Source organism: Coffea eugenioides, chromosome 11 (genome assembly GCF_003713205.1).
Source record: "Coffea eugenioides isolate CCC68of chromosome 11, Ceug_1.0, whole genome shotgun sequence".
Taxonomy (NCBI): domain Eukaryota; kingdom Viridiplantae; phylum Streptophyta; class Magnoliopsida; order Gentianales; family Rubiaceae; genus Coffea; species Coffea eugenioides.
The window spans coordinates 38,727,170-38,869,287 of record NC_040045.1 but is presented as its reverse complement, the minus strand read 5'-3'; the positions used below and the strand labels follow the sequence as shown (position 1 = coordinate 38,869,287).

At 35.6% G+C, this 142,118-nt stretch overlaps 12 protein-coding genes and 1 long non-coding RNA gene across 16 annotated transcripts; 8 read left to right on the top strand and 5 right to left on the bottom strand.

The window, feature by feature from the left end:
- The first annotated feature begins 5,970 nt into the window (after positions 1-5,970).
- On the top strand, positions 5,971-10,237 carry LOC113753674. Its single transcript, XM_027297893.1, has 5 exons — positions 5,971-6,007; positions 6,194-6,410; positions 6,938-7,032; positions 8,256-8,530; positions 9,127-10,237. The coding sequence occupies exons 2-5, from the start codon at positions 6,381-6,383 to the stop codon at positions 9,936-9,938; spliced, it is 1,212 nt and encodes a 403-aa protein (XP_027153694.1). The 5' UTR covers positions 5,971-6,007; positions 6,194-6,380; the 3' UTR covers positions 9,939-10,237.
- A 7,788-nt stretch (positions 10,238-18,025) lies between these two features.
- LOC113753830 (heavy metal-associated isoprenylated plant protein 21-like) lies at positions 18,026-19,792 on the top strand. The gene is made up of 3 exons (XM_027298089.1): positions 18,026-18,217; positions 18,411-18,486; positions 19,124-19,792. Exons 1-3 carry the CDS (start codon positions 18,128-18,130, stop codon positions 19,414-19,416), a joined length of 459 nt encoding a protein of 152 aa, XP_027153890.1. The 5' UTR covers positions 18,026-18,127; the 3' UTR covers positions 19,417-19,792.
- A 9,261-nt stretch (positions 19,793-29,053) lies between these two features.
- On the top strand, positions 29,054-31,489 carry LOC113751686 (heavy metal-associated isoprenylated plant protein 37). Its single transcript, XM_027295783.1, has 4 exons — positions 29,054-29,342; positions 29,441-29,514; positions 29,661-29,736; positions 30,163-31,489. The coding sequence occupies exons 2-4, from the start codon at positions 29,476-29,478 to the stop codon at positions 31,296-31,298; spliced, it is 1,251 nt and encodes a 416-aa protein (XP_027151584.1). The 5' UTR covers positions 29,054-29,342; positions 29,441-29,475; the 3' UTR covers positions 31,299-31,489.
- Positions 31,490-36,977: 5,488 nt separating this feature from the next.
- On the top strand, positions 36,978-42,071 carry LOC113751486 (multicopper oxidase LPR2). 2 transcript variants are annotated; one of them, XM_027295513.1, is made up of 4 exons: positions 36,978-37,404; positions 39,726-41,183; positions 41,481-41,547; positions 41,786-42,071. In XM_027295513.1, exons 1-3 carry the CDS (start codon positions 37,126-37,128, stop codon positions 41,532-41,534), a joined length of 1,791 nt encoding a protein of 596 aa, XP_027151314.1. In that variant the 5' UTR covers positions 36,978-37,125; the 3' UTR covers positions 41,535-41,547; positions 41,786-42,071. The 2 variants fall into 2 exon arrangements, with proteins under 2 accessions (XP_027151314.1, XP_027151313.1); XM_027295512.1 differs by having other exon boundaries at positions 41,764-42,060.
- Positions 42,072-46,660: 4,589 nt separating this feature from the next.
- Positions 46,661-53,370, top strand: LOC113753563 (uncharacterized lipoprotein syc1174_c-like). Of its 3 annotated transcripts, XM_027297749.1 has the most exons (10): positions 46,661-46,879; positions 47,060-47,194; positions 47,933-48,049; positions 48,216-48,344; positions 48,844-49,020; positions 49,626-49,766; positions 50,872-51,057; positions 51,912-51,983; positions 52,498-52,584; positions 53,040-53,370. In XM_027297749.1, the coding sequence occupies exons 1-10, from the start codon at positions 46,715-46,717 to the stop codon at positions 53,055-53,057; spliced, it is 1,227 nt and encodes a 408-aa protein (XP_027153550.1). In that variant the 5' UTR covers positions 46,661-46,714; the 3' UTR covers positions 53,058-53,370. The 3 variants fall into 3 exon arrangements, with proteins under 3 accessions (XP_027153550.1, XP_027153549.1, XP_027153551.1); XM_027297748.1 differs by lacking the exon at positions 53,040-53,370 and having other exon boundaries at positions 52,498-52,866; XM_027297750.1 differs by lacking the exon at positions 53,040-53,370 and having other exon boundaries at positions 46,739-46,879; positions 47,055-47,194; positions 52,498-52,866.
- A 3,935-nt stretch (positions 53,371-57,305) lies between these two features.
- Positions 57,306-59,538, bottom strand: LOC113753130 (transcription factor MYB3-like). Its single transcript, XM_027297226.1, has 3 exons — positions 59,304-59,538; positions 58,923-59,052; positions 57,306-58,038 (listed from the first exon to the last, which is right to left on the bottom strand). Exons 1-3 carry the CDS (start codon positions 59,431-59,433, stop codon positions 57,651-57,653), a joined length of 648 nt encoding a protein of 215 aa, XP_027153027.1. The 5' UTR covers positions 59,434-59,538; the 3' UTR covers positions 57,306-57,650.
- A 3,556-nt stretch (positions 59,539-63,094) lies between these two features.
- On the bottom strand, positions 63,095-64,876 carry LOC113752976 (transcription repressor MYB6-like). Its single transcript, XM_027297048.1, has 3 exons — positions 64,602-64,876; positions 64,168-64,297; positions 63,095-63,834 (listed from the first exon to the last, which is right to left on the bottom strand). Exons 1-3 carry the CDS (start codon positions 64,729-64,731, stop codon positions 63,348-63,350), a joined length of 747 nt encoding a protein of 248 aa, XP_027152849.1. The 5' UTR covers positions 64,732-64,876; the 3' UTR covers positions 63,095-63,347.
- A 10,889-nt stretch (positions 64,877-75,765) lies between these two features.
- On the top strand, positions 75,766-79,340 carry LOC113751981 (U-box domain-containing protein 11-like). Its single transcript, XM_027296126.1, has 4 exons — positions 75,766-76,200; positions 77,142-77,258; positions 77,334-77,792; positions 77,947-79,340. The coding sequence occupies exons 1-4, from the start codon at positions 75,877-75,879 to the stop codon at positions 79,015-79,017; spliced, it is 1,971 nt and encodes a 656-aa protein (XP_027151927.1). The 5' UTR covers positions 75,766-75,876; the 3' UTR covers positions 79,018-79,340.
- Positions 79,341-81,522: 2,182 nt separating this feature from the next.
- Positions 81,523-84,994, top strand: LOC113754009 (uncharacterized protein At1g66480-like). Its single transcript, XM_027298320.1, has 2 exons — positions 81,523-82,235; positions 84,729-84,994. The coding sequence occupies exons 1-2, from the start codon at positions 81,630-81,632 to the stop codon at positions 84,783-84,785; spliced, it is 663 nt and encodes a 220-aa protein (XP_027154121.1). The 5' UTR covers positions 81,523-81,629; the 3' UTR covers positions 84,786-84,994.
- A 1,462-nt stretch (positions 84,995-86,456) lies between these two features.
- On the bottom strand, positions 86,457-95,549 carry LOC113753319 (putative 1-phosphatidylinositol-3-phosphate 5-kinase FAB1C). Its single transcript, XM_027297442.1, is given in 12 exon segments — positions 86,457-86,972; positions 87,538-87,804; positions 88,001-89,491; positions 89,614-89,778; positions 89,915-90,038; positions 90,179-90,510; positions 90,604-91,326; positions 92,005-92,349; positions 92,426-92,579; positions 92,712-93,482; positions 93,890-94,346; positions 94,349-95,549. Coding segments are annotated over 12 exon segments (5,130 nt in total). The 5' UTR covers positions 94,395-95,549; the 3' UTR covers positions 86,457-86,717.
- Positions 95,550-107,889: 12,340 nt separating this feature from the next.
- LOC113753551 (nicotinate-nucleotide pyrophosphorylase [carboxylating], chloroplastic) lies at positions 107,890-112,001 on the bottom strand. Its single transcript, XM_027297730.1, has 10 exons — positions 111,807-112,001; positions 111,495-111,637; positions 110,530-110,663; positions 110,218-110,281; positions 110,041-110,123; positions 109,457-109,540; positions 109,218-109,370; positions 108,952-109,128; positions 108,453-108,520; positions 107,890-108,189 (listed from the first exon to the last, which is right to left on the bottom strand). Exons 1-10 carry the CDS (start codon positions 111,863-111,865, stop codon positions 108,093-108,095), a joined length of 1,062 nt encoding a protein of 353 aa, XP_027153531.1. The 5' UTR covers positions 111,866-112,001; the 3' UTR covers positions 107,890-108,092.
- Positions 112,002-116,296: 4,295 nt separating this feature from the next.
- On the top strand, positions 116,297-119,639 carry LOC113753763. Its single transcript, XR_003465075.1, has 3 exons — positions 116,297-118,661; positions 118,936-119,044; positions 119,153-119,639. It is a non-coding gene; the product is annotated as an uncharacterized LOC113753763 (long non-coding RNA).
- A 5,353-nt stretch (positions 119,640-124,992) lies between these two features.
- Positions 124,993-128,826, bottom strand: LOC113752529 (putative late blight resistance protein homolog R1B-16). Its single transcript, XM_027296641.1, has one exon. The coding sequence runs from the start codon at positions 128,824-128,826 to the stop codon at positions 124,993-124,995; it is 3,834 nt and encodes a 1,277-aa protein (XP_027152442.1).
- Between the last annotated feature and the right edge of the window lie 13,292 nt (positions 128,827-142,118).

Below are 142,118 nucleotides of genomic sequence, written 5' to 3'. Positions count from 1 at the left end.
GAACAGTGTTGAAAATTCTTAGATCTCACCAGTTGTATGCAAAGATGTCCAAGTGCATGTTTGCTCAACTGAGAGTGGAGTACTTGGGCCATATCATATCCTACAATGGGGTTGAAATGGATGCTACTAAGGTTGAGTGCATAAGAGCCTGGCCAGTGCCTGAGACTGTTAAGGCTTTGAGGCGATTTTTGGGCCTTACAGGCTATTACAGGAGGTTTGTACAAGGTTATGGGTAGATCTGCAAGCCCTTGACTGAATTGTTGAGGAAGGACTCCTTTGGTTGGAATGAATCAGTAGCCACAACCTTCCAGAATCTGAAGGATATCATGAGTACCACTCCTGTGCTAAGAATGGCAGATTTTTCTAAGTCATTTGTAGTGAAAACTGATGCTTGTAGTGAAGGCATAGGTGCTGTGCTGATGCAAGAGGGGCAACCCATAGCTTACCTCAGCAAAACCTTAAGTCCTAAGAACTTGGGGCTATCCATATATGAGAAGGAGTTGTTGGCCGTGGTAATGGCAGTGACAAAGTGGAAACACTATCTGCTGGGATATCATTTCATCATAAGAACTGATCACCAGAACTTGAGATTCTTGTTGGAGCAAAGGCTGAATATACCCCTGCAGCATAAGTGTTTAACAAAACTCTTAGGCTTGGATTATGAAATCCAATACAAAAAGGGAGCTGAGAACAAAGCTGCTGATGCCTTGTCCAGGAGGGGATTTCAGGAGAAGGATTCTGCAGGAGGAGCCTGTGACAGTGAAGATCCTAAAAGGGTAGTCTGTGTCATCTCTTGCATTAAGCCCTAATGGTTGGTAGATGTATCTGAGAGCTATGAGGGTGACTCGTCATGCCAAGAGAAGATTGCACAATTGCTGATAGATCCTACTTCTGTTGCTGACTATGCGTATTCAGATGGTATCTTAAGGGTCAAAGGAAAGATTTATGTTGGGGATCAGGGTAATTTGAGGAACCAAATCCTTCAAAAGTTGCATTCTTCTGCAGTAGAGGGCCATTCTGGCCAGCTGGGGTGCCTGAAGAGACTAGGCACAGTCTTCTACTGGCCTGGGATGAAGAAAGATGTAGTTGAATTTGTCAAACAATGTGATATCTGTCAAAGGAACAAGCATGAGAATGTTCATTTTTCTGATTTATTGCAACCTCTGCCAGTACCCAACCAAGCATGGTCGCCGATCAGTATGAATTTTATTGAGAGTTTGCCAAATTCTGAAGGTGCTGACACGATATTGGTGGTTGTGGACATGTTCACAAAATTCTCTCATTTCATTCCCCTCAAGCATCCCTTTTCAGTAGTGGAGGTTGCCAAGCTATTCTTAACACATGTTTTCAGACTCCATGGATTACCAGATGTGATAGTCTCAGATAGGAACAAGCTCTTCACCAGTCTTTTTTGGCAGGAGTTGTTTAGACTGGTGGGAACTCGCTTAAATCTCAGCTCAGCCTACCATCCCTAAACAGACGGTCAAAGTGAATGTGTTAATCAGTGTGTGAAGACATACTTAAGGTACATGAGTAGTGATAGACCTCAGAAGTGGAAGTCATGGCTGCCTATGGCTGAGTGGTGGTATAACACTAACTATCACACTAGCCTTAAAATGACCCCATTTGAGGCCCTCTATGGTTACACACCTAACCAGCTGCATTTGGGGTGCATTTCTGATACTATTGTTCCTGCAGCTAGTGATCTTGTTCGTGATAGGCAGGCTGTGTTGCAAATTCTTCGCCAGAACCTGACTCAAGCGCAGCAGCAAATGAAATTTTTCGCAGATAAGAAGTGGAGTGAAAGAGCTTTGGAAGTGGGCGACATGGTTTATTTGAAGCTTCAACCTTACCGCCAACAGTCTGTGGAAGTTAGGCATTCCTTGAAGTTTGCCTCTAAGTATTATGGTCCTTTTCTTGTCCTTGCTCGTGTGGGAGAAGTGGCTTACAGATTGGGGTTATCTCAGGGTTCCAGAATCCACCCTGTGTTCCATATTTCTATGTTGAAGAAGAAGTTGGGAGGTTCTCAAGTAGTCATGCCTGCATTGCCATTAGTGGGTCCGGATGATCAGATTCAGGTTGCTCCTGAAATGGTACTCAAGAGGAGGGCCATACTGCAAAACCACCAACTAGTGTCACAAGTCTTGATCAAATGGATCAATCTGGGATTCGAAGAAGCCACTTGGGAGGACCTTGATTTCATCAAACACCAGTTTCCAAACTTCTAACCTTGAGGACAAGGATGCTCTGAAGGTGAGGGTATTGTCAGGAATCATAAGTGATGCGACGTAGTTTTGGAACATTGCGGCGTCGTTTTGGAGATTGTCAGGGGAAATAAGTAGTGCGACGTAGTTTTGGCTGTGAGTTCAGATTCTTGTGTGAAATGGTGTCGTTACACTGAAAGTTAGTTAGGAATCTGTTATGCTTGTTTCAGTTAGTTACAAGTTGGTTAGCACTGATGCAGTGTAAATAATGCTATAAATAGCAAAAAGAGTGTAGTAGGCGGCAGTCAGATTCATAATCAGAATTTTCAAATGAAAATATCTTCTCATTCTTCTCAATTCTCTCTCAGCCCATGAACACCCCTCTCTCTTTTTCTTCTTCTGCAATCTATCAGGTTAAATCTTGACAATTGTCCATTAGGGTTTCGTTTTAGGCCAACAGAGGAAGAATTAATAACCCTCCTCTGGTTCAAGGCTACAAACCAGCAGCAGTATATCACGGATGTTGTCCCGGAGAAGAAACTCTACAGTGTTGATGCCTGCCCTGGAATATTTTTGCCGAAGATGATGTTCGCTGGGAATTGTCTGATGACAGTGGAAAGAAGCGTATGAAAAGGGTGACATACGCGATTACTAAGCTATCCTAGATGAGTCCCAACAAGGTTGCAAGAACTGCTGGAAGCGGGACGTGGGAGGGCCAATCTAAGGGCAAAGATGTTCTTAACTCTAGAGGAGAGACCATCGGTTCGATGAAGATGTTGAGCTACGTCCTGAATTCTGGTTCTCCTCAAGAAGACGGATGGATCATGCATGAATATTCACTCGCTGACTCTTTGTTGGATCGTATAGGCGGCACCGATTATGTTGTTTGCAGGATCACAAAAGATGATGAAAAATACACTAACGTGAAAAAGGTGGCGGCGGCCAAACAAGGAGTTAGTCAAACTGGCTCCATGCGAAACACCAAGAAGCCTAAAGTTTTAGGCAAGAGATCAAAGCCAAGTTTCATACAACAAAGTTCCGAGCCAAGTAAGATGCTAAGGAGCGGTGGAGTAGAAGAAGAAATATCAATTTGCAATGGGGATTGATACAGATGGAGCAATTGAGACCCCCAATTCTTTGAATAACTATGAGGAAATTGTTATCGGTCCTCAAGAAGTTAGGTCTGATGAATTAATTGGTACAGACGGACAAACTTCCCGCAGAGGTGTGTCGCTTGAGGAGGGTTCTCAATCCGTGAATTTGATGGGTGGCAATGGTGATGATTTTGGGTTGGATGATAATGATATGGTGGAATTTACAGCTCGGTTGGATGGGATATTGGAAGAGGATGACAGATTAGTCCAACCGGAAGTAGCATCTCAAGAGTCCATTCATCAATATCAGCAAGTGGGACAGACTTCATCAGACTATCCAAGCTCTCATATGGTATTGGTTGAGGAAGCACAGACACAATTTCACGATACAATTGATTGTAGTGTACAAGTGATGGCATGCGAAGGAAGTGGAGAAGAGGAGAGTTTGCAACCCGTAGGCACTTTGGATCAAGCGGCGAATGAGGACCAACCTACTGAAGCTGAAAATTTGCAGGAACAGTTTGAAGTAGCCTCTGAACCAACACCTGCAAATTTTGATTTTGGCGATGACACGGTTACATGTCAAGCAGAGGTGGATGATTTCTTCCACGACGAATTCCTACCAATCTCTGGAGCAAATGATGAAGATTTATATGCACAACCCATGTCAGTAACGGATGAATGGTTCCAAGACGCCATGCAATGTGGGGGACTTGTGCGTTGATCAGGTCTCGGGAGATAAACGGGAAGACTAGCAATTGACTACAGATGGAATATATTGTTTATGTGAAATTGCCCTTCTTTGTTAACAATGGATATTGTAAAATACTGCAGCTTTGAGCATTAATATATAAATACTCATCCAATTTATTTATGGGTTGATCCTTTCAGTTATTTCAAGTGCTTAAGGTCCTTCCTAATTAATACTGTAACTGCAATTGTAATCTTGGAAAATATGTTTTGGAGGTAAAATTAGATGCTTTGCATTCACAAAGAACAGAAAATGTTGTAAGTTTACTTATCCTAAGGATACTGGCCGATCCGTTCGTAGTTAGCTGTACTTTTATTATGCCATTCTTTTTCTCAAGTAATTTGTATTGACTGGTTAATTACCAATGCATTTTCATGTTATTTTTTCTTCCTTTCTTTTTTGGTAAGTATAGGATACTTTCGATTTTTTTCTTGAAAATTTTAAAATAAGCTGTCTTGGGTATATTCTTCTGTTTTGTTAGTATTATTCTTTTTAGAAGTCCGCTATTGGGTTTAGTGGTGGGTTAATGGCCATAAATTCTGGTTTCAAGAGAGAATATGATTTCAGCGAAAAAGAAAATGTGGTAACAAACTAAGAATATTGGGTATCCTCAAGTGTTGTGCCAAAAGCTAATGCTGTGCCACGTTAAGTTACAATTTCTTTTTACCCCCACTCTACTAAATATATTGTAGTGTGTCAATAACGAAAAATTGTTAACTTACAAGTTGATTTATATTCCTGATTTGTGTCAGACTAGAAATCAACCAAGTCTACATTTATTTCTAGAAGATCAATATCTTCGAGTTCAAAAGTTGAATTGGTTCATTGGATTTTTTCTCCCTCTTTTGTATTTTTTTTTTTGGGTGGTTGGGTTTTCATTAGTTGTTCTTCTTAATTTGAGTCATACTTGAATTTGAGTTATAGTCCCAACACTTTTAAAATAAAATGAAAAATGATAAAGTTCAATTACCCAATTGTGACCTTACAATAGCAAGTTTTAACTAAATTTGGTTCCCAACGCTAGGAGGACACGCACCACCACTGTGTCATTAGGGATGGCAACGGGACGGGGTTGGGGCGGGGGACCCCTCCCCTATCCCCCGCCCCGCTACCTACAAACTCCCCCCGCCCCCGCCCCCACCCCGCTTCCCCCGCGGGGTTAATAAAATTTTTCCCGCTGGGTTAATAAAATTTTATTATAGTTAAATTTTAATAAATAATCAAATACTAAAATATCAACACATCATCAAGTTATTATTCATTTTAATTTTACAATTGAAACTCATAAAAACAATCAAACAAAAATTATTTGAATACAATCCAACATGATGAAATAAATACAACTAAAATAGTTAAGTTTTCACTTTTGGTACAAATACAATCACTAATTCATTATTGTGTTTGTGCTTTTTTTTTGAGAAAAAAGTGTTATTCTATTAAGTGTAATTAGAAATTTAGTATAAATGTATTAGTAAATTTAGTATAACTAATTAATAAATTCTATTAGTAGACATGTCTAATTATTCGTATAATTGATAATATTAATTATATTACATACACTAATATACATTATATAATACATCTAACTAATAATATCATTATCATAAGTTTATAACTAATTAAATTACATATTATATATAATTATATATATAATTTTTTTTTTGCGGGTGGCGGGGCAGGGGTATACTCCCCCGCCCCATTTCTAAACGGGGGGAAAAAATTCCCCCCCGCCCCCGCCCCATCCCCCGCCCCGAGAGTCCCCCGCGGGGCGGTTGCCCGCGGGCACCGGCCCCCGTTGCCATCCCTATGTGTCATGCTTGTTATCATAGACCATTTCATGTAGTATAAATTTAGAATTCTTTTGCCAATAAAATTGTTTCAGTTAGTAAGGAGGACTGCTTCTTCATAGAAGATGGTGTCTTCGAATTCTGTTGTGGATGTGAGAATTATGTTAGCCGGTAATCTATTAAAACTTCTGTTTCAATTTTGTTGATTGTCAGATGCAAAAATTGTGTTATGAAATTATATTGATGCGTGATTTGTAAAATCCTTATAAAAGACCTATAATTTGTAGTGGTAATTTTCTCTTGCCAAAATATTAAAATTACAAATTTTAATGCTCACAGCTTATGGTAACAAATCAGGTTTTGCAAACTCCAAACTGATGAGCGCCAAAAAACAAGCGGAAATTGACCCCTTCAGTGATCTCCGTTTGAATCATTTCTAACCTTCACAAATTGTCTGCACCAGTGACAAATTGTCTACACCGGTGTAGTCACGTGCTGCAAGATTTCAACTTGAGCAAAAAGAAATAGCTAACTCTTCTCTCCCATGGCCTTCCTATTTCAGAAGTTTCAGGAGGTATACTTTCTGTGGCTCTCTCTCTCTCGACGCTCTAATACAGAAAACATTAGATTCCTGTTATGGCTCATCCATGATTTCTACGTTTAGTGTTAGTATTCAACCTCGTAGGTCAATGGCCATCACCTGTTTGACGGAATGCCCGTATGAAACTGGTATTCATGAGGTTGTTAGTTAATTTCAGAATACAAAAGTAGGTTCAGATGCTGCTTTTGGGATTTCTTCAGAAGGTTAATGCAAAAAAAAAAGGGTTGCCCTTGTCAAGCTTCTATTTATGTCTAACACTGGTAAATGAGCATCATTATGACTTGAACTTCGGCCCTTTGATAGTTTCAACTCTAGGCGGTTCCACATTGTCACTTTAACTTGCTGACCAGATTCTTTACCTTCTTCAGAATGAATTCACTGATGAATTTCATAGCTTTTGTTAACTTTAGTGTCCTTTTTTTTCTTCTTCTCTTTGGCACTGAAGTAACTAATTGTCTTATGCAATTTCCATATTGTTGGAATGCTAATTCTGCTTCTAGGCTGTGAAAGTTCTCGCTAGAAGTCCCACATTTGCTAGGGAGCCAAGGCACCTTCAATTTGAAGCGGATATAAACCGCCTCTTCCTTTACACGAGGTGAGGAACTTTTTGAGCATTGCTGAGTTAAAATTTCATATTTTTTTGAATAAAAGCAAATGTGCAGATCATTTGCAATACATGATGAACGTTTCGTGCTTTTGTCAAGTTATTTTTGTCATGTGAAATATCACAATGATGTTCGGCCAACTTGATGTGGTTGCGATGGCACCGTCAATTTTGGTTGACAATATCCTTGCTCCGCACATATTCCTCCTATGGGTTTCATTACTTCGTGTATTCTGTTGATTCTTTCTGCTCCTTGCTTTTGATTGTCCATGACCATAGATAGTCATAGTCATGGGATGCATCCAATCTTTAATCATCAATGGACTTGGATATTTTTACCCGGCTTTTGTTGTGGTACCACTATGTGGTATAAAAGTGTCAATTCTGTTTGAGATGTCATCTTCATTGATATTCCTTTGTTTCAGTTGGATTTGACTCAGTTTATGAGATTTAGATCTCTAGTTTTATTGCTTTGTCTCCTCGGTTGATGCTGTATGGAACCCATGGAAAGAACAAGCAAAGCAAAAAATCAGATGAAGTATATTATTCAAAGAATGGGCCGATATAATAAGGTAAAGTCTCAAGGATATGACTTTGTTGTTAGGTGTTATCACGCAAGGTTTGTAAAGTTTGTTCTAATTAACTAGAGTAAAGGCTGTAGATAACTTGAGTTATGCCTTCTAAGCTAGACTGAGTGAATATTGTGTGATGAGAACAGGGCATTGCAGCATGCATTTTACACCAAAAACTATATAATGATTATATAGTGACAATTGAAAAGTCTGGAGCACTCCACAAAGTTGTATTGAAACAGCTCTGTTTAGTTTTTAGTTGTACAGTTTTATATGTTTGGGTATTTCAAGATTGAGTATGCTGTAAATGAGAAATTGATGTTGAACAGGGTTGTCTGTTTTCACTTCTGTATTTTTTATGATAGTAGGGAAGTTGCTAAATCTTTTAGTTACTATGTTACTTCGCAGAAATAAGTGGACCTTTGAATTGCAAACTGCATTAACATCAAAATGGTTGAAAGTTGCATCCAAAGATGAAAGTTTCTATCAGAGGAAACAACTTATCTTTGTTGCAAGAGAGAGAACAGTATCTTGTACCTTGCCTTTTATTTTCATATTGTGGATTTGAAACAATTAATTCACTTTCTCCTGTTGTTACAGTAATTCAGTTTCGAACTTCTTATAAAAATCTTCTATTTTCAGCTACAAGCTTTTGGGAAAGGATGCTGATGAAGCAGATGCTGAGGAGATCATTGACATGGCTAGTAAAGCATCACTTACCAATCAGCAAAAGCAGGTCCAAGAAAATATCCATTCTCAAATAGAAACCTTCTGCACAACTATGGATGATATTGTCCTTCCAAATTTGCAAAGTACAGAGAAGGCACATGAACCGATTGAGGAAAAGAATAGTACTTCTCGACGAAGTGGCCTTAGTCTTGCTGTTGGTCGGAGTAGTCCACTGAACGAACATCTTGGTAAGGAGCAAGGGCCCATGAGGCTCAAGTACTTGAGAAAAGTTTAGATTATGTCATATCAACTTCATGTTACCGATAAAATGTATGACTTGTCACATGGATAAAACTTGAAATGATACCCCACTTTTACTCTGTCCAGCTCTGGAGTTTTTCATAATCAAGTAAGTCTTAAAAGTTTCAGGAAAGACTTCAGAAACTTATTGGAGTTTAAACTTACCTGACCAATTGACGAGATATGAACTGATTTTACAACTACAATGCAAAGCGTGAAAGTACTAATAGTCCGTTTGACATTTTATGTGTAACATGACAAATGCTGACTAACGGGCTCTTGCCCTTTAACTAATTAACAGGTCACAAATCCAAAATATGTCAGATGACCATCTGGCTCCATTTGTATAGAACTCTCTCTTTGATTTTTTTCCCCTTTTTGGTTTGGTTTTTGTCCAAAATATGTGGTTTAGATTGAAATGATAACTTTGTTTTGAAGTCTTTTAATCTGCTGCATTAGAAGCTGATTAAGGTTAATTTATTCTTTTCACCAATTCAAGATAGTGTATGTTCTGAAATCTGATTTCTGATAATTTTTCTAACAGTTGGTTCAGAAACAAAGCCATTAAGCCAATTGGAGGTGTCACAAAGGTTGAAGGACCTCATGGGTTACACCCTTGAGGTCAAGCCATCTGAAATTCCACACAAGGATGCTGGAAAAGGCTTATTCTTAAATGGTGAAGCTGATGTAGGCACTGTTATAGCATTTTATCCTGGTGTAGTGTACTCGCCAGCATATTACCAGTATATTCCTGGCTATCCAAGAGTTGATGCACAAAATTCTTACTTAATCACTAGGTATGATGGCACTATAATTAATGCTCAGCCATGGGGTGCTGGGGGTGAATCTCATGAAGTGTGGAATGGTTCTAGTGTTTCTGAATCTAGGCCTAAAGTTGAAGTTACTGGAAAGGGTTCAGATAGAATGTGGCAGTTGCTTAGTAAGCCTTTGGATGGTTCCAAGATAGGCATGAAAGGTGAAATCTTGGAAAGGAGGAATCCTCTGGCCTTGGCTCATTATGCCAATCACCCAGCTAAGGATATGGTTCCCAATGTAATGGTCAGCCCCTATGACTTTCCACTTACTGAGAAGAACATGAGAGTGTATATACCTAATATCTCATTTGGAAATGGAGAGGAAGTGAACATGAAAAGGTTTGGCAGTTTTTGGTTCAAATCTTGGAAATCGGGTAGCCATGTGTCTGATGTACCTATTTTGAAGACTCTTGTACTTGTGGCCACTAGACCGCTCTGTGATGAAGAGTTGCTCTTGAACTACAGGCTGAGCAACTCAAAACAACGGCCATCATGGTATACTCCTGTGGATGAGGAAGAGGATCGAAGAAGGTGGAGCTAATATTTGGACCAATTTTGCTGCAAGCGTCTTCACCAAAAAATATTTTTCTCTTTATGGTTCAAGTTCACTTCATAGGTTTGAACACGAATCTTGTGACCTGATACTCCTCCTAAATTTACCGGTATAGTTTTTTTTTCCCCCCAATTTTCAGTATGTTTAGACTACGATATGCAGTTTTATTTAGCTGACTCTTGTGAAGAATGTCTCCTTCTTGGGTCATTGAAAGGTGTTTTGAGAGCACAAATAAAAGAACGGAGAGCATTGTTGTAAAATGGATGTACGTTTAGTGAGATCGATTAATGGAATTGTCATATTCAATCTCTCTCGTAAGTAAACTGAAGTTTCATTTACCATATGTTTATTCATTAAAAATGCATCAAAACCTATCGATTTATTGTTACTTTTCAGGTCAGTTTTGTATTACAACTCAGGGATCAATGGAAAAAATTAGGAATTGATTTTTCCCATCAAAATCAAAAAGCAATATGAAGTTTAGGCCTATGTAGTTCTCGAACGGATTAATCTTAATGTGTTACGCCCTGTCATATATGACCTTGGAGGAAATGATCATCAAGGGATAGATTCGGGTTAATGGTAAAACATCAATTCCCATGAAATAATTTTCTATAACTTTCGACAAATCAAAGTGACTTTTTTTTCCCAATAAAACAAAATTATTAATGGACTTTAAGTTTTTAAAACGTGAACTTTTACATGTAATAGCTAGCTACAAAGTTGATTTTTTTCTTTCTTGATCAATTGATATTCAATTATTATGGTAAACGTGTGTATATATATTGAAGTTCTAGAACTAAGTGGTTAAGGTTAAATAAAAAATTTTCCAAAACCCCATATCTACCATACATATTTTCCTAGGCAGTGGAGGAACGTGCACCGCATCGTTGTCACGAGATCTTAACCTTAATCACTAAATCAGGGCATCATTGGCTAGACATAAGTTTCTTTGCATGCATATCAAAAACATTGTTTAGAGTCCTAAACAGGTTTAGGTTGCGAAGCATGTTCTTAAGATGTCACCATACCACTTGGCGTCATTCATCTTATAATTCTCTTAAAATCAACGGATTAACAAGGAGAATCAACCATCCAATTCCTCATCATTCTCAAAATGATCAAAGTAGCGTTACACTGATGAGAAACATCAGAAAAGCCTAGCCAAGTTCAAGCTAGGGAATCAAATCTAGGCTTGCTAATTCTCATTATTAACTGAAAAAAAAAAAAAAAGAGTAGCATACAAGGGTTACGAAAACCATACAAGTTTTGCATCTTATTAATGCAAATAGACTAGCGCTTAAATATTATTAGGAGGCAAGCTGATCGAGATCGGTGATCCTCAAAGCGGTAAAGCAGTGATATTTAACTTCAATCCGCCAAGGCAGTAACTAGGTTCAGCAGTGAAGTAGAACTGCCCAGCTTGGAGTAATGGGTAGATGCATTCAGTGCCCCCAGCTTGCTTAACAAGAAGCTCGCCTTGCCCAGTGCAGTAAAGGAAGGCATTAAAATCTCCGTTGATCACATCATCAAGTAATTGTTCCAAAGCTTCAGGCACGAAATCTAGCAAGATAAGGTGAATGATTCAGTAATATCTAACTTTCGTCTGCAATGTTGGTTCCTTTGAAAAGAACCAAATCAGATCTAGGATAGTCATCATGAGATAAACCGATTGAGACATGCAATATGTTAGTAATGCTTTCCGCACATACTTTAAAAAGATAACGTAATCACAGATTCAAAACGACAATGGTTGCCTAATGCAAGGTAAATGCATGCCCGACACTTCGAAAGATTGGGAGAATGTTCAGTTTTCTGGAGCTGGGCACATTTAAAAAATAGAGATGTCTACCTGATAGCATGAATCCTTTTGTAGATTAGATTGAGAGATTAATTTATATTGAAACACTATCAATAATTAACATCTATAAGTCTCAAAGTTACGACGTCTCTATATTCTTGATGTTTTCCTATTCAAAATAGAACTGGATGCACAATTTTATGTGTTGCAGTTGAGGTAACTAAAATTTATGCGTGGAATCACTGCCATCTGCGATGGTAATCCTTCCGTGTGATGGAGTTTTTTCAGAAATAGTTACATAGTGCAATTTTCCAAAAGTATACCACTGATAAACGCCAAACTGGTTCTTCATCTATGCTGTTATCTCACAAATATGGTTTAACAAATTAGAGGCAGTAACTTACGAAGGATAACGCCAACGTGGAAGATCTTGTCCGTTTTCCATAGATCAAGATTTGCAGTTGGCCATCAGGGAACATCGTAATCAGTGGCCAAACTTGGCACAACAAGGCCAATGATGATGAATAAACACACGAACTTGACAGAAGAACTCGCCATATTGGCTTAATTAGGAGCCAAATATAATTCTGAAAAGATGTGACAAATTAAAGTAAGATTTCTAGAGGTAGGGGTACATTAGCAGGGAAGTATTTGAACCCTTAAATAGACGAGCAAGGGTTTCTGCGGTCTTAACTTGCATGCATGTGGTTTTCTTCGATTGGTACGAGGCATCATTTCCAAGTTCTAATTTTCACGAATGCCTGGAGGAAACTTCCCTATCATGATGCCACCGCCCACCGGCCCATGTGTCCACTGGGAATTTTTCTAATAGTAATTGTTCAAGTTCCTGGCTTCACAAAATGGAAACAGTTGTAGCATAGAGTTTATTTATCAAGAATTTGTTTACAGACTGGTCCAGTATTTCTATTCCATTTCCAAGCAATGCGGAAGCTGACAAATTTTACGCACAACCCGATTACAAGCTACTAGTCAACTCTGAAAAAATTATAAACAAGTTTTAGATCTCGACTATTTCAGCGTTTCTATTGCCACTTGACATTCTATAGTAAGCTCGTCAAGTTTCTTGCTTCATTCGTTGCTGTACCAATCTAATAAATTGCTTGGAGTAATGGAGAACACTGAAGACATTAAAAAATAAAAACCCATGTAAACGGCAAGCCCATCTTCAACTATTAGAGAATGGCAAGTAGAGTAGAAATAGGCCTTTTTGAACAATTAGAGTGGGATAAGTTGTGCTTGGATAATAACTTGGCTAATTATAGTTAATTTCTTGCTAAAAATCAATCTATCTTGATTGTTAGAACTCTAACTTCTTTTAACTACCCAAAATAAGAGTTCAGACACTCCATACTCTAACTTTGTTCAGGACTAATAGTTTGAGATTTTTAATCAGCATTTTATCTCAAAAAATTAAAGATTATTAGTAGCCATAACAGTTAGTGATGAAGACAAGACATAAGAGTACTGCAAGTATCTAAATCTTGTATGTCCTTCGAACAATGGTTATGGAATAAATGAAGGGTCTATCTAATAGATGTTCATTAGGCACTCATTAAGATATATTTCAAGAGTCATATTTACAAGGAAGGGTTGATCAGATTAAATAAGAAAAGTATACCGATACAACGAAGGGTAATAATAATTAGTACGTGTACCTACATAATAGGTTATGTGAATTTTAATTTTATTAACTAGTGCTCATTGGGCATCTGTTAAAAAAATCCATAAATGAAACAATTAAGGTTCTGGTTATCTCACCCGTCCTCTCTCAAAGTGCACATGGTTTCGAATTTCATGGAAATAACACAAGTACGGTTGCTACATGAAACTTACTATGCTTTGCCAATTAGTATTAAATCAGTACCAATCAAGATCAATTCTGAGAAGTAATAATATATATATTCTTGGGTTATTTTTACTATTAACGCATGAAAACTTGTCATCGTGTATATGGGCTTGTACGTGCTGAAGTGTGCTTCACGGTAGGTGCTGCAAAACCACAAGTTTGAGTCCAGGTGGCTTATCGTAATCATAGCAATCAGTTCATTAGTTTTCAGATTGGCAATCAGTTCATGAAAATGGCCAATATGCAGTTTTGCTGTCTAGAATGGTGTATCCCTGGTTCATAGAGAAGAAAAAAATTGAGAAAACAAAAGAATCGTGTAACCCTGGGAAAGATGGATGGCCCTTCTTTAATTTTTTTTATTCTTCTTTGATAAGTAGTATCGTTTTCAATTTTGCCGGAGAAATCTTTCACGTATGTAAAGTCAAAATGTGACAGTTCTGGCATCTTCATTAAGTTGTCCAACTTCAAGACTTGAAAATTGAGAAATTCCCCATAAAACTACAAGAGCAGCTTGGCTGAAATGAGAGTAATTATACGTGATTTTTCTGTAGCAATTATATGCCAAATTGGAAATTTCACAACTTGAACTTGTAAAGAAGTTTCGCCATAGACTGTTAATTGCCAAATGAGTCATGAACTTGTATATTACTAGTATATTGCAACAAACCCCCCCTTCCCCCCCCCCCCCCCACAAAAAAAAAAAAAAAAAAAACAGAATAGAGGAAGTGGAAGATGTTCAACTTGAGGTTTACGAATTAAATGATTTATCTGAGGGTTACAATCAAAACCATTAATTAGAATTAAAAAATTGACGTTTGAACACCAAGAAAACTCATGCATGGTCAATCAAGTTACGCCGCGTAAAAGGACGTTTACCAAAAGCCTTAACTAATGAGTAAGCCGTGTGAGGGCCAAGTTGGCCTCCAATTCGTAGTAGAGTCGTCATGGGCAGGGACTATACTGCGGGCTTGCATAGAGCCGGTTTCAATTGTTATTTTCTAAATTTTTTTTTTTAGAGAAATGTATTATAGTGAATTTCTATATAGGAATTAAAAATTATGTTCACAGAAAATATAAAAATTTTTTTGAAGCAAAATGACAATTCAAGTTAGTTTTTTTTTTTTTTATTGGTGCATGCATGTCAATAAACCCCGGAACAAGTTTCCATGAATTAGGAGGAAAATGAGATTCCTGACCTTAAATATCTTTGCCTCAATGATTGTTGAATAGGTTATATAATTATGATGTAATTAGCAACATAATCTACTTTCCGTTCGATTGGATTCCTTTTCCTAAAATCTGGGGGTAATGGATTGGTACGTAGTAGCCTAGTAGGTGGGATCAAAATTTTGATTTGACACGAAAACTATATATATATATATATATATATATATATATATATTTATATAGTGTGCATTCAAACGGAGTAGGTCATGATTCAGATCTGGTCACATCTCATGCTTGTCGTTCTAAGCCAAAAAACATCAAACATTCCAATGATTATACAGAAGGACAACGTACGTGTGTATTTTCTACTTGCTCTTTCCTATTCCTTCAATTGGCCTTTGTCCCTCCCGACCCTAATTCTGAAAATCAAATTCTGAATATTGGTAATACAAGAAAGGATTGTCCAATTGAAGGGGTAAGAGGAGAAGAAAGGGAGCCAGATATTTTCAAGATTAGAATGCGCGTATATATATATATATATATATATATATATATGTGGTTATTAGGTTGTGTCGATCAATCATGAACTTCCATGGATTTATATATATATGTATGTATATTAATCAAAGTGAAATGACAGAATTTCGATTGTGAAAGCATAAGCAATTTAGTCCATAAGATCTTCGTGTGCAGTTGCAGGAGGGAAAGGACGGAAATGATCTGGCTACATGAGGATGATAGCTAGTCCCCATGGAAATTTCTGCACCTAGGAATTTAAATGAGATGCATGCAGCTCAATAATGTATGTTCCGTTCCCCTCATAAAAGGATACTCTAAATAGCAGATACCAGTGGCATAAAAAAGAAGTAACAGAAGAAATGTTTTGGCTAGCACAAGATGTGGCTTGTAACTCTCATATTTTATTTTGATATTAGGGTCTGTCTAATGAATCTGTTTAACGGGTATTCATTAGACACTTGTTAAGATGTATTTCAGGTTTAGATTTTTGAAAAAATAAAGTCAATTTTAGAAGATATATAAAGGTAAAGGAGAGTATTAATTATTAATGTGTGCATGTACATAATAGATTGTGTAGAATTTAGATGCGTTAACAAGTACTCATTGACCATTATCCCTTTAGAAAAAATCATTTATTTTATTTTATGAGGAATGCGCACTTCAATATTTGATGTTAACTTGTGTTGTGAATAACGGCTTCATTTAATGTGCCATGACAAATTTTTATAGCTATTTTTTTCCTTCTTTGTTGCGGCTTTTGTTATATGTTTAGGAGACTCCGTTTCTCTTCAATTGCTCAGTGCGTATGTAGAGAACAGCTTGTGGTGTAGATCGTGTCAAATTTCAATCATCAATTTTCAATACAAATTTTTTCTAAGAAAAAAAATTGAAATGAATTATTGAAATCTACTCGACTTGATGTGCTTCAATTTTGAGCAAAAAAAACTTGCACTTTGCAGTTGCCACTGAATTGCATATGCCTAAATTTTTTTCCCTCTAGACCTTATAGGGGAAAAGGAGAAAGAAAATGATGATTTTTCGAGACAGAAGTGGTGAACTTCGGCCATGGGATATACATGGAGGTCACAATCTGTTAATAATGGTGAAGGGGTTGCCTGGACTATGAAAGCTAGCTAATATCAACATTGGGCAGCCAACTCTTCCAGACAATAATGCAACAAAATTGGGCTCCAGATCATTAATTATTTGATGCAGTGACCTTGCTGAAACTTAAATATGAAAATATTTGTAACGTCTTTTGCTAAATACAGGAAATTAACTAGTTCTTCTTGCAAGAGTGTTTCTCCAAGTTGCTGTGGCTAGAGTCATAGCTAATGTTCAGATCAAAAAGTTTTCGAAGATGGGAAATTTTCAAGATCAAGCATCATATAGGTTATACTCCCAAGATGTAGCATATGCAAGTTAGATAAAGGTTTTCATTTTTATGTCCTCAAAGTAAAACATGAATTTTGTACCTCTTTTTATTTTTTTTTATTTTTTGGACAAATTGTGTCACCTTTTCTTGCAAAAATATAGATTTTTTTTTTCACTTGCAAGGTGCAATACTGCAGTAAAAAGCAGGAAGCCTATAACTTTAATTGCAAATTTGTTTTTTATTTCTCCTTTTTTTTTTATGTTGATCCATGATTATCAAAGTTTGAGATTCACACACTTCACATCCTGAATATTTTCCTCCACCAAGTTGTTCCAAAGAAAATTAAAAGAAGAATATAAATATTTGGGGACATATTGACCAAATTTCTGTTGGCAGGCCTAGCATCGATGATTCGATTCTGTCACATCCCTAGTTAAAATAGAAATCAAAAGAGAAAGGTACATCAACTATTATAAGAATAAGCGTTTTGATATTTAGTCATTTCAGTTATTTAGAGGTCGTTTAGCTAGGGTGCAGCCTCTTTCTTCTATCTTTTATTTCTCTTTTATCTTCCTTTCTTTTTTTCCCCTTGTTTCTTTTTTGTAATCACATTGAAAACTGCCCTTCTAGGTAGAAACAAGAGCATGAAAACAGAAGTATTTTCCTTCAGCGTTTTTCTCTTGTCAGTTGTGTAAAATTTAATGGCTTAACCGATTGGCATACTATATAAAGCTCTGTTGGATTTTTTCTACAAAGCCTTTCCTCGTACGTACACACTATATTGTATATATTTCTGGGTTGGTCTTGTTTGCTGTAGTAAGCCTGCTTTTTTCATTTATTTAACAGTTAAGACGAGAATAATGCAGGAACAAGTGAAAATCACTGTTGATTCTCTTTTATTTAAAAAAAAAAAAGATGAGAATAATGCATTAATTAGCTGTAAGATAGATGAAATTTTTCTAAACTTACTGAAATTTCAACTGTTCATGAGACCGTAGTTTCTTCACAAAATGACTGCCAGGAGTGATTCTACTAAAAAAGCAACTAGCTATACCAACCCACAAAAGCCAAAATAAATTATTATACAACTGTTAATTGATTGAGCCCTCAAGTAATACAGAAGTTCCCAGTTGTCCGGCCTGATATTTTGGGTGTTCATGGCATGATTAGCTGACACAAGTCATTTTCTTGATTTCTTTAGTTTCAAATTACTGTTTATGGCATATTCAAAGGACCAGCTTGTGTACAACTATTACTCGTTCACAATCTTCCAAATATTCACTTACTTTCTCTTCATATAAATAGGCACCTACAAAACCAAATCGTACCTACACACGCATCAAAAACTTGCAGCAGTCCTGCTTCTGGCTGGCTCTTCTAGCTCTTTTTCTTAGCAAACCACTCGGAAAAATAACACCAGAATTTGGATTTTCCTCTAAAATAAAATCATGGGTTTTCTTGATCACATAGCAGACGTATGCTCTGATGCAGCTGACGATGTGAGCCACAACGTAAAGCGTAAACGCAGGCCATTGCAGGTATCTATGCCAAAGCCACTTATTGGTTCTTTTTAAATAAAAAAAAAAAAAAAATTTCTTACTTGTAGACTTGAAATTTTTCAATATGCATGTGGTAGCTTTTTTTTTCCTTTCTTGTAGGAGTTGTTTCTTGTTGCATCAGATGTTAATTGGTCCATGGTTAACATGCTTGTGCTTCTTTATATTCTTTCAGACAGTTGAAATCAAGGTAAAGATGGACTGTGATGGCTGTGAAAGAAGAGTTAAGAATGCTGTTTCCCACATGAAAGGTATTCATCTCTGTCTATTGTTTGCGGAATATGTTGCCTACTTGTACAGGATATATTACATCTCTCGAACAAAGTAAAACTTAATATAGTTGTCAAATTCTTAGTTTTTTCTCTAGAGGTTTACAACCTTTAGTAGTTTCAATTATCAAGATTTTGCAGCAAATAGATCACAAAAACCCCTTATTTGAGCCAAGAGAAAAGCTAAAATGTACACTATTCGGTTTTATCATTTTTAGTGTTGGAACATCATTGTTTTCTATGAATAAAAACAAAGAAGAAAGCACTTTACTTAGCAAATCTTGTCAGGATTGAACATGTTCCTGTTTGTTGCCTACCATACACAGATATGTTGTAAGCAAAAAGTTTTCTTGTAGATGGAGCATGTATGATTCTTCGGAACTTAGTATTTACACCATGGAAACTATATTAGAATAATTGTCATAGTAAAGGGAATAGCTGCGTGGTAGAAAAGCTTGAGCAAGGTATCTTTCCTTTATTACTTGCTTCTTGGACAGTATGTATAATTTTGATACTGAATACATATATGTAAAATATGCTATATTGACTATAAATATTTATACGAAATTTTTTCTTTTTTTTTTAATTAGTGAATAATACTTTTGGGCTTTGTTGTTAGGTGTGAAATCAGTGGACGTGAGCAGAAAGGATAGCCGGGTGACTGTGACTGGAAATGTTGAGCCGACTAAAGTCTTGAGCAAAGTGAAAGGCACAGGAAAGAGGGCTGAGTTTTGGCCATATGTTAGATACAATCTGGTGTCTTATCCATATGCTCCTCAGGCTTATGACAAAAAGGCACCAACTGGTTATGTAAGGAATGTTGTTCAAGCAATGCCAAGCCCAAATACTCCTACTGAACGCTACGCTTCACTTTTCAGTGATGATAACCCTAATGCTTGTTCAATTATGTGAAGAAAATTAAGGGGAAAAAAAAGTGTGGCACAATGGTGACCTGCTGGATGTTGATCCCTTGCCAAAATTGAGGTTGGAGAAACTGGCATTTGTTGACACCTTGCCGTTTGGAGACACTAGAAGAAAAACATTGAAAAAGGGCCATGGCCTTTCTTGTCAATATCGGTTATGTGCTTTTCTATCTTGTCTATTGCAGATAGGAATAAATGCAAGATACATGAAGAAGATCTAGCAGCATCCTTTTTTCTTTTTTTTTTTTAGGAGGGGTGGGGGTTGAAGTGGAGGGAAAGGGAAAAGGGAATTAATTTTGGTGTAATATACATCTTGTATGATATGGTTTGGACCTTGGAGTAAGCTTATTATCAAAAACAGGAAAATGCAAAAAAAAAAAAAATTTGGAGTAGTATTTGAATTATTTGCTATCCTGAAATGATCGTTTTGCCTTTGAGCTAAAAACAAGAGCTAAGATTAAAAAGAGGTTGGAAAAAATAGAATGACATTTGGAATGGCTTTTTTTTTTTAGCGCAACTGGAAGCTTTCGAATCCAAAATCTCTCATTTATATTCTTTCTTCTCAGACCACCCAACCCATCCATATATAGAATGGTACAGTTACTCCTATTACATGCACAGAGGTTTTATTTTCCCCATCAAATTTTAAGAGAGATATGGTTTGCCTTGTATGCATTCCGCAGCATTTTGAATTGCATTCTCAACTTGTATTCGTCATTTGCTATTTAAAAAGTTAAGTGAAGCCATCCATGCATGGCAAGTCTCAACATTTTATTAAAGAATTTCTTGAAGTGGCTTGTGAGATACATATGATTCTAAAGTTTTGAGATAGGAGATGATGTGGGATAAGCTACACAGTATTATACAAGGATTGAATTATTTTTTTTTTTTTTTGGGGTAGAAATACTACAATAATTGATGATTGAGGTATGGTTAGCAAAAGTGATTGACTGAGTTTTTGAAAGGAAAAGGTAGAGAAAGCAATTGAGGTAGAAATTTGGAACAAACAATTGGTTTAAAACATGAATATGCCCATAGGACAAATAATTGACCTCACTCCGCTAAAGATAAGATTTACTAGGAAGCTAGGCAACCTATTAGTTAAATCTGATCCAATTGTATCTTTGAAAAAATGTTCTGAGAGAAGGGTGGGTTTTGGTTGGGGGAGGGGGGTTCCATTTTCCTTTCTTGAGTGGGAATCCGATAGATGATACTCATTTCCTCACTTCTCAAGTTCTCACCTCAAAGAGGATGAATATACAAAAATTATTTTAAAAAGAAAGAGAAAAAGATGATAGATATCCTGTACTGGGATTAGTCTTCACCACCCACTGGTAGTGTTATGTAAAAGGTTATACCATTAATTTCATACTAAGCCATTTCCCTAACAGTTTTCTAAACAATTTTATTTTTTAATTTTGAAAAGTAAGAAAGGAAATGGATGCCCAAATACCTCAAACAATTGCCTAGAGTACTTAACCGTTTACTCTATGTGTCAAAATATCACTTGTTTTCTCAATCAAACTTTGGTCTATAACACTACAAAAAAACTGTTTTCACACAAATAATTGGCGCTTTAGATATTCAATCTTTGCCTACAATAATCTCCAATATGATGACAAAATGATGATTTATCCAAGTTTTCCATGGAATGAACATTGAGTTGACATATTCACATCTTGTCGCCTAAAGCAATGGAGAATTGGTTAAGAAAAGGAAATAAAATACAATATGCTTTTATCTTGAATTGCATTACCTAAGATGTGGGAGAATAATTTATTGGAGCATAATCCTTAGATTGAATATACTTTTTTAGGTCATGGGAAAGAAACTTCTTAGTTGGATCCTTTATGTCTGTCACCATTAACATACTTTTGGCAATTATATTTGGTTCATGATTAAGACCACTAATCAACTATCAATTGTTAAATGTAATAGATAGCTATCACTTAGAAAAAAAATGAGATACCCTGAGATTCAAAATCAACTTTTTGGTAAACTTTAAGGTCATTAGTAAATTAAAAACATTTTATAGTGGCTCAATAATTTTGGGTTTTAAGAAGCATGAAAGACTGCAAACTCAATCTTATCCGTTCCCTTGGCTTGAATCATGAGAGAGTCCAATATCCCAAAAAATCTTTTAATGAAATAGGAAATTGAGTGTCTGTTTTTTTTAAACGATCAAGAGTGGTTCTTCACTTCTCCTCCTACCTTGAGCCCGTGATCTGTCGGTTACTGGTGAAATGTCTTATTAATTAGACTACACTTCATTGTCAAATTGATTATCTAACTTATTTATTTGTGGATTTTGTCCAATGCTGAATGAAATTAAACATAAAACTAGTAATTCCATGTAACAAGAAGATTCACATCGACAGCCTCCATGGAAGAATTTCATAGGAGATAAGTTAAATTTTGGCCAAATTTCATGCATTGTTGTGGTAGGTACTCTCTATAGAAGTCGAAGATGGAAAAGAAAAGTCACAAATATTATGGAGAAGAAATTATTAATTACCCAATAATTAGTTAATTAAATCAGCAAGTCAATTAGTGGAGCTGAATATTAGCTAAGACAGCTGATGCCTCTAAACAACTTATCTTTACATAGGGAAAAGTGTACAAACCAGGTTGCCCATAAAATGTTAGAATGATCCAGATACTGAGAGAATCGAGTGGTCGACATCAAACATACTCTCAAAGTTACACAAAAAGATGGGCTCAATATGATCAGCCCATTTAAAAATGTACTCAATGGAGTTTCAGAGCCCAATGAAGTATTATGTAAGAAAAAATATCCACAAACGTACAAGTAACGGAGGGAAGCTCAAAATTTTGTCCAATTGCCCAATTCAGGGGATAATAACAATAATAATGATATATCTATAATCAACCTTTTTTCTTACCTCCCACTCCCAATTGCAAAATTTTGTCCAATTGTGCCCAATTCATGGGATTCGATAGCACTATTATCTCAAATAATATTTCGCTTGCATCATAAATACATTTCTCAATCTACCTTTTTATCTCACATACAGCATATCATAAAAAGTGCTACAGTAATTATTTCAAATAATATTTCAAATAATACCCTATCCAAACAAACCCAATTTATCTATAATCAATAATTTTTTTTAACCTCCCACCCTTCTCTACCCCCAACTACCAAATGCAGGACAACGGAGAGAATTCTAACAGCTCTTCTCGGACCATTGAGCAATATTAGTTGTATATAATCAAGAATTATTCAGCTATATTGCAAGTATAATGACTTTTTTTCATTTTAATTTTGGTATCTCTGAATAACAAAAGATTTTCATTAACTTCAACTCTAGTGACTAGATCATTATGTGCTTCATTAAAAAGTCATAAGGAGATTTCCCTCTTCTTCTCGTTGTTTTCGGTATGTCTTTTTTTTCTTTGGGAAGCTCTCTCTGACTTTCATTGATATGCAAGAAATAATACACGAAAGGAGGTGTATACGCTCAAACTATTACAGAAAAATGAGCAAGGTAACTATAAAATCTACAAATATCAACTAGGTGAAATAGGAAGCACTATCAAGCAATCTATAATGGTTAATTTGATTATAAAGGAAAAAAAGATACAAAGCTTAAAAATCTGAGCTCTCGAACCCTCTATCACTGCATATAAATGCTTTAAATATGCATTTGAAAATTTTCAAATTTCAATTAGCACCCCAAAAAGAAGAAAGAGAAGTCCCCAAAAGGATCCCATTTCGTCCTAGCTTTAGTCGATGTTTATTGTGTAGTTGTAAATAAAGCAGTAATTTCACCAAATTGAGTAGGTGAAAGGGTTGACAATCATCATCTCTGCAGCCAAAAGAGTAGTTAAAAGAGAGACCTGTCTCATTTGATCAGCAGTGTCCTCCTTGTCATCCCAAATCCTTCAAAAATATTGGTGCATGCATGGGCTCATTGGAACTTTGCTAGTTGTTTTTTTCCTGCCTGTGAATAAGCGAAAACGACACTGACATGTGAGAAAATAGTGCAACATCTTAACAGGAATGTACCACTAATTGGAGTGTCTTGGCCTACTTAGCTTTAAGGTACAAATAGGTAACTTTTTGTGATTAATAAAGAGTGGGGTGAAGGAGAAAGACAGAATAGGTGTTGAGTCGTACGTTTGATGGAGATTTGAGAGTCAAATTGTTGTGTGTCAAAAGTTTTTCGGTTGTGCTGAAAGTGAAAGTGTCCAAATATGAAGAACAATCACGGAAATTTTTTACTGGAGTCAATGGAAACATATACATAATACATCCATGGGTCACATTTTAACCTCAAGCGCTTGTCTTCATCTATGTATTCTTTGCATTTTTTGTCTACCTATTTGCATTGTAATTTCCTTGTTTTTAAATTTGGTTTAGAACCCAACATAATAACTATAGTGTGTTATTGACAATCTAAAGGTTCGTCTGAAATGTAATTTTTAGGAGTTTTTAAGAGTGTTGAGAAAATGACACTACTGTAATATATTTGAAATGTAGCAAATGTGAGATAGAAGTATACATAAGAAATAGAGCCCTATTATAATATGGAATTTGGCTATGTTAAAAACTATTCTGCACTTATCAACTCACCATTAGGTAATATCGAATTTACTCTTAAAGAGTACCTTGTACGATATTAGATACTCATACATTTAGGCCATGTTTGGATTGTTACCTTCTGTAGATATTCCTCCTTTTATGCATTTCTCAATTATCTTCTGTCTCACATACATCATATTCTAAAAAGTGTTATAATACTTTTTTTCAAAAAACTCTTGAAAAATTATAATCCAAACAACCTAATTATTACTTGTAATAACAAATTGTACAAAATATAGAAATAAATAAAGAATAAGTTTAAAAACATTAAAAACAATATATAGATAATAATAGCAAAGAGAAGAAAGCAATCCGTCATATGAAAGAAGGGATAAAAATTAAAAATCTAAAGAAGAGGGACAAGTAGAAAAAGGGTATAAAAGGAGAAAAAAAAAATAAAAAGGTAATCAGTGGGAGGCACTAATGTCTTAAAACATCAACTAAGGGCAGAAAGTGCCCATTTGTTGAGATGAGGGAGGTAGCCTTGTTTGGAAAGGGATTTTTTCTCAAAAAATTTTTACATTTTTCGTAAATATATTTTTCAATTAATTTTTTATCTAATATATATCAAATCGTTATAATATATTTTCTATAAAAACTCCAAAAAAATTACAATCCAAACATGACTTAGACTTCAAGGGATTTAGTGCACTTAACCCTCCTTTTTTTTTTTTAAACTATGGGGAAGGAGTAGCCAAGGGCGACTTCACAGGTATTTATGTTGGTGGGCAGAATAGACCCCTCAACCGAGCACTTACTGGTGGTCAATTCACTAACTTAAAATAAATGGTTTCTCAGTACTCTTATGTAGTGTCAAAAGTACCCTTTTCGACACTTGAGGGATCCGTTTGTCAAGTGAATTTTTTGAGTATTTATCTAAAATTTTATTATAACTTACTGTAGGAGTTTTTGAAAAAAATTTTGAAGTGTGTAAATATTTGAATATTTTAAAGTGTATAGTTTAAAAATTTTGAAAAGATTTTTGAAATTACTGTAGGTAAAATTTTTAAAAAACTTGTAACAGACTAATTTGGCAAAAAATTCAAGTACCAAACAGGGATTTTGTGAGAAAATTGCCATATATCGAAAAAAGCTCTTAGGTGTGGCCTCTTTTACAAGCCATGCATCCGGTTAGACTTTCGAATGGTGTAACATGCCTTTTCTTGCCCTTTTCAAGAGTACTGGTAGTAGTATAACTATATTTAGTTCCCTCCCATTAACGTACTTCGATCTACTTTTGATGAAGAGCTGCTGTGATAGGAAAACTAGAAATAATAAATTCCACGCTTATTCCGCAATTGGATTTGGTAGTACAAACATGTCAGCCATAGTACCTCTTAACAAATCCAAAGAAGATCACTTTGATTCCCAACTTAAGACCACCAGATGGACCATTTATAGCTGTGGAAATGAAGATCCACCATGCCAATAAAAAGTACTAGTAGCTGTTGGTGGGATTCATCGAATTGCACATAGTAGATGTGACGAAACAGAGAGATTCTTTTGGAATGCTCTTTCAGAACGACAGGTAAATACATCCAATTAGATTAGTAATACTCGTAAAGTTAACGGCTAAACGATCCAGAAGAGAATCTAAGAAACCAGGAGAAACCCACATCCATTTCATGGTTTTGTAATGAGTTTGAATAGCAAATCGTTAAAAAAAAACATGTTGATCAAGAACTTCTCCTATACGAAATTTTGTGGAATGACTCGTGTAGCTGAAAATATCCGTAACTAGAAAACGGCCAATCGATTATAACGGTGCCCCTTCTATACTGCAAACAAATTGCCACGAAATCCTTGGATTGATAAACCATTACATTCATTCATTTCATGCCAAGACATTGTGTGGAAGGGCTGCAGTTGCTTCATATTGGCTGGAGGGTTGGGGAAAGTGATACTTTGGGAAGTGGAAACAAATTGGACAAAGGAATCAGTGACAGTTAAAGGTATTATGGAGGAGTTGAAAGTTGAAAACAAAAGAGAGGCTTGAAGATTAAGCCAAGTTAAAGTGAAGGGGAAAAGGAAAACTGGGACAGCATGCAGCAGAGAAGACTTGCAGGTCCTGTTGGGGTGGGAGGAAGTAATGATGGACCTAACACTCTTTCTCTTCTCTACTACTGGCCTCTACACTACTACTCTACTGTGTATGTATGTATGAGTATGACTCCTACAAAACAAAGGGATCAAAGAGTACTGTTGGTTTTCATCCCTTTTTCTGTGTGTTTGCGTGCAGCCAAGTGCTGGGATGCTGCCTCCCAACTCCCAAGTCTTTAATCCTCAGAAAGTAAAACAAGCCCCTTGGGACAGGGGAGTAAAGTTATGCCCTCAAGTCACATATCCCCACCCCCCCCCCCCCCCCAACAAGTGAGCCTTGGGGTTGGAGAGTATGTACAAATAGCGTTAGAATATTGGGAGCATGTTTGGGAACAGTAGTGAACTACTGTAAAATGTCAAAACATGTGTGGACTTTTTGCATTCTTTTCTTGCTTTGAACTTTTTACCCTTTTTTTTCTCTCTTTTTGGATCAAAGTAATGTGAAACTGGCACTAAAACTCAATCCAACTAGTAAGACTCTATTATGCACTCAAGTCGTCAAGAATAAGTAAACAATTATTGTCTATAAATTAAAGATAAAAATAAAAGATTATGAACCTATAATGATTATTTAGTTGATTATCTTTGGATTGGACAATCATTTTGGAGGAGTTTATAAAATTGTAGTAAATAATTTAGAAGAGTTTATGCTTACAATTTCTTTATATAGCTCAAACTTGCTACACTTATTCATTAGGTTGTTGATCCCCTTTTCAATACTCTACCTTGTTTTATACTACAAAAAAAACTGAGCTCCTTCTTGGTTCTACACTAGGCTATACATAAAGGGGTTGATAGTTACTTAAAGTTGACCAGTAGACTGTCCATGCTCAAGCATGAATAAATTGCACAGTTTACAAAGTAATGTGCTTCTTTTTACGTTGATTGTTGAATTATTCTAAATAATTTTCTTACTGAATTAAATTGCACAATTTACCAAGTAACGTGCTCAAACATGATAGGTGTGTTTGGATTGTTGAATTATCTTAAATAATATTTTTTTTATTATAAATATATTTTTTAATTTATTTTTTTATATTTTTAAATACTTTTTTATCTAACATACATCACATCATAAAAAATGTTACAGTGTAATTATTCTAAATTACAATGTAATTTATTTAAGATTAAGTTATAGGAATCTTATTCCTTTACAGTGTAAGATATCTAAGATTATATGATATATGCACAGTAGAAAGATATCTTATATGATATAATTTAGGAATTTTATTTCCCTCATCCTAGATTAAATTAGATTAAGTTAAAAGAATCCTATTGTTGCGATAAAAAAAAAACTTTTATCTTTTTACTTAAATAAGCCTAATCCTCACTGTATAAAGAATGTTTCTGTTCATAATTGAATATCCTGCAGACAATGTACTCAGTTGTCAGTCGCAACTGCCATGCATTAAAAGTGCTCAGTCTGCTTTCAATGCATTATCACCACGTATGGAGCCAAGCTCTAAGCCAGTCTTTCATTTCAATGCTCAAATGGAACTTTAATTTGGGTATATGGTCTTGAAATATGTATTTCTTGTCATAAAAAAAATGTATTTCTTACAGGGGTCTGTCTGGATTCATGTTCTGTGTGAAAGAAACCTAGGCAACCCGTTTTGGAAGGTGAGTTTTTTGGGTGTTTATCTAAAATTTTACTGTAATTTATTATAGAAGTTTTTAAAAAATTTTTTGAAGTGTATTTTTTTTTGAATATTTTGAAGTGTATAGTTTAAAAACGTTGAAAGATTTTTTGAGATTACTGTAGTTAAAATTTTTAAAAAATTTGTAGCAACAAACTTTACAAAAAACTTAGACTTCCAAACAAGGCCCTTATTCTAGGTGTTGTAAGATGTAAACACTGACTTTAAATGCTTGTTTAAAGATAGGTTGCACTGCAAATTGTACAAAAGTCTGCTAAGATGTTTCTCTGCAACTACTAACATACTAAAATGCTAAATCTGAAGCTTACCGAAAATTATACCCAACCAGTCACTATCCAAAACATGAAATTTTGGACGATCACAAACTGAAGAGCCATACTAATGCAAATGCTCCATGGTAAATGTTAGGCTACTACAATTGTCTGGATTGTGATTTTTTGTAAATATTTGTACGTTTTTCGTGAACATATTTTTCAATCAATTTTTTACCTCAGATACATCAATTATTATAGGACATTTTTTTACAAAAAATTCTTAAAAATAGCAATCCAAATAGGATTGTGGTACCCCTATTTTTACTTAGGGAGGTGAGCTAAATCTACATTCAAATGATTCACGGCATGCTAGAAGCTTAGGTTAGTTCATTCTCCGAGAAAATTTCCAAATTTTTAACCAACAAAAGAAGGAGGGAGGAAAAAAAACCGTCTAAAAATTGAAGAGAAATGAAAAGAGAGAAAAGCAAAAAAAAAAAAAAAGAGAAGGGGTGGAAATTATAAAGAAAGAAAGAAACCTTCCACATTTATTTTTGCGCATATTAAATGCAGCCAAGTCGCTGACTCCCAAAAACACACTACATACAGAAGAAAGGAGCGTAGGAAGAGAAGAGAGCCGTTAGGCTCAAAAAATGCACAGCCAATCATCCAAAAATTACACACACTCACACACTAATCAAAACAAGAAGAACCAGAAACACATAATGCATCATTTCTACTTAAGACTTAAGAGATGGGTTTTAGTGAAATTTGATGGTATTTGACCGTTAATATTTCACAGAAGAGAATTTCAGCAAAACAAAAAATTTGGTTAAGTTTTTTTGGAGGGAGGGAAACGAGAGAAGTACAAAGAGGCATGTGACAACAAAGACAGAGACAGAGGCATAGAAGAAGTCGGCTTGTCAAGTCGCTGTTCTTCTTTTATTGTTTTTCTCAGTATTTAACGTTAAATCACATCACTTCAGAACTCAGACTCCCAACACATATACAAACACTTCACTCCTCCACCTCCAACTTCACTTCCCCCAACTCTACTCTCCCTCCCCCTACTGCTTCTCTGTTCCTCCTTCTGACTTTCTTGCTCACCTCTTTTTCCTCTGTATCTTCCTATTGGCTCGTTTTATCATCTTTTTCATTTACTTTTTATTTGCATTGTACCCTTTAGTCCTTTCTTTTTTGTGTAAGGCTTTTCTAAGGCACCAATCCCCCCATGTGCTCTTTATTTGTTTGTTCTTGACACAACCACAACAGCAACAATAAGAAGGAAGGGAGAAGAGGGGTCAAGAATCTCTGCTCTTTTCCTCTGTTTCTTCACAAAAAAAGGAACATTTAAGGTCCTTTTTTTTTTAAAAAAAATTTCCTTTCCTTTTCTAGCAGGAAGATCTTTCATTCCAAAAACCAGGGAAGAAGATATGAGTAAAGATGAGGACTTTAAGCTCCTGAAGATCCAGGTAATTCTATTTTCCATTTTTTGGGTCTTAAGATGCCACTACATTTTTTATTGTCTACAAATGTAGTAAAAGTTGAATTGTGCCATTTCCTAAAATTATCTTGTGACCCTTTTCATTTTTTCATGTTCTTTTATCTTTTTCTATAGACTTGTGCCCTCAGAGTGAACATACATTGTGATGGGTGCAAGCAGAAAGTTAAAAAACTTCTCCAGAGAATTGAAGGTACGCCAATGTATATTTTTGACCTTTTTCTACCTTTTACATATTTCAATACTGTTGTCCCATTATTCGGGTTAGCGTGACAAATTTTTACTTCCTGGACTTAGCTTTGGCCTGGAATTACTGTGTACCTTGGGTCGTTTGAAAAGGTTAAGGTAATTTTAGTGATTATTCTATGATTATGGGATGGAAAGTTTGGGACTTTATGCCTATACTGACACTGTCTGAGGTTAATATGATGAAGTTCACTATGAAGTATAGTTCTTTTAAGGTCCATGGATATTTGGGATTACTTTTTCCTGTTGAACTAGAGAAGTGGAGGCATTCTCTTTATTGCTCTGCTTCTTAGTCCAAAAATGGATCTTTTTGCAGCCTTGGGCTTGTCCATTTATGTCTTCTTTCTTTCTGAGCCTTTTTAATTTTCTACAGGAGTCTACCAAGTGAGCATAGATGCAGAACAACAGAAAGTTACTGTTTCAGGAGGTGTAGATTCTGCAACACTGATAAAAAAATTGGTTAGAGCTGGGAAACATGCTGAGCTTTGGTCACAGACAACTAACCAAAACCAGAAACAACAAAATGCTAATTGTAATAAAGATGACAAGAACAACAACAAAGGTCAGAAGCAGCAACAAGGCCTAATAAAAGGTCTCGAAGCTCTAAAAAACCAGCAGAAGTTAGCTTTTAACCTAGAAGAGGACGAGGATTTTCTTGATGAGGAGGAGGATGAAGATGAGGAAGAAGAGGAGCTGAGGTTTCTGAGGGAGAAAGCTAACCAGATAAATCTGCTGCGGCAACAAACAGCTGCGATGCAAGGGAAGAATGCAAAGAATGGTTTTGGACAAGCCATGGCTGCTGCAGCAGCAGCTTCTAATAATGGTAAAATGCCGAACAATTCTGGAAATGTGAATGCTGGAAAGAAAGCGAATCATCAGCCTAATCAGAATATGGGAATGAAGGGAAATCCTGGTGGGATTGATCAGAAAACAATGCAAGCTCTGAAGATGAATAATGCGCAGTTTGCAGGTGGTGGAAATATCATCAATCCAGGGGAGGCGAAGATAGGGAATGACATTAGTTCCATGATGAATCTTGCTGGTTTTCATGGTGATGGTGGGGCTAATAATTTTGCTTCTGTTTTGGGAGGCAATGCTGCTAGTACTGGCTCCGGAGCAGTTTATCACCATCAAGTTCAGCCAAACAACCAAGCATTTATGAATTCTTCTCCTGCTGGATTCCCTACTGCTGGGATGGCTGCAGGCCATCATCCTTCAGCCATGATGGTGAATATGAATGGTAATGGTGTGTACAACCAGCCCTCCTCACAATCAATGCTGATGAACTTGCAAAACAGGCATGCTATGCAACAGCCTCAGATGATGTACAACAGATCTCCCTACATTCCCACCAGCACTGGCTACTACTACGGTTATGGTCCTGCGGCAGTTCTTCCTCCATATCATTCCTACATGGGTAGTGACCCTAGTTACTACAACACTGCTGATCAATCTGCATCAGCTCATATGTTCAGTGACGAGAACACCAGTAGCTGTTCAATTATGTAATATGATGGAGAAACAATCCAGTGGCCTCTTTTTGTTTTTTATGACTAAATATTCTGTAATTGGCAGGAGCCATGGCTGGCCAATGGACCTGTATGAAATCTCCCATCTTTCAGACTTCTACTTTCCCTTTTACTACTACTAGTTGTTGTGTATTTGTTAAGATATAATTTACTTCTGTTTCTTGATTATCACTCATCAGTTGCCTTTGGCTCCTCGGGACTGACTGACTTTGATCATTTCAGCTTTTGTTAACTCTCAGTTCTTGTAATGTAATCAATTGAAGAGTGATTAGTACTAGTTGTGTGCTTAATTTGTAAATGTGGGGTTCATGGATTTGAGAGGAGCAATTTGCATAGTAAACTTTGGATTTTCAATAACTTTTGTTGCAGACAAGGTGTGAGTGAGTGACATTGGTTACTGTAATGATACAGAAACATGATAGCATGGATGGATGCAGAGTGGGGTAGGAGGAAGGAACAGTTTGTGTTGAAACTTGTCACATTTATGCGGTAAAAAAAATAGTAAATTAATAGTAGTAAAAGGTTGTAGTACATGTTAGGTAGATTATCACGCGTGCATCACGTGCTCTCTGTCAACTATTGTCACCCCTTAGGAGTTAGGACCACAGTAGGTACAAAAGGTGAGTAGAGTAGACACAAGGGAATGGCCTTAGAATTGGAAAAATATATTTTGTTAGGTTAGGTCCTGAAGGATAAGGACCAAAATAACACAACACGCTACTGGTTGGTTTTTTTTTAAGGGCATTTGCTTGAATTGGAGTCGGATTGCCAAATTGACTTCTTATTTTTAGGCACATTCCTCGAGATGTCAACTCTTTAAAGGATATGCATTACTCAATGAAAATGTTTAATCCCACACATAGAAGAATGGTTTTACAGACAAGGGCATGCCTTAATATTATCTTAATGACAAAAAGTTCAACAACAAAAGTTGGATGGTTGATTCTATAGCAAAATCAAGTTATTATTTTTCAACTCTCTTTTTTAACCGTATTTGTATTTTTACGTACATCACATTATGGAGAGTTAAAAGGAAATGACAACCACAAAAATTCAAATAATCTTCACTCCAAATGCACATATTTTTATGTGAAAATCATGAAGAAAAAAACGTGAAATAATTTAATGCTGTGGATTGCAAAATTTTTTTTTTTATCTAATAAGAAATTGAGATAAATACAAGCATGAATCTAGCAGTCTAATCAAAGCGAGCATCCTAGTGCTCAAATTTATTTTATTATTTTAACGAATTTGAAATTTTGTTCACTTTTGCCTTGTTTATTTGTCAAATCGAACTTGAACGAAATTTTTTTTCCATTGAGTTTGAAGATTATCAAATATAAAATACAGGTCAAATTTAACTTGACTAATCAGCGAACCAATCTAGAATCGAGTACTGATTACCTTGATTCATCTTTCAATGCTATATGAACCGCCAAATTTATTAGATTATATAGCAGGTTAGAAGCATTTCAGTTCCAACATTTGGTTGAATCCATTCAGTCCAGTCCTTTGGATTTTGTAGAGACCCGAGACAGAAAGGTGGAGAAAGGAGTGCAGACCTATCTTGCTGAGACAAATCTTGAACTTGATCCAAAAACTCCATTAATGGGCCCATTTTCGATTGATCATCAGAAAAATGTTGACTAGTCCATTTGAAGTAGTATCGGATTTTAATGATGGGCGGGATGGACTTGTACTGGTTGTGGAATTCCAAAGGTGCCTCATCCGTGGCAAGCTTCTTCAAGAGTCAGAGAACTTTGCAGAAAAATTATCCGTTATTTTTGTCTTCTAATATAAAATAATTTACGCTGAAATCATTCGAATTTAGTTATTTCTTTGCAGCAGAAATGCCTTCAAAAATTCCAAAGTGAACAAATACAAACTCAAGCATCATTTATCATCTCTTCAACTTTTAGGAAACGGTGGATGTGTTTAGATGGGAGATTGTTTGGAAAAGATTATTTAGAATAATAGTATAGAGGAAATTTGGCAATTTGGTGCCTCACATTTCCAAAAAAAAAATTTATAGTCTTTAACACTCAAAATCAGTCAAAATAGTCCATCAAATATGAAAAAGTCTACCCGTTTGATCCCAAAACTCTTTTTTGCTTACTTCTTAGATCAAAATACGCACGCCTCCCTTACTTGTTCATGATTTCAAACACAGGCCATGCTCACAAAGATGAGCACATGAGGCACACATGCGGTTTTTGTTCGCAGAAGTGAACGAAAATAAGCTTTAGGACCAAATAGGCAGACTTTTTTTTCCAATATTTGAGAGATTATTTTGGCCGATTTTGAATGCAAAGAATTAAAAAAAGTTTTTTTTTTTTAATCTGAGGGACCAAATGAGCAAATTTTTCAATATTATAGTATTTTTTATGATGTGATATGTATAAGATAAAAAAATCAATAAAAATTGTGTTTATGATGCAAGTTGAATAATATTTTAAATATTTTTTTTTGCAAATTATGCTAACCAAACCGGCCTGCTTATTCCTTGGCTCCTGGATCAACTGGTCTCCATTTATAATTTGGTGCATGCATGGCCCGCTCAGATCATGGTATATTTCTCCAAAAGGACACATGAATGGCGGGCTTTCTGGTCATCATCCAGATCAGCTCCCAAAAACAGAAAAAGACAAAAAAAAAGGGTAGCAAGGACTCGCAGAAAACTGCAATTATGATTCCCAATTGATTGGTTTAGTTCATGAGAAAGTAGATGTATATATGATGGTGGATTGTCCCTTTTTTTTTTGGGAAAAGAAAATGGTATAGACAGAAACAGGAGTTCCTACTTCATTTCTTTGTCAAATTTAAGTATTGGAAATATGCAGAACATCTAGAGCTATGTTTTTATTTTTATTTTTATTTTTTTGCTTTTGGTAGTGTTCAATGATGATAAGTATTGGTCTGGAATGTGTTACCTCTCCAATTAGCATCATTTTTTTCTTGAAGACCATGGAAATTTGTCTTTCTTTTCCCTCCCTGTTTCCTGATCATCTCATTGTTACGTTAGTCCTGCAAAAGCTTCTTATTGCTTCCAATATCCCGTAATTCATATGTCGGCAATTAGTCAAATGAATTTCAAACATTGTGGGACGAACCTGAACTTATTTAATCCTTAGCCTTTCCTATGAAACCAAACATTTATTTTTTTGATGTATAGATGTTAGATAAAAAGATAGTTAAAAAATATATTCATGATGCAAATAGATAAGATGAATTTGTGTAAATAATTTTTCATTGCATAGAATTTAGAAGAAAGAAAGAGCAAATTATCCAAATAATCACTAAACTTTTTGAATAGTCAAATTTTGGCCACTCACCTATTACTAGTATATTTTCACTTATCAAACTATCAAAAGTGTAAATATTGATCCATTCCGTCTGATTTTACCATTAACTTTATCAAATTTAACTATTAATAGTATGTATTGTGAATCGTGTGAATGCCTAAATCTAATAGAGTTAACGGTGAAATTAGACGGAATGATTTAAAATTTACACGCTTAATAGTTTAATAAATAAAAAAAATACTATTAATAATTAAGTAGCTAAATTTTAGTTATTTAAAAAGTTCAATGACTGTCGAGAGGTAATTTGCTTCGAAAGATATGGAGCCTAAGTTGACTGACCATTGGCCCAAGATTTGGCCGCCAATGGCTGTTATGTGGATGAGAATCGCCAACGTCTGTCGTTGGAAAAAGTTACGAACCATTGCTATCAGTACTTCGTCATGCCTTCGATGTTTTCTTCCTTGGAAAGCCCAATGCGTTTTCTTTCGTTCCTGCGCCCGTTTAACCAGCAGTTTCCAATTGCTAAGAAGATTTTGTTGATCATCTTTGAAACATGTTTAGTGAAACAGATCCCTTGATTTTAGTCCCTAAATTTCACAAACTTCGATCATTTAATCCTAGGACTTTTATGTTTAGTGACTGTATTCATGTTTTCTTTGATGAAATGTACCATGAAAGAAGATTTTACTATTGACCAAGAAACCAAAACCTTTGGGCATCCAAACTCTAATAAGTATAATGGACCACAAGAAAGAGAATACCAGAAGGAGAGGAAAAGAGAGCCAGTTGATTTCCAAGTAGGAATAGATTAGATGATAGATAAGTCTGTTTGGGTGCTGCTGCTGCCTCTCAAATGCGCATCACTCTCAACAACTTCTTGACCAGCTCTAAGCTCTTCAGTCTTCACTTTGGATTGGAATCTTAATTGCAAGTTTGAAAGTTTATAACTTTGATCAGCAATGGATTAGCATTAGATAATGCACTGCGGTGGTACACTAATATAAGAAAAGACTTAAGGACAATGAAGTAATTCCAAAATTGATTTAAAAAAAAAAAAGACTAACACAATGATTAAAGTTTCAGTACACTTGGATCCTGTGCAGTTAATTTTTCGTAATTGACAGTGATAGCAGATTTAAACATATATATACTGCACCTGCGGAAAAAAAAAAGAATTCAATATTTGAATAAAATTTTTGTCATAAAAATATTTAAAAATTATGTCTAGCTTCCAAAATTGGTATAGTTAAAAAAAATTTTATGCTATCGATTAGCGAAATATTAACCCATTTTATAATATGCAAGTAAGAAAAAGTTTGAGTCATTTGACATCTGAGGTGTGTTCATGAATTTGACGCCATTCGTTCTCTATCATTCTATGTACCTAATACTGAGATTTTACCTGTTGGGACAAAATCTTACACCTTTTCTATGTTAACTTGTTCAGGGGTAATGAACCCACAAAGCATTTTTTATTCACTTTCTCTTTGAAGAAAATTAGAAGTTGAGAACTTCCCTTTTTCTGGATGGGTGCTAAAAACTATACGTAATTGCTTATGTTCTAGACCATAAATACAGTAATTAATTAATTATTCATAACGAGTGCTTAATGAGCACCAGTTAAACAGACCTTATAGAATTACTAAATTAAAATGCTATATAACAAATCTCTCTATTTGTTTCCTCATTATGAGTCCATGCTGCAAATCATTATCAAAATGTACATCCATTTTCACTTCTCAAGAGTGAAATTAATGTGTATACTATTTTGACAACCCAAACTCCAAACAGGAATGATGAGTATGTTGTCCTAGCTATACTTTTTTTTTTGTCGACACAGGGGTGTCCGGGTCAATCCTTACGGGCCCGACTAATCCCCTACGGCCCGGGCCCGGCGCCCCAACCCGGCCCGAACGCGGTAAGTGCGCGGAGGAATCCAGCGGAGCGGAGACTCAAACTTGTGACCTCAAGGTTCACTGGTTGTCCTAGCTATACAATCAACAACTTTTTAAGCTACTTTACAACTCTACAAATTAATTTTCGTTAGCTTGCTGTGGGACAAAGGTGAAAAAATGCTTCTAACATTGATAATCTCTATAATGATTTCATTTTGCTGGACAAGTACAAAAAGATCTACTACTTAATTACTCACCTTTAATTCCATATATACCTTAGTATATTAGATTTTAACTACTTAAGGGATAATTTCATCTAGACAACCAATCAGAAAGATCAAAGGAAATGGACAAGCATGTGCCATAAAAGTCACGGAAGGACCATGCATATATGGCCTAGATCCGCCAACGCTAGTTTTCTTTTCATTTCATCTATAAATATTCCTTTGCTTTTGTTTTATGCCTTTCTGGAACCATCACAGCCAGTCAGGCTTTCATTCTCACACCCCCAAGTATTCTCTTTGGTTGTGTCAATCTTAAAGAGCAAATGACTGTCTCATTATCATCACCAACAAAATACACGCACAACACACACTAAAACATAATATACATGTTCCCCAGTCCAACCTTCTTTTTTTTTTTTGTCTTTGTTGAGTTTGTGAACTCAAGAAAACTGAAGATGGTGGGACTGGAGAGGTTCTTGATAACTTTTTTTGCTTTGCTGGCAATCTGCAAAACTCCACGGGCAGATGAGAAGCTATTAGATGCATCCCAGTTGAAAATGTTCGTTGATGAGCTTCCTGATATGCCCAAGATCAAAGGATATGATGTTGTCAATGGCGATCCTGTTCCTAAATCACTGATTATTGGCATGTTTCACAAGAAATGGGTAAGTAAACAGTTCCCTTCTTTTTGTTTGTCCCTTTTTTGAGTGATTAATCGTCCTAGACAGATTTTAGTTTCACATATCTGTCAATTGTCGGTTACGTTTTCTCCTGTTTTTTGGACTTTTGAGGGCATCATTGCTAGCAATTTTGTAGTTACTTCTGCAAAAACTGCTTCTCTTCCGGCTTCTTTTTGTAGGTAGCATCAGAGTATGTGACTGTTTGTCAAATTAGTGATTTATTTATTTATTTTTTTGGTAATGATGAAAAATTGGTCCGCCCTATGATTTCCTTATGAATATTGTTACGTAATTTGATATTCTGATTAAGATATTGTCTAAGTGTGCATTAAAGGAAAATAGATATGCTTTACGGCTTTGAAGACTTGGACAGGTTCTTGTCTGCCGCAAACATGTACAGATTGAATTGCTTTTGCATTATTTCCCCCTACAATTTCTCTTATGCAATGCAATATTTGCCTGTTTGAGTTATTTTATCTCCTCCCTTTCCTTTGCTTATATATTGCTTTTTGCAAATCTGTTTTGTAACTTTACTTTTCAGAAGACCTGTTAAAAATTTCAATCTTATACTTACAGGCATCCTCATCCTAATTACTACGTTAATCACTGATTATTGTGCAGTGTGAATATGTTGATACAAAAATTAGGATTAAAGGTAACTAATTTGGCCATTCCTGAACAGTCAAAACAGGTCTAATTGTACCTAGTTGAGACTTGAGATACTTGATAATAATTGTACGCATACTTGATAATTGTACCTGTTGGTGAGGTTTAAAGACCAGAGTGAATGAGTGTTATTTAGCACTTAGTAGAGGTTCCCTGCTTCCTTGCCCTGAGTCCCACATCGGTTAGTTAGAGCCTTTTAGTTGTATTTGTGGGGTTCGCTTAGGTGTAGTTTGTGAAAATTCTTGCTAAGAGATACTTGATAAGAGCACTGCTTTACTGGTTGAGTTTTTTTGCAGCCTTTTTTTCTTCTTTTTTGTTTTGGGAGTTTGAACTTTCATACATTACGATAACGGTCACTTTCATGTCCAATAATTCTCTCTGGTTCTTTTGTTTTTGTTTGTGTTTGATATCAAAGTCAGGAATAGGCCCCAGTTAATTAGTTGCCTCCCAAGACCAAAATGTTCCATATTTCTGATCAAAGAATTGGTCATTTTACCAACCACTTACATTTCTATTATACTTTTCTTGACTAACCTTTCATTACTTTTCATTTGAAGAATGGATTGTCTACTCATCTTCACATTATTGTCTTTGACAGAAACCTGAATCAATATCTTATTCCAGACAAAGCCACTTTAGTTTTTTTTTTTTTTTCCTGTTCTTGAAACTCTTGTGAACCTGTGAATTTTCCCATAAGGCCAACAAAAGATTGTACTTCTATATAGATTTCTCCAAACTCAGGATCATGTTACCAACCACCAACAACATATATGATTGCTTTGGGATAAGCACTGCTTTTTTGTTTCTTTACTATCTTTTATTGCTTTTGCAATAAAAGATTAGGGGTAAAAGTTGGCACCTCTAAGAGATGATGGACAAATGCCTTCCATGCACTCACTATAAAACAATCATTTCTCTCAAAAGGTAGAAAGCGAATTTCTTATACAAAAGATCATAGTTGTTCCTTTTTTTTTTTTGGGGATGGGTGTGACCCTTCTAATAATTTATTTTATCCTCTTTTGGTCATTTCTTTCAAAAATTAACCATATTTATTCAAAATTTTACATCACTAAACAGATGAGTAAATCAAGATTCACGAACTATGCTAGCTTTAAATCATGTATAAGGTTCTCCCCCCCCCAAAAAAAACCACAAAAAACAAGGCCCCGGTCGATATGCTTTGATTTATTCCTGTTTGGATTGTCATTTTCTTAAGAAAAATATATTTTTAATTACTTTTTTATCTTATATATATCAAATCTTTGCAGTATATGTTTCTATAAAAACTTCAGAAAATAATAATCCAATTTGGTTTAGCTTCTTTCTTTTACCTATACCTCATAAAAACAGATGGCACTAACTTATAGAAGAATATGTTTGAAATCATGGACGATGGCAACGACCAATCGCCTTCAACTCAGCAAAATGTCTTAAACATGTACACCTTGATTGTACAACATGTTTTATTAAACATGTGTACCCTTTGAATAAGATTAGACTTTAAACTATTTGTGCAATATGAAACTTTCTTATTTATTAACAAAGTTTATTTCTGTATAATTTCTCTGGTATTAGCAATTAATTATCGAGGAAAACTTCTGGGGAAATAATTACCGACAATGCTCGTGAATTTGCTGCAGAAATTCCATAGGGATATCCCTGCAACACCAGTGTTTGCATATGGTACATCGGCACATACAGCCACAGTCCCTGGACCAACAATCGAGGCCGTTCACGGGATCGGTACGCATGTGAGTTGGCGAAATCACCTCCCTTCAAAGCACATACTCCCATGGGATCCAACAATTCCAACGGCTATACCTTCTACGAAGGAGGGAGTTCCTACGGTGGTGCACCTTCATGGTGGCATTCATGGACCTGAGAGTGATGGGCATTCAGAATCATGGTTCACTAGGAATTTTAAACAGAGAGGACCCACTTGGACTAAGAAAAAGTTCCATTATCATAACATTCAACACCCTGGAACCCTATGGTACCATGATCATGCAATGGGGTTGACTAGAGTCAACCTCTTGGCTGGCTTGATTGGGGCCTACGTCATCCGCCAACCGGATTTAGAGGTCCCACTTGGCCTGCCGTATGATGATGAATTTGATCGGCCGTTGGTCGTATTTGATCGTGGCTTCCGTGTTGACGGTTCGATTTTCATGAATTCCACCGGAAATAACCCTACCATACACCCTCAATGGCAGCCGGAGTACTTTGGCGACGCGATCATAGTCAACGGTAAAGCGTGGCCCTACATGATCGTACGGCGGAGAAAGTACCGATTCAGGATCATCAACGCAAGTAACGCTCGATTCTTTAAGTTCTATTTCACTAATAATTTGACGTTCATCCACGTGGCATCTGACTCAGCGTATCACGAACGGCCGGTGATCCTTAAAGAAATGTTATTGGCCCCGTCCGAGATTGCTAACGTGGTGGTTGACTTTTCAAAGTCAAAATCCAATTCAGCTATCCTAGCCAATGATGCACCGTATCCCTACCCATCAGGAGATCCTGTTAATGAAGCTAATAGTAAGGTGATGAAATTCATCATTAGCACACATCACGAAGTCGACGAATCAAGAATCCCGGAAAAATTGATCAAGTATCCGTCGTCCGATGCATCTCCGGTGGCCCACACAAGGTACATTGCCATGTATGAGTACACTAGCAACATTGATGAGCCTACACATTTGTACATCAATGGAAAACCATTCGAGGCACCCGTAACTGAGATGCCAAAAGTTGGGAGCAGTGAAATTTGGTATGTGATCAATCTGACGGAGGATAATCACCCATTGCACATCCATTTGGGGCTTTTTGTAGTGTTGGATCAGACAGAGTTGGCTAAGGAAGATGAATTTAAGGATTGCATGCTGAAGTACAATGATGCAATTAAGTGCCATGTCAGCAAATACGCACGTGGCAAAAAGGTGTTGGTGCCAGCTCATGAAAGAGGGTGGAAGAATGTGTACAAGATGATGCCTGGATATGTTACAAAGATACTAGTGAGATTTTCTTTCATACACTCGAATGAATCCTACCCCTTCGATGCAACTTCGAAGCCTGGCTATGTCTACCATTGCCATGTGAGTATATGTCATCCTTTTCTCATTTATTGCAAACAAATCTTTGCTTATTAATTTGATGATTATAGGGTCTAATTTCTGGGATCAGCTGTGACATGGTTTCTCTGTCTTTTAAACTTTTGGTAAAGGTCACATTGTAAGAAATCTACATTTTTTCTGGGATGTACCTTTTTTTTTCTTTTAATTTCATCACTTCACCATTTTCCTCTGGTAGAATCTACATTCTTGTTTGTTCTTGTACAGTCAGGTTTTGGTCTCTTGATTCATTTTCCTCTTGATTTGGGTTTAATTCTTCAGATCTTGGATCACGAAGATAATGTGATGATGAGGCCCTTGAAGCTTATTGCTTGACGAGTCAAAGCAGGTACAGAATAAATTGGAAGATCAAAATTTTCAAATGAGGAACCTTGGCTTCACCTCAAATCTTTGCTCTTTCTTTAATTCTTTTCCATTAGAATATCACTATAGAAGAAGTTGCTTCAATTCTATCAAGTTAGGATGTGATGATATATATACTTAAAGCATTTTATTCTTATTATTGATTCCTTGAATTTTTCTTGTTCATTTTCTTTTCATGCAGGATATATGATTAATGATGTATGGACCTGTGCAGGCTGTATTGAGCGCTAAATACGTACGTAAATATTAGGAGGGGGAAAAGAAGGAAAAGAAGTTACAGAAAAGTTTTGTACTTCCATGCTAAGTTGATTGGTAGTACGTAAATTTTCTGTAACTTCCATACTAAATACGTACGTAAATTTTCCCCCACCTCCTCCCCCCAAACACAAAAAAAAATAAAAGGGTTGATTGGTAGCAGAGGAATCATTCTGCAGGAGGTATTTCATGTAACAAGCCAGTTTGGGTGGGAGATTATTTGGAAAAAAAAAACTGAATACTGTAACACTTTTTGTGATGTGATGTATATGAAATAAAAAGGTGGTTAAAATTAGTGTTTATGATGTAAGTAAAGCAAAGTTTGAAAATTTTTTTTGGCAAATCTTGATTATTCTATAGTATTAAAGATATATAAAATTGTCTATCCCCGATTAAAATATGCAAGCGACATTTAATTACCATTAGAATGAGATGGCGCTACTACTCTATTTAGGTTAGGTTAGTTTTAATGACACTTTAAGAATTAAACACAATATGACACATTTGATGTTCTGCAATTTAGAAAAAAAGGGTCTATTTGAAATAAATATAATTAAAGAACTTACATTTTGGAAAAAAAAAACTTTTCATGTGTAAAACTCAATATGTTTCATGGTCATGAATTTAATTACGATAATCTTTGAATATGAAAGATATCCTCAAATATTTATATGCATGTAGATTCTTTGAAAGAGAAAATTCTTATACCAAGATCAATTTAATATCTGCTCATTTGCCATTAGGATAGAATCCCGAAAAATGTATGCGTTTATGTCTCATATTCCTTGTGAAGTTGGTAAAATCTTTGATTAGAAAAAATAAATCTACTGCTCGTAAATGAGGATCAATGAAAACCTAATAGCAAATTTATCAGCACATAGAGACGAAGAAAATTAAGGTCAATAATTGCTTTACACTGAAAGTTTGAATATAGTAAAATCAATTGTAGTAAAAGACCAAAAAATCTCATTTCAAAGATCAATTCTGTTAAAATTATATTTAAACTCGAGTTTGAAAATAACTAGTATAAAATAAAAAATGAACCAAGTTACTTAATATTTAAATCAAACTTGACTAAAGAAAATAATTCATTTTTCACTTGATCAAACTAAATCCCACAAAGATTTTGCACTTCATAAATTTAACTAAGACCTGACTTGTACTAAAGCATAACATAAGATATTTACATATTAATATATATGAGTTTGGTACGAGCTATGCCTACTATGTGAGAGCCCGTAATTTTTCTATTTTAGGGTTTTATTATATTCAATGGCTTGTTTTCTGCACTTTCTGTATCTGGAAAATTTTCTAGATAATTTTTATGAGTAAATAGAGTTTTTAGATGAGTTTTCTAGTATCGGTTAGGTTTTGAGAAATTAAGAGTGTATACCGGACGTGGGACCCGTTAGGGCGAAAAGTTCGGAAAAATTTGGCCAACTAGGTTAAGTTTTGGATACTGAATTTAATTTATCGGGTGTTAAGAGATAAGTAGAGGATGCTAAGTGGATTGGTATAAGAGAGACAAAAGTTAGGCAAGCATTAATGAAGGTGACAAGTGTCACCATGGGATTTGGTCTTAAGTAAGACCACTATTCACCTTTTGTCCAATTGACCAAATAAATCACAAAAATCACCAAAAAATCACCATTTTTCTCTTCATCTTGGCCGGCCCTCTCTCTCAAGAAGAAAGAAGGAAACTCTCCAAGTTCTTGATTCCATCTTGCTCCAAATCATCAAAACAACCACTTAATCTTACTTTTGTTCCATAGAAAACCTTAAGTGAGTGTTTGTGTGGGGTTTGGTGGAGTTGTTTGGAAAGCTAAGAGGACTTGTTGCTCTCTCTCTCTTGTTTCTAAGGTGAGTTATGAAGAACCACTCTCTTCCCTCTAATGATGCTTAATTTATGCTTAGTGGTGGTATAAGATGCAACTTTATGGATTATATTGTGATTTTTGGTTGAATTGATGAAGTTTTGTAATTATTGGGGATTTTTCTGTTTTAATATGAATATGATTGTGTGGCTATGTATGATGATTGGAAATTGTATGTAAGGGACCTAGGAGGTGGAAAAAGTGGTTAATTGCAAGCAATTGCTGTTTTGGAAAGAAATTGAAAACTTAGGGTTTCATTGTTCTTCATTCTACCCGGTTTTGTAGCTTATAGTTAGAGGCCTAATTGGTCTTGGCTTAAGACATGAAAGTTGTAGGGAATGATATTTTAGAGGTGCCTACAAAATTTCAGGTCAATCGGAGTAGCGTAGCTTGAGAAAAGACGGAATTACCCTTGCTGCCCTGGTTTTACCCGAATTTAGGAATTGCTTCTGTAATTGGTTATTTTGGCTAGGAATGCTTCCGAATTGGTTGTTGAGGTCTTCTGATGAAATGTAGCCCTGTTTCTTAGCTTTCAGATGGCTTTGGAATTTCTGGATTTGGACTTAGGTAGGCTGACTTATGATGTTTGAACCAGAATGCGTTCTGTGAATCTGTGTTTACGGTTCTGGTGTAGTATCTTGCATTTTTGACCTAGTTACACTCGAAACTGGGCTGAGTGACCTTCTGCAATAATGTAGCCCTATCTCTTAGCTTCGAAACGGTGGGTCTTGGACCTTCATCCGATAATCGTAGTGCCTTTGGTGCCATTACCGCAAAATGACGTCAAAAACTGTTTTTTTCAGGGTTAAAGCAGTTCCATTTCCGGATTTTTCTGGTTTCCTCTAATGCCTATGTATGCTTATGGAACCCTATTTTGGTAGTATTTGGCATTGGTTTATGACTTGTAATCGAGTCTTATTGTGTTTATTTGAATAGTTTAGGGCTTGACTTTCATATCCAGTCATTTCCTAGCTAAATTTTGTACTTGAATGCCATTAAGCCTAGTGAACGGCTTTTGGGAATGAGATTATTTTTGTACGAAATGTTGGGACTGATTTAAGGAAATAATGAAGCCATGATGGCTGGAAAATAGGTAAACACAAGGGATATGCTGCCGAAATTTTACTTGAAGGGTAGTTGGATTTTCTTGGGATTTGAGCGAAGGGCTTTTGGGTTGTTTGAGCCTAGGTCTTCATGTTACCTTTTCGTTTACAAAAATCATGTTTTGCACCCTTGCATTAGTAATTATTTGGCGAGGCATACGACTGGTAGTCGAGCCTCACATGTGCATTCTGTATACTCGATTTTTGAAAGTGAAACCTTCAATTGTTTTCCTTGGATTCTTTTAGGGTTTCTTGGCGATTAAAGCCAATCTGAAGTGAAAACTGACTTGAACCGGTGAGTGTTCAACTACCTGCTACCCGTTATGTGAAATATCTGAATATCTGAAATACTTGATTTATGACTGTTGGAGCCAAATACTGTTTTGATAAAAGGGAGGCGATGGTGTACTTTATCACACTCGTTCTCTTGTCTGTTCATATGTCAATTTTGAGTGCGTATCTGAATCTGCTATCTGTATCTGTTATCTGTATCTGGATCTGTATCTATTCCGACGTCGTTTGGAAACTTGTATCCAACGACCTTTCTGTGACCTCTGAACTCAACACATGTGGCCAGTTACTCGAGTCAGGCCGGCAAGGGTCTGGTCGATTAGATAACGAACCACGGTAGTCTGTTTTGGGATCTTTGGGTATTGAAACCCTTGATTCCGGTATACTCGAGTATTACCAATTCTGATCTGATTGGATTTCGGGCCCGGTGGGGGTATGTGAGGTGGAAGGAGTCGAAGAAAGTGGAGTCTACGGTATTGGTTACTTCTGTAACGTTGACGGAGTGTCAACTGTTATTTCGATCAAGTTTCGGTGAAGCGAATGGGAATTTGGCTCCTGAAAGCCACCCGTATCCTTTCTATCTATGGTGTTTGTTCACTTCTTTATTTGATGCACATATGTGATTAATTGAATATGAAGTTCCATGTTTCTTACTGCTATATGTCTGGTACTTCATTGAGCGCAAGCTCACCCCTTTTCGTTCCTTTTTGTTTTCCTTACAGGAAAATAAATACTTTTGGACTGGATTTGACAATTGGTTGCCGAATTGAGCTAGTTGGACATATCTTTTGTATAGCTCATTGATTGAAACCCTAAATGTATTTTTGGGTCCGTTTCTCTTTTGAATTTGGCAAACCGTACATGTATCCACTTTTGAGTCACTTTGGTATGCCACTTTGGATTGTATATGCTAAATTTCAACATGTAAATATTTGCTTGATGTTTGGTTGGGTTTTGACGTGTCGGTTACTATTCATGACCGACTCCGGTTTCGTTTTTTTTTATTTTGACATCTTGACTTGGTTACGCGCGTTTGTATGTCCCGAAACGTATTAGATCGCTCTAAACTGAACGACTGAGTCCCGGCGAGAGTTGGGCAGGCGGTCCGCCGAACCCTTTGATTCGCCTTAGGGTGAGGTGGGGCTGTCACATACTAAGCACTTATTTGAGCTTGTTTAGAACTTAGAATTATCAAACAAAACTCAAACAAGTTTAAACTCACTAAAACAAACAAGATTGAGTTTCTCTAATATTGAACCTAATATCAAAATATTTACACCTCCATTTGGGTTGAACATATGCAAACTCAATTGAATTGACTTTGAGTAGAGCACTTTGATCATCCCTAGCTACTAGTTATTTCTAGTGTGATATCGTTTATTTATCTAGTCTATAATAAAAATTCTCAATCTGTAATCACATTCATAATTTCTAGTACCAATATGCAATCTACCCTTTCTTCTTCTTTTTTTTTTTTTTGTATTTTTATTTTCCACAATTTGAACAAAATGTTAAGAGTTTTGATTAATTATCTCTTTTTCAAATAACTCCTTCATCCTCCTCCCCCTCCCAGGAGCGCGGGGACACAATCTTGAAGACCAAAGCAGCTATGACACTGCTATATCCCAGCCGTCCATTCTTCTCTATTGGCACCTCCACCTCCATCTCCACCGCCGGCCATACTCTTCCTCTCCTCCGCCAATCCCACCGCCCTTCCTTCCCAAAATGCAGCAAATTCTCATGTTCCAACTCACTCCATCTTCCCAACAACAAGGTCAGTCCAATTTTTCTTCTTCTCCTGCTTTCCTTTTCCGTTAAAGCTTGCATTTTTATGTTTAATTAGGCTGTTTTCAGTGGTCTGTTGATGTTAATTTTTCGTTTCCTTTGGTGGGTTGATGTTGAATTTTCCATTAATTTCAATTATTGTTCTTTGGGGTTGGTTTCTGTAGAACAGTTCAAGAGGGCATACACAAGTGTGATGATAGTGCCGACTGGAGTAGGTGCAGCCATTGGTGGCTATGCTGGCGATGCCTTGCCTGTGGCTCGAGCTCTTTCCACTGTTGTTGATTGCCTCATCACGCATCCTAATGTATCTTCTTCTTCTTGAACTTTATGTGCAATTTTTTTTCTTTCTTTTTTAAACACACATTCTTATATCTCAGCTCAATGGTTTAAAATTTTTATCCTTAGTGGTGCAATGTTTTGCAGAATATGCTAAAATATACTTTTTGGTAATTGATTAAACAAGAGGCGCATTATTTTTTATGGAACCTTTTCGGTCTGTACCAATGAGCTTAATTCAAGAATTAAGCATGGTGCAAACTATCAAACTATGTCTGAAGGATAATCTTGGATTGGTTATCCCAAAGTCAGTTCCTTTACATCTGAATTCGGATAGCCTAGTTGATGGGTTATTTACAGGATAATGATCGTATCATTTATCTAAATTATAGAAATTTGATAGTTTTATTTGGTTGCCATAAATTTATGGAAGTCGATTTTAAGGAGGTGGACTTTAAAGTGGATTTTGGAAGATGACTTTAAAGTCCTTGCCCAGTCTACTTTTCTTGTTCTTCCATTTTCTACTTACGTTTCTTCTTCTTCAACATACAGCTCGACTAATCTGATATTCAAATTGTTGCTAATAATGTCTTATTGTTTCACTTATGTCCTCAGCTGTGATCTTAGTATTAACTTACGTAAATATGCTATAGAAAACTTTGTGATGGTGCAACTGAATGTTGATACAGGATTACGTTTGAACCAATGTGCAGACCTTTGGGTCTGCATCACCACTTTTCTGCTGGTAAATCTGTAATTCTTCCAGGTTCTTAATGCAGCAATGCTTTACTGGCCGATGTCAAATGTACTATATGTTGAGGGATACGCTCTTGATCGGTTTGCTGAGGGGCTCTGGGCTCTACAACCAGTTCACCAGAACAGGGTATGCGTGAAATTCCCTGTTAACATTTCATTGTTGAATGATTTGGTTAGATCATCTTGTCTGGTGATTCTGATGAGAGCTAATAAATGTATTATTCTCTGACACTTTGTACTGGATGCTTAGCATTTAAATTTAAACATATGATGCTATTTGTCATGTGAACCAGGTTGGATTGATTCTTGATGCTGGATTGGAGGAAGATCTCCGTCTTCGCCATCTGCAAGTAGCTGACGCAACAAGGGCTTCCCTGGGCTTGCCAATTGTGGAATGCATGGTAACTGACACTCCCTTAAAGGTAATATATGGTATCTGGTAACATAATAACCAGTAATGATCCATGAAATTGAATTAGTTCAAAGGGGCTCTAATTTTACCTTTGGAGATAATTTTCCAAGCTACTAGGTCATTGTTTCTATAATTTCAAATGCACTTCAAAGCATAATAAGAAACTTTAAACAGTGGAGTTATTAATATGTTTTACTTACTTGGACCAACTAAACTTGATGAGCACGTATCACCGCTACAGCAATCTAGCAGTCCCAAATTTTCATTTCCTTGCTCTTATATTTGGGTTTATCCTGTACAAAGCACCAGTGTGAGTTCATTTAATCGACTTTATTATTGGGCCATTGTTGAGCAATTGCCCATGCTCTCCCCATTCTCCCACCACCCCCCTCCTGCACGGGTGGGCCCCTGGGAACCCCAACCAAAAAACGGAAAAAGAATTCATTGGGTTTTGACCCATTACGTAAGATGCCAGGATTGCTTTGAGTAAGTTATGTGAAATCTTACAGGTGGAGATATGGATTGATCCAGAGAGTGGACAATCAACTGGAAGGATAAAACATCCTGATTCACTATTGAGAGCTGTAGAGACATTAATTACAAGGTCCAGAGTGACTGCAGTTGCAGTTGTGGCACGTTTCCCTGATGATGACATTGGAGATATTGATGCTTATCGACAAGGAAAGGTATGCAATTTTCTGATTATCATGGTGCTTTTATTTAAGGAAAATCTTTTCAAACATCAGTTTCTACATACTTGAGGTTTTTCTAGTTATTTCTCAATTGTAGAAGTGTTTTATCTCTACTGAGTTCTTGTTATTATCATTTTATGGTTGGGAGGACATAAGTGGAATCTATAACACCAAATAAACTATATTCTGTATGTTTGTAGTGTTCGAAAGAGGTTTTATTCCAGTGTGATCTTTCACACTTCATGATTTATAAGTATCAATGCAATTGGTGGTTAGACTTCCTGCAGTATTCTGTGTCTGTCACAGACAACACATTTTACAGAACCCCAGTAATTGCTGCATGTTATGAAAGAAAAGCAGATGAGATGCATCTAATGGATTGGGTGTATGCTGCTGTATTGTCAGCTATACATGTTTGCATGGAACTCCTATCAGATGAACTTCTAAGCATTTTTGTTTTTCTTCTATTTTATGAATTTAATATCTACTAAAAATTGTACTATGTCCACCAGCTGAAAAAGAAAAATGAAACAGTCTCATTTTTGAGTATTCTAAACATCATAACTCCTTCTCAGGCTTTCTTCTCATAATGTGTGTAGGGAATAGATATTTTGGCAGGAGTCGAGGCAATCATAAGCCACTTAGTCGTCAAGAATTTCAATATTCCTTGTGCCCATTCTCCTGCAGTATCTCCTGCTCCAGTAAGCTATCCACTATGTCCAAAATCAGCTGCAGAAGAGGTTGGTAGAAAATCTGCTAAGTGGATGCCAAACATGATTACCTATTGTGTCTGATTGATAAACATTTTTGAGAACAAATTTGAGCCTACATAGTGCTTTACAGCTCAATCTTGTGGTAGTTTTCTTTTATAGCGCACGTATAACAATTTGATCTTCTGGTTAATTCCATGAGGGAAAACTGAATGAAAAATGAATATAACTTTTAGAAATGCCTTTGTGCAAATATATCTGAGTACATAATGTGGATGTGTTTCTAGACCTAAATGATAATTGTGTTTCAATTCAGCCAATAAGCTATTCAAGAATAAAATGAAATGTACAATGGGCTCAATGTGCTGATAATCTAGTAAAAACTGGGTCATAGAAATCAAATGGGGATTAGACTTTTTGGTTACATAGCTTTTGGATTGTGTTATGTAGTTTTTAATCTTGGCTGATCTGAAGGCCTTTGTGTGCACTATGCTGATTTTAATAGCAACAAGGGATTAAGCAAAAGTTGGTTCCTATTACCTTGGGTGGAACACATAGCACGATAGACGTAATAGATTTGAAACTTTGCACTAATGTTGCATGTTAAGATTTAGTTTGAGAAGAAGAAGAAGAATATCTTGTTATTCTACCTGGATTTTCAAAGAAATGAACCTCCTAAAATAGGCTGCTTATAATACCCTAGTGATTTAAATAGTAATATCTAACAGTACAGATCATGATATTCTTCACTTATCCTAGAAAAGGAAAGATTGATAGTCTTTGCTCTCTAGAATGGAAAGATCGATTATGCATTTTTAAACTTGCTGATCATACTCCCAGTTGGCAATACCACTGGAACTACGAGTTGTGTCAACTTATGGTTGTAAATTAATGTAACTTTATCTATAGGCATAGCACATAAAAGGTTCAATCTTTCAGATGCAGACTTGAGTAAGTTAAGAGAATTGTGGGCTCACAAACTATATAGGATAAAAAAGTGTGTAATGTGAGCTTTTTCTGTAAACATCTGCTTTTCCCTTTTGTTGTATATTTCTTCTTGATTTCCTTCTCCTTCCTCCCGTGCCCCCACCACCCTTTCTTTAATTGACTACTCCTTATTCTGAATGTCTAACAGATAGGATACACTTTCTTGCCATGTGTGCTTGCTGGGTTGAGTGGTGCCCCACAGTACCTAGTCAAGACCTCTGAGTTCCTTGAAAGAGGTTGCATAACATCAAGGGATGTTGATAGTGTGATTCTACCTATCAATGCATGTGGAGGAGATGGTGCACGTGCATTTGCAAGCAATCAGAAAATCAAGGTATCTCCTTTATTTCATCCAAATGATTTTAAATGTCTGAGCAAGGATCCTTTACTAAACAAAAAACTGACTTGCTTCAAATGTTATCTTCTACGGAGCTGCAGTGGTCAAAGACCTAGGCTAGTATTTGTTCTACTTGTGGACTTCTGACTACAGCTAGCAAGTACCCCTGAAACATTTGATTGGACAAAAAGCATTTTCTGTCGTGCAAACCAACCTATGATGTTTTTGGGCTTAGATTGTTTCTTCATCTTCCCATTTTGATTCTTTACCGAAAATTTTTGAAAGATTATTGAGTCCACAAGGTATTTTGGAGGATAACCCAAAAGTATCACTTATGTACATATACCAAGTTTTGCAGCTGCGTTTACCAAGTTTATTCCCTTTTGGTTCCTCCCTTCTTTGTTTAAAGCCCACATCTCAAAAAATGTGTAGATATTTTGGTATCATATCTTACTGCATAGTATAATTACATTTGATTTTTTCCTTCCATTATCACTTGTCAAATTCTTAGTTTCTTCTAGTCAATAATGTCTTGTACCATAAATTTCAGAAAGGATTAGTAACAATTTTAGTAGTGGCTGGTGTAGTCAAACACCAGAAGTTGGTTAGAAAGCTGACTTATTCTGCATTCGATGTTGTCCACAAAATCAATTTTCTTGTGTAAAGCATTTTACATCTGACAAAATGGGTGTAAAATGAAGTAGCAATAAAACAATAACTCGATTCACCAAGTTAAAAGACTAGAAATGAGGAAACCATACAAGGTTCTGAATGGAAACAGATTATTTTAAGAATAGCAATTTCTGTGAATACCATAGATGTTTTTGCTACTAACACTATGTTTATTGCAGCCACTTATTATAGCCGTGAAAGAGAATGAAACTGTTCTGAGTGATACACCCACTAAACTCGGAATTGAAGCGGTAAGCTCATCATCTCAAGAACTTGGCTTCATTTTATTTGTGTTTTTCATTGTTTTTTATTATTGTCGTGTACAAGGCTATGATATGATTAATGTCTCAAATTGAATATCCCTGTGAACTTTCCCATGTATGTGGTTATTTTTTCGTTACATTCCCCTGTATGTGGTTATCTTTTCGCCTGTAATGTTAAGTGGGGCCATAAACCTTTTGCGAAACTAGAATTCTTAGGATGGTACAGTCCAGGAGAGAGAGAGGGATGGATAAAAGTATAAGCTTTGAAGGATTCTTGGAATTCATTTACTTAAGGCGGTTGAATGCTGGAGCTCATTTTCCATTTCTTTATTTTCTTTCTAGGCTTTCTGAAATCTGCACTACTTCTTGACACACGTGTTCGTGAAATTTTCAATGATCAAGGAAGTGGCAAAACAATCAAATATGGGCTATGCCCATTGTAGTTCAATTTTGGATTTGTGCATCATATTGGAGCTCATCTTGTATCGATTTTGTCTTGCAGGTTACTGTCTCCAATTATTGGGAAGCCATAGGTGTTATTGCAGCTCATAAGGCGGGAGTGGACCCAATTTCGCTTAGAAAAAACAGAGTTAAGAACATTCAGTGCACTTCTTTAGAATCTTCAAATCGCTATGCTGCTTTAGGTGTCAGATAATTATCTAAGCAAAGCATTCATTTTTTTTAATTATTATTATTATTTTTTATAATTTTCCCCTCTTTGCTTGATTTGTTTTGAGAGAGGAGGAGGTGCTACTGTAAGGGAATATGTTTTGCCAAAGAAGGATCATGATTCCTTGTATTCCAGTGCTGCAAATTCTATGCCATAGTTTGAAATATAAAGTAAACAGTATACACTGATCTGCATTTTGGCTAATTAAAGGAAAATCTTTATTCCTGGTATGTTTTTATGGCATTTTCTTGCTATTTGACACACTAATGCTGGGAACTATATATGCATATAGTCTTCAATTATGGCACAGATGGAACTCCCACTTGAAAATGCTCATCAGAGTATGGATATTGTCCTTGAATTGCTCAAAACAGGAATTTGTTTTCAAATAGCCATTTCAAGCTTGTACAGAAAGCGCTGGAGGGGTAAGACCAATTAAGGTATGCTGCATTGCCGCTTTTCCTTTCACTAGACATCGTCGCTGTATAACAGTAGTATCCAATGTTGGGACAGGAAGTTGCAAGTCAAAACTCTGTACAATTCCATTGTGGCTGTGACAGTGTCAATTTGTCAGCTCAAAATGGTTTCCATTTTGTAAGATGCTTGTGCACCAATTGTAGATACTAATGAACCACCCAGACTCTTCGGTGACTTGGCCACTGCATGGCAATTAAATTAAGTGTCTTGCCGGTGCAGGTCAAGAATTCAAATCTCGCCTCTCATACTTCTTCTTGCTATTCATTTGACTTTTTGAAGATTTAAATCTAATAGATGTAATATGCATCCTTCAAGTCTAATTTGAAGGTGGTTTAGTCTTTCCAACTTAGCTATCGCATGGCAGTACGTGCAATTAAGTGCTTTTCAGATCAGAAATTCCCAGCCATGAACTCTCGGTTGCGTTTGCGCCTGACATTTGTGACGAATCCTCCCTTTGTATCAAAAGATTTATCGGATAAAAAGTCGAAATGGTCTTCAAGTGTTTGTTTCCACACGTTACGTGTCAGATGATTGGCACAGTGCGACCAGACAATCCTTTTCGTAACTTTTTGCTACAAAAAAGAATGGCATTTCTTGCAAAGAAAAAAATGCAACACTAATTTCATTTTCCTTTTCTCATATAAAAATAAACCATCTAGTCTTTTTGGTGCAAGGCTTGACCTGATTTCTACTGGCATTGTGCCCAAAAATAAATATTTTTTTTTTTGTATACTGACAACATATACATTAGTTGATTTGCACATATGTTGCATGTGTAAAATTCAGAATTCAAACTCAGATCGAACTAATGTGAAATGTATCCAAACTCGTTATTGTATACACTGTCAAATGTAGTAAAGATTAATTTACAAAATTATTGTTCGTGTAACAAGTAACATTAAATACTTTTTGGCACCTAGATTTCTAGATTGTAGTTGAAGAATTAAAAATCTTCTTTGGAAATGTAATAAAGCACTGAGGATTAGATGCACGAATTAAAGAGGTACAAGGACCACAAGTTAATGTGATCTAAAGTTAAGTTTAATGTGATCTAAAGCTAAGTTTAAGGATTTCTGGTGTAAATACTCCAGTAAATTTTTGCTACGGAACATGGCTATAGTAATTCAAGTCTGAAACAGCTTAATTAGATATTCATGACTAAATACTCAAATTAAAAGTTAAGGTTAATTTCGTGATAATTTTGGGCTGAACCCGTGCCATTAGATACCTTAGTAAAAAAGTAGACCCCAAAAAAAAACATAAATTTAAAGAAACAAGAAACAATTTCATCATAATGCTCAAAAACTTCTCGCAAGATATTCATCCAATCAGTTGGCTGGTGATAGTTTCACAAAAATATGCGGTCCATGTACTTGAACTGAGTGGATAGGGTAGGCGTATCTGATTGAGAAAGGCTGCTTCGTTCTTGAATTCTGCATGCATCTGCATGGTTTGGCTGCGAAAGACTGCTTGGTGAGCATGAGCTGTCACTGAACCAAAATAATTCTAGTGAGAAAGATGGGTGTGAAGCTACTTCATGTATTGATAGTTTTTTTCTTGAATTACACAAGAAAGTTATCAAACAATTGTTAACTTGAAGGATCAAATATTACAAATTTGGGCCAATCAAAGTTGAATATGAAAGGTAATTAAAAAGGACAAAGAATCCAATGTTGGAATCAAGACTACTGGACTACTAGCTAATAGGGACTTTACTGTTCGATTACTGAAGTAGGGTGGAACACGAAAATAGTCCAATTCACCACTTAAATTCAATGGATTAAGATTTTAATATGTTTATGCATGTTTGATAACAAAAAATAGAACGTCTTAATTAATTAAATGGTTTTAAATTGTTCAGGTAAAAATTACTCAAAATAATAAGTGATAAGCTGTTCATTTATCACTTAATGCAAAATAGGCTCAAATATTAAGATTTTAGTACTTAATAATTTAGTAACTTAACAAATTCAGATTTCAATTTTATCAAACGTAACCTAAAAAAAAAAGCACTTTCATGATGATCTCACTGACAGTCACTACAACAACGTTAATTCTAATGGAAACATGATTAATCCATCATACGTTAATCTTGGAATTTTCCAGCATAAGGTTTAATTGTACTGCTGATTTGTTAGTTCATGAAATTGTGGGAACTGTCCCATCATGTAGCTAACTCGACAAGAAATCAATGGACTCGGGAAAACTAGGAGTTTTCTGTGGATTCGGGATTTTCCATGAAGCTTTTTTGTATAGTTCACTTTTTGTCGAGTTATTAGAGTTCGTATACTACTTGTGCAGCAGTTTTGCTTCTTGTGACTATTTCATGCTTCTTAGTAAAAGTTATAATTTACATGAAAAAGAAAAAGAAAAATAACATCATACGTTAGCCCTTCTGACATTCAAATGACTCATTAACTGCAATAGTTCCTTTATATGACTCGAAACGAAAGTTCCCCAAAATGACTCTTAGTGCTTTAATTAGAACAAAATAAATCACATTGTCAAATGACTAATTATGCGAAAATTACATATTCCCACGTGAGATGGAGAAAGTAAAAGAAAAGAAAAGGCTTTCGTGCCATTTGTTAAATCATCTAATGCCGCTTTACCATCTAAATACGTGACTATCATTTTCTTTAGTGGTTAATCGACCATGACAGAAGCAAATGGCTTTGCCAAATGAAAACAAATGTATATGTATTTGCCAGTACACTGAACGTGGATGAGAAAACATACTTCTTGACATTTTTTTTTCCTAACTTTTTCACGTCTAAATAGCCAAACCATTGGACGCATTGATCAATGTATTTTATTGAAATTAAGGGCAGTTAACTTGTAACCTTTATGTGGTTTCACATATTACTACATGACCCTCTCAACGTTTCAAAATTTTCATACAAAACTCTTATAATTTTATATAAAGTGAAAATTTGATGAAAACCAACTTCTATAATGTCATTAGTTAAAATACTAGTATTAAGCTAAATAGTATGAGGGTCTAACAACATTGCATGAAACTATAAGAAAATTATGTGGACATATTTAGGTGGATATTAGTGCAAAACCATAGAGAAATTAGGTAGATATTTATGGAATATTGTTAGGGAGAGAGGGTTAAGTGGACATTGTAATTTCGTCACATGCATATTTGAACTGCGTCTAGATCAATTGTTGTAATATGAGCTACTTTCATCCTTTTTTCACATTACATAAAACTACGTGCTAGTTACCGTGGATATTTTAAAATGTTAGAAGATTATGTAACAATATGCATAACCACAATGAAGTTATTAGTAATACCCTAAAATTAAAGGGCTCGGCTCTTTAAATGATCATTTCTATTTAGTCACAAAAGTTCTTCTTATGCTTGTTAAAGCAGTCATAAGACAAGGGTAACAGAGAATAACCCATCTACTGTACTTTTACAACTTTTTGATCTCAAGTGTTCAATGGTAACTAATTTACTTTTTATAATTCTAATTCTTTCTGATATTGAGTATCTTAATTATAATCCTGAAAAGATGTAGATGATCTCAAGTTTGACACCTATTCTCGTACAGGCAAATTGGTTACAACACAATGTTTGCTTACTTAGTAACTGTCCTTCAACGGACGGCATGAGATGAGTTAGGATAGCACAAAACCTCTAAATTCTGGTTCTATATATTGTACTAACAACGCTCCTGGCACAGTTATATGCAGCATAGGCATAGCAGATAATGTAACTCTTTCATCTACAAGAAATTCTTAAGATTTTGAATGTCGCATTTGGTAAATGCAAACTCAATATAGAGCTCCCATTCGGTAAATTCGAGATTAGGAAAACTCAAAGTTTCATCAAATTCTATTTACCTTGAAAGAATCCCATTCAACGAGATTTGCTAAATGCAAGGACCCTCGGACCCAAAACAAGCAACAAAAAGCGCCCCTGCAGCTATGACATTCTGGTTTTATAGTCAATGCATGACTATAGGCTAAGATGTTTGTTTCATTGGTAAAGATTATGTAGCTAATGTATTGCAACGCAAATGTTACAAAACCAATCTATGTCGAAAGTCACGTCCATAATACGAATTGCTCGTCCCAAGAATGGTTAATGTTTTATTTTTTCTTTGCCTGGATTCGTCATACATATAGATACTACCTAAAAGAGAGAGAAGAAAAGGGAAGCAATGTTTTGCAATTGAATAATGAAAATAACCTCAGATAAAAATAGGAGGTGAAACTTGTTCAACTCCACTGGGAATCACTCGAAAGTGTACAGGTCTTATGCATACATGTTTGCTTCATAGCACAGGAATTTGGCTTGGCAACCCCTTCCCAGATAATTCGAAAAGAAAAATAAAGGCAATAATTACTCAACCAACAATAGTTATATCTTTCATATTATAGCTAGCAATTTTGGTCATCTAGATAGTGGAAGTTTGGGAGATAAAGGATCGATGTTCAGGTTCTCTAAATGTTAAACACTGATTATACTTAATATTCTCTTCCATTTGATCTCCTTAAAGAAGAGACATTTTATCTTCAGTCGTAGTTCCTGAAGGAAGAGAAGAATCGGATGCCATATCCACATTCAGATCGGGCAATAAGGAACTTGAATCATCATCGTCATTGATGCCATCTCCAGCATCGGACGCCTGGTAATGATCACTTGCACTCGAAGATTTTATTTGATCATGATCAAGTGGAAAGGGTTGGTGATGTTCTAAGGCTGATGAAGTTTCACCTGCCGCAATGCTATTGATTAGATTCCTGGCAAGATGATGACTTAGACGATGATGCTTTGGATCAATCCCCATACTGGCTAGTTTTTTACTCAAATGGGAATTCCAGTAGTTTTTCACTTCATTGTCAGTGCGGCCTGGCAATCTTCCGGCAATCAATGACCACCTGAGTTACCGAAAATTTCAATTTTCTTTGTTTAGTGAGTGCAAATACAACATTTTGTACAAGGGATTTTGGTATGACTGGAAAAAAGTAGGTACAGATCCATAATAGGCTTATAGCTCAATATTTTTTTTTAATTATACGAACACTTCAAAACCCCTTTTCATTTATGTAACAGAAGAAAATTATAAATGCTAGGTGCAAATTATAGGCTTATAGCTCCATATATACTAGTTTACTCTTGTTTCCTAGCTAGACCAGAAAATTTTAAAAGATAAAAAATATTTAAAAAAAAAGAGTAAATTGCCCAATTAGCCCCTGAACTACTACTTTTGTACACTTTTGGCCCTAAACTGTATTATCTATAATTTAACCCTTAAACAAGTTAATGCAAAAGTTCTTAGTCCTTTTGTCAATTTTTTTTCTGCTTGAGTTAATGGAATGGAAGGACAATTCTATCCATCCACCAAAAAGAAGAAGAAGAAGAGATGACGACAAACTTTTGACTTTTCTTTTTCGTGATACCTCAGAAAGGACAATGAATTTTTGATTTTTTTCCTCAAGGAATCTCCTATTCTTTAGTCCTAATTTTCATGAGATTCAGTAAGAGCCATAGTATGAATTTTTTTTCTCACCTTCTCATTGTTACCTTCATCTTTATTTCTTTTTTTTTTTCTTTTGTGGATGAATAGAATTGTCCCTCCATTCTTATAGCTGAAATAGCAAAAATTGATAGAATGACCAAAAAGCTTTCACATTAACTTGGTTAAGGATTCATATGATGCACAGTATAGTTTAGGGCCAAAAGTGTATAAAAATACTAATAGTTTAGGCCGGCTCGACAATTTACTCAAAAAAAAAAAAATTTTGTGGAACCATATTCATACCGGTTGCCTAAGAGGGCATGAAGCCTGATGATAAGGTCTTCTTCATCTTCAGCGAAGTCTCCTCTTTTAAGGTCTGGCCTTAGATAGTTTACCCATCTTAGCCTACAACTTTTGCCACAACGAAGCAGGCCTGATCAAAAGAAAGAACAAAGTTGAGAAACATAAATCAATATGGATTCATTTTATTTTGTTTCAATTGTCTGCTCAGCTGGTTAATAAAATCTTAAAGAGTACTTGAGTTAATGTTATTTTGTGCTGCAATATGATGCATTTTGGAGTCTAGACAAGATTAACCACGTTCCTTCCCAAAGAACTTTCTCTTGTTCTTTTATTTCATATAAATTAAAACATTTAGATGGAAGAATGAGTACGTAAAAACACCTGTAGCTTTGGGTATGTTTCGCCAATGACCTTCACCATGTTTCTTGATATAATCCATGAGCTCCTGATCTTCTTGCGGGGACCAAGATCGTTTATGCATGCCTTCCTTATCACAGCAAGGCTTCCTCATTGTATTACTCTATCTGTCTAGACTTGTGCATTTGTTAAGGAGAACGAGTGGTTGGTGGAAGGGAAGGGTGGAATAGATCGAAAAGGTAATATGCCTAATAGATGATGTACACTTTATACTAGTAAAGGAGCCATTTTTCTTGGTATTAGGGTTGTGAAAAAGTTGACTTGGACTGGTGGTTTGCTGTTGCTTTCCAGAGTATCTATGGAAAGTAGCATAGGACAAGGTTGCCTATACAACTCTCCTTCGGTCTTCTGGCTGCTAATTTGCTATCTGTGCAAAGACCCTATCAACCCTCCCAAAACAAACACACATGCCCCACCCAAACATGTTCGCAAGGGCAATCACAATAGTATCTAGGGTTGCTTGAGCTGCCACCTTACCAAGAGAATCGAAGTACATCATGAGTTTGCTAGCTGGTGAGAGCTTCTCATATATATCATACTATATGGTCCACTCACTTGAACTGAGTGGATAAGGTAGGCGTATCTAATTGAGGGGTCTGCTTCGTATTTAATTCAGTTTGCATGCATTTGCATGGTTTGGCTTAGAAGACTGCTTGGTGAGCATGAGTTGCCACTGAATCAAAATAAGCTTAGGTAGAATGGCGAGTGTGAACTGTGAAGGTGAAGATATCTTGACATTGATGCTCTTTTCACGGATTACTTCAAGAAGGTAATTGACCAACTGTCAGTTAGTAGTTGAAGGATCAAATATTAGCTATTTTAGCCAATCAAAAACTAAAATGAAAAAAGTAAAAGATAAGGAATTCGATGTTGAAATTGAAACCACTGGACCCATATGATTAAACACTTTAACAAGAATAGTACTAGTAGGAAATGATAATCTGCATGACACACGATTTTATTTTCATCTATATTTTTTCAATCACTTTTTTAGCTGAATTATAAGAAGAAAAATTAGAAAAGTACTTACAGAACCCTTTTTTTTTTTTCAGGATCATACTACTTATAATGATCGGTCACTACAACAACATTCTAAGTAAATTAAATGCATGATTAATACATCATATTTTAGCCCTATGACATTTTAATGATTCAAAAAAACTGCAATCAGGAATTAGTTCTAGTTTGGTTCCTTTACGTGTACCGGTATGCGTAACCCCAACATGATTCTTAGAGCTTTGGACTGAGTTTATCATAAATAATCAATTGGTTATTTAATTATTTATTAAAAAAAATACAAGTTCTCACACTTGAAATGATCAAATAGGCTTTTGTTTCATTAATTACTTAAGTCATCTAATGCTTCTCTTCGAAAAATAGATAACACATATACATACCTATCATTTTCTTTAGTAGATTGTTCGACTATGATCAGAGTATTAGCAGCCAAAAGAAAAGACAACAAACGTATACATTTGCCAGGCCATCTGGAGCTTGAATCTGGATGAGGACAGTCAAGTCCTGTTGGCATTCTTCTTCTTTTTTTTTTCTTTTTCATGAATAAATATTCAACCCATTGCATGTTAATCAATCCATTTGATTGAAACTGAAGAATTAATTCTTTGAAGGGACACTTTCTATTGATAACAAAAGTTCTCATGTTTGGTAAAGCAGTCATAACTGAAGGGTGACAAAGAAAAACCCATCTATTGAGTATATTGAACTTTTAAACTTTTTGATCGCAGAGGTTGAACAGTAATTTTATATTTTTGCTGTTTGCTCCTGAATCCTGATGTTTTACCATCTTAGGTAGGAAAAATTTTGATGATTCCAATGTCGCTTTAAGCTACAGTTAGAATAGTTAAAAAGAGACGAGGTTACCTTATTGGTAACTGTTCTTCAACTGACCATATGTAAGGTTTGCTTCTTGGTAACTGTTTTTCAAGTGACCACATATAGTTTTGGACTGGTCGAAAACCTTAAAAAGCTAGTAGTATGTCCTGTACTGGCACCATTTTCTTCCACTTCCATGTACCATGTCGGATGCCAACGGTTTTTAAGTTGTTGGTAATCATCAAAACTTTAAGTTTTGGTCTTAACCTCTCATTATATACTTATCATTTAATTGCGACTGTCACTTTCAAGTGATTTCCTTCTGACGGAATCCTGTTGGTTAGTTTTTTCCTCTTCTTAAATTAGACTAAAGTAAATTATACAAATGTTATCGTTGTAAAAAAAAAAAAATCATGCTACATAATGCAAATGATCAGTCATCTATTGTTGAACATAATTCATGCAAAACTTTTCGCCTCAATTAGGGTTTATCTTTTTTTTTTTTTCTCATCCTTTTGCCTGGATTCCTCCTGCATATATACGATGCTTTCTATTCCTAGGATTGGTTTCACATTCTTGACTTCTGCTTGCTGTTGAAAAGACGGGCATGAGGTTCATTTCTTGGTCGGTTCCGGGGAGCTGCTTCCCGTGACTTCAGTTGTGGCGTTTACAAACTAGAAATTCATTCTTATCATATCTGGCGAACATAAATACTTGCTCCCAAATGAAAGTGTATGGCCAACATGAAAGGAGCCGGCTAACCACTCTTTCACCCTCCCGTAAGAATTTTTAAAAAAATTCCATTGACCCCATGCTCCTAAATTTTACCTTATGAACAACGTTAAAATTTTATCCAAATTATGTTGGTAAATTATTATTCACCCTTTACAATTTTGCACGTTAGCACATGATCTTCTTAAGCTTCAAAGTTTTTTTGTAACTCTCCTGTAATTTTATGCAAAGTGATAAATGGACGGAAATTGGTTGACCCAAACACATTCCAAAAAAATGCTTGCTAAAATTAATTATGATATACACTTGTGATTTTACATATTTCTACATAATCTCTTCATGATTTTAAGTAAAGTAGTTAATTTCGACCTATTTAGTACTTACCTAAGAACAATACTGACATTTTCACTAACAGGTTATAGATGTTTTTTCATCAATTATTCACTTTACGTAAATCTACATGGAGTTATATGGATACTTGAAAGTGTTATTGAATAGTCTAGTAATCAATGAAACCACGGGACTATGTAGTAATTTAACAAAAAAAATTTTAATCTGCTTTAGTTGATATACAAAATTTAACTTCTCATTAAATGCTTTAGTATCACATATGATCTTCTTAGAATTCTATATATTGCCTCAAAAAAAGAGTTTTCATGAAAATGTAAAATGAACATTTGAAGGTTCGCTATTTTGTTTGTGTACTTTCAACTTGAAACTTGGAATGTGTTTGTTTTCTAAAATTTGGTAATGAAGCATAGTGTTTCATTTTCTTTCTTTTTCCCCAGCAAGATAGTAAGAAAGAGAAGAAACAGAAGTGAGTAGCTATGTTGATTCAATTTTGACGCATACTTTGATCCATTGTTGGGTGGATAGTTTCTAAATTATTATATGTTTTATGGACTTGATTTTTACTATAATTTTATTAAAATCATCCTGTAATCATAAATGACTCGTTCATACCGAAATCTGGATTTAAAATGTTTTCACGTTAACATGATATTAACTATCAAGAAGGGCTTAAGAAGGATACCAAACTAACTAACTGCAAATCATCATTTTTCAAAATTACGCTAGTAGAATATCATTTCTCAAAATCAATTTTGCACCCCTATCCAAAATCCCTGGCTCACAATATGCCACTAGTTTTGCTTTGTATGCGGATGTTATTATGTCATGCAATCAAATTATACTAATAACGAAAAAATAGCCAAACTCTTCTCAATTGAACTGACAAACACCAAAACATAGATAGGTTTTTACATATACTCAACTAAAAGGGAGCCAAATGAGAATTGCAATTACTGCTTCTTTACTGGGAGATGCCTGTTCCCTAACACAGGGGTTCGGCTTGGTTAGTCTAAGCGGAGATGCTTGCTCCATAATCAGGAGTTCGGCCCTGTAACCAAAAAAGAAAATAGGCAACAATTACTCAGCCAACAATCATCTAAAAAGTGGCAGGGTAGGAGATAAAGGTTGTTCAGGTTGTCTAGATGTTAAATATTGTTCATCCTTGGTTTTCTCGTTAACTGCATCTTCTGATGGAAGAGAAGTCGATGCTTTTTTTTCTTCAGTAGCAGCTCCTGAAGGAAGACAAGAGTCAGATGCCATATCCACGTTCAGATCAGGCAATATGGTACTTGAATCATCATCATCTACACAACTTCCGGCATCAGAAACTTGGTGATGATCACTTGCAATTCCTGAAGATTTTATTTGATCATGAGGAGAGGGTTGGTAATTTTTTATGGCTGATGAAGTTTCACCTGCCGTAAAGCCATGGATGCGATGCCTGGCAAGATAATGACTCAGACGAAGGTGCTTTGGATCAATTCCCATGCTTTTTAGCTTTTTACTCAAATGGGAATTCCAATAGTTTTTCACTTCATTGTCTGTACGTCCTGGCAATCTCCCAGCAATCAATGACCACCTGATTTAGCAAATTCTCATCTTTCAATATCGTTGAATGATTGCATAAAACAAATATTTTGCAACAGGTCTTATGGTGTCATTTTTGGAAAAGGAGAAAATTGGTATAATGCTACTGTCGTAAAAAGAATTAGGTAGAAACTACAATATGCATCTAGCTCAATAGTGTATTAGTGTCTAATTTCAGAACAATCTGTGATCCTAAAAAACTCCTTTTCTTTTGTGTAACCGAAGAAATCTTAAGTACAATTATGAGATTATACCTCAATCTTAAGTGCAATTTTGGAAGCAAAATGTAAAACAAGAAAAAAATATTGGGAAATCATATTTATACCGATTGCCTAGGAGTGCATGAAGCTTGATGATAAGGTCTTCTTCATCTTCAGCGAAGTTGCCTCTTTTAAGGTCTGGCCTTAGATAGTTTATCCATCTCAGCCTACAACTTTTGCCGCAACGAAGCAGGCCTGATCAAAAGAAAGAACAAATATTTGGGGATGAGAAACATAAATAAAAAATGGTTTTCTCATTTTACTCTTTCTGTATTTTGTCTTTTCTATGGTTAAATACAAACATTAAAAAAAACAGTCGAATTGCTAGTATCTTGTTTGCAGCGGTGCTTTCTGGAGTTCAGACAAGACTAACAAAGATGGAGGGATATTTAAAAAAAAAAAAAAAACGACAGAAGAGATGGAGAAATTGTTCTATTTTGTTCTTCTTGTTATTTGGAGATTGTAACACAAACAGACAAAAATGAGTAATTAAAAACACCTGCAGCTTTGGGGATGTTTCGCCAATGACCTTCACCATGTTTCTTGATATAATCTGTAAGCATCTGATCCTCTTGCTGGGACCAAGCTCCTTTATTCATGTCTTCCTTATCACAGCAAGGCTTCCTCATTGAATTACTATATCTATCTGTTTGGAGAGTGATGGAGTGGATGGATGGGGAAGGGTTGTAATAGAGAGAGCCAATGGTATGATGCTGAATAGATGTTGTACGCCTTTTATGCTGGTAATGGAGGTATTTCTCTCGAAATTAGGGTTGTGAAGAAGTTGACTTGGACTGGTGGTTTGGTTTTGCATGTCACAGTATGTTTAGCAAGCTGCACAGGAAATAGTATTGTGGCATAAGGCTGTTAGTTTGCTATGGATCGGTATGAGGACCATATCAACAACCCCCCACCCCAAAAAAAAGAAAAAAGAAAAAAAAAACCATAAACACACATTCCTCAACCAAATCATACAGGCAAAATTCCCATTTTTATTTTTCACTTCATAAAGAAAAAGTCCTAACTCCATTGTAGACCTATCTTTTACAATAGCTCATTGTAATAGCATATATTCATTCATTTAGCCTTTTTGTGAAACTTTCAATCTCCAATTTTAAAACTTTTTCCCGAGTGAAATATCTTCTCTATCCTATTGGTACTAAACTAGTAGCACAACAAAATGCTATCCCTTTTTTTCTTTTTTGTTAATTTTATTGTCAGAATGGAGATTTCTTATATTTGTTTTCTTAGATATAGAAACTTTAGAAATACACTTTTTTTTAATGGGTTTGAAATAGTTTTATATTAGATTTGACTGTTCAAGACAAGAGCAGCTTGGAACTACAGTGATTCATCCGATGTTGGAAGATTTTTGGAGTCTCGTAGTATTAGTTTTGTTGATTTTTCAAATGTGATGCACCAATCGATATTGAGATCTTTTTGTATCTATTGTATCTGTTCTATATATGATGTATTTTTTGCCATTAGTGCACATTTACAACAACAAATTTATTTTGTTTATTTCAAAAGAAGTTGCACAAAATTTCTGTCTGCATGTCTTGCAAGCAGACGAGCAAATAGGCTAATTTTCTATCAAATTAATGACTTACGTGCTATCTTTAAATCTCTACCAGAGTTCAATACAAAGTAGAATTATTGTTACAGAATATCCTATTCCACAACAATCCAGTTAGACGTTTAGGAGGTTAACAGTTATAATCAACATCACAACTGGCTCTAACCTGTGCAAAAGCCTGTCTCTCTTACACACACACAATTTTTAGTGTACGGACAACCTTATTCATGGACCCTCGCCCCCACAATCCTTTTCTCTATACTATGTTTTTGCATGAACTATGAGTTTCTTTATTTTTGGTGATACTTTGGAAGACTACTGTGCCTAAGATAATCTACTCAATTCGGTTGAGGACCACATAACCACAAAGAATGCATCCCACAATAACAACACCAAATTCCAAAATCTGCAGAAAACCACCAATTCTATTTACTCAACAAGATTTATGGGATCTGGGATATACTAGTTCAAGAACCGGGATAAGAAAATGGTAAAAGAAAAAAAAAAGAAAGGAAATCATGGGCGTTGACTGACAGTTTAAGATAATATTCATCACACAAAGGACAATTGGAGACAACTAACACAGAGTCAATGGAGTAGCAGCTTGGCTTCTTTTTTCGTTCTAATCTTGCAGCAGAGATAAGGTCTTGTATAGTCATTTTCTCTCTATTGTACCGGTTTTCTTCTTTGGCCTTAAAGATGATTCGACGATAAGCCAATAAGGTTTACCATCACTTTACAGGTTCAAATTCTTAGGCTTGAGATAGACTGAATTCCAATGTTGATAATTCAGCACCAATAACTTTTCTTTTTCTTCTTCTGCTGCTATTCTTCCCCAGTTAGCCGTTGATTTTTTCGTGAATTTTCTGAGGTCAAGAAAAATAAACAGATAACAGTAAAAGGGAGGACCAGTTTACTTGATTTGCAGACGATGAGGAGAACTCCATGACATAGGCCATTAGATAACTTGGATGAAAAATGAGAAATAAAATATAGCGCAGATGGAGTTATTTGGTGATAATACTCTCTGTTTAATGTGTATATGTGTAATGGTAAATCACATTTTCATGGCAAAACAAGTTACTCTTGGTTTAGTTGGTTGAACTATTTTTCTGTTTATCTCTCTCTCTCTCTCTTCAAAATAGGCAAACACTCTTCGATTCAGAAAGTTAAGGAAACTTTTGGATGTACAATAGTTTGAAGGAAAACGACCAATCAATCCTATAAACCAAGAATTCAAGTTTATCTAAAGTTAATAAGTAAACAAACAACTGTGTAGGGCTACATGTTTTTCTGTTGCACAGGACAGATAAAAGGAAGTAAATATTCATTCAAGAAAAGTAGACATACAAACTTTTGGCAACTGTCGAAAATGAAAAACTGCAAAGCATTCCGTCTAAGTACCAAAAGTACAATAAGAAATAATCAAGATGCTCGTCTTTAATGTTAACACTTTGTACTTCAACTTGATCAATTTGCCAAGAAAAAAGCTTTACTTGCCCCCTTCTTTATGTATATATTTTAAGCATTTTTAGGAGTGGATCTTGACAAGCTGGCTGTACTGGGTGAATCCATGGCTTGTCTCTGATAGTGCCTAAATTAGCCTATTAGGTGGCCACTCCACTCGTGTTACCATACGGATTTAGTGGTAGTTGAAAGATAAGTTCATTCCTTCCGAGATGCGACATTTTAATTTGGAAAGATTCTCTATCGCTTTACTCATTCTGGTTAACTATTTTATTTGACATACTTCCCAGTTTGGATCTGTTTGCCTTGCTGAGCCAACTTTTTCTCATAATTTAACTCTAGCCCATTTTCTCAGAGAATTCAAAGACAAAAACAATAAAAATCTCTATCATTTGTTCAACTTTTCATCCAGATACCCTAGTCTGGATTCTCAACTAAACCCCAGTGTTAATCCATTCTCCATCATCAACCGGATTGTTGGTGGAAGAAACCAATAAAAGAAATTGTCAATGGAGATTTGATTTGGTGAGTAGTTTAACTGTACATAAGTTGGATGTTATTTGATTAGTATGAAAATGTATACGACACTTTTTTTTTTTTGCCCGAAAATGGGATTTCCTCAATGTTTAGCTAATTAATCCATTAAGTTATAAAATTGATGTCGTTTTGAATTAGTTTTTAATATTAACTTACAGCAGGTGGCGGATTAGGTTAGGTGATAAAGTGGTAGGGATTCAAGATCTCACACTTATTTTTAAAAAAAAATTAACTTGTAGCAAAAGGAAACATGTTAAAATTGTTCGGTGCAGAAAGACTTGATCACTCGGGAAGTTATAGACGAAGGATAAGGTTGAGAGACAAGTAGAAGATAGTTCAAAAATCCAATTATAGAGCAGATGGGAGAGCAATTGAGACTCAATTTTCGTAGAGAAAAAGCTATTCCTGAACGTGAAAACTGCCATAAACAAAGCAGAATTATTCATATACAGATAGGAAAGAGCTGCTAGGAACAGGTACATCGACATGGATGAGGAATGGAAAGCTTGACTGAAGAAGAATGGGAAGTGAAGAGTGAATATACAGTTTTAAAGCACCGGTCCCGTTGAATAGTGGCTTATTCACGTTGTTGTTACCTTATCTTTTTTTTTTTTGTTTTTCTTTTATGTGTTAAAAATGCTGTCAATTTCAACTCTTCTTTTTTAATTTTTAATTTTTGGAAAACCCCATTTTTTTTCAAGTTTAACGACAACGTGAAACAGCAATCAAACAAATTTTTCTGTCTTTTGTTTTCATCAATTTGAAAGCAAATATAGAAAAAGTCCTGCTATATAGAATCCCACAAACTCCCAGGCATCTAATTTTTGCATTTTATTTTCGTATTATAGTTGACATAAATAAATAAGGTTTCTCTCTTTCCTTTTTTTTTTTTTTTTTTTTTGGCTGCGAAAGTACTTACACATCAGGGAATGAAATATACAGTCATGCAATAAAAGTACAAGCACTGCTCTTAATATATTTTTTTTTATCGCACTAAAGGGCAGGGTAGTCATAAATTAACTGCTGCCGCTAAAACTTATGCTCGAGCCCATCTTGCTACCGTCGAATTCTTCCCGGATTTCATTAAAATTTCCCAAAGTTAGGTATGACTAAGAAGACGTGCTCTCGGATAAGGGAAAGGTGAAAGCCAGCAGCCTCTTAGGCTATTAGTCACTTTAAAATTTTGGCAGGGGTAGAAGATCAAGGGTTCAACTTTCCTCCTAAATTAGACTAGACTAAAAAAGAAAAAGAAATGGGGAATTTAAAAAGTAAGGAGAGGCAAAGAAAGAGTTGAATTTAGAACTTCTAATTCTTGAAATTTCAATATTAACAGCTAAATCAAAATCTTCCCAACACATGTTTTATTTACATACACACATACATATGTATATGTAAGACATAAAAAATAATTTTTTTACCTTGACAATGTATTTGTTAACAAAACTACATGCATGAGAACTTTCATTCCAAGTTTTATATGTGTCATATATCTAAAGATTCATCCCAAAAAAAAAAGAGATGTTTTAAATCACTTAAATGAAGTATAAGTTATGAAAATATGAATAGATAATATCAAAAAAAATTCACAACCATATTTCTCCTTCCTGGCGGCTAGTACTCGTGAACCACATGACCAAGCATTCTTGATTTGGAGATATGCATTGGTCAAAATATTAGTACAAACTACAAACAAATGACATCTTTGCAGTTAAGAGATTTCGGAATTACGAGTAAGGATGAGTTGGGCGGTTCAGTAGGAGGGAGTGTAGGTAGTTCGAGTCCTCGTACTTGCACATAAAAAAAAAGTGTAAAAAAAAAAAGAGAGAAAGATTTTGGAATTAAACAATGGTAAAATGATAATAGCATTAATCAATAAATATTGGATATAATTTCGGGCGAAAAAGCAAAAGTAGGGCTTTTTGTAGCAAAAATGGATAGTCTATTGACCGTTGCATGGAGCCCCGTATGAGTTGGGCAACACCCTTTGTGGGCCAATGAATTCCAACTAAGGCCGTCTATAGAATAGAAAGAATTGAAATTTTTATGGGCCCAACTGATTAGTTTGTCATGTCTCAAAGCCTAAGCATAGTGTGTTTGGGTAGTAGATAATTTTATTTTAAAAAAAATACATTAACACTTTTTTTGATGTGATATATTTAGATAACAAAGTGGTTATAAAATGTGTTGATTATGCAAGTAAATAAAATTTCACAAATAATCTCTATCCAAATAAATCCACACCATAGTCGTTTATATTTTCATTTTATTTTTATTTTTATATCTTCTATATCTTTATCCAAATGTTCATTTTATTTTCGATTGATCCGTATGATACTCGCCAAATTTAAAGAGAGAGAGAGATGTCAGTAGTTGACTCGCATTATCTATTTAAAATTGTACAATTAAACTCAACTTTTGGAACGTATTATATTAAGTGATTAAATTTGAAGTTCTTACCAACCTAATGGTAATAAAATGCTAGTATTTCTTGTCAAACAATGACAGGTGCCGAACCTGTACAATAATAAATACCTACTCGAGAAAAATACAGATTTTGTATATAGCGGTGAGTAGGGTCGAATCCACAGGGACTGGGGATAATTCGTTTCTTCTAGAGTTCAAATTATGGGGGGTTTTGGATTAAATGCTAACTAAATAAATTAACTGCAGAAAATAATTGATTAAGAGAAATAATTAAGGTAAAACTCTAGCCAAGGGTACACTTCAGAAATGGTTCAGGCACTGATCATTGATGCAGAAATAATTCCAACATTTAGTAATAGATTAGTTATAGTTGTCATGCACGCGATAAACAACCAACCCTTCCTTAATTTCTCGATAGCTAAGGTACGACCGTTAGCTATTTCTCTAACCCAAAAATAACCCTAAGTACGACCGTAGGATTTAATTTCTAGATTGCATTAATAATTAGAAAGGCCCAATCCTAACCAACAAACACGCTACGAGGGTTTGTTTAAGCTAGATCATATGCTCCCCTGACATAAACCCAATTACGCCAGTTGCTACTGAGATAAAGATAACGAACAATTACGGATTCAATTATCCCTATTTAGCAAAATAGCCTATGTGAATAATTAAATATTGCGCATCTATTCAATCACTCACACGAGCTATAACAATTAAAAGCAGGAAACATATAAATACCAATAAATTAAGGAAGCAATTAAAATAAATTAGATCTCACAGTAATTGTTGAACCAAGTCTTCAGTTGTCCCCTTGACTAGAATTAAGAGGTTAGTCCTCCATTAATGGAGAACAACCATGCGAAAGAGCTAAGAGAAGAAAAACTAAAACTATGCTAAAAGCCTAAGCTAAAAACTATTGATTGATTGATAAACCTCTCGTACGTTTCTCCCTTTTTAAAGCTAAAAGGAAGTCTAATGCTATCTCTAGTGATCCCCACACCAAATTCAAAGTCTTGTACGTTTCTTTTCCTAGAGTCCAAATGACTCATGCTTCTTATCCGTGGTCCCCGCACATGTGGACAAAGCCTCCAAAGTACTTGTTGTTCCAAGTCTCTCTACGTTGTTTTCTTTGAAAAGCCCAAATGACTAAATGCCTTGCACTAGCTTGTGGTCCCCACCAATTCAAGGACCTAAAGGTTGAAGCCCTTAGAAGTCTGCATTTTCCATACAAGTCCCTCCTTTTTGGTAATTTTCTGCTTCACTCCTGAAATTGATTCCAAATACCAAATATGAGTAAATATCAGCAATTAACACAATATTTGTCAGGGATTGAAGGGGAAATCAATAATAAATTTACTAACAAATTATACCCTATCAAACAATATTCAAGAAAGTAAGCAGAATTTTAAATGACATAATTATACTTCTTATCATTTAATTATGACCTGTTCAAATCCCTTCGAATTTCCAGTTTTGACACCTCTAGTACTAAGTACTCGTGCTTTTCTTCACCGCATGCAATCTCAATATGGTATACGCTCCAACTCTTAAGTTATGATAAAAACTAAACATAATTACAAATGGTAACTAAGCAATTTAAAGGAATCGCACATTCTATTGTGTCAGAGTGATGAAAGTCATAATAATCATGCCTCCAGAAGTTAAATGACAAGGTCCAAGTGCAAGTCAAATTTGTTTTCCTTGCTTTGAAACTCTCCAACTGTTTAGTTATAAGCAACTCTATTCCCATAGCTCTATATATATTATGATGTTGATTTGTGCTTTTGTACTTTGTATTGATGTGAGTTTCATCTTACCATTCAAACCCTCGTTTTTTGTTTCTGCATCTTTAAGTCGGTTACGTTCCCACAAAGTCCTACTAAATACCGACCTTAGAAGATTTGTTATAAGTTGTTGTTTTTTCCTTTTTATCTAAGATTAGTGGTCAATAATGAATGAATGACTTATTGATGCACAAACTCAATACCTATGTTTAGCTCATTGGCAAACATATGATCCTAGCGAATTTGTGCACATATGATCTTTAGGTGATTATCCTTTTTCACTTCTCCTGTTGACGAAATTTGTTCCCATGCATCGAACAATTTAGCATAAATCCTGCAGGATATATGTCGTCGTATACCGTTCAACTCTCTTTAAAGTATCCCTTGAGTTCTTTCAATAACATTTTAACTTGGAGATATTGAACTTTGCCTATTAGTTTACTAGATGTTTGCATCAGTTATTTGGTTGTATATTTCGGAAACCATTTTCTTGTTATAATAAAAAAAAGAACTTGATGGGGGCATTATATTTCCAAACACATATTTCCAAGAATGACTGCTCTTGTTGAAAAAATAAAAGACAATTCTTGACGACACATTTTCTTATTGTCATGTTCCCATTTCACTTTCCATTTGTTTGTTGAAATACTGGGAAGAACTGGTGTTGCTCAGATGTACGAAAATTTGGGATACTTTCATCACAAGAAAACAAGTTTGATACGGAGATACCAAGTCAAAAAAAAAATCAGACATGGTCAATATCAAATCGCATAAACGTACAGCCACCCAAAAAAAATATTGTACTGAGGCAGGAATTATTATCGCCGGGATGCAGGAGATTAGTCGGGCCCCGTAAGAATTGATCCGGACATCCCTGTGTAGAAAAAAAAAAAAAAGGCAGGAATTATTATCTATCAGTTCCAACAAAAAAAAAAAAAAAATGCAAACCCAAATATTAGTGGAAAGTATATAAATCGCATCTTTTGTTAATCAGTTTGGATTATGTTGATTACAATAGAATTTGGATGTTTCTTAGTTTTTTTTTTTTTTTTTTTTGTGTTCTCATTGATTTAAACCTTGTTAATCTGCTGGAATTACGTGATTGAAAATTAACAATAGAATTTGGATAACAATAGCAGCCGTGAAGCCTAGTCTGCTAATGATAACACAACCCAAAAGAAGTGAGGTTTTGTTTTTTAATTTGGTTGATACAAATAATATAGGAGTAAATAAGAATTCCAGTCTTCTAGAACCATGTGTAACCTAAGAGTTGGCAACTGAACGGGTTTCGACCAAACTGATCTTGGTCTAATGGTGAAAGTTGAGGTTTCAAAATTTTAAAGTTATAGGTTTTAATCCCTCCTCCCCCCTCTCACAATAGTTCTTAAATCCCACTCCTTCTCTGTTATTTAAAAAAAAAAATCAAATGTTGCTTTGATTTCTTATATGCTTTATGTGTAACCAATGATCAGTTCATATCATTAATAAGTAGTTATTTAAAAAAAAAAAGAAAAAGAATGCCAGTCTCCTTCGAAAAAGGAAAAAAAAGAATTGCAAGACTAAAACTATCATATGACAATTGTATGTTTATTTACCAGGAAAAGGGCGAAAGGCGAAAATATATGTCTAATTCACTGGAATTATTAACTAATCCTTGCAGATAAAGCATTAACAAGCACGACGATTCAAGTTGAATACCACATCTTCAGCTTCAAATTGTGTTTGCATATATACAATAGGATTAGGACTTGAGGCTTTTTGCATATTATTAAATGAGCAATTATTTGGATCTCCCTCTTTGACAATAACAACCGGGAAATGTTATTTACACTCCTCCTTTTGTTATTTGCACTTTCACTATTATTTTTATGATATAGTTTTCATTTATTAGACTATATGATATAACAGATGGTAAAAATACAAATAACAAAATATGGAGTGCAAATAAAAATATTTTCCTGACAATATACACAGTTCTTTTGAGTAGACAAATATTATGAAAAAGTAAGGATCAACTTACATCAAACACAAAGGAGGAACGTACTCTGGCAGTTTCTTTAGAACATTGATCCCACTTACATCTAAGGCCATCATCAAGAAATCCCTTTGTATCCCTTATCTTATAAATAAAAAAGTATATTATCTACCAAGCCGTACACATGGCCATGTTAAGGAAAAACATGGACAATGATTGTCCTTAACTGCTGATGATCTCAATTTCTCCCCATTGGAACAGCATCTTGCCTGCTCAGCCAACAGGAAAAACCAACGACTTTGATGTCTTTTTAACCTTAAAAAATTCAGCAATCATTGACAAAAAGAAAGGAAAGGAAAAATGTGTCTTTACAGCCTAGGAATTCTTCAGGGCTTAACAGCTGCCAATCAAGATATTCTTCTTCCAACTGTAATCCTTTGTTTTCTTTTCCTACATAAACCGAATTTCCAGCTTTCCTCACTCGGTTCCGAGAATCTCGGCTCTTTTCCCTCCCCTTTACCTTCCAACTTCCTTCACCTATGACTTTCATATTGCACTCTTGAGATATATATATATATATATATATATATGTATTTCTCCATCCACTGTGGTTTGGAGAATATTTAAAACTTTCCAAATTTAGAAATTTTGCTAAAACATTTTGAAGTTCTCAACTATTGACATGTTCTCAACCAGCCTAGTCTCCTGCACATTTCTTGCAATCATGTCCATTTCCCTTTACCTTCCAACTTCCTTCACCTATGACTTTCATATTGCACTCTTGAGATATATATATATATTTCTCCATCCACTGTGGTTTGGAGGAGAATATTTAAAACTTTCCAAATTTAGAAATTTTGCTAAAACATTTTGAAGTTCTCAACTATTGACATGTTCTCAGCCAGTCTAGTCTCCTGCACATTTCTTGCAATCATGTCCATTGTCTAGTTTTTCTGTATCATTTCTCTATAATGTTGATTAAGTCAACTAATTTCAGCACCCACCGTTGATTATGGCTTACAAGTTGTAAATATAATGGATTGTGTTATAGATTCAACGGTGATAGTGTATACTGTATACAGTGTCAGTGTATATAAGATTTGCTGTTATAATTTTTGTGTTCAATAATGTTTGGTCTTTGTAGATAAAAAGTGGACTATTAATTTTGTGAGACTAAGCTAAATATGGAACTGTTAAATAATGAACTTGTAAGATGTCATAATTTATAATCAGTTTAAAATGGTAAAAAAAATGTTTAAAATCATATATGTTTGAACAATTAAACGGAAAATGCCTTTAGTCGACTTTATTGAGTTCTCATAGCAATAGTCATCGATAAAAGAACATAAAAACATTTAGTCAATTTAAAATTTCAAGGTGAAAAACTTTACCGTCTAAACAATAAAAGTAAGCGTACTAGAATAAAATTATTTTATAAACATATGTAACCTAAAATATTCACAATTTCGTATAAATCACTTCCAATCTAGATGTTTTCAACAATTTTACATTTTGCAATCAATTTTCTTCATCATTACCAATAAACACAATCAAAATAAAAGAACAAAATTATGACATAAAATCTATTCATATAATAAGTATCACGAAAATTGGCAACAATATTATTTATCCAAGTAAGCAAAAACGATTTTTTTTTTTTTTTAAAAAAAGAGGAGCTATATTTTACTCATTAATGTACCTTCCAATTTCCCTTGTTTAGCAATAAAGCTCCGGGATAACCTTGTAAAATAAATAAATAAATAAATGAACAAATAAAATACCGCTTCGAATCTCCCTCCATTTTTTAAATAAAAAAAATTTTAATGCCAGAAGAATTTTATCAAATTATTAAAATAATCCGAAGCTGTCCAAAGTCCTTACCAAACGTTTACAAAGATCAGCTGTCCCATACTCTCTATCAGTTATCACACATTGTGGTCGACAATACAACACACACTAAGTGGTGGAGCCAATACAACTTGCATCCCCGGCCCCCACCCACCACCCCATGGCCGGCGGAGACGCCACCACCGCCGTGGCAGGCGACCGCCCTTTACAGGCACCACTTCGGCTGGTTCACGACGTTGTGAGGATCTCTCAGGCCGGCTTCTCAGGTTCTTTTCAGAAAGACTGTACTAATTTGGCTAGGAGAGTCTCGCTCTTGGCTCATTTGCTTGAAGAAATCAAGGAGTTTAAAGGCTATGATGACAATGGTCATGCGGGCTCCTCTTCTTCTTCCTCCAATTCTTCCCTTTTCGATCTCTCTTTGGCACTTGAAGCTGCTAAAAGGTTGCTTCTTGCTGCGAACACTTTTGATCCCGAGATTTCTTCAGTAAGTAGTTGCAAATCATTTCACTTTTACGTTAGTATTTGTATGAGGATTTTCTTTTTTCATTCTGAAATTCGCTTGAGATTATAATCTTGGGTTGTTTTTATTGCATGAATTTAGTTAGTGCTTCCGAGTCTTAACAAATTGTGAAGTTTGCACATTCTTGCTTTTTGGGTCGGAGTATCGACTGCTGGCTGTTTCTTTATACTGATTGTTTTAGACTTTAACTTTATGCTGATCTGACCCCATGAAAGTTCAATGGTAGGTAGCCTAATTTCTTTTGTTATGAAAATTTGGTGGCTTAATGGGATTACATAGATTGGTATATCTTGAATTATCTGGAAAAGTCTCAGGAGATGAAATCTAATAATCTGTCTGTTTGGGCGAAATCAAGATCCTTGGTTGGTTAGTTTAGGTGAGACATTGTTTGAAGTTTTTGTCCAATTCACTTCTTGGCTGAAATGCGGTATGTGTTGACATCGAGTCATAAATTAAGGTATTGGTTTTCCTGAATCCTCCATGGTTAGGATCATTTTGTTTGCTAATTTTTGAAGCTTTTCAGAGTTGAATCTTGTTAAGTTGTGTATATAATGGCACTGAAGCATAACAGATTGGTTGTTCAGTTCAAATTCGAGGTAGATTTCCAGTGCTTCTATATAGAATGGATAGTGTAGGTAAAAAGTCACAAACCACTCATGTCAATCGGGCATCTGTTGCTCTCTTTCTTTTGACTTGCTCCAAAATTATTACTACTTCCAGGCAATAAAAGTTATGAACTTTGCACCTTTGCAACTAGTCATCACAATGTGGTAATCGTTTTACATAAGTATTGGATATATTTGAAGTGTATTTTTCCTATGCTTGAAGTTAGTGCTGTATTTTGTTCTATTTGTGATAAAGAATTTGGGATGCCTTCCTCAACTTTAGTTTTTCCTTGATTGAAGGCTGAGTTGGCAAAGAAATTCTCTTTTCAATTCCAATGTGTGACGTGGAAATTGGAAAAAGCTCTAGCAAGCATACCATATGATCATTTTGATATTTCAGAAGAAGTTCAAGAGCAGGTTAGTTACGCTCAGTTTTCTATGCTTTTGTTCAGCTCTCCTGGATTTTGTTGTAATATTTGTTTGTTCTGTCAGGTTGAATTGGTTAGGTCACAGCTGAGAAGAGCCACTGATAGATATGGTGGGCCTTTAAATTCAAATATGTTATCACGGGCATTATCACAACCCTTGAACAGAGATGTTGATCCATTTCATCTAAGGAATAGATTAATTGGAAGCCTTCACATAGCTAATATAGGTAATATTGATCATGGGCGAGAAAAGGTTGGGTCTGTTGCAAACATTAAGGACTCAGAAGGCGATGATGGTTCAGTTCAAATTGTTCAGGAGCAGGGAAGGCGCAAGAGTCTTTCCAGATCATCTAAGATTTGTCAGCCAAAGGATTCCGAGACTAATGGCATTGATGAATCTTGCTGTTCCACCAAGAGCCCAGAAGAGAACAAGAAATCTGATTCTTCTATAGTTCCTGATGATTTCCTATGCCCTATATCTCTTGAGTTAATGAGGGATCCTGTTATTGTGGCTACAGGACAGGTACTGTTCAAACTTTGAGACATGCATTTGTATATATCTCTATGTCCATGTGTTGGACGGAAAAATGGTGAGGAGAATTAATTATGTACGCTACTGTTTTTCGTTTTCTGTTTGCAGTTGCTTGTTTTCTACTTATAGTTCTTTTATTTTTCAGACTTATGAGAGATCATACATCCAAAGATGGATAGATTGCGGAAACACAACTTGTCCAAAAACTCAGCAGAAGCTTGAAAATCTCAAACTTACACCAAACTATGCTTTAAGAAGCCTGATAAGTCAATGGTGTACAGAGCACAATGTAGAGCAACCAACAGCGTTAACAAATGGGAGGATCAAAAAGAGTGATGGGTCATTTCGTGATGTTAGTGGGGACATTGCAGCTATTGAAGCACTTGTCCGCAAGCTCTCAAGCAGGTCCATTGAGGAACGCAGGGCTGCTGTAGTAGAGATTCGATCACTTTCTAAAAGAAGCACAGATAATCGGATCTTGATTGCTGATGCTGGAGCTATTCCTGTCCTTGTTAGTCTGTTGGCATGTGAAGATAATCAAACTCAGGAGCATGCTGTCACTTCTATTCTCAACCTCTCCATATTTGAAAATAACAAGGGGCTTATAATGCTTGCGGGTGCTGTTCCTTCTATTGTTCAGATCCTTAGAGCTGGAAGCATGGAAGCAAGAGAGAATGCAGCAGCAACCCTCTTTAGCTTGTCCCTTGCAGATGAGAATAAAATTATAATTGGCGCATCAGGGGCAATACCGGCTTTGGTAGATTTGCTCCAAAATGGGAGCACCAGAGGAAGGAAAGATGCTGCCACAGCATTGTTTAATCTGTGTATTTATCAAGGAAATAAAGGCAGGGCTGTTAGGGCTGGCATCATTACAGCATTGCTAAAAATGCTGTCTGACACGAGCAGTGGCATGGTTGATGAAGCTCTGACTATTCTTTCAGTTCTTGCTGGCAACCAAGAAGCTAAGGCTGCCATTGTGAAAGCTAGCACAATTCCTGTGTTGATCGATCTGATGAGGACAGGTCTGCCGCGTAACAAGGAAAATGCAGCTGCTATTCTACTTTGCTTGTGCAAAAGGGATCAAGATAATCTTGCTTGTCTAAGCAGACTTGGCGCGGTTATTCCTCTTACAGAGCTTACCAAGAATGGCACAGAGAGGGCTAAGCGGAAGGCTAATTCATTATTGGAGCACCTTCGCAAGTCTAATTATCTGTAACAAGTGCTATAGAGGTGAAGATCCTCCCAATTATTTTTTTTTCTTTGATTCTTATATTACATAATTCTACACGTTCTCTTTTTGAAGTGTGAAAAGAGAAAGAGCTATTACAGATGAGAAGATGAAGCCATTCTCATCACTTGCATTGTATTTATCTATTGTTTGTGAGTGTATCTCTTTCTTGTATGACGAGTGTGCGAAAGAAATCTCTGGACATTTTTTTTTTAAATTCATTTATTGAGACTAATCATACTGCTGGATTTGAATTCCATTGGAAAATTACATTATCTGCAAAGAAATGTACAATAATAGTTTTTCTTTTCCCTGCATAATGTTTCCTCTCTTCTCTCTTTAATACATGCAAAAGATATCAGGAAGGCCTTCGTATGGGAAATATAAGTACTCCCTCAATCCCATAAAGAAAGGCTTATTCTCCCTCAGTCCCATGATGAAAAAAGGAGTAATAGAAACTGTTTCATGCGAACCTTATTCATCTGATATTTTTACTAGGTGAAGCAAAGAATCCCAAGGGCCTTTAGTCTTTTGCAAGTTTCCTAAGTCGACCCTTTTCGTCTACACTGATAAATCAAGAGGACAACCCCCCCTTTAAAAAAGAAAAGTACCCCACAAAAGTATGAGAGATTCAAAGGAGTCGGTTAGCCACCCTTAGTTCTTTCTTTAATGGAGTTCCAGCTGTAGGTTTAAATAAGTATCAATCCATCGAGATTGGGCTTAAAAGGAGATAAAGTTCAGCTGTTCAGCTCCCACGTATACTTCTTTAGCTGGCAAAGGTGAACCTTTGGGTTGTTAGTTCATCCTTTTCAATAAAAAATAAAATAAAATAAAGCTGTAATACCAATGGCAGAATGGTCCCATGAAACTCATCTACCTTGTCTACTGTTTTAATGTTTTATGGTACACTGTATTAATTATTTTTGACTAAAAACGAAGAGATCCATTTTATAAAAGCTTTGAAGCTACGTGCAACATGTCACGGGTTTGCTTCTTTTTCATTTCGATAGTTATCCTCAAAGGCAGTGAACGTAGACTTGCGAAGTAGGCTAGTTTCCAAGTGCTCATTTCCTTTCATTCTACATTTTCTTTTTCTTTGTCTGGATGTAGTACTGATTAGAGAAGAGTTAAATGCAAAAATACGTAAAACTTGAGCATCCATTGATTCATTAATTCTCTTCGATTAAGTATACCACTCAAGAAAGAAAAAATAGTTTTTTAAAATAAGTCATTGATTACGTGCAACGAGGGATTGGCTGCGAAAAATATCCACAAGAAGAAAAAATACATTTTTTTTTATTAAAAATCATGTTTATATGCAATTGCATATAGATTTTTTTGATTCAAAGGGAGACTTTAAACCCGACAAAGAATTGCATATAGACTTTGATTTATACATCGAATAGGAAAAGAGAGAGAAGGAAAAAAAAGAAGACGTACATCTGTCGTTTAACTGTTTGTGATCTACTTCCAAACTCGATCGTTTATAGCTAATTTTTTTGCATGATAGGTCTCAGTAAAAAGAAAGAATTGTGTACCGTACTTGAGAAAATCAAGGTTGTACACGGAAGACTGAGAAGTTTACAAGTCGAAGAGTTGAAAATCAAATTTGGCCTTTAATTTAAGAACAAGTCTATCATGCACGTTCTTGTAGTAATTCCACATTTTACTTTTTCAAGGCAACTAGAAGAATTATAACAATATATTCTACGTGAGAGCAGTTCTTGCATGAAAAAACCATCAGATTTGGTAGTGACTCGTACTTTTCATGGAAAAAAGAGCTTCATCCTCACGAAATATGATGAGAATTTCCAAGTTTCTAAGAGTTAAGTCAAAAAGCCCCCATGATTAATGGAATCCCCCAAAAACTCTTGGATCCACACCGTGATTAACGTAGGTCATTTTCATGGAATAGTTTAGTGATATTTCATCTCTCCCCACGATTGTCACGGCCATTTTGTAACAAAGAATTTTTGGGATTATTTTGTCCAACTTAAACATGTGAACGTGGTTGTTTCCATGCAGTTAAATTTTACTTCCTAAATCAATATTTCAATAGCTAAGTAAACAACTGAATAAAGAATAACATTTGAACACGTCGTGATTTTTAATGACTTTTTATAGATAAATTCATCGTAAAACATTAAAAATAAGCTTTTAAATTTAACGTTTGTAAATCGATGCACATTATTTTCCGAACTCGAATTGAAAAATATGATGGGTGATCAAATCATAAACGTTAATTGCTCCAAGTTATTCGTGGCGAATTTGTCAAGACTTCAAATCTGAATGACTAATGACTTGTAGCTTGTACTAATCAAATCTCAATTCTCATGGATTTGTCAAAGGGATCTCCAAATTTCAAAATTTGCGCTCTTTCTTTGACCAAAATCCCAAACGACGACAACAACAACTACCAATACATATAACAATATGTCTTCATCTAACAACTGCGTACCATGCTAATTGGGGTCGAGGGTCCCAAACAAGATAGCAACATCCCTACTTTTATGCTTTGTGCTCATTTGAAATAAGTACAATCACGAGAGAACCCCCATACTAAAGAGAGTGAGAAAAGAGAAAACGTATACTCAAGAAACATGGGCAACAGTTTGGGGGGCAAAAGGGTTGCAAAGGTGATGAAAATCAATGGTGAAACCATCAAGTTGAAGACACCAATCTATGCTGGTGAAGTAGTGAAAGATTATCCAGGCTTTGTTTTACTAGAATCCGAAGCTGTAAAGCATTTTGGTATTCGAGCAAAGCCCTTGGAACCCCAACAAGAGCTGAAACCAAAAGGGCTCTATTTTCTAGTGGAATTGCCCAAGTTTCCTGAAGAGAATACCAAAGGCCCGAGGAGGGTTCGTTCAGGGATTCAAATGAGTGCGAAAGATCGACTCGAAAGCCTGATGTTGGCCAGAAGATCAGTCTCGGATCTCTCACACTTGAAACCAGCCAGCATTGTGCTTGATGAACAGAGTCAAGAAAGCTCACCCAATGGTGCAATGAGGCTAAAAATGAGGCTTCCCAAGGCTCAAGTGGAGAAAATGATGATGGAGAGCAAGGATGAAGCCGAGGCGGCCGCGAAAATCATGGAATTTTGCATGGCAAACACAGCCACTGCTGCTGGCGGAGCTGCATCTAGCAAGGTGCATCATTGGAAGAATGAACATGGAATTGTTAAACAAGGTCTAAAACCGCGTGAGGTATTTTTCTTTTCTTGCTCCCCTTAACATTGATCCAAATTTTATGCCATGTTTAATGGGTTTTTTTAACACTCTTTACCTTAATTTGCTATACAGAAACCGTGCCTGTACATTACAAAATTGAGCTTAGAAAGATTAGTTATTATTTTAGTTGTACGTAATTGTGATAAGTTATTTGAGGTTAGCTATCATTGAAGCCCTTGAATAATGGAGAAGAAACTGATTAAAAATTTGACTGAGGAATTCATTTTCTAATAGCCATTTGAAGTTGGCTAGAGCTTTCTTGAGATCTACACGATTCCTCAACCTTTCACATTCTTAAAAATATGCAATCGTTTTCACGGTAACATTAGAAAAGTCAAACGCATTAATAGTGATGGTTGAAGTTGTTGAAATGTTGGATGTTTTCTATACATCAGATTTAATTCCAATGTCAAAATGCATTTTACTACCTTCTTTTTTTCTTTTTCTTTTTTTTTTTTGCATTTTTGCTTGGATTAGGCCCTGCATGTAAAGTTACTATTGATATACTCTAGCTAGGAATTAAATTTGTACATTATGTCTGCAGAAAGTAAGGATGACCAGAATTTCATGTCATTGGAATTGTAAAATACCAAGCCAACACGGACATCCAGATGTGAACCAAGTCTATATATACTAGTAATAGTTGATATTTCAGAATAAGATTATCTCTTAACTCGTTTATTTCATTGACATAGTAAAGGTCAAGAAAATTTATATATAGTTTTAGTGAGTCCAAGAGGTTAAAATATTCTGTATTAGGGAAAGAAGACTAGCAATAGTAAGTTATTGAATCCAGGGCATTGTTAGATGTATCAAATACCAACAAACAACTAGGCTAATTAGAACATCATTTTACAGAATAGGAACACAACCGCCATGTAATTTCAGCGCAGACTTTCTTGCTTTTACACTGATCATCTTGCATGACTTCAAACCTCTTTTGCATCTATAAAGGTTTCTGGAAGATTGTCAAATCGCAGCTGCTTCGTCCTTCAATTCTTGAAGAACAAGTAGCAAACTAATCAGTTGACATTTTCCTCATTTGGCTATTTTAATCACCCAACCTCTGAAATCTGCCCAAAAAATAATTTTGCATATCATGAAACCTAAAGAAATGAAAACCTACCCTCCTCCCCCCTCCCCCCCAAACAAAAAAATAAGTGAGTTTGTGCATTTGATAACAAGTTTTTATTTGAAAAACAATGGACAAAAGAAGTAGATGGACCCCTGTGCAGTTGGGCTGAATCTATTGGTTATGTTATTTTCTTTCGGTTTTCTGTACTTTTTTCTACTTTGGAAAGGGGTCTACATGACCATGGCGGCTTGTCCAATTTGATTGGTCAAGCTGACTGTTACAGCCATATTTCGGAGACTTGTTATTTTCTTACCACTTGATTTGTAGACCTCAATATCCATTATCCACGTACACTAGCAACCTTTTTTGTTTCTTTCACGTACAAGAGCATGGTTTCACTAAATATATGGTTTCTGTGTTGATCTTTAGTTTCATTTCATTCTTTGAATCCATGTGAAAACTAAAAAAAAAAAAAAAAAACCTATGTGAAACGATAATGACAAGTAAGAGAGGTTTCTTTTTGTTATCTCATTCATGATATTTTCATTACAGATATATATATATAAGCCAATGAAAACAAAATATGATTTGTAATTAACTATATGCTTTTTTTTGGGGGGGGTGGGGGGTGTGTGTGTGTGTGGGGGTGGGGGGTTATTGCTGATTCTTCTTCTAATCTTTCTTCAAAAAGGCAAAAGAGAAATTACGTTTCTCACAAGTTTTATTTTAGGAACTAAAACTTAGCCCTCATCATTTTTTGTTAATGAAAGATAGCAAAAATTAGACATTTAGAAGTTCCAAAACACCTTTGCAAGAAAAAGAAAATTGGTTTCCTAGGTTCATAAGAAGTAACGACCAAAAGAAGAGAAAAAAAAAAAAAGAAGAAGAAGTTCCCCAAACCCCAAAACAAAACAACTATTAAAACAAAGAGGAAAAAAGAGTTGGGATGAAGTGTTGGAATCAGCATGCAGGTACACCAACCAAACCAAACAGATTGCTTGTCTGGTACCCTGCCAACAAAATTGGGCTGTATAATTTAGCACCTTCTATTTGATAAGCGAGTATACGATCCATCTGATCTCATACAATATGGGGTTTGAATCCTTCAAGCTTCCCTTATTATTACTTCAATAACCAAAACAGTATCAACTTTGGTGCACATACGGATTCTTTATTCAAAACACCAGTCCTTATCAATCACCCCAACCACAGTTATTATCTTGTTTTTGGGTAGGTGCACTTGTTATCTTGTTTATTTTGCTGGGAAATTTTCCACCATTTTTCTAAAGTTCCTCGAATGATGATGCAAATCATCTTGTAGAATTTACATCCGTTTTTTCAAGTCATCAATTGGAAAGCCCTACTAAAGCTAATATGTTGTTTGTAATATGCAGAAACGTGTGGGATTCTTGCCATTCACAGAAGGGGAAATCCAATTGGCAGTGTCTTAATTAGCCACCCCAAAAGCAAGCAGATATTGAAGTGCATCCGCAGCCAAATTCTGTCTAAATGTTATCTCCAAATTCCCCAGCAAAGTTCTCGGCAACCAACTACTCAGTCTAGCTAGTTTTGTATATTGTAACTGCTTAGGGAGCTGAGCATATTGGACATTATTTTTGCTTGAGGAGAATAATGAGAGAAGCAGTTTTGCGTTTTGAAATTTTCTTTCAAAACAATCTTCCAAGTTTATCCACCAGTACATAGACTTTTAGTGCTTCAATACTTTCTTCTAATCCAAATATTTCACCGAAGATGTGAGAAACTCTAGGAGAATAAGAGCGCAGAACCCTGGATAAAAACTCGTTGGAGGCAGCTCCCAAAAAAAAAAAAAGGGCCATAAGAACAAGCTAGGAATATGCATTGAGTGAAGGATATAAGATAGATAACAAGCTGGGAAAGATCGCAAAAAATGCATGGAACAAAATAATATACGAAAGTGTCCTACTTGAGTTGAAAGGTTTTCTTTCTTCTTTTTTTTTTTTTTTGGCCCCCCACTGGAAAGAAAATGTAAGGCACAACATCATTGATCCAAATGCAAGAGTGGGCACAGGAGAATAACAAATAAAAACGAAATAGGTTTCCTGTGTCCACACAGGCATCTTACCAAGCATTTCACCTAACATTCTAGTGCATGGCCAAAAGGTGTATACAAAAGGATAAGTTTATTACTGACCCCTCTTAACATTTTCTATATACATACATACATACAATATCTATATATGTGTGTGTTAAACAAGTAAAAGTTGAGATTTAAAAAACGAAGAACGGAAAAAAAGAATTTAAATTTAGAATCTCTAAATCTTTGGTTAAAATTTTCTGCATAGTAGTTTACACGACGAGTATTCGGTCAAATTTTGTACACAAATTTTGGACTATTTAAAGATTAGAAATGACATCCTGTAATTGAGTGTGAAACAACTTGGAATACTCCATCTAAAAGCCTAGTTGAAGTTATCTGGATACTTTTCACACTTTCAGAGCTTACAGATTACCGTCGCTATGAGGCCTCAACTTCCCACAATAAAGCAAGATTTGTGAACGAAACTGGGAAGAGGATGGAGATATTCTTCATCTTGATGAAAATTACACCCCCTCTATATGATAGAATAGCCACTGACAACCGTAATCAAGAAGACAGCTTATCTTCGTGGAACAACCATACAACATCCACTTAACATCCGTTGTGTACCATTCTTTTGATTTATCCTTTACTAAGATCACCTGAACCTGCCAGCCAAAAGGGGACGCGGGGCTGGAGCGGTTGTTCTAACAACCGCTCCGGAAGGTGTAACACCATTTGTACATGGTGTAACATCATCTGTACAATGTGTAACAATTGAACAACAGCGAGTAAAATAAAACACCATTTTTGTGGGTCCCACACGGCGTGAAAATCGAGTTACAAAACGTGATCTGAGCCGCACAAAATTTTTTAGCTTCATCCGAGCCGTCAACTGCCTGGGACGGTTGTCTCTGACAACCGTCCAGGCCCCTCGTCCGCCAAAAGGGCACACGCCAGAAAAGAATTGGAATTCCTAGACTCCTAAAATTTGTAAGTTGTCATGCAGGTGAAATGCTTCTAAAATCAAAATTAAACCAGCAGAAAAGATGAGACACCCTTGGAGGAGAAAAATTGATTTTATTAGAAGGCCTATGCATGCCGCTTTCTATAAATTTACAAAAGGTAAAAAGGAGCATCAAGAAGAAATTTCTACTGATCCCTCTGCTTCTGTATGCACAACCTTTTGGGGAGATTTTCCCCACAAAATTACAAAAGGAAGCAATCACCATCAAGAATCTGTATTTTCTCCATTGCTGTGCAGTTTAATGTCCTTTTGCTTAATGACAGAATTTGCTGTTATTAAGCAAATTTAAATGTTTGATCAGGCTGACCACAGATCAGGTACTGTTAGAAAGTAAGTTGTCATTGCTTTTCTGAATCTTTTCTTGTACTGCTTCGGAGAAATAATTGTCGGAGGAGCATTCCTTGGTCCACCAAGTATGCCTGAGGCCTTTACCCATGTCTCCAAGTGTTTGTCCCAAGTATATTGTCTCATGAAATCGATGATCCCTAAGACCAGTTCTTTGTTCTCATCATCAATCCCAACCAGCAAAGAATAGTCCATCACATCAACAGACTGGTAAGAAGAAGAAATTAACTTGTAATTATTTAAACGAAAAATCAACCTTGATCTTGTTAATTGAAAGCACTACCAGTCCTCAAATAAGTAAATGACTATGAAAATGCTGGCTTCTGTTTCATGCTATATTGTGTCTTGATAGCCATTGATCTTAAAAAGACCTTAAATTTTCATTTCATTGGCAGAGAAGCGCATTTTCTAGAAACAGTTAATCTCTAGAACTTTCACCTGTAAATATATGCAGTCTAAATACATGCAGGATAAGCAAGGAAGTTCAGCAATACAAGATTACTAAACTCAAATGCGGCAGGGCATAACTTTGTTAGAATTACTGTAGGATTGGCCTACAAAACATGGTGCACAAAGAAGACATCATACTTGAAAAAGGGTTGGTTTATTAGAAAACAAATGGGATCATGTGCAGCATGTAGAGTCAGGCTCAGAAAATTAGCAACCCTGAAATGATTCGACATTTTTTTGACTTTCAACCAGAATTATTTTAAAAGCTGAAAAAATGAAACACAAAGCTGGCTCAATTAGGTAAAAAGTGGCAGCAACTTACCGCTAGAAAAGATGTATCATTCCAAACAGCTCTCTCCAACCTTCTTTTTGCTTTGCTTCCAAGAAATATTGGTTTTGTACGCAGTGTTTCCAAAAGATTCATGTCTAACAACACTTTGTTTGCCCCTGTTGTATCAGCATTATAGCGAGACCGTTTAGAGCCCTTGAGATCATAGACTCGAGATATTTTTCTTCCAAAGAAAAGGTTCTCCATGATCATCAAATCCATTTTTGTCTCCTTGCCTCCTTTTAAGTGTTTGACACCAACCTACAATTCATGAAGAAGATTAAATGTAAGCTGGTTTGTTTTGCATTTCTTTTTCATTACTCTTCTCTCCATGGGTATGGGGGAGGAGGGAGTGTAGTAGTAAACCTTTAGGATTTAGTGTAATAAACCCTTCAACCTAATGAGGTCACAGAAGATAAGAGGGACAATGCATCACAACCAAGAAATGTGGCCTAACCTGGTACATCCCGAGGACTTTAGCAAGACAAGTTGGACTCCCTGAATCTTTCAGATATTTAAAATAATCAGGAGCAAATTCCTCAAAAGATTCGAGCTCTGTCTTTGTAATTTGTTTTATGATAAATCGCTCATCCAAAGACTTGGCAAAGTAAACATTACTTTTTCCACCTTGGGCACTCCATCTCCGACAGCGACTTAATGAACGTATGAAATCCACTTCACTTGGACAGCATTTCTTCCTAAGGGCATCAAACTGCTTTGCAAAGTAACAAGTGACTGAAAACTTTACCTCCCCCCAAACATTTGAAGACTTGTTCTCAAAAGAAATTCTTAAATGAGGGGAAGTCTTGTTATCAGTAAATATAGAACCAATTGCAGTAGAAGCATCTTCAGAGCCATAGCTCCCATAGTGGATATAATCGAAGTCCAGAGAACCAAAAGACTGCCAACCTGATATGTTAGAAGTTGTTGAATGATCGTTATTCAAGTCACCAGCATTCAAGCTTCCTCCAGGTTCAAGTGGCTTACCACTAACCCATTCTTCATGCTCCTTGGAACTCAGAGCATAAGATATTATGCTTGTTGGTTCATCGTCATAAACAGCAATAACCATATCATTTTGGCTATTTTGAGGGATCATCAACCTTGCTCCATCAGATAAAAGAGATGTAGAAGAGGTAAAAGTGGGTGAGGCATTCTGTAAAAAGTCACACTTCTGGGCCTCACATGGTAACATCTGAGAATACATCCTCTGAACATTGGCGACGGGATCCCTAATCATACTTCTGTAGTCTCCAGAAGCATGGAAAGATTTAAGCATCAACAGATGCGATGAAGATGGTGGAAGTCCTTTACTTATCCTTTCTTGAAGTCTCACAGCAGAATCGAAAGAATAAACTCTAGCTGGTAACATAACTCGTTTAAGAGGAGGGAGTTCACCTTGATTTATTTGCTTAAATGGAACATCTTCTGCTCCATCAGGCTGACACATATTATGCAACTGAGCTTTCCCAGAAACCTGACCAGAACCAGTCCATGCAGAATCTATTGTCTCAGAAAGAGCAGTTGCAGCCGTAGACGCACGTTCCAGGGCTGGAGTATTTACTGCATTCTTGCTATCTTTAAGCATTTCCTCCTCTCTCCTAGGTTCATATGAAGCTGAGTCCTCAGATATAGAAAGTCTATGCGGCAACATGTTAGTCTCCTCTTGCTCAGATTTCACAGATTCCATTGGACATTCCTGAAACTTGGAAACTTCAGGCACAACTTCTTCCCAATGCTCAGAACTGCTACGCTTCACAAATGTTTCACTTTTTTGTGGAGCCCTGGAACTAGAACTCCTCGTAAGAAGACAGTTCAATGAAAAAAGCCTACAATCCCATACATGTGAACCAATAAGGAGGGAATGTCTCAAGCGATTAATTTCGAGGATATCTAATGATGCCTCCGCCAGTTCAAGTGTCTCTTTCTCTGCTATTCTAAGCATACTCTGTCAAACAAACGAGAATAAACTGAGAAAGGAAGCTCAAAAAGCACTTCAACATGTTTAATCTCCAAAAACTTGTGCAAGAATTTAGAATCAAAGACGCCATGTGAAATACTGGCACTCACATTGTAGGAATTGTTTTCTTTAATGAGCAGGTCTTTCAACTCAATCACATGGTTGTGCAACTCGCTTACACCAGAGAACTCATGACCAAAAGATAAAAGTTTCTCTTCAATGTTATGAAGAACACCAGACATCTCCGCATACAAGGCTTCTGATTTCCTCAAAAGCTGTCAGGAAAAGGAAGCAATTTCCAAAATAATCAAATTTACGATCGCAGAATCATAGGGGGGAAATGGAAACTAGATTTAGAGGCAATGCAATGAAATAACAGTAAGAGCCTTCCAATTAGATTTGATATAGCACCTCAGATGCTTCTTGTCTTATCCAGTCCTGTCCTGAAGCATTAAAGTCAAGAATTGAAGGGGGCAAATGCACAGATAGAATATCAATAGGTGAGTACCGGAAGAATGCAACCACACTCCCATAGCTGTAACAAAAAAACAATAATAAAGCCCAAAAAACCATGTTAGTTACCCCTTCTGAAAGACAAAATAATTGCTTAAATTTTTGTTCTTTACGTGAGACATCAAAGAAATCAGAAAACAGTCTTAATTACATATTACGCACCCATAGTACCGCAGGCAGTCCCTTTGGAGAGAATGACCACAGTTTGCAACACGATTAGCAGTTGCATGATTTGAAAAACTGAGTTCCAAGAATTTCCCAAATGATAGACCCCAAGCGGCATCAGACATCACTACCCTGTGAGTTGCTGGTGGGATACCTTCTACAGGTGCACATCTGAGACATCGATGCCACATCCATATCTTCCCGTCAACTTCCCCAGGTAGCTTCACTGAGGGCAGTCTCTTAACATTTATAGTAAGATTCCCCTGCTGGTGACTATAACATATGACATGAGCCTCTGTTGGCTCCTTGCATGATTGACAACAGGTTGTCTGACAAGACAAATAACAAATTGCAACTCATATTTAGTGTCAATTAGTAAAACCAAAACAAGAACAGTAAACTGGTACCCAAGGATAGACCACCTGATCAAACAGATCATCTTGAAGATATCTCCCAAGTGGCTTATCAGAAGCACCATAGAACTTTATCCGAAGGAGTCGAGAACGTTCACATACAGTTTCATTTAGTACACAGCGGCTCGAAAAAGAAACCAATATGCTCTGGTTGGTATCAGCAGCCGAATAGAACTCAATTGACTCTTCAGTTTTATCAGCTCTTTGGAGCTTTGCAACTTCAGAAACTTCAACCGCCTGGTTCTCCTCTTGAACTGAATTTGCATCTTCTTGGATATGATTTTGAATGTCACCAGGAAATAAAGAATTTGTATGGTCAAGCCCTGTGTCAGAGGTTGAGTAAACAGTGTGTGCATCAAGAGGAACATTTCTATATCTACATTCCTCTCTTGCAGAAGTAGCATCATAATCAGAATTACAATGCGCAGAAAATGATTGCTGCAAGTCAGGCTCCAAATGAAGACCATCAGATTCCAAAGCAATGTGTGGTACACTAGCAACCTCGTGGTAATGGCTAGAAACTACAGAATTAGTGACGGTGGCAATAACATTTTCAGTACATATCCTCTCTTTAACAGCAACAGAGGGTTTAACTCCCATTTTAGGCAAACTAGCACCCTCATCAGCTAGAAAGGAGGTTTCCAAAGACAAATGATAGGCTGCAAAAACTGCATAATGTAAAACTTGTTTCAACTTCTTTAACTCTTCACGAGATGATCCCTTCAGCAGGACCTACAGGAAAGGAAAGGGAACAGATTGTTTTTTTTAAAATTTCCCACCTTAAGCAAGTTCCACGCGATCACAGATCAGCAAAGAAATTTGATGAATGTATTATCAGATATTTATAATGTCACAATGACATAAATGCGTGAGTTATCTCAAAAGATTCTTCAAACTTCTAGAACCTTAAAGCTGACTGCTGATATAGAAGCTACGCAGACTAAAAAAGGAAAAAAATCTGCACGGCAACAAAAAGATCTACTATGTTATTTGCCATGTGAATCAACAGAAGGTATTGGTGGTATGTAAAGTAAAACTGGCCACTTAATAAAATTCATTCAAGATTGTTTTAGTTCTTAACTACTAAACCATAATGGAACATTCCAGAAACATTGTGGAAATTGAGCAAAAAGAACAATAAGAACAGCCATGCACTTTGTGTCTCTAGTTCTAGAGAAGCACCATGAAATAGACAAAATTCAATTTTAGAAATCGAAACAGGTGGAGCAAGATGAGCTCATAAACCACAGAACGGCAACCAATATTGCCAAACCAAGTAATCGTACATTCTTTTTTATACCAGGGTTATCAGAACAGCAGAAGACTTCATAAGATTAGGATAGCCACATTGCAAATAACAGACTAGTATGCAAGAAAAAAATTTAAGAGAATGTGAGCTGTGGAACCAACCGTGCACCCTAAACGCCATGGACAACCCCCAAAAAACATCAAAGTCTTGGATGGCTTCTTGTTAAAGTGATTGAGAGGCTCATGCTCTTCAGAGACCTTCTTTAAATGAAAGAGTTCACAGTGTCCTAATCGTGCTGTGGATATCTTATCAACAGCTGGAGTAATAACAGCACCAGTGCACCTAGCTATCCGTTCCAAAAGTGGCCTTTTGACATTTAAAACTAAAGAGATATCCTTTGCCAGTAGGTATTCTTGGGCGTACGAAGATACACTTTTTTCAACAAGTAGCACATTTGTTCGAAGAGCCTCTATCTTTGAAACTACCATCTTCAGATGATCCATTTCCTGCCAAAAATGAGGAGTGAACAAACTGACCTTCAAGCATCCAAAGTCATCAAAACTAAACCAAATGTAAAGTGACCTGTTGGCGTAAGATATCAAATGATTCAAGCTGGTTAGTAACTCCTTGGAACTCCAGTGCTCCTCCCAGTAGGAGTAATCTTGGGTTCTTGTATTGTGAAGTCATGCGCTTGTGTTTAATATTCTTTGTACAAACCACTCCTTTGATAAACGTACTGCATGAAACATGAGACAACAAACGAATAAAAAAGCAGCTTATCTTCAAAAATGAGGTGCTCATAGAAGTTGAAATAATGCAGAACCTGGAAAAATAACCTTTAGGCATCTGGAAAGAAGGAAGATTTTACCTTTCGCTAGGACTACCAGATGCTACACATTTGACCTTTACATAATCAACAGGATCCATGCTGCCTCCCCTACTGGTATCTGGCTTCACAAATTTTGCTACTTGCCAAGCTAGTGCTGTAACTTTGTCAAGCCAATCTTCAGAACCATTTTCTTTTCCCACCTTTATACCTTCTCCTTGGAGTAGCTGTGACACAAGAGCCCTAAAATGCCCTTGTACCACAGCTCTCAGAGGTTCCTTAGGATCCACGTCTCTGCTGGAGCAAAAGGTCCCGTTGGTGTCCCCAAGGTCATCATCATCGTCATCATCATCATAGGTGAAGAAATTATTTTCGGTCTCATCATTTTCTTCGTCTGGTGGAGGGGGAAACCAAACAAGACCATTGTTTTCAAAATCCAATGGCTTCTGTGACTTTCCATACTGTTCTTGGAACATTGACAAATTATCAACACAGTCATCAGCAGTCTCTGAATCCTCTGTCCCTTTCTCAGGCCCTCCTAAAACAGCCATGCTTTCTTGGTAAAAGGGACAATAATCACTTCGAGACCTGCGGGTTCCTAGCTGCTGTTTCTGTACAAAATGCCCAACTCTATTGGAGGTAATATGAATCCTAGAGGGGCTATCAGAAGGACTTGATCCAACTGATTTGAAACTGTAAAAGTCATGTCTAGTGCTAATATTACTAGTCTCTATATCTGAAGTGTCATGGCAATATTCACTTGATGGACTGAAAAAGTTACTCATGAAATCCTCTCCTTCATCTTCATCGCTTCTGCAATCATTAAAGCAATAATAATAATTGACTTAGCGTTGAATCTCAATCCAAGCACTGTAATCGTGTATACAAGAGCTGGATCACAAAACTTATTCGCTTTATCCAGAGAGTAAAACTCATGTTATACGATTTTCAAAAATACGCATGATGTGAGACAGAAAATCTTGCACTAGAAGCTAAAATCTAGACTTCACTGAAAATTAGTGAAGATGGACAATAATTAAAACATATGTATAAAAATTGACAAAACCGACGCATTATGAAGAACAAGACTGAAAAGGCTTAGAACCTCTAAAACTGTACTTACTATATTCACAAATTACATAAAATAGTTCAGATTGCTAAAGTACGTAATAGTATGCAAAGAACCCAACATTTTGTATCATGAACTTATATTTTCATACCTGCTAAAAGAGCGATGGACTGATACTGGAGACAAATGACCTGAAAATGATGCAACACTACTTTTGGATGTGGCATGTAGGGAATAACCATCAACTCTATCACCATCACAACTTGGAGATGGCGGTTCTGGACTTTGTCTGGGAGACTCAGCCGGATAAATCTTGTCACTGTACTTTCTTCCAGCTTTTGGCTGCGTACTAAAGTTGGAGCAAATTTTGCAAGACTTGAGAGGGACTAGAGACCCTGCTCTACTTTTTGAATGTCCTGATAAAACATCATCCAGAAGGCCATAGTCCTGGACGCATCTCCCACACAAAAACCGAGCACAGGTTTGGCACTGGTACTTGAGAGAAGACTCTGTAAAATCCACCTCACACTCATAACAGAACTTGCAACCATTGCTAGCCATTTGAATTCTACCAGACAAGGACGCTGTATCGCTAGCTCTCAAGAAAACCGAACCTTCTCTATCAAATCTAGTAGTGAACTATCGGGTATTCCCATAGACCAGCAATGACCCCACGAAAGCAAATATCCTACCACTGTCTTCCTCTTCTCCCTAATGTAAGCCTCTCAAATGAACAAATGTTATCGGATTGTTGCTATCGAAAAAGAGAAACTGTATCCGATTAAAAAATTAAAACTTCAACACCCACAATTAAAAAGGTGGGGCTCTATTTTCTGTGTGCAAGTTAGGAAACTAAACAGTATTTTTTTATCTTTTCTGGGAAATGAGCAGAATTGATATAGTGGAACAACAAAAAGGAATTAAAGTTTCCCCTGGAATCACAAAATACTTCAAAGGGGGAAAACAGATGGCTACCACTAATTCCACCCACAATCTCAGTATATTTACAACCAACTGTATTAGTGCTTGAATGACACAACCTTATATATGATCAAAACAACTAGAGTGGACATATTATCATCAGAATCATCACGCAAAGAACCTTAAGCCCCAAAATTAAGCTCAACCAATCCCAGAATCATCAACTTTTGATTCCAAGATCAAGTCTTGCATCAGCAACAACTCAAGATCCAGAGCTCAGCACAGGAAGCCCCCAGATCAGATTTTACTGTTACTTTTCTCAATCCAACAGTTCAACCCTTCGAAAAAAGAGGACCCCACTTCAGAAACGCCAATAAAAAGGCTAGAAAAGCTGTTCAAATCAACAATAGAAGTGCAATACAAGTAAATCCCAGATCAGTAAAATCCGAAAAAGATGTGGGATTGTCTCAAATTATGCAAAACTAGCTGAACAAAGCAAGAAAAATCCAATCTTGATATGATAGCACTGTGGTTAAAAGGAAGCGAAGCATCTAAAGAATGATAAGGCTGAGAATGAAAAGGAGGAAAAGGAAGAGTGCTGAGATGTATCCCTTTTTAGTAGTGGAAGAGAAGGCTGAGGAAGAGGAGAAATTAGAAGAATTAGCTTTGGTTATGGTGGCTCGCATCTCCAGAAGCAAATTTCTGAAACCCAAACCCATAGTATTCTTTTGTTGTAGTTGCCGCCTCAGCTGCTTGTTGAACAAGAACAATTGTGGGAGTACTTGAACTAGCATTCTCTTTCCCAACTTTCCCGGCAATGCTTTCACTTTCACTCCTCAACAACTTTAAAATATTGCTGCAAATATAAAAAATTACATCTACATCGTAAGATAATACATGTATCTATATCTCCTTCCCTGCTCTACCTAATGCAATACATATATATACTCTCTCTCTCTCTCTCTCTCTCTCTCTCTGCCTTCTTTTTCACTGTCCACTTTACCTTTATGCCAAGAAAATGAGGCGCAACACTTAAATAGACGCGTCTCAGCCATCACACTTTAGATTGTATTATTCGAATTCTATATCTTGTCTTAATAAGTTATATTCTTCAAAAAAAACGGTCAAGATTCATTAGTTAGATTGAATTTTTTTTTGCTTTTCTTTTTCTAAGTAAGACCCTTTAGGCAATTCCTTAACGGTTTGAAAGATAAATTTGATATTTTATTGTGTACCAACTTCCAAAAAAACATCAATTTTACATAAAAATACAGTTGGTGTCAACACAAGTTGGCTTAATTAGTAAGAATGGATCATCGACTTTTTGTGATTAAGAAGTAAGAATCATATCCTAATCCATAATGGTGATTAAAGTTGAATCGATCTAAACTTTTATCTATCAGAAAAACATTGGTTGAGCGGTTGGTGAATATTTCTTTGGGATTTTTATTTTAATGGATTGGAAGTAGGATATCTTGAAGCTTTTGTGTGCTGTTGGTGAATATTTCTTTGGGATTTTTGTTTTAATGGATTTGAAGTAGGAAATCTAGAAGCTTTTGTACAAACAAGTTTAGTAATAGTGGGCAGCATGAGGGATTGCGTAATTTTAGTGTGGAATTAATTAATGAAGGAATAAAATAGTACTAGTGTGTGTGTATATATATACATATATATTAAAGTTATTACTTTATTTTAGTGGGTGTTGGTGGGGTATGGGTTGAAGGTTCTGAAATGTGAGCTGCTATTGGTCAGAATCAGCGTCACGGAATTAAATCAGTTTGGCCGCTCATGGTCGCCCAGCAGCAATATTTTACTCTTTGGATTTTGGAAGATTTTTGAGTTAATCAAGGCTTGAATTGAAAATGTTGACCACTCTCACATTAGCGCGTGAACAGTTGACGGGGCAACTCGAACTCTTTTGCTTAATTTTTTTTTTATTTTATTTTTTTACATTTTTTATGTGCGCTTTGCTTCTTGTACAGGTAAAGCACTACTAAAGTCCAAAGTCAATCCAGTAAAAAAAAATTTCAAATTCTTAATAGGATTTTTTTTAATGATATTATATTAGCACGCATAAATTACACTTAATTTATCACGTAAATACACACAATCACAATTATTGCACTCCTGTATTTAAATACCTTTTTTTAAAAAAAAAAACCTAATATTTAAGACTCCTCTCAACGAGAGTGTCGCATTAGCCAAACCGTACTTAAAATTCACCGATTGGCTTAGCTTTTGAATTTGTGGTATTAAAATCTCCACTAAATCCGATGACATAATAAGAAAATTTTTCTATTCCTATATGTTTTTTGAGAGGGGGTATATGTATTTGTAACATTCTTGATGGGGTTGGAGGTCATAAATCAAATGACCTCAGTCTTGGAAGGGTTAAACAACGTCTGCATCCCTACCTAAAAAAGTTAATTTAGAACTAATAGCTAGCTTGTCCATAACTGTGTATTTGCTTATGTGCATGTGTGTTGTGCGACGCATGCAGACAATAATTTATGATAAGACACACTTTCAATCACATCTATTCAGCTTATGGGGAATTTATGAACTTTTCTGCACCAAAATTAAGAGTGATTTGGGGTTTAGTAATTGGATTTTTAGGTAAAAACAAATTAGATAACTGAGTCTCGAACGAGGGTTGTTCTTTAAATGTTTCATATCAGTTTTAATTAAAAGTTTACAACCCTGAGAAGTTATGTCAATCGCAAGAATAAAGTTGCAAATATTCCTATTCTTGAAAAAAAAAAAAAGTTGGATGGCCAATTAGATGTAATCTCCTACGAGCAGGCTAACAAATTTAACGTGCAGTTTGAATGGAGTATAATCGTTTGTATACGAGTAGGCAAGGCTAACACTTGTTTGGATAGCAAATTATTCCAACGCTTGCATCATAAATACATTTTTTAACCTATTTTTTTATATTTTTAATTGGGTTATTTAGCTTTTGATTGAAAAGTACAAAATTTGCTCCCATCGGCTATTTCCTACTTGCAGAAATACCTATTTACTTTCTTTTAGAGTTGGATTTGGAGAGGAGAAATCTCATATATTATTAACGCCAAAGACCATGAGTTACCAAGCAATCCATTCACTTAGTTGATTGTTCCTCTTCATCAGGTTTAGATGATAGGAACAAATTATTGATGATTTGATAAAGATATAGAAATATGGTTCTGAATATTTTGAAGACTTAAATGGAAGACAGCCGATTCTTTGTTTACTACGATGTTTAAATAATCTATCTCAATTGTGCTAAGAATTTAACAAAGGGTAGATAAACTTGTGGTTATGAACTTTATACAACCACCAAATTTTCTATACTTGAATATGATAATCAACAAAGAATTCATCAAGGAAAAGAACAAAATTTATCATAGTATATAATAAGCCATTTGATTATTGCAACTTGTATTTGAATATATATATATATATATGTATATATGTGTTTTCCGGTCCATAAATTTATTCAAAAAAAAAAAAAAAACTGGCCTATGCATATCCGCCCACGCCCACACCTAAACATCTAACAAATGATCAATGCGATATTTCTTAGGTTCCAGTTTTGATTTATTAAAGTAATAGCACTTGTCAGCTAAGCTGTAGTTGGTAGACGATTTATCAGAGAGCTATAAATTGCTTATTATCCCGATGATATGTCTTGATCTTCAAATGGAACGAGTCTCTTCTTCTCTTCTCCCGATAATAGAAGTTTGTATTTTAATTTCTTTGTTTTTCAAAGAAAAAAAAAAAGAAAGAAAGATTCATGTAAATGATGCCAATAGTAGTGTTTGATTAGATGCGGTCCATTCTCTAAGCAGAGGATGGTGTTTATTTTATTGAAGGAGCTGAAAAGGAAAGGAAAGGAAACATGGGGCTGAGGGAGATTTGGTAGCTTTATTTAGGCTTTGGGTTTGGTAAGAAGACAACGTCTGCGTCAAGGTATGTGGATTGTGGTGGCAAGCAGCCAAGTTGTGCCGAAAGATAGTTTATTTCTTTGCATCTAACAGGTAGTAACAGCCCCTCATATTTAACTTTATTTTCTTGGCTTCTTGTTTAATAAACTAACTCAATGTATAAAATAAAAATTCCAATATGTGACTGATGCTTTGTTTGACCGAAAATATTTGGAGTTTCTTATTTAGCATTATAGGTGAAGCCCACTACTCTTCTTTTTTTCTTTTTTTTTTTCCGACAACGATAACATTTGTATAACCGTTGCCAATATTTGTATAACATAATCTATTCTATTGCTGTGTAAGGGACAGGGAGCCTAAAGATGCAGGTAAACAGATGTGCAATAACACCTCTTCTAGATTTTTTACATTGCAGGTGGGGTTCGAACCCCCAACTTATAATTTGACTTATAATTTAAAGAGAGATTTAGTCCTTTTTTTTTATCAACAATGAGCCAAAGCTTAATGAAGCCCACTGCTCTAAACATCAAAAAGTTACGTCGCTAAAAGCAACACACAAGAATAGAGGGTGATAAGCCGCCCCTTGGGTATTTTTCTCCATCTTCATCATCATTTATGAGTCATGTCCATGTGGGGATAGCGATTTTGCACAGTTGGGGAATCCTATTTCCTCTATTTCATAGATGACTCTTGGTCCAATTAGAGAAATCAATGGCCCTACAAGTATGTATCTTTCAACTGTCTTTCAAAAAGGTAATGCTAAAATCCTATTGAAAGCTCCCCCACTATTGAAGTTTGCCTAATTCCTCTCCTTGTTTGTCTCCATTTCGCCTTTTTTTCCTTAAACATTTTATACATAATGGAAAGCAAATCCTTTGAATGTGCAAGGTTTAACCATGTCCATTGGAAGATATTCACTTTTGATGAGTGCAACATGTTACCATATTGACTTGCTTAGTGCCTAAATAATTAACGATTTGAATTTTATGAAAGAAGTGAGAAAATGTATAATAGTAATTAATCTTGTAAACACCGTTTGCCCGTTCTAATAAAACTAATGATAATTATTAGTCTAGTATTCTTTTTTTTTTTTTACGTACTTCTTACTTCTAAGAAGTTCTTGAAACTTTTCAAGGAACAAGTGATGCACATCTTCTCTTCCAATAATAATGCCCCATAAGAACTAGGAAGTGTTTGATATTTTGTCTAGATGATAAAGTGATAGTCTATAATTTCTCCATGATGTGACAAAGCAAGAAATCTATTATCTTAAGTATCTTGCCTCTTTTACAAATTTTCAACTAATCAGTTCATAAATTTCTCGAGTGTAGTGATTGAATTACCTATATGATCATGCAGATTCCAACATTGCACTGAAACCTTCAGAATTTCATGTAATCTCTCTATTTAGCATTTGATTAGTGTACATAATGATGACGACTTTGGTAGCAGCTATGAGCGGAAAAGAGTAGATCTTAGCTTTGGTAAAAGCGGTCAAGTCACTTTACAAGAAAAGGTTCTTTCAACTCCAAAATTAACTTTTACACGTCTTCGTAAATCACGGTTCAATGCATAATAAACTAATACAATAATCTGTTTCATTTGGAACTTCTTCTTCATGAAAATTTTTATCTTAATTTTCTTGTCATATGACTAAGTCCATAATTTGTCATGAACGAAAAGATTTTGTTGACGTTACTTATTACTTGCTCGTGTGTGTATGTTTGTCTAAATATTAATGTAGATACGGGTACGTACATACTTAATTCCATTCGTATAAATAGTTTCTTTACAACCTTTTTTTAGTGAATTAGGGGTGCAAACGAGCTGAGTCGAGTCGAATTTTGGCCTAATCGATCCGAACTTTCAGTTAATTTTATGAAGCTCGACAAGGTTAAAATGTTAAGCTCGAGCTTAAAAAAAATTTATTATTATTTCCAATAACTTTTCTAACTTTTCTTAATAAATAATAAAATATTAGGAATATATATGTAATTTTACTATTTAAATAAAAAATCAAAAATTTATATAATCGAGTTCGCGAACTGATAAAAAATAAAAAATATATATATAATCGATCTCGCGAGCCAACGAGTTTAATATTTTTGAACTCGAGCTCGAGCTCGTATTCAAGCCGCTCGCGAGCGACTTGATTCGTTTGCAAACTTCGGTGAACCAAAATCTACCCATCTCTTGGGATTAATATGGACTGTTACTAAAGAATGTTGCATAGTTGCTCCCACTCAACATGCTACATGTGCCTAGTCCTTGCATTTTTTTTTTTTTTGGGTTGTAGGAGCTTTACCCATTGGTGATATAATTGTGCTATAACAATGTATGCATACATGATGGTCCTATAGGACAGAGTTTTCTATTTTTTATCCAATTTTTAGATTTTGGTATTTCCAAATTAATTAATAGTAGTGGATCAAGAAGTTGAAAATCTTACATCCACCAACACCCATCCAAGAATCTAAAATTTCAACCACAAACGAAACAAAGCTTATAAAAAACCATTTCCATTAAGTAAATCTCAGCATCAATCCAATTCCAACTAGAAAGGTAAACTTTTACCATCTGGTCTAACTTTTCCACATTGGATGAGTCAGGTGGGCTGCGTATCTTTTATTCTGTCTAGTACATTTCACCTGTATTTTCTTTTTTCCATAAGAACTATAAATTCAATGAAGTGAAGTTTCAGCTTCTTTTTTGTTTTTCTCTTTTTAGAAAACCCAAATTTTTTCAAAACTCAGCTTCTGTCGCTTTTGTGATGGGCACTTTTAGGTGATACTATTGAGAGTAAAGCCGAAGTTTGCTGCTGAAGCAATTTGGTATCGACTTATTTATAGTCTTTTAAAAATTACAAGTCATATTAGCTTTCCAGAAACCTTTCTTTGGAGCAGTAAAGCATCATTGGTCGCGGCATGACAAACGCTTTTGCATTTTGTGGGAAAAAAAAAAAGACGTTAATTCAAAGTTAATGGTTTTGGATCACAATACTTAAAAAAAAAAAAAAAAGATAATGAGTTCTAAATTGCATAGTTATTGATGGATTTTTTAATCCATCCAACGAGGCAAACTCCTAGTAGCATACGTCTGATGAGTAGAAATTAGCACAACAGAAAAAAGTTGTGACAAAAAGGTTCGAGGGCTTTTATTTTTTTTTTCAACTCCAGTAAATGACTTTTCGTTGAATTAATTAAACCTAATCTCAAATTGAACTCCAAAAGCCGGCAACTCTTGGAGCCAACCCAGGGACTTAACTACCCAACCAAACCCCACCCCAGAACCGATCAGGGCTTTTATTAAAAGAGAGAAATATGCAAATACTAGACCTCGTTTCTTTTGCTTAGTGACAAAAATCCAAAAGAAGGAAAAGAAAAGGAAAAATGATTGTTTTGGACCTCATCCTTGAGTGTTTGACCAGTTTAGTCCTTATCTATCGCCGCAACCATTTTAATCCCTAATATTTAAGAGAAATGAATTTAGGATTCCTAGCGGAAACTTGAAATTTTCTAACGGAGTAAATTGTTTGCACGACATATGCACTATTAAAAGTAACCATTTTGGTCCGTTGTCTTTAAGGCTGCATCTAATTTTGTACTTTTACCAATTGAAGTCGTCATTTTCACAAAACAAAGTCTGTATATGACTTTTAATGAAAATTTAGAAAACTCTAATGGAGTCGGTTCCATATATTATATCTGTACCTTTGAAATGAGAAAAAAACACACACACAGGCACACACGCAACGATTGGCATGAGGTGATATACAAGTGACAAAATAAAATGCATCTTGAAGATAATGAAACAAAATAGTCATTTTCAACAATGCACATGCCATGCATGCGACTAATAACATTAGAATTTTCCAAATTTCTGTTATAGATTCTAAATTGTTTTTTTTTTTTTATAAAGCTAAAGGGCTAAAATGGGCATAATGATAGATAAGGAACTAAATTGACTAAAACTCAAAAGATAAATGATAATTTTTCCGAAAGAAAATAAAAGGTGCCTGTCTACCTAATGGCCACTGAGAAATGTCAACCATCAGTCACGCATGCACCAAAGCCCTACAATAAATGTAATACTAGTGAAAAACGTGAGTCGTTTTTTGATGTTGTGTACATTTTAAGTTATATTCAATAAAATGAGACATTATACATTATACATATACATATATGAGTAGTTCTTCTTTTCTCTTTCTGTCTTTTAAATTTCACTCGTCTCTTATTAATAAAAAATAAATAAAAAAACGAATATGAGCAGGTGTTTCATTTTCTTCTATCTTTAATGGGCACTTTTTTTTTTTTTTTTAAAAATAGAAATACTTCGCTTTGCATTACTTTAATTGAGATACATAATTTATCATTTGCATGCTTCGCACAAATTTAACCTCACTTTACACAAAACTACCATCTAATGCCCACTGAGTATCGGTCATATAAGCTCTTTCTACAAACATATTTTATTCTCCGGATCGATGCCCTTTTCTCTCTCAGTTGGCCATTTTGTCCCTCCTTATTGTATTTGTCGGCAAGGGGTTTGAAATCCCCTACTTACATCTTTTGTTTGAAATTTTCAAAAATATTGTAATTTAATTCTCTTCAAATTTTCAATAGTTTAGTTTCATCTATCTTCATTCTCCTCTCGACCTCCTTCCTTTCCCCAGTATAAGACCGGTTGTGAAAATGTTGTACTCAAAAAAAAAAATAAAAAATCACTTTTCTTCTTTAATCTCCTCGTTAAAGTCGTTAACAAACAAAGCAATAATGACAACAATCCAGACTAGGAGCCTTTTAACCAATCAATTTTTGAGGGATAACTTGGACACTATTTGTTTCCTCAATCTATTGTAGGGTGCATAGGTAGGCTCGGGCATCTAGAAAGAGGTCAAAAGTAGACATCAACTGAAATTTAAGGTTGGCATGCCACCTACCATTATGGATGGCTTCTACAAAGAATTCCAGCATAGAAAACAGAAGAAAGAAAACTCGTGGGAATGCATATTTACGATATCACGTGTAGCCAAGTAATAAATAGACAGTTTTTTTTTTGGGTACATATTCCCTTGCTTCATCTGAATTTTTAATTTATGGTCCCTAATGCGTGAGTCTCGTGAAGAAATTAGACCCGTTTGATAAATAGAGTGACAAAGTAAGTACATATTATTTTAGCCAAACTATATACTAAATTGTTTGTCATTAACAAAAAATTTTAAAAGATAGATTTCAATAAAGTCATAGGGTGGCGGCTGAATGGATTTCCGGTGGTAAAGTGGCTGCCCCATGCCTACTTTGAACTTTAACCCCCCTTTTCTAGTCAATCTATGTGGATCATTAGGATAACAATTGCCTCAAAATCAACACTTAATTCTTTTTCTTTACTTTTTTGTTTGTCAAAATGATGGTGATATTTCACTAATTACAGCTGACTCGTCGTTGATTGGTTATCCACTGAGAGAGCCACAATTTATGTGCGGCTAATTCTCTTGTTAAGCTTATTGTCTAGGTATCTGCGTGGAATAACGAGTGGAAATAAAAATTATAAAAAAAAATAAGAAGAGATTATTATGAATGAAACAACATTATTCCTGTCAAATCTCTTTCACTTGCGAATCAGACTAGATTTTTTTTTTTGTGGATGAATTGGAATTTATTTTCTGTCAAATCTACTTAATTGGTGGATTATACTAAGATTGAGCTTTCGTTGATTCTTCTTTTACCATTATTCTTCTTAAACGAGGGAGATTTTCTCTTGCCTAACATTTTTGTATGAAAATGATGGCCATCCCAGACCCACTTCTCATTTTGGAAGAAGGAAAAGGATTTGCTGATTGACCCATGAATTGTGATGGAAAGCAATTCCACAATTTCCAAATACTTCTATAGAAACCAGTTGAAGTCGTGTAGTTGTCTATCAAAATCAACAGGTAATTTTCAAGGTTAACATTGCGATTTGAAACTCTTCAAAGTTCAAACCTCTTTTTGTGCAGTGTAGTTTTCAGCAGCAAAACTCTCCAATTAAATCTTAAGGGCAAAATGCCTAAAGTGAATTACTAGATTGTCACGCTTGTCCAATATCTAGTACTGATATGGTGATTATATAGCAATGTTCTAGTGTCCCAGAATATCTAATTAAGCCTCATCCAAGTTTTGTTGGGAATTTTGATTGGTCAAAACCAAGGTGCTTGTGGTAGTATCTAGAATCGAACAAAAGTTCTCATTTAAAATCTAAAACAAAAAAGAAGGGAAAAAAAAAATTAAACACATGCTTTTTTATATTAAAAAAAATTTAACAGATGAAGGGTGAGATATGGGAAGGTGAAAGGAGGATTAAAATCCACGACGTCTAAATCATTAACTCTAAACCTTAACCATATACATGCCTAATATTGTTTATTTGAAAAATGGTACTGCCAATCCAAAATTTTAGTGCAACAACAATTTTGGTGTTAATTATCAATATTATTATTTTTCTCGTCAATTGTACTCATCTTAAGTTAAATTGACTTACGAAGGTAGTATGAGAAAAAAAAAAGAAATTATCACCATCTATATTTTAGATATTCTTTTGGTTCTTTCATTTCGGAATCAAAAGAAAATCGAGTTTTTTTTTTAAAAAAAATTATGTTTCTAGTACGAGAGGGGTGTGGTTTAAGAAGTAAGGAGATGACAGATGAATTAGAATTAACGACATCTAATTTTTGAAACCTCAAAATTCTATGAAAATTTTAGATGCTATGAAAATTAAATTCCATATTCGACTCATTCGATGACAACAAACTCTACTGTACATATGCAGATGTGAATTGAACACAAAGGATACATCATGATTATTCAAAAGGTTAATAGTCCTAGAATCCAGATAATGTTACTTTAATCTGGTCAAAAAAAAAAAACCTAGAATTCAACTAAAAATTGTGACAAATGAAGAAAAAGTCGAATCCGAAGTCCTGTCACCCATGCTCCGTGCTTCTCTTTTGTCATACATTTACGTCATTGAAAACTTCACATCAGTCAGAGGTAAATAATTTTCGTATCCTACGGAAGAAGAAGAAACAGTTGTATACTACTTCTAGGTTCATGAAATTATTCAGGTGTAATTATCAATCTGCCGACCAATTTTCTCTCTGTTTTCCTGCGGGAGTAAAACTACCAATTTGCTACCTAATTGACTGCTACCATTAGCTTGAATTCTGGTAGAATACAGTAGAAAACTACATACATGCCTCTCTTAGTTCAAAAGAGGATCCAATCCCTGTATCCCGTGAAAAGAAAAAAGTAAAAATTTGTGAACACCTTGACCTTAAAAAAAAAAAAAAAATTCCTTTTAGAGAAGGGAGTAGAGGAATTTGTACACATTGACTTAAATCCAAATAACTAAAAATAAAGGTCCTAACTTACAAAAATTAAATATTCTTGTATGCAAGTCAACTATTTTGTCCGGTATAGGCTAATGTAGCATGCTTTTATCCTCAAATTCCCCACCCTTCTGCCCCCCCAACCCAAAAAAAAAAAAAGTGTGCGCTACTACGTCCAAGTTTTTTTTTTTGGGTCTTTTTTGGGTTGTTTCTGCAAAATAAGAAGAGAATAGTAATTTATTGGAAATAAATGGGTTTTATTTTTTCAATCATCTTTCATTTTTTTTAAATATTTTTAAATTAATTAGTCCAAACTTGATATAAATACATCTAATCTGCTCGATATATATATATATATATATATATTCCAAGACTTTAATGTGGTTGGTTAGGTGCTTGAGTGCATTGCACGAACTCGAAACCTTTTATTACCTTGACCAGAAAGAATACTAAAAAAGTGAAATATGTTGGCAGCACCAACACGTAAAAGTGAGAGGAAACTTAAGGACGACTAAAAAATGGGTGGAGTGCCTGGTGGCTTTTCACTTGAGAGAGGTGTCCAGAACCAGGTCAAGATTTCCGATTTCCCCACCAACACGAATAGATTCCTCTCCCCATACACAATCTATATGGACTGGTGACCAGAAAATTCATATGGGTTGCTTCCTTTTTGCCCAAAAAGCAAGCTACTTTGAAAGAAAAGGTTGGCAATTTTATATACCAAGTGGATATAGAAAATTTTGGGGCATGTTCCAGCCCAGAAGCATCCCTGAGAATTCTTTCGTTCCTGGTTCCATCTGGAACCAAATTCTTGTGCCCTTTTGATTTTACTGTTGAGATGATCGAACAAGCAAGAAATTATTCGGCTTGAGGCCTTTGAATGTTGAATCCCACCAGTCAGTGAGGTCTCATTTAGTCGCTTATAAAGGGAGGAGGGTGGAGTGCTAGAGGTTTTTAAGCAGTGTCAATATTTTGGAAAGCAGGTAAAAACCAGGGAGTCAAGATCTGCCAATTATGTCAAACAGTAGCTTTTAGGTCATAGAGCAGGTAATTTTGGTGGTTGAAGATTTCCTAGCAGAAGCAATATGGATTTATTACTGCAATTGCCTGCTCTGACTTGGGCCTATATAAAGAAGGCTAGAAGCATGTTAATAAAGAAATGAACATAGGCCTGCAACTTGGATGGAAATAAGTTAAACTGACTCCGGTATTAACTTGCATTCATTTCAAAGCTACAAAAATGCAGCTTTTAGTTTCTATGCAATGTTTTAGGCACCATCTGTTGTACTATTAATTAAACCCCCAGGCCATTTACTACTTGCCTACCCAAAAAAATCCAAATGACCTGGCTTTTACAAAACATGAAAATCAGTACAGTACCTGAGGGAAGTATCTAACATTTTTGCTCACTTCAGAACTTGCTCAAGCATTCAACATAACATTACCATGCATATACTTACCGATCTTTAATTTATATGGTCCTGGGGTTTTAGATTTTAAAGACTAATCTCACTTTTCGACACCTACTGGCATCTCATTTCTCAAATTGGGCTCATCCATGAGCCTGCTTTGCATGTTCTGATGCATTTACTTTACAAGATTCTTTACAATCTGAGCCATTCTTTACAGAGAACCAGTACAAACTGCTAGTTAGTATTGAGCAGTGATTCCCATGTCCAGGCTTCATTTAGTAAACCATAACCACACCTAATGAGCCAATGAATATGTTGAACTGAGTTGTAGGAATCCTAGTAAGTAAAAAAGAGTGCCAATTTCATGATAATTGACCAACTGATTAGCAGAAACATACGATAATCCTTTAAAGGCCTTACTCCTCTTGTGAGTTGCTAGGATTCCCTGATCGCAACACAAGTTTTTCCCTCTCATACTCGTATCAAACTTGCGAGGATGCAAAGCCATTTTTTGTTGCCAAGAATCAAGTATGAGCAAGTGCAGTTAGATTTAACACAGAAGAGTTCACATTGGAACAATTCTACGACAATGTTTTATAATCTAACCTGATGATGTATGTTACGCTACAACAAAATATGACTCAGCCTGGGAATATTGCAATCCGTCGTCCCCAGAACTTTAGTTACTGAACTTGTAAACCAAAAATAAATAAAAAACTGCAAGCATTCTCATCCTCGTTTTGTACGCCGGCTTACTTCAAGCGCAAGCTCTGTATCGATCTTCAGGGAAATGTCGAGTGCTTTCACAGAATGTGTTAGTGCACCACTGCAGATATAAACAAATTACAAGTTATCCATCAGATGTTAAGTTGGTTTATTTAGTAGAGGAAAAAGAAGATCAAAAGATTAAAAGCCTCCAAAGCATTCTACTTTTTTCCACCCCATGAAACAGCTGAGATGAAACCCAAGTACATGTCCATAATGAAGAAATTTGCACAGGTCTGTCTACCGTCCGACGTGTTTTTTGATCCTTTGGCATTCAGCTAACTTTGAAATGAATGAGCTAAACTCTTAAGAGCTGAGAATTACCTAGAAATATACATTACGCCAGTTTGTCCAATCTTGTGTACAGTCTCAAGAGTCACATTCCCAGATGCCTGCCAATCATCAAGCCAATAAACTTTACATGGTTCTTCGCAGCAAAAGATATGACAATAGTGATCGAAAATCCATGGCATAAGTAAAACATAGTCTTCAGGTATCCTAAAAGATACTTGAGAATTCGTAACATTTTCCTCCACTATATGATACAAAAGCAAGCCAGAATATTGATTTCAGACGACATAATGAAGGATCACGCTGTACCAACAACTAAAAAGGGTTACCCTCAACAACATGTCAACCCCTTGAAAAATGAAACTTGTTTCTCTGCTTCCCTCAAGCAGGAAAGTTTTTAGTAGAGGCTTTTCACCAAAGGAAATTGAACTTCTGCAAGTAGATTTTAGCAAATCTAGAGACACACCCACCAAAAAGTAGACTGGACATTGAATAGTCAAAACTAGATAATCAAGTTCAGGGATAAAAGTACCTCAGTCTCAAATCTTCCGCTAATGAGCTCAACAGCCTCTTTGAGCATGGTTACATCTATATCCCCATGAGGTAGAGGGACAACCATGTTATCCAGCATTATCCTAGTCAAGGATGTCTTTGACTGAGAAGCATAATCCAACGCCTCATTCACCTCTTCAAGTGTCCTAGTTTCAACCTTTAAGCAAAAAGCAATCCTTCATTCATTTAGAGCATATGACACAATTTCATTGTCTTATATTTCAATTAAAAGTGAAGGAATATCACCTCAACTCCCATTTGAATATTATTACTTGCCAAGTACTGGTCAACAGATTTTAGAGCATTAGGGACCCCACCAGCAATGGATATGTGATTGTCTTTTATCATCACCATGTCAAATAAACCCATTCGGTGATTCTGGCCACCACCTATCAATACCTGTAAAGGTGAGATGGAGGTCAGAAAAAACTCATGCAAAAATGTGATGTATGGCAAAAGCATAGAGGAAGAGAAGTGATCTACACCGCCCATTTATCCACCAAACGTAAACCTGGAGCTGTCTTTCTTGTCTCTAAAATATATGCAGGGTGTGCAGCATCTGCCATGGCCTACAAGGTGTCAGATAATATCAAATCCAATCACCAAAAAAAAAAGAAAAAAAAGAAAAGCACTTCTCATACTGTTACAGCAGCCGCCATCATCATTTTCAAAATATTCTAAACAAAATTTTCCAACAACAAATGAGCAGCAGCCACTGGCAGCAAAGCTCTTCACTGGAATAACTATGGACTCAGCCTTTCACACTAATTAGCCAGTATGGTTGAACAACTAGAAATACAAAAAGAATTATGTATAACATGTAATCGACACTTAAATTTGAACATATTTACTCGTATTAACTCCATCTGATAACGCATAATACTTATGTCTTAGAAGATAGTCTTGGCATAGCTCAGAATCATCTAACCCTTAAGGCATTCTTCAGTTATTGGTATGAATCCACATGCATCAAATTTGAATTGACCCAAGAACAACAACAAAAGGCAAAAACTGCTAATTCTTGTCATCAACATTCCAGTATTATTTAAACCACCACAAAGTAAAATACCTTAGTTAGGGTTGCTATTCCACTCATCCTCTGCATAAAATTTAGTACAACCCTTTCAGCTACAACAATGCTGTGAGCCCTCCCTGAAATATGTAGACAAGGGGAAGACAAGAAAAGTTAATTCAAATGGCTAACATAGTTGTTCCACTCAAGGATAAGAAACTCAGATTTCATTACCATGTACTTTGCCAAATTGAAGGCCTTTATGGATTTTGTCACCATCCTTTCTGGACCAATCCACCTAATATCAAAAGGCAAATGAGAATAAAATTTTATACATGAATTAATTTCCCAAACCAAAAATTTCATTTCATAGCAAATATCATAAACCACCATACTTCCATGTATGTAAAGCTGTAGCCTTGTAGATTATTAATGCTTAGGCGTAATAGATTGAGGCTAAACAAAACCTAATACATATGAACTTCCTGATTTTATCACTTCAACCAGCCAAACCAAGGCAAAACTTAATGTAACACGTGTCGATACCTTCAGGGTGGGGTCAACCTCATTGAATACCATTTCAGCAAGGGCAATTCCAGCTATAATACCATCCTCCTTTGCCAGAAAATGAGCTTCTACTTCCATATCCACTGGAATTGTTGCCTTACAAGTCACATCCCCTAAATTTGGAATGACACAACACAGCCTCATGAGTTTAACCATGAAAATTTTTAATGCAACACTTTACAATTAGAATTGCCATGAAATACAAGTAAATGAATATCACCCAGATTATACTCTGAAGAGTAAGGACTATTATGCCCAATAAGAACAATTGAGATGTATTAAATCCTGAGTTGAGGTCATCAAAATTATACTGCTTGTTTACCTCCAAACAAATAGCTTTAATGTTCACTTGCTTCCCTCCAAATTCTACGCATCAGCCTAAAACCAATACATTTTCCTTAGTTGAATCTAATTATAAAAGTTATCACTACCAAAACTATTCAGATTGCTACACTGTGTGTGAGCTTCCTGCCTTGCTTTCCTTTCACTGTTTATTCAAGAGTTTTTATTACTTTCTGCTTGTCATGATAGTTTCAACTTATTCCTTAAATGCTGGATATGGCTTTGGAGTCGATAGTTATAGCTTAAAGCCCCAATGCATACTGAAGGCCCGTAAAATTTGCGCATGATTTTCCTTTTTTATCAATCTTCTACAAACTGCTCATGATGATATCCCAGAAATTAATACTGAACAGGCTCTAAAATTAAAAAAAAATTGAGTTCTTTATGCCATAAAGACTCCAGCTTTTTACCACAATCTCTATGCCAAATCAACTAAAACTTGAGCTACAGAGCATATTGCAGCACTTGATATTATCAAGTCCAAAAGTCTAAAAAAGGGCATAAACATTAAAATCCAACGTTATTTCCATGTGCCTAATCTATACAATTGGACTAAAAGATTGAAAATGAATTAACATAAGAGGTCAATAAAATTAAATCACCTAGGTCACCAGCATCTTCAGATAGGGCAAGTTCGATAACTCCCTTCAAATCATAAGTGGGATGTGCAGGAGGCTTGACTCCTAACGATTCAGCTGCAATTCCTGTATTCTTGGTAGCTATTGCTGACATTTTTACGACATACCTGCAAATCTTTTCATCGCCTATGAGACAATTCTTAACCAAAAGACAAGCCCACAAAATTTCTATCACAAACAAACAAAACCCACGAATTTAAAATGGAAAACAAAGCCAAAAAAAAAAAAAAACTTTCCTTCTGTGGAAGGAATTGAAAGGTAGGGGGAAAACATTACCTTGGAGCTAGTACTGATGGAGGGTAAACTAACGAAGGAAAAGAAAAAGCTTTAAGCATTTGAGATTTGGTGTATCTTAGGGGAATTCTTGTTAAGATTCCAGTGAGAAGTGCGCAAATTAGTGCACCAAATTAGGAGAGTTTTAACTGTTTATCATTTCAAGAAAGCTCCTTTTTGGGCTCGCCTGACTATTGTGTATTGTCTTTCGGCATATTCTCAAATTCCTGCCGTAACACGGGTCGGATTATGATATTTGCAAATGTGGGTCAAGTCATACTCTCTAATAAAAGACGATTAATAGGTTATGATTATAAAATAAAAAAAAAACGATTTTTGCCTTATAATTGTACAAAATTATCAAAGAAATCCTCAAGATAAGTGATTGACAATCTCTTTGCAAACAAATCCATTAAGGTTTTAGATTATCTATAAAAGTACTATCAACAGCATCAAACATTAATCTATTGTGAGAATTTATTTTCCCTTTTACTCTTTTGATTTTCTAGTCTCATGTTTCTTGCTTACATATTCTGAAATATTTGAGGCGTTTTCAAGGTGCAAAGTTGCATTATTGTAGAATTTTCGAATAACTTCTATGAGTTTTCTAAATTATCTAGAATTTCAAAATTTTATTATATTTCTTGTGCAAACTAATGAAACACAAAAAATTATTAATAGGCTTTTCAACCTTGTAATTCCTAATTAACAAACCATATCAGCTAAGTTTTTAAAAGCCAAGGAATTAATTAGGTTTGCTATAAAAACAAAATGATTCACAAGAAAAGGATAATAGTAGAAATCAAAATATATTCTCTATCCACAAATAAGTTTTTTAATAATATATTTTACAGTGAGTTGATAATAACGTTATAATAAATAGGTTAAAACTAAAGAAGGCAAGTGATTTTTATAAACTTCAGAGGTGCTAAGTGATACCGTTACAAACCTTTATTGAGGTTTTTGAAATAATCTCTAAAGCTAATCAGGAACTCATCTTTAAACTTTAACTAGTAGCACTATTTTTTTGGCTTTTTTTTTTTTTTGTCAATACAGTGGGTATCCGAGCCTTCGACTCAACTAATTTCACTGTGCCCCCGTCCCCGCCCCTCAAGAGATTCGAGACGGTAGAAGAATCAGAATCGACCACATGACCTGGGCCTGATGAGGTTATCCCATAGCCAGTCAACCTGCGCCCGAGGGGCCCATTTTTTTTGGCTTTAAACTCTCATAGTTTCCGTCTTTTGTAACTTTAAGGGAAAATCGCCACTTTAGTCCTTAAACTATTTCACTTATGTCAATTTCATCCCTCAATGTTATTTTAGCCTAATTTAATCCTTTAACTTAAATTTCTTATCTAATTAGATCCTTTTACAGCGGCACCGCCCACTAAACTTTTTCCAACACAAAAGTCACTACCTAATCAAGGACAAGAAAGGAAATACAAGTCATGCCCTATGCTAAAACAAAGAAGTCTGAAAACTTTCTATCAAATGGGGTAGAATACAAATTTTACACTAAATTGGGGAAAAATAAAAATTTTCCATCGCCATTTATCACCGGTCAACGAGTCATCGCCAACTCCCTCACTAATCTTCTTCAGTGAACTTTTGAAACAAAGAGGTTCTCTTGGAACTCTCAAATCAGTAGCTAATTTTACCTAAGCAGCTAAGACTCCTCTCTCAATCTGTCAATATTTCTACAAATGAGACATCGCAATTTTCTCTTTTAACTCCCATAAGTTCTCTACCAATGTTGCTGCATTGTTAATTTCATTGGATTCCTTTGTTGGGAAAAAAGCCCGTGTGCGTGTCGTCAAAGCAGCTCATTTTATGAATATTTTTGTGAACATTTTTTTTTGCTCAATATGTATTCAAGATTGCATATGTTGAAGGGGCCCAAAAGTGTTAGATGAAATGCTTGAGAGAATGTCAGTGGCATGAACCACCATGGTCTCCTGGTCTGCAACCCTCAAAATTGCGCTAGAGGCATTTGAAGTTTTTGAACCTCTATTTACTGGAGGGTAGATAAAGGACTTGAACAAATTTCTCAATGTTTTTTATGATGAGACTGGTCATGGTTCTGGGGAGACAACAGAAAAGTCTCATCTCTGATCTCCCTAGAGACTTCCATGGGTTTGGAAGCCTTGAGAATTAAATTCCATGGATTCTACGTATTGAAACTTCATCAATTTTCTGATTTTTGCCAACTTTGTGAGAAGGCGATGGAATTTGAGAAAGAAATGTAAAACAAGAGAAGGCAGTGATGCTTAAGGAAAAGTTTTTGTTGATGATTAATGGCAGTAATGGATGAAGATTTTTTGTTAAGAAGAGAATACATATGATTCGGTGGGGAAATGCTTTGGTGGAGAAGACATTTTTGCAGGTTCTTTTTGACAATTTCTGTTTTCTTCCCCAAGTTAGTGAAAATTTTGTTTTTTCCCCTTTTAATGGAAATCCATTATTCTTGTATCTAACATTCGCCCTGACTTTGTAGTTCCTAGATTGCCCATAGTTGGGCGGTGATGTTATGCCGGAGAGATTTTTATTGGTTGCACCACCATGAAAGGATCTAATTGGACACCAAATTTAAGTTAAAGGCTTAAATTAGGCTAAAACAACATTGAGGGATGAAATTGGCATAAGTGCAATAGTTTAAGGACTAAAATGGCCATTTTCCCTAACTTTAATAACTAGTAGCACTATATTTTTGGCCTTAAACTCTCAAAGTTGTCGGCAATTACTTTTTTCTCGTAGTCAAAGTCTTTCTTTACACAGCCTCTCCTATCCTATAAACAAGATAAAAAGCTTCAAGCCTTTCAAATCATGAGTCAAGGCGAACCCCAGCAATTATTGGGCATATGGTATATTGAGACGCACGTTATTGCATAACAACTTTCCCATCACCTTATCTGTAGTATTTCCACACAGTCGTCTCTGCATAATTTCTCAACAAAAGTGTAACTATCTGTATTGAAATTTTTGGGGCTGAAAGAAGAACAAAAAACAGGAATGGTGGTTCATACTTGTGTTGATTCTGCTATTGAACAGCTCTCAAAGCTGCTGGCTCTATCCCGCTTGACTTCTACTAATATGGAGAATCAAATCAAGAGTCTTCTGCTGGAATTAAAATTTGTTAAAATGTTCTTTTGCTGCTTGGAAACCTTCACGGCCGCTGATGATCAAGAAACCATGAGGGATGAGTCTATTGAGCTGAAAAGAGCTCAAGCTACACTAGAAGCAGCAAACTCTGAATTATATCAAGCTGGTTTTTTTGCAAGCTTTGGACTAGATATCGAAGACTGGCAAACTTTGGTGTCTAATTTGCTACAAATTGTTAAGGGCTTCAAGCCAGAGGTAAGAAATATTTGTTCTGGTGTTGTAGTTAATCACTCTTTGAACTCAAAATCAAAGCTTAGTTACACAAATGAGGAGATCCTTGAATTCACGGATTCCATCCTTGTGAATTTGGAGAGACTGTTATCAGTTGGCACCGGCGAGAACATTGTCCCTGATGTGAAGAAGCAAATGGAAGCCCTTGCAGAGAAGTTAAAGTTCACTAGAGATTTCCTTGACTTCACCATAAAAAGACGTGGGAGATCATATGACGAACTTGAAGATTTCTTGACAATGTTTCATGCTGGGACTAAAACTGCTACCTACTTGTCACTTCTGTATTGGGTGGAGGTGGATTCTACTGATCAAAACATGGCTCATTGGATGAATGCTATGCTTTCTCCTAGAGTACAAGAGATAATGTCGTCCACTCCAAGTGATGTACAGATGTATCTTGGTCTCCTTAAATCTTCAAAGATATCGCGAGGCGATGCCCTTCTAGTGGATGACATCATTGCAAGATTTGTTGGATTTCTACCCTTGGAAAATCTTGTGGATTGTGTCGAGAGTGATGACATTGTAGCCGTTCGTGATGGGCTGATTTTCTTGATTTCATTCCTCATGGATGCATCGAAGGAATCACAGAGCGGAGCAGCCCGGAGAACTGTGTTCTTGAAACCAATTGAAGCAGTCAGGAGAAAGGCGTTCTTGAGAAAAATTGAAGCAGCCATCAGTAAGTTAGCAAATCTCATCTTCCTGAGAGACAATTCTTTTATTCCTTGGTTCCTGGAAAAGATTCTCAAGATAATGATTCAGGCCAAAAAGCATCATGTTCGGATGCCAAAGTCATCTGCGTCTAATTGTCCCAAGACTGATGGAAGGGGATTTGTTCATTCCCTTTTGATAAATCTGGAGGAAATAATGAAAAGCAATGCTGCCAATTTTATCCTTGTTGCAAAACATAAAGTTGCAGCAATCCATAGGGAACTTCATTCCCTTTCTCCTATGCATAAGGATATAATGGATTTGCAGAACGAGCATAAGAGTCAGGAGCTAAATGGTTTTTAGGCGTAGACTATTGATGTGGCCTACCGAGCAGAAGGTGTCATTCGCTCGTGTTCAATTGTGGATAGGCCTATTTGGTATCATTTGATATGTCTTTCTGACGTCCTAAAAGGAATCAAAGTTATCAAAACTACAGTTGAAAAAAGGTTAAAAGAGAGGAGCACACATCAAGCAACAGAAGTTCTACTTCTAGCGCTGAGACAAGCATCAATCGAATCCCATTATCATCAAGAACTTATAGTTTTGGATCTTATGAAGTTTTGGGCTTCAATAATGAGGCAGATGCAGTTATTAATCTACTCAAAAGAGGATCAAATGAGCTTTCGATTGTCTCCATAGTCGGCATGCCTGGAGTAGGTAAGACAACACTTGCGAGGATAGCATACAATGATCCTTCGGTTCAATTGCACTTTCATAAACTTGCATGGTGCCTTGTTTTTGAAACATACAGAAGTAGGGACTTGTTGCTTGACATTGTCAACTGCATTACTTCAGTTGAAGATGTAGATCTATATGATATGAGTGATGAAGATTTAACAGATCTAATCAGGAAAAGTTTATTGCGACAGAGATACCTTGTTGTTATAGATGATATCTAGGAGATGGGAGCTTGGGATTCTATTAGACAGTCACTTCCAAGAGATCGAAATGGCAGCAGAATTGTCTTAACAAGTCAAAATCATAATCTAGCTTTGCAAACTGGTCTTGCTTACAATACTCATCTTCTTTCTCCATTCACTGATGAAAAAAGCTGGAAATATTTGGAAGAAATGCTATTCCACACCCACGGTTGCCCTGACAATCTATTAGATGTTGCAAAGAAAATTGCAAGGAAATGTAAAGGACTACTTCTGGCGATTGTTGCAATTCTGGCTCTCCTTCAAAAGGAAGAGAGGAATCTTGATTTTTGGGGACGAATTGAAGAAAACTCAAATCCAGGCATTGCTAGCAAAGGGTACAGGGATATTCTAGAACGAAGCTACAAGCATTTACCTGACCATTTGAAGCCTTGCTTTCTATATTTTGGTGCCTTTCAAGCTGGTAAGGCAATTAGTGCCCAAAAGTTGACATTGTTATGGGTTGCAGAAGGATTCATACGAACAACTGCAATGGGGAGCATGGAGAGCTTAGAAGTTTTGGCAAAAGACTACTTGATGGAGCTCATCAATCGTAGCTTTGTAGATGTCACTGAAAGAAGTTCTGATGGTGGGATAAAGCATACCGACTTAATGATCTATAACACGATTTCTGCCTGGAAAAAGCTCAAGAAGACAAGTTCTTGCACATTGATTGGTCTGATATTTCTCATGGCTTCTCAAGTCGAGCAAAGCATTACCCTTACCGGTTAAGCATTCATTCTAAATGGGAAACTTTCGGTAAGCCAAAGCCTGTTGGTCAATATCTCTACTCACTATTGGTCTCTTCTGAAATTAGAAGGAATCAATCCTATTTAAAATCCGTTGCCTTTCAGTATTTTCATAGCTTTAAACTCCTTCACATCTTGAATTTGGAAGGCATCTACTTGGATTTATCTTTTCCTGAAGTAATCATATCAATGGTTCATTTAAGATACTTAGCAATCCAAGGTAGTTTTACGGCAATTCCATTATCAATAGCCAATCTTTGGAATCTAAGAAGCATTGCTGTGAAAGGATTACAACCCTTGATTTGTTTACCAGAAACAGTTTGGACGATGAGAAATTTGAAACATGTGCATGTAAGTGAAAATGCTGTTATCTCTCTGGATGATCTTGAGCTTGAGTATTCATCTATGTTAGTGAATAACATGAAAACCTTTTCCACATTAGCTCTTCATCATGTAGCAGATCCTGAGAAGGTGTTAAGAAGGTTAAGTGGACTTTAGAAGCTCAAATGTATTGTTTCATTATCACAGCTGTGTTGTGATAACGAGAATCAGTTTCCAGCTTTGGCCTACCTAGAAAATCTCCAGGCACTAACATTGTATACTCTCGGTTATGAAGGTCTAGCGTCTTGCAGTTGGATACAGAATCAATTTCACACATTTGCTTTTCCCTCAACTCTTAAGAAACTGACCGTGTATAAATTGGGACTACCTTGGAGGGCAATGTCAATAATCAGGCAGCTACCCAAACTCGAGGTTCTCAAATTACGAGAAGAAACTTTTAGGGGTAAAAGATGGGACATGACACCGGAAGAGGAGGAATTTTGTAACCTCAAATACTTGGAACTGTCAAATTTAAACCTTCGACAATGGTCTGTCGCCTATGATCCCTTCCCATGCCTTGAACAACTTCTTATGGGAGATTGTTATAGATTCGTGGAGATCCCCTATTGTTTTGAAAGAGTTACAACCCTGCAGATGATTGAGTTGTGTCGATGCAGCGATAGAGTCAAAAGCTTGGCTGAGGTGATTCTCAAAAAACAACGGGACTGGGGCAACTATGAACTTGAACTTCTGATCTCAGATTCATAGAAGGTTATTAATCTCAATTTCCATTTTCATCTCATTATGAGTTTATGACTTTCCTTGCTAACGAGGTGCATAGAACATGTTTGGTTGATAAATAAACTGAATGGTAGTTTATTAAATTTGATTCCTTAACAGAATCATTTCGAACTTGCCACTTGTTTCATCTAATATCATGCATGACCATTTACTTGGCATTTGAGTGAGCATTCTTAAACTAGTTGTATTAATGAAATTTACGTTCTACTATTATGTATCATCGATATCTTTCTTTTGCTTTCAGATGCTTGAAATGGAAATTCTCAGCCGAAGGTCCAGTTTGATAAAACAAAACTTGTAAGAAACATTTCTTCTTGTTCCAATTCCAGAGCTGAGTGGCTCTGTTGATTCAGGTATCCCTATTTATCAACTGTCAATTTGCTTGAATGGACATGGAATTCAGGTTATGCACTCAAATATGAACTTCTCTTCTGATAAAATCTGCACCTTGATATTGACAGGCAATGGCAGGTGAGGCGCTGAAAAATGAAACTAAAGTGGCAAATCCAAAAAGTTAGTTTCCTATTGAACATGTATGGTTCTGTTTTGGGCCTTTCCAATCATGCTTAACTTCTATGAAGAGGCTAATACAGAGCCTAATACCATTCAAATTCAAGAACGGTTCCACAAGAATAAGATTGAAGACTTACAAAGAGCCCCTAACACCATTGAATTCAATATTTTATGACAGTTCTTGAATTGAGTGATATTAGCCATTATGGGCTCTCAGTAGTTTTTTAACTTCTGCTGATCTTGATTTGTTTTTTGAAGGTTGTTTTTATCAAGATGTGCTAAAATTAAAGAAAAAAAAATTATAGCAGGAGATCAACTTTTGGTACCATAATTTCATAACAAGACTTGTTTAGTGACAAGTCTTCTCCATTATTATGTAGAGTTATAAAGCTCAAAATTTATGATTGAATGGAGCAAAAGATGTTTGTTTGAACATTGTCGGTATAAGATTAATCCAAAGAACTTTATTGGCCAAATTTTAAACCTTACACATTCGAAAATGAAAGTTTTTTCAAGTATAAGATTAATTTCCTTAGAACTCTAAATAAGATTAATCAAGTACAACATTCTTGTATTCAAACTTATTTGTTTATTTTTAATGAATTTGAAATTGTAGTTAAACTTGATTTGCTTATTTGTTGAGTTGAATTTAGACGAGTTTTTATCTAGTTGAACTCAAGTCGCTTGGATTATATATGTGACGGCCCCACCTCCCCCTAAAGTGTACCAAAGGGTTCGACGGACCGTCTGTCCAACTCTCACCAGAACTCACTCACTCGGATCTCCCGCATACATCCATATACAATAAATAACATCGCAATTCAAACTTATAATATACATCGATGCACAAATCCAGATACAAAGTTTCTACACACCAAAATACTTCAAAGTATTTACAATTCAAGTACAATCAACCCTAGTCGGGTACTAGCGTGAGTACAAATTCAAAATTCAAAACAACTAGACTACGCTAGTCTGTACACATCTCACGCCTCGCTCGTACCCCCTGTAAGGAAAATAAATGACGTGGAATGAGCTAAAAACCCAGTAAGGTTTCAGATAGCAAGTTGACCATTATTTAAACGTGCAAATATCACGTAGTAAAGTAATGAGTATGAAAAATTCATAAAAGTGAGCAATAACACTTCAAGTAGTAAATCTCAAAATGAACGAGTATAGAGTATTTTTGTTTTTCAAAAGAAACAATAAGCCAATAAGCAATAATCATTTTCAAATATAAGGATACGGATGGCTCTCAGGAGCCAACTTCCCATTGCATCATCAGAGATTGATCAAATAATAGTTGACACTCCGTCAACTTTCAAGTAAGTAACCAATCCAGTAGAGCACCACTTAAACTACTCTCCATCCACCATTCACACCCCCTACTGGGACCAAAATCCTTAATAAACACTGGTGGTAATACTCGAGTATACCGATTAGTCGAGAAAATAACACTGCACTCGACATCACTAACTACCCATGGTTCGTTATCTAATTGACCAATCCCTTGCCGGCTCGACTCGATTAACTAGCCAGTGGGGTTTGGGTCCCCAAGAAGTCGATGAGATAACATCTCCAATCGACGGAATTAAAATCAAAGTATGGAGACGGGAATAAGAGGCACCTCTCACTCGGATTGAGTGTGGTACATACTGCCGCTCCACACTTACAAATCAAGTACAAGTATATCAAATTAATTGCAACAATAAACAAGTATATATCATGTTAGGGCAAGTGCGATAAAGTACACTCTTACCCGATCAACAAATCTCATATCATTTATTTATATTGATCAAGTATTGTGAACAAGTGTCCAGTTCAATCAGGTATTTGGAAGCACTCACCAAAAGATGCGGTGCCTTTACGAGTTACGTTCGGGTATTACTCCGTGTGTGGAATTCAAATCTGCGATAAAATATTATTTAAGAATTTTGAAAATCGACTAAGGGTCAAAACTTAAACGTTTCGTTTAATAAGAACCAAATAATTGAAATTCATTTAGAGAATCTTCGTAGAACACTCGTTCGCTTTTCAAACTGTGAAACTTTGTAACAATTATGTTTGAAAATACCATTTGAGTCGAAAGTACGAGGAAAACGTCTTCGGAGTAGTTGTTATTTCATTTCCCAAGAGTACAAGTTTGGCCAAATTCTAACTTATATACCTCGATAACAGAAGACATATCTATCCTAGATGGTTCAAGTGGTATTCGCTCTCAAGCCTTACTCAAGTCGTAAGTATCTCTTTCTAGTTCTCGAGCGTAAATTTGGGCAGCACGCCCTTTGTATTTACCTATTTTCCAACCATTTACGACTTCATTATTTTCCTCAATTAGTCCCAACATTACACACAACATAAATGCATTACAATAGCCGTTCAATAGGCTCAATATCATATGATTACCAAACCAAGTTAGAAAAATTGACCGAAAATGAAGTTTAAGGCCTAAAATCAAAAGCAGATTTGACGTCACTTAGCGTATCGGATACAACCGAAACTACGCTTATCGGATTAGGGTGAAATTTATACCGTTTCGAAGTTAAGATAGAGTGCTACAACTTAGATGAAGATTACTCAGTCCAGTTCATAGTGTATCTAGGTCAAAGTCCGGATTACAAAACCAAAATGTCCTTGTCAGGACAGTTGTCAGTACTGACTTCAAATGACAATAACTCAGGCTACACAATTCTGTTTGAGATGTTTTCGGTTGTTTTGGAAATCTGAAACATAGGGCTAAAAGTTTCATGTTTTGGCCAAAAACTGATTTGGTACGGATCAAGGTGAAAAACGCAGCCAACATGAGGAAATGTCAAAACTATCTGGTGGACTCGAGCTAGGGCGTCTCAGGGGTATTTTTATCTTTTTACGAGATACAATGCTCGGATTGGGCTGAAATTGTGTAGACAACTATAAAACATCATTCTCTACAACTTTCATGTTTTGTGCTAAATCTAATTCGGCCTCTATCATGGTGAACTAAAACCGGGCAGAACATGGCACTAAGGATTTTCACTTCTGAAATTTTGCTACATTCAAGGTATAATTCACATTTCTAATTTAAAACTATCACTACCACCTCATATACAAGTTTATATACATCATATACCATCCACACAATAAAAAATAGGGCTGAACAATACAAAACCCTACCTTACTAATGCACCCAAAATCATCACAACTACTTGTATAGCCACCAATTTCATCAAAACATGAGTTGTATAGCAACTTAAGCCAAAAATAAAAGAACCCAAGATAAGGGACAGCCAATATACCTCAAGAACAAGCTTACAAAGGATATCCTCCACCACTCCTTGCAAAGTTTAGCTTCCAAGCTTCCTAAGCTCCCAAACTAGTGATTAATCGGTTTAATTTTTCTTGTTTTCACTCAAAATGTTGGATTCAAGGTTGAAAATTGGAAAGCTCTCTTCACTCTTCTCTATCTCTTGCTCTCGGCTGGTATGCTGAAATTATGGAGGAAATTGGTTGGTTTTTGGTGATAAATATGGTGTAAATTAGTTAGTCAACAATCCAATGGAAGACCGCCACTTGTTGCTTCAAGATTCATTCTTAAATTTTTCTTTTTTCCTTGTTTTTTTTGGTCAAATAATTCGGCCACTCCATGCTGAGATTGAGGGAGATATTTTGCAATAATATCAAGGATATTTTAGGGTAGGAAAGTGTTGGTCAAGTGGTGTGGTCAATCGAAAAAAAAAACGGTACACGTCGGTTCGAGCCGATTTTCCTAAAATCGCGTATACTAGAGTTTTAACTTATAATTCACTAATTTATTATTATCACTTCTACTCACACACTTAACAACACCTAAAACTCACTCCTAAGTACCAAATTTGATCCACACTCCGCACAGGATAGTCACACTACGGATAGACGTAAAAACCCTAATTCGCGCTAACTTGAAATCGAAAAGAGAAAACCCTTACTTCTATATTCATTTGCACTTATTGTGGAGTGATTAGGTAGTAAGGCTATTATAAAGTAATAATTTTCAAATAAAATGGCATTTTTAAGAAAAATATAAGGAATTTGCAAGTCCTTACAATATATATTTCAAGTTTTGTACTAATTGAACCCAGTTGTAATTGATTTTGAAACTTTGTCGTTCACATTTTAATTTGATTAGCTGGCAAATAAAATTTGAGCAAATTCTTACCAAGTCAAAACAACTCGGGTATCAAGTAGATTAATTCGTCTTTTAAATCTAAATTTACCACTGGTTTATTAGATTTAAGAATTAAGTATCTCTCACATTTTTTCAGAAAAATTCCTTTTCACGGATTCTTAAATATGTAATATTGAGCATTATATAATTAATAGATTTCGCCCACGAAAAAGTTTGAATAGCGAACGTAAATATGTAGATAGTGAAAATTTTGTTGATTGCCCATCCTCTGTTGTGTTTTGTGCATTCTTGTGCTTAACTGGATAAGAGGGGAGAAATGGAATACTTTATCCCAATGGATCTTTTTTTGGTTGGCTTCCTATTTCACTTTTTATTATATTAATCATTTTTTTGTATGCAAACATCCCATTTTAATTGTTTTTACTCCTTTAAATTTCAATAACTATTGACGGAATAAACTAAAAAATTTTATAGATAAAAAAAATATATCACTTATTTTTTAGTCTATTGCATTCTAAATTTTAACCCGTTGGCAGTTATTGGAACATAAGAAAACAAAAATAATTAAAATAAGAATATTTGTGAAAACCGAAAACAATAATACAGTAAAAGATAGGACATGCCGTGGGAACTGGAACGAAAATGGGACAAAAGATCCTGCCGATGTGTTTATGTAGTATTTTCAAATCATTCCTCTTCTCATGCTCAGTGACGGAGTCAGGATTTTATTTCTAAGGGTCAAAATTTTTCTAACAAAATTTTTTTAATATGCTATGTTCAAAATGATTTTCATTTATTTAGAAATATGACATTTAAAACATCAAAATTAACTTTAATTATAAAGGCACGTAAAAAATAAGTAAATTTTTTGAAAAAAATTAATTTAAAAGTGGCTAATTCATATATATATATATATATATATTATCATAATATAAACTAAAATTATAAAAAAATTAGAGGGATCCAACTTTATTTTATATATATATTTACACAATATAAATTAAAATTTTCAAAACTTATGGGGGTTATGGCCCCATCAGCCCCCTTGACTCCATCATTGCTCATAGTTGAAGATAGGAAGCAAGAAAATTGCAATATAACAAGGAAACATTTATTCATAATTCCACCAAACAGCATACATATCAGCGTTCAGAGCCAAGCCAAGAAAACACGAGGAGTTGGACATGACTGGAAAGAACCAAAACAGCCTAGTACTTCAAACTGCAAAGGTTTGCTGATTATCATCTATTGGTGCAGATGATTTTGAGAATCCCTTCAGTTTTTCTTTTGCCCTTCCCGTGTCATTGCTGTCAAATTAAGGGGCATAGTTCAGCAGAACAGAAGTTTACCTGCAGGAGATAACCTGAATTCTGCGGTCGTCCATTCAAGCAAATGCATGTACTGAATTGACCATTGACATATTAAAAATATAGATGCTTGAAACTGCTGAGTCAATCCAACTGTAACAATGGAACGAGAATGCCTCTGAGGATTTCAGTTTTACCGGTCGCTGACCTTCGGCTCAGAAATTCTTTAATTTCAAGCAACTGAAAATCAAAATGATAATATAAGGGGAAAAAAAAAAGAAGACGAGGAAATTACATTAAATTGAGAACAACAAAAGGCCGTAATTTAACTAACCTGCTAAGAGTCTAAGATGAGAAGTTTAAGTTCATTGTTGCCCCAATTTCCCTGTTCTTCTAGAATATCTTTGGCTAATTTTTTGACACTATCGCTGCATTGACGCAACTCAATCATCTGCAGGGTAGCAGTTCTTCCCAAACAAAGGGGAACCTCCAAAAGTCTGTGACAATCTCGCACAACTAGTCCTTCAAGGCATGGGAAGGGATCAATGTCGTTGCCACGCCATTGTCGGATGTCTAAATTTGACAGTTCTAGGAATTTGAGGTTGCGAAATTCCTCCTTTCCCAGTTTCATGTGCCATCTATTCCCCATAAAAGCTTGTTCGCGTAATTTCAGAACCTCGAGATTCTCGAGCTGCATTATCATTGATATTCCTCTCCACGGTAGTCCCAATCTATACAAGGTCAGTTTCTTGAGAGTTGAGGGGAAGTTAAATGTCTGAAACTGATTGTGCAACCAACTGCAAGAAACTAGACCTTCATAATCAAGCGTAGACAATGTTAGTGACTGGAGATCTTTTAGGTAGGCAAATGCTGGAAACTGAACTTTGTTATTACTATACAGTTGTGATCCTGAAACAACACATCTGAGCTTCTGAAGTCCAGTTAACTTTCTTAACAGATTCTCAGAATCTGCTACATGATGAAGAGCTAGCGTGGAAAAAGTCTTGATGTAATTAACTTGCAGAGAAGAATCCTCAAGCTCATGGTCACCCAAAGAGATAACAGCCTTTTCACTTATTTTCACATGTTTTAAACTTTTCATCTTCAAAATGGCTTCTGGTAAAGAAATCAAGGATCGTCCTCCTTTCACAACAAGACTTCTTAGGTTCCAAAGATTGGCTATGGATGATGGGATCCTTGTAAAACTACCTCGGATTGCTAAGTGTCTCAAATGAACTATTGACATGATTTCTTGAGGAAAAGAAATATCCAAGTAGATGCCCTCCAAATTCAAGATGTAAAGAAGTTTAAAGCTATGAAAATGCTCAAAGGCAACAGATCTTAAATAGGATTGATGCCTACTAATTTTGGAACAGGCAAGTAGAGAGTAGAGATGTCTACCAATAGGTTTCGGCTGCATAAAAGTTTCCCATTTAGATCGAATGCACAACCGATAAGGGTAATGCATTGTTCGAGTTGATGAGCCATGAGAAAGATCAGACCGATCTGACCAATCAACGTGCAAAAAGTTTTCTTCTTGAGCCTTTTCCACGCAAAAGCTATGCAAGAGCTCATTAACACGACATGCTTTTATTCCACCATCCGAACTTCTTTTAGTGACATCTACCAGGCTATGATCAATTAGCTCTATCAAGTAGTCCATTCCCAGAACTTCTAAGCTCCCAATACTCCCAATTGCCGCCTTCTGTATGAATCCTTCTGCAATCCATAGTAAAATCAGCTTTTGGCCACTAACTTCTTTACCAGCTTGCAAGGAGCCAAAATAAAGAAAACAAGGTTTCAAATGGTCGGGTAAGCGGTTGTAGCTTAGCTCTAGAATGTCCATGAAACCTTTGCCGGCAATGCCTGGATTTGAACTTTCTTCAATTCGTCCCCATTGATCAAGATTCTGCTCTTCCCTTCGAAGAAGAACTGCACTTGCAGCGAGCGCCAAAGGTAGTCCTTTACAATTACTTGCAATTTTCTGACCGACACCTAATAGATGTGGAGGGCAGCCATGGTTGTGGAATAGCATCTTTTCCAAAAGTTTCCAGCTTCTTTCATCATTGAGTACAGAAAGAGGATAAACATTATGAGGAAGTCCAGTTTGCAAACCCAGGTTGTGATTTTGACTCGTCAGCAGAATTCTACTCCCATTTTTATCGTTTGGAAGTGACAGTTTTATAGCATCCCAAGCTCCAATCTCCCAAATATCATCTAAAACAATGAGGTACCTCTCTTTCAGTAAACTTCTCCTGACTTCAAGAGCTAAATCTTCGTCAGTCTTAGCAGGATTAGTGCACTTTAATATATCAAGTAACAAGTCTCCACTTCTTTGTGTACCATCAGAAACAGAGCACCACGCTAGTTTATGAAAGTGCATTTTAACTGAAAGATTGTTGTACGCTGCTTTGGCGAGTGTTGTCTTACCTACTCCAGGCATTCCAACTACTGAGACAATGGAAAGCCCGAGTGATCCTCTCATTAGGAGATTAATAATTGCATCAGCTTCATCAGTGAAGGGAAAAGCAACTTCATCAACATTTGAAGCATTAGTTCGTGATGATAATTGTGTGCAGTTGATACTTGTCTGAGCACAAAAACTTATCTTCTTGGATGTCTGCACCTCTCTTCTAATCTTGCCAACTGCAGTCTTGATGATTTTTATTTCTTCCAGTACGTCTGAAAGACACATCAAATGATACCAAATGGGCCTATCCACAACTGAACGTGATCTGACAACATGTTCTGCTCGGTATGCTACATTGATAGTTTGTGCCAGAAGACCTCTTAGCTTTTTGTATTGATACCCATTTTGCAAATGCGTTATACCCTTTTGCAAAAGCCAAAGGGCATGAAGTTCCCTGTGGATTGCCCCAACTATGTGCTTTGCAAAAAGGAAAAAATTGGTGGCATTGCTTTTCATGATTTCCTCCAAATTTATCAAGATGGAATAAACAAATCCCATTCCGTCAGTCTTGGGACAATTAGAAGCTGATGACTTTGGCATTTGGAAGTGATGCTTTTTGACCTGAGTCATGATCTTGTGCATCTTTTCCAGGCATGTAGGAACAAAAGAATCTCCTCCCATGGAAATTAGAGATGCCACCTTATAAATGGCTGCTTCAATTTGTTTCAAGAACGCATTTTTCCTGGCTACTTCAATTAGTTTCAAGGACTCATTTCTCCTGGCTGCTCCTTTTTGTAACTCCTTTGGTAGATCCATGAGGAATGAAATTAAGAAAATCAGGCCCGTGCGGAAGATTGCAATGTCATCACCCTCCACAGAATCCACGAGATTTTCCAAGGGTAAAAAACTAACAAATCTTGCAAGGATTTCCCCCACTGGAAGGATGTCTTCTCGCGAAGTCTTTGAAGCTTTAAGGAGCCCAAGATACATCTGTATGACCCTTGGAGTGCAACGCATGATCTCTTGTAGGCTATCAGAGAGCACAGTATTCATTTGATGAGCCATGTTTTGGTCCATGATGTCCAGCTCCACCCAATACAGAAGTGACAAGCAAGCAGCATTTTTAGTCCAAGCTTGAAATATTGTGAAGAGATCTTCAAGTCTGTCATATGATCTCCCACATCTTCTTTTGGTGAAGTCAAGGAAATCTCTGGTGAACTTTAGCTTCTCTTCAAGGGCTTCCATCTGCTTCTTCAAATCAGGGACCATGTTGTTGTTGTTGTTGACAATTAACGATAGTCTCTTCAAATTCAGTAGGATGGAATCCACGAAGTCAAGGATCTCCTCATTCGTGCAAGAGGGCTTCGAGTTTGGGTTCCAAGAGTGATGAACTAAAACACCAAGACAAATCTCTCTGACTTCTGGCTTCAAATGCTCAACAATTTGAAGCAAATCAGACACCAAAGTTTCCCAGTCTTGGATATCTAGTCCAAAGCTTGCAAAGAATCCAGCTTGATACAGTTTACACCCTGCTGCTTCTAGTGTAGCTCGAGCTGTTGTCAGCTCCATAGATGCCACCATCATGGTTTCTTGATCATCAGCGGGCTTGAAGGTTGTCAAGCAGCAAAAGAACATTTTCACAAATCTTAAGTCCAGCAGAAGAGCCTTTACTTGAATCTCCATTGTAGTAGAAGTCAAGCGGGGTAGAGTCAACAGCTTTGAGAGCTGTTCAATGGCAGAATCAACACAAGTGCGATCCATTCCTGTTTCTCTCTCTTCTTTCAGTCCAAAATTTCTATGCAGATCGACACACTTTTGTTGAGAAGCTATGCAGAGACGACACACTAATTTTCGTCCTTAAACTTTTTGATTTAGTTCATAACTTTTATTTTTGGCCAATTTGGCATTTGAATGTATTTTATAGTTCTAATTAAAGACCTCTGTAGTGGCATCACTATTTAAAACCCACCTGATTTCTAATTGATTAACTAAACAGGAGTATTATGGGAAAGTAATTCACGAAGCTATTATAAAACAAGTAAATCGTGTAAAAAATTACCATATATCTTTTAAATCATGTAAAAAAGAACCAAATAAAACTTTTTTAAAATTTAATCTTGTGATTTTATACACGATTTACTTAATTTATTACAGTTTCGTGAGTGATATTTCTAAAATATCGCTGTTTAGTTGTTCGATAAGGAGCCAAATCGATTTTAGGTGATGGTACCATCATGGAAGTCTTTAATTGAAATCACAAAATAAGTTCACGTATCAAATTAGTTAGAAATAAAAATTAAAAATTAAATTGATATCAGTGAATATGTTTAGGGATGAGATTGGGCGTTTACCTGAAAATTAACTAGGGGAAGGTTCAAAATTGTTTGTACTAACGTGATGAACCATTTATCAATATTCAAATACCGCAGTTGGTGGGATTTGTCTGGACTCTTTAGTCCTCATTTTTTTATATAAGAATTTGAATACTCTCACGGAGACTACAATGCCCCTCAATCGTTGCTTTCTATCCTCTAAAATCGAGGAGAGGCAGGAACGGTAATCGTTCCTGAAGATTTATGATCAAAACTTGGCAAAAAAAAAAAAAAAGGTATGGTTCAAATTGTATCTTATATATTATTTTTTATATATGTGTAGAGTCAACAAAATTTTATTTTATTATTATATAATATTAAAAGTAGAGGTGGCAATTTGGATTGAGATCCATTTATCCATCCATATAATCCATAATTAAATGGATTTGGATTATCCATTTATGGTATTGGTTTTAAATGGTTGATCCAAGTAAAACCATTAAATTAAATGAATTTATATGGATTATCCACAAAAACCACATATATCCATTTCCCTAAAAACCAAATAAAAGAAACGGATAGATCCCTCTAACTAGAACCAACTGGGAATGAAGGACCACATGTGACAGCTGTTGAATGAAGGATTGAGTGGGAAAATCTTAACAACTTAAACATAACTAATTTCCAACGCCCTTTGCACGCTGAAGACTTGGGGCATGTGGTTGTTAATTGACATCTCAGATGCTGTAGAATTATTAACGGAAACTTGCAGAATAGATCCGCATCAAATTAATGAAGGTGAGAAAAAAAGTGATTAGGACGTCCAGAAATTCGCGATTTAGACTAGTCCAAGATTATTGTGTTTATAAATACTCCGGCTTTTTCTCAAAGCTATTCATATTACAAGAAATGGTAATACAAAAACAAAGTAACCAAAATATTTAAATGGATTATAAATGGATAATTGGTTTTTATTTAATCCATTTAGATCCATCCATTTAGATCCATTTATTAAATGGATCTATATGGATTGGATAAATTTCATCCACCATCCATTTAGTCAAAACCAATTATGAACCATTTATCCATATTGCCACCTCTAATTAAAAGTGAATTACACCGTACGTATATAGAATTACACGTTATGCATTTTACACAAAACCCTCTATCCATCTAAAATCTTAAAAGTTACTACTTTCTATCATCAGAAATCTTAAAGATTGATCAGGGACCCAGATCAGGGACCCAGGGACCCAGATGTCTAACACTTAGGGGGAAGAAGATAAAATAATAAACTTGGTAGAAATAGCGGTTAAAGTAACTTTCCATTTTGCCTTTTACCTTTCTGTCCTATAATACATGAGTGCATCTAAATAATTTTCCAAGTCAACTTTGAATTAATTCATTAGGAATACATTTTAGTGTTTTACAGTTCATTCCACGTTTCATCTACCGCACTAAATTAATCACGAAGCCAAGTGATGACCTGTAGTTTGTAGTTAGTGTCCAGTCCAGAGCTAAATTTAAAGGGATCCGGTCTGAACTAAATCTGGCCTCACAAGTTGCATTTTGTCCTGTTCAAATTTGTTTATATAATTCTTGTAACTTTTAGTGTAATGACAGAGTGTCGAAACTTATACAATAATAAAAATAAATTTAATTATTAGTTAAAGTAATCAAAATCCGATTTCAAGTACTGAAGCAGGGACTCTAGGTGTGCAATGAGTTACTTGATTCATCATGTTCTCGAAGAGTTTGCTTGATCCGATATACCCGAATGGGATGATTTTTTTTCACAAATAATTATGAACTTGTAGACAGGGCAAGTAGGGTCGTATCCTCAGGAACTGAGGATATTTGTCTCTTTAAAAATCCAAAATAACACAGGGGATGTTTTTGTATAAACGATAACAATTAAAACAATTCAACTAAGAATAAAATAGCCAACTAAAAATTAAATGACAATTCACTAAAATCAAAGTAATAATAATTAAAGGTCTAGCCAAGAAATAACTTCAACAATGGTTCACCTAATTGATTATCGATGCACAAGCAATTCCAAATATTTATTAATAAATAGGTTATAACTGCCAAACAAACGATGACAGTCAACCCCTCCTTACTGTATCGGCAATTAAGGTATGCCCGTTAATCACTGATCTAATTGAGAAATAATCATAGGTACGCCCATAAGATTTAATTTCCCAATTATCTTACGTATTAGAGGAGCCCTATTCTAACCAAATAACGCACTACCAGGGTTATTTCATATTAGCCCGCGTATCCCCCTGACACAAATCTAATCGTGTCAGTTGTCACTATTTCATGGCAATTAAATAATTACGGATTTAAATGCCTTAATTGACAATAGATTATCCAATTAACTAATTATTCGGATCCAAGACAATCAATTAATTGAATAGTCATAAGTACTGCAATCAAGAAATATGCGAATACTAATAAATAAAAGGTAAAAATAAAATTAAATCGATCTCATAATTTTTAGACGAATCGGAGCTTCCATTATTTCTTGACTAGAGAAGGGAATTTAGTTCATCCCCTGTGCGAAAGACCCACACGAAATCGAAGAGAAACCAGCGGCCATTGATTGGAAAATGGGCAAATTCAATTCGATCGAAGGAATAAAGAAAAACAAAGTTACATAGGGTGATTTAATGTCTTCCCTTCGTCTCATCATACGAAGGAAGAAAAAAAGAATGCTAGAAGCCGAAAAGAAAAGTCAAAGATCTTCAATGTTCTCCTGACATGCGTGAATTGAAGCTACTACTAAGCTAACAAAAGAAAAGTCAACAAAAGCAATCAAAAGGTAGTGCTCATCCTCTGCTATATCTCATTTTCTATCTAATGCCTAATCTAATCATCCTCCTGTGCGGCGGCTTCTCCCCAAGGAAAAAGGAAAAAGAAGATTCAGCCGTCTTCTCCTCTTCGGCAATTACTAAAATGGGCAAAAGTTTTCCTTTGCCAACAATACCTCTGGGATAAGCTCGGTAACTTGGACTTCTTTTCTGTCAAATTGATACTTGTTATCATATTTTCGTTCTACTCCTTGAAATAAATGTAAAATACTAAAAGTGAGTAGAATCCAACAATTAATCCACATCGGGTGAGGTAATAGGAAAAATTAATAATAAAATAAGTGATAAAATTGTAACCTATCATGTAAATTCATACAATTTAAGTGTAAATTTGAATTTATAAACTTATATAACTAAGTTGCTAAGTACATCAAAAGTGTATGAATTTATACTAAATTTATACGAGTTTACACCAAAACATGATGGCATCGAAAATAAAAACTAAGTATTACTTAAAAATAAAAGAAGAATCTTAAAACTCTTGGCATGCAAAAAATAAATGAATAAATGATTGTCATTTTGAGTTTATTTTTCAAGAACTACAGTTGTTTAATGCACAAAAATAGGGATCATATTATATTGCTTCAATGTTGTTAATATTGTCTGTGAAACTCTTGATAATTTTGAAAAGGGTGACACAACTGTGGCTTTATTTGTCTATTATTTTATCTACTATTGTTTATCATGTAAAAAATTCTTTACTATAGTGATAGTGTATTATGCAGTGAAACAGTTGCATCTCCTAACCTTGGGGCCTTAACTCTGCCATTGTTCGAAGGTATTGATTAATAAAGAAATGAAATGCGTAATTAGTATTAATAATTCGTCTCCACATCTCCTCTTTCCTTCTTTTGCGTTTGTATTTGATTTATCATAATTTTTTTGACAAAACAAGACAAAAGCTTTTATTAATGCAATTCGTCCAGCACTATTTACTTAACAATAATGTCCAGAGGAGAGTTCCAAAGAAACTCAAATTGATTGGCAGATCTAGCATGCTGCGCCTAAGGTATGCGCTGCCAAGTTGGTTTGTTTGCCTCCACAATATGATGATTAGAACAACAATACAAATATCTTCAATTACAGACCCTATATCTGAGAAAATCTCATTAGAGCTACTAATCAGCTTAATGACTGACAAAGCTCTAAGTTATTTGACTCAAATAATTGCCTTCCTTGTTGCCCGTATTTGCCGTGCTTAGGATAGTGGTTAGACCTATATTTTCCTTGCTTGACTATGCATGTTTCTAGATAATTTTAAACATTAACCTATCAATGTTGTAATTTAATCTTTAAAAAAGACATCAGAACTATAATTGAATTAAGAAGATAGTTTATTCAAGGTTTATCACACTTAGGGGAGGGATGGGTTGGACGGTAAAGTGGCAGGGATTGTAAAAAGAAAAACGAAAAAAAAGGTTAATCACTTTCAGTTTCTTGAATTCCAAAAAATATACCTTTTGCCCCCTAAAAAAACTAGTCAAGCCTTACAATTAGTAACATAGTTATAAAAATGAGCAAAATAATAGATCAGTCCTCAAAGTATTGTTGTATGGAAAATTACCTTTTTGGTGCCAAAGAGTGGATTTTTTTTTTTAAAGGGAAAGATGAGATTTGAGAAGCGGGGGAAAGAGGAGAGAGGAAAATTGAACCCATGACCTCTTATTCTTGGGGAAAAAAATTGAAAGACTTGTTATATATGATATACAAAGAAATAGTAATAATAAAAAATAAATAAAGTACATATGTTTTATGCATAAAATTTAGGGCAAAAAAAAACCGAAAACCATCAAATTGGCTTGTCAAAAGTTTGGATTAGCTATTTTTGGAACTGTTCTTGAACATTTTACTATAGCAATGTATGTGAAAAAATTTTATTGTAAATGTTTTTAGTGGTGTTTTTGGGAGTGTATTTGAAAATATATTTTGGATATTTTAAGATTTAAAATTTTAATGAGATATTTTTAAAATTGCATAAAAGCTTACCACTACCCCTTCCCCACTCCCCACTCCCTCCTCCCTCCTCCCTCCTCCTCCCTCTTCCGCTCTCCTATTTTTTGGTGAAATGTATTTTGGGGTACTTTTAAATTCCACTTTGTCCCCCCAAACTTTGGACGATTATCCACTTAAGTCCCTAAACTTCAAAATGGGACACTTAAGTCCCTAAACTTATAAATACCTCCCACTTAAGTCCCTGAACTTATAAAATAGGACACTTAAATCCCTAAACCCTTATAAAATGGGACACTTCGACCACCAACGGCATTCAGGATTTGTTAACAATTTTTCTTAAGTGGGAGGTATTTATAAGTTTAGGGACTTAAGTGTCCCATTTTGAAGTTTAGGGACTTAAGTGGATAATCGTCCAAAGTTTGGGGGGACAAAGTGGAATTAACCCTTTAAAATATGTTTGGATACTTTTAAAAAAATTTACACCACTCACCACCACCACCCATCTCCACCACAGCCTTCCTCCTCCTCCCTTTTCCCTCTCTTTCTCCTTCCTCCCCTCGCCCCTCCATTCTCCCTCTCTTTCTCTTTCCTCCATACCCCTCTTCCCCTCCCCCCTAGACCTACCCAAAGATTGCCGGCCTTACCTTCCTGGTCGTGACCAAAAAGGTCACGCTACTGTTGGCGCGACCAAAAGGTTGTAACTGAAGATGTTGCTGGTTCTTAGGGGAGGAGAAAAGAAGGAGAAGGAGAAGGAGAAGGGGAGAAAAAGGGAAAGGGATGAGAGAGGAAGGGTGGAGCAATGGTAGAGGAGGGAGGAGGGAGTGGTAGACGGTGGTAGTGGGTGGTGGTGATTGGAGGAAGAAGAAAAGGTGATAAGATTTATTTATATTTTTTAAATTGTATTTGAAATATAAAGAGTGTTTTTTTATGTTGTTTTTGGAGTGCGTTACTGCAGATTTATAGATAAAAAACAAGTATTTCAAAAATCCTCAAATCCAAACGGAGCCACGATTCTTTCTTCTATGTTTATTTCGCTTCAATTGGACAACAATCTATAGAGAGCAAGCCCAGGGTCCCGATCGTGCTAAATTATGGGCTCAATGGGAAATTTTGGCATGGTGTAAGTGAAGCAACATCAAAGACACAGGGTTTTTAAATTCTTTTCGTAATAGACCAATTCTTGTATAGCTTTATTAGTACAATACGAAGATGCTTTTTTTTTTTTTTTTCGATATAAGGGGTGTCCGGGTCAATTTTTACGGGGCCCATCTAATCCCCTGCGCTCCGGGAGAGGAGACCCCACTCCACACCGAAGACGTAAACAACGGGACTCGAACCTTGGTTGCCAGGTAAGTGGCCATATCCTAAAGAGGGGGAGCGCACCGTTCGAGCTACCCCGTGGGGGCACAATACTAGGATGCATGGAAAAACATATTCTGTGAATTAAGGAGGTTAAGAAAATATGTAGTTCAATTACGAATTTATGATTTCAAATAAAGAACAAATGCAGCTGGCTTAATAAAAGGCATCATTCATTTAACCCTTTAATTCAATTATTCTCAATGTGCAAATGATGGTTGCAAATCTGCAGACAGGATCTTCTGTCCATTTTTCTTGTCCAATGCAAAACTACGTATTTCCACTTATTAGTGCTGCTAACGTGGCACATAACATTAAATGCATATTTAGAGGGTCTTTGGTGAATGGGTTTCAAATTCAATTTTAGCATGGACGGCCTACTTTCTGAATTAACATGACTGTACATAACAGCAACTCTAACAAACTCAAGGATCTCGTCCTCAAATGCTTCCCTAATCTCATCTGATTCATGCGGTGTGAAATTCCAAAGTAGAAGACTATGGGTACAATTAGACATAAACAAACATTATTTATGGATATTATTGAATTTGAAACCCATTTGCCAAATACCCCCTAAATTTGCATTCAATGTTATGTGCCACATCAGCAATATTAGTAAGTGGAACCACGTAGTTTTGTATTGGACAGAGGATCCCGTCTGGCAAGTTTGGGTACAAATACAATTAGCAAGATACAGAGTATTTAATATCTACAAACACGTTGTACATGGAGAACTGATTCATTCCATTTCTTGTTTTTCAATTCAAGTTCCGCTGTTAAAGAATTACATTTCAGTAAGGAATAAGACGTTTTACTTTCTAATCATGGTTAACCACCAATTCAACTTAGCATTTACCTTAATTTAATTTCTGAGAAAGATGGCATTGTAAATATACCCTAATCCTTGATCCTATTGGATAACTTTTTTCTTCTAGCTTATTCTAAGTCCACCAAAAACCAGTATAAAATCAGCATTAACCCTGTCTTATATCTTATTCCGCTAGCTCCTCTAGATGTCCATAATGATATATATAGCTATCTATCTCCCTGTGCATAATCAAGAAATAGTTTCAGCTCATTTATGTCCTAATACAGTTGATTTTCAGATTAAATGAACTATTGGCTGGATGACTACAACTACTAGTATATCGATTGGATTCCACTTTATACCAACCGAGGAAGAAATTAATCTCCTCTGGCTAAAGGTTACGAGGCAGCAGCTACCTCCACACCTTAGTTGTGGAAAAAACACAATCTGGACAATTATATATATATATATATATATGCAGAGCCCTGGAAAGTTTTCAGTGACGATGATCATTGGGAAAACTATGACGAGAGTGGAAAGAAGTGTACGAAAAAAATGGTTTACGTCTTTACCAATTTGTCGGAGACTAGCGCCAATAAAATTGCAAGAACAGCTGGTTCCGGAACATGGAAGGACGCTAATGGGGAAGATGTTTGTAACTGCCGAGGGAAGGTTATCAGTTCAATTGAGATATTGAGCTATGAATTCTAAATTCTGGTTCCGGGGCAGTGAAGGGTGATTGGATAATGCATGAGTATTCACTTGCTGGAATTGGATAGAGATGGATCGATGGGTTGTAGGATTAGAAAGGATGATGAAAAGTGGACCAAGATGAAAGCTCCTGCCACAATCAAAAAAAGGGCTAGGCAGCAGCAGCTGATCAAGAAGAAGAAGAAGTTAAAGAATCCTGGAAATGTCCTGAAGTCTTGAGCAAGAGAACGCCAAGTTCCAACTAGATATTCACAGCTAAGGAAGAATGTTAGAAGACAGATCAACGAATGCTGGTGACCTTTCAGGGGTAAGCCCTGATGGGACACTTGAGTTGCCCGATTGTTTGGCTACTATGAGGGACGCGTCATTAGCCCTCAAGTCATAGGTGAGGCGATTGGTATGAGTGAACAGACAACATGCACAAATTTGTTGCTTGAGGGTACTCAATCCGCAAGTTTGATACCCTGGAATGGTTATGGTTTTGGATTAGATGCCAAGTGCTAATAATCTGAACAGTCCTCTGATTAACATGAAGAAGTAGGAGAGACATCAAACTATATACCCCATTCCTGATATGGTATCGTTTGAGATTGAGCAAGTCAGATTGATTGTAGTGAACAAGTGATTGCTTGTCGAGGAAGTGAAGAAGAGTTTATGATAATAGGAAGAAAAGCAATTTGGATCCTGTTAACAAATACAGACCAAAACACACTGAAGCTGACGCTTTGTGAAAATTCGAAGCAAACATTTGAAATACAGATACCCTTTGAACAAACAGCGTTAGATTCAGTTGAATTTGGTAACGACATCTGCACGAATGGTGAAGAAATGGTGGCTGATTTCTTTAGGAATGATCTCTACAATCCTTTGGAGGAGTGGTTCCAAGACGCCCTACAAAACTCTTCCGCTTTACATGCGTAACAGGATTGAAGTGGTTCTGGATTCACAGATGTAAATTGCACCAGCTGCTGAAAAGAACTGCTAAAGTGGAATGGTGAATTTCTTTTTATTTACTTCAAAATATAGGGGTATTAAATATTACCTTCCGTTTAGTAAAATCATCAAGGGCTAGCTTCAACACCATTCAATTAAGTCTGAAGGGTGATAAAAGTTTTTTTTTCATTTTTTTTCCAGAAAAAGAATATCAAAATTTCTCTTTTTATTTTATCTCATTTTATTTTTGGATGACACCAGAATTATAAGATTAGTCAACTGATAAACTTATAGCATTGGTGTTCGGCACGTTTTAATTTTTAACTTGGTTTAAGTTGAGTTTTTTGGGCTTCAAGGCGTGTATTCCTCCAACGTTGAGATGTTTAAAGGCGTGGGATTCGTTGAGATGCTAGCTCTGGCCTTCTAGGATTCGTTGAGGTGTTTAAAGGCGTGGGATTTTGTATACAAATTAAAGCGCCTTTGACCACAGCCAAAATGTTCTCTCTATTAAAAATGGCATAGTCAGCTTAAGCTGCCCCATACATATGGCACTTGAGCAGTAGAAAATGCTAATAAACTATTATTTTGTTTCTATTGGATGCTTGAAACACATAGGTTAATAGAATTTAAATATATTATTTAGCTAGTGTCGTATTTTATTTTCTCCATGGCTGTAATTTTTGTCTGTACTTTTTCGTGAGGGTGTGAAGATATGGCCCCGAATGAACATTTGAAACTCCTTGGAAAAGAACAAAAAGAAAAAAGAAGTGCACAAGTGAAGTTGTTATAATAGTGATTATTGTTCGTATTTTTATTTTGATAATACAAGGCCTTATTGTCGCTTCGGATACTCGACAATATACTCGACAATAATTGAAGTTTTCAAGTGTCAGAGTGACAGACAGGCCATACGTGCAGGTTCATTAGCTGTTAGTGGTATGCGCCAGCCGGCTTGAAGTTTTGGATCAGGGATATGGAGGGTTGTCAGTGACAACCATGACAGAACGGTGTAATATTTTTTGAACGGAATGTAATTTTTCGTGAATTACTTGTAGAACTTCGTAACATAGACGTAATTATTATGATGCATTTGACTTGCATGGACAGTAACAGAATATCACATCTTTATTGTAAAGATGTATAAATAATTTATTTAGAATTACAAAACGTTCAAAAAAATGTTATCAACCGTCTTTGCCGCACACCCGTAAGTTTTTATTCTAACTCATTTTGTTTGAAAATCCTATACTACGTGTTCTTCTTAAATATGAAATCTCGAAGTCAATATGGTCCGATAGTAGCATATCTTTGTTTCTATTGTGAATGTGTAATGCAATTTACCAAAAGAGGGCAAAAGTATTCGGTTAAGATAAGCTTGTCTTCAAAGTAAAATTTGGATTAATTTTGTATACATCAGTACCTTTGGATGTATATCACTTAATTCCAATTTATATCTGAATTTCATTTTTTGTACATGTGGTATGCATCCAAAAATATTAGTTTATACATTGTCAGTATAACATTAATCCATAGATTTTTATTGCCTAAAATTTAACCCTTACATGTATCAATATGAAAGTTTTTCAAGTGTAAGATTGATTTGCTTAGAGTTATAAATAACATTAATCAAGTTGAACACTCATGTGTTCAAACATATTTGTTTATTTTTAACGAATTTGAAATTGTATTCAAATTTGTTTTGTTTGTTTGTCGAGTTGAATTTAAATGAATTTTTGCCTAGTTGATTTGAGTCGCTTGAATTTTTTACAAACATATTTCAAATTTTATACTAATCGAACCCAATTCAAATTGACTTTGAAACTTAGTCAAATACACAATATTGTTGATATTTTAACTTGATTAGTTAACAAATCGAATTTGGACCAACTCTTGCCAAGTCGACTCAACTTGATACAAAGCTCTTACCAAGGCGGAGCTCAACTTGCGTATCTATCTAGTAGTTTGATTTGTTTTTAAGCCTAAATTTATCCAGCTTTATTAGATTGAAGAATTAAGTATCTCTCACATCTTTCAGAAAACCTCCCTATCAAGGATTCTTAAATATCTAGTCTTGAATATGCATTTAGCCCACTAACTTTGCGTAACCATCATACCTTCCCCCACCAAAAAATTTGAATAATGACTAAAATGTTGCTGGGCTCAGTTTCAATGATCAGTGCCGCCATTGCCATTGGGACAGAAAAAATCTCATCCCACATAATGATAAACATTTTTGTTCACAAATTAGCAGATGTCCAATCATAATGATCACAGAAGAGGGCAGATGAAATTGATCAGCAGTTCGGTTTGGCCAACGTTTCAATGCTACAAGCTCTATGGACATGCAAGTAAATCCGGTTCCTACAAATTTAGCCTAACAATTTGACTTGCATTTTGTGATTGTTTCCGTAATCATGAGCTTGCAGCTGTTCAACACACTTTCATTATTAGTGGATTGTCCCATACAGTGAACCAGACAGAGGATAAGTTATTCTTGGACTAAAAGTTAGGTTATGTGTCGTCCTATTATGTGATCATTTCTAAAATAGTTGCCACTTCTAGAGGGATATCTTAGTTTTGTCTCAAGTTTTTGGATTAATGCCAAAGAAATTTACGTACAAACATGTTAAAGCATGAATAATGTCACACTATATATATCCTAATAGCATTATAGAGTATACCCTGTATATATATAGCTCTCTCTCTCTCTGGGGTTCTATAGCAAATTCAAATGAGGTTGATTATCCAACGCCAGACCAAAGGCCTAGACAGTAGACATTTGGAAAATGATTTATTAGAGAGAATTAATACTACCCTTAAACTCAATAAAGCTGATCATTTTCTGAACTATGACTTTTCACTTTTCTTTTTTTTTTTCTGGGCAAAATACACTTTAATCCCCTGTGATTTACCGATTTTTCACATAACTCTCCTATAGTTTCAAAAACTATTCATAATCCCCTTATAGTTTGGATTAAAGTGTTAAAGTAACGGAAATGATCATTTGTAACGGAACTCATAAAAATATCAAAATTACCACCCTTGTTTAAAAACTAAAATAGTTGAAGTGACCAAATTATATAAATATAATATACATGACACCCTAACTTCATATAACTTTATGTTTTACAATATGACCCCTTTATGATTTAGTGTTTTATCATATAACCCCTTTATGATTTTCAAAATATATATATAACCCCTCATGATTAATAAATAATTTTCAACTTTATATAGGGGTACTTTTGATATTTTAGTTGACTCCGTTATGGAATGCAAATTCCGTCATTTTGATACTTTAATCCAAACCATAACTAAGAGTTATGTGAAAAATCACTAAATCACAGGAGGATAAATTGTGTTTTGCCCTTTTCCTTTTTTTATCCCCTTCGCTATGAGTGTGAACTCAATTGAATATAAAATATTCGAAACTTAAGTAACCAAATATGGACCATGAATGGTGCCTACAAATCAAGACAAAAGCTCCAATTGCAGGATATATAGCCAACAAAAGTAAAGGATTGCACTACACTAGAAGTCCAAATCCGCGTATAAACCACAAACAAAATCGCCTGAAATGGTAAGCAGTTACTCGTACTAAGTAGAATTGAATGTATATGCACGCGGGGCACCAATTCTTTTCCAAATGAGATCAAGAATAGCTGATATAAGAAACAAAAGTAAAATGATAGCTCTAGCAAGGTCTGCTGAAAATTACTTTAAAATGCCGTCGAGCCTGCTTTTTACCAATTCCATAATTCAAGATTTTGGAGCTACAAATGTCACTCTGTCGCATGCTGAAAACGACTGTCTGTGGTTAAAATAAATAAAGAGAATTTCAGCAAACAATAGAAAAATCATATACTAGCAAGGAAAAAAAGGTGTTGTTGAATAACAAAATACCACATGTTCAAACCATAATGTTTCTTGCACTTCTCAAATGGCTGCCATTTCATAATTCAGATCATCAAGACGTGTGCAAATTATTCAAAGTCTCCCACGAACCAAAAGTACCAAAAACACTTTTACATATTGCAGCCGAGTAAAGAAAGTTTCTTTGCGTTGAAATTCATTGTTCCAACCCTCACTAGTCCAACTCAA

What these genes read in the sequence shown, in the direction of transcription:
- LOC113753674 (XM_027297893.1), top strand. Translation starts at nt 6,381, where the DNA reads ATGGCCTTCCTATTTCAGAAGTTTCAGGAG. An exon ending in TATTTCAGAAGTTTCAGGAG is followed by an intron (nt 6,411 to 6,937) that starts GTATACTTTCTG and finishes TTCTGCTTCTAG; the next exon opens with GCTGTGAAAGTTCTCGCTAG. An exon ending in CGCCTCTTCCTTTACACGAG is followed by an intron (nt 7,033 to 8,255) that starts GTGAGGAACTTT and finishes TTCTATTTTCAG; the next exon opens with CTACAAGCTTTTGGGAAAGG.
- LOC113751981 (XM_027296126.1), top strand. Translation starts at nt 75,877, where the DNA reads ATGGCCGGCGGAGACGCCACCACCGCCGTGGCAGGCGACCGCCCTTTA. An exon ending in TTGATCCCGAGATTTCTTCA is followed by an intron (nt 76,201 to 77,141) that starts GTAAGTAGTTGC and finishes CCTTGATTGAAG; the next exon opens with GCTGAGTTGGCAAAGAAATT. An exon ending in TTATTGTGGCTACAGGACAG is followed by an intron (nt 77,793 to 77,946) that starts GTACTGTTCAAA and finishes TTTATTTTTCAG; the next exon opens with ACTTATGAGAGATCATACAT.
- LOC113751486 (XM_027295513.1), top strand. Translation starts at nt 37,126, where the DNA reads ATGTTCCCCAGTCCAACCTTCTTTTTTTTTTTTGTCTTTGTTGAGTTT. An exon ending in GCATGTTTCACAAGAAATGG is followed by an intron (nt 37,405 to 39,725) that starts GTAAGTAAACAG and finishes AATTTGCTGCAG; the next exon opens with AAATTCCATAGGGATATCCC. An exon ending in GCTATGTCTACCATTGCCAT is followed by an intron (nt 41,184 to 41,480) that starts GTGAGTATATGT and finishes TTAATTCTTCAG; the next exon opens with ATCTTGGATCACGAAGATAA.
- LOC113754009 (XM_027298320.1), top strand. Translation starts at nt 81,630, where the DNA reads ATGGGCAACAGTTTGGGGGGCAAAAGGGTTGCAAAGGTGATGAAAATC. An exon ending in AAGGTCTAAAACCGCGTGAG is followed by an intron (nt 82,236 to 84,728) that starts GTATTTTTCTTT and finishes TGTAATATGCAG; the next exon opens with AAACGTGTGGGATTCTTGCC.
- LOC113751686 (XM_027295783.1), top strand. Translation starts at nt 29,476, where the DNA reads ATGAGTAAAGATGAGGACTTTAAGCTCCTGAAGATCCAG. An exon ending in TTAAGCTCCTGAAGATCCAG is followed by an intron (nt 29,515 to 29,660) that starts GTAATTCTATTT and finishes CTTTTTCTATAG; the next exon opens with ACTTGTGCCCTCAGAGTGAA. An exon ending in ACTTCTCCAGAGAATTGAAG is followed by an intron (nt 29,737 to 30,162) that starts GTACGCCAATGT and finishes AATTTTCTACAG; the next exon opens with GAGTCTACCAAGTGAGCATA.
- LOC113753563 (XM_027297748.1), top strand. Translation starts at nt 46,715, where the DNA reads ATGACACTGCTATATCCCAGCCGTCCATTCTTCTCTATTGGCACCTCC. An exon ending in TAACTGACACTCCCTTAAAG is followed by an intron (nt 48,345 to 48,843) that starts GTAATATATGGT and finishes GAAATCTTACAG; the next exon opens with GTGGAGATATGGATTGATCC. An exon ending in CAAAATCAGCTGCAGAAGAG is followed by an intron (nt 49,767 to 50,871) that starts GTTGGTAGAAAA and finishes AATGTCTAACAG; the next exon opens with ATAGGATACACTTTCTTGCC.
- LOC113753830 (XM_027298089.1), top strand. Translation starts at nt 18,128, where the DNA reads ATGGGTTTTCTTGATCACATAGCAGACGTATGCTCTGATGCAGCTGAC. An exon ending in GTAAACGCAGGCCATTGCAG is followed by an intron (nt 18,218 to 18,410) that starts GTATCTATGCCA and finishes ATATTCTTTCAG; the next exon opens with ACAGTTGAAATCAAGGTAAA. An exon ending in TGCTGTTTCCCACATGAAAG is followed by an intron (nt 18,487 to 19,123) that starts GTATTCATCTCT and finishes CTTTGTTGTTAG; the next exon opens with GTGTGAAATCAGTGGACGTG.
- LOC113752529 (XM_027296641.1), bottom strand. Translation starts at nt 128,826, where the DNA reads ATGGATCGCACTTGTGTTGATTCTGCCATTGAACAGCTCTCAAAGCTG.
- LOC113753551 (XM_027297730.1), bottom strand. Translation starts at nt 111,865, where the DNA reads ATGCTTAAAGCTTTTTCTTTTCCTTCGTTAGTTTACCCTCCATCAGTA. An exon ending in CCATCAGTACTAGCTCCAAG is followed by an intron (nt 111,638 to 111,806) that starts GTAATGTTTTCC and finishes AAAGATTTGCAG; the next exon opens with GTATGTCGTAAAAATGTCAG. An exon ending in GGCGTAATGTATATTTCTAG is followed by an intron (nt 108,190 to 108,452) that starts GTAATTCTCAGC and finishes TTATATCTGCAG; the next exon opens with TGGTGCACTAACACATTCTG.
- LOC113752976 (XM_027297048.1), bottom strand. Translation starts at nt 64,731, where the DNA reads ATGAGGAAGCCTTGCTGTGATAAGGAAGACATGAATAAAGGAGCTTGG. An exon ending in AAACATCCCCAAAGCTGCAG is followed by an intron (nt 64,298 to 64,601) that starts GTGTTTTTAATT and finishes TCTTTTGATCAG; the next exon opens with GCCTGCTTCGTTGCGGCAAA. An exon ending in CATGCACTCCTAGGCAATCG is followed by an intron (nt 63,835 to 64,167) that starts GTATAAATATGA and finishes TTGCTAAATCAG; the next exon opens with GTGGTCATTGATTGCTGGGA.
- LOC113753130 (XM_027297226.1), bottom strand. Translation starts at nt 59,433, where the DNA reads ATGAGGAAGCCTTGCTGTGATAAGGAAGGCATGCATAAACGATCTTGG. An exon ending in AAACATACCCAAAGCTACAG is followed by an intron (nt 59,053 to 59,303) that starts GTGTTTTTACGT and finishes TCTTTTGATCAG; the next exon opens with GCCTGCTTCGTTGTGGCAAA. An exon ending in CATGCCCTCTTAGGCAACCG is followed by an intron (nt 58,039 to 58,922) that starts GTATGAATATGG and finishes TCGGTAACTCAG; the next exon opens with GTGGTCATTGATTGCCGGAA.